This window comes from Cupressus sempervirens, chromosome 2 (assembly GCF_028749045.1).
Source record: "Cupressus sempervirens isolate cs-2001-9-10 chromosome 2, ASM2874904v1, whole genome shotgun sequence".
Lineage (NCBI taxonomy): Eukaryota > Viridiplantae > Streptophyta > Pinopsida > Cupressales > Cupressaceae > Cupressus > Cupressus sempervirens.
In genome coordinates, this window is record NC_143119.1 from 501,913,081 (window position 1) to 502,057,259 (window position 144,179).

A 144,179-nucleotide genomic window follows, 5' to 3' on the forward strand; every position below is an offset into this window, starting at 1 on the left:
ATGCAAGATTGTGTGTTGTCATTAATTTCTTTTAATAAGAACCATTATTATAATTACTCTCATATGAAGAATACAATTAATAATCATTATGAAGCATGGTTATAATGTGTATTCATTTCCATATAGTGTTGAATCATGATTATTTTTAAGCAAGTATGGCATTAATAATTTTTTAGTTCCTTGAGCGCAGTCATCTCCTATTTAAGGCTCGACATTCTTAAACTCATTATGGTTCTAGAATCATGTTAGTCAATTAGTATGGAGTCTTCTATTTCCCTCTTTCATTCTTTATAAGTGAGGACTATGACATTTAGAGACTTAGTAAAATAGGAGAGGTGGAATTAGATGCTAAATCTGATAGATGACGTGTCTAAATTTTCTATCTCTTGGGAAATTGGGGAAAAGGTGTTCAATTATGAGTACACTTGGTGTACAAGCTTCCATATCATCAACTAATTTATAGGATGCATGGCTAGGGAAACTGTAGAGAAAGGGGAAATAGTTAGCTTATATTATAATGTCTTTGATCAAACCTGGCTTGTGGGTCTGGAAAATGTTGTACTTAGCATGGATGAGAAACTACATACCTTGCTTTCAAAGGTTTCTATGGCATATGATCTGGGAGAAATACTGCATCTTAACATCTCTAGGAGGCCATCAATGCATATTAGGGATAATATCTAGTTCTTTAATACTTGCCTAAAATGTCTAGGTTTGTATTAATTTCTTGTTGAGATGGTGAGGAATTAGAGAGGATCCCAATAAGGAGTGGCTCGTGTTAGATTGTGGTGACTGATCAGGAAAGTACTGTACATACTTCATAAATAGTGGGGTTCGGGGCATCGCCCCGAAAATTTTTTTTTTTGGAAGTAGCCGACATCAACATGGTAGCCGACATATTATGGCCGACATATGGCCGACATGTTATAACCCTAAAGAGGTTTAATACTTGTATAAAAAGGGCTTAGGGTTGGGTATTTTTGATATGTGGTGATACGAAATTGGTTCTTGCGGTGGTATTGAGCTGTAAGGGATTACGGATTGTAATCAGGTTGTAATCACTGGATTGTAATAAGATCGAACTTGCCGTTTGGTGGACGTAGATCAGGGATTGGGTGAACCACGTTAAATCTTGGTGCCTTGTGTTCATTTCTGTGTGTTCTATTATTTTCTGTTATTGGTTATATTTGCATGTAGTTTTTATTTCTGTCCGTGGTTTATCCTAACAAGTGGTATCAGAGCCTAGTTGTTTCTCAGTTATCCTCTGCAGGAAAGTCTCACGGTTAAGTGGGAGTCTCACGGTTGAGTGGGAGCAATGGCAGATGATGGTAAGCTGAGGGTTGATAGGTTTAATGGGCAAAACTTCCAGTTATGGAAGATGCAAATGGAAGACTATTTATATCAGAAGGATTTGTGGAAGCCGTTGGAAGGAAAAGCCAAGAATCAGGGAACTATGTCAGAGGCTGAATGGGATCTTTTGGACAGAAAGGCACTTGGAAGCATTCGGTTATGCTTGGCACCATCGATGGCATTTAATATTACAAAAGCAAAGACGACAGAAGATTTGATGAAAACCCTAGCGACACTGTATGAAAAGCCCTCCGCTTCAAATAAGGTATTTCTCATGAAGCATTTATTTAATATGAAAATGGCAGAAGGTGGATCTGTTGCAGATCATTTAAATGAGTTTAATACTATTACTAGTCAATTATCTTCTGTGGGTATCAATTTTGATGAAGAAATTAGGGCTCTCTTGATTTTGTGTTCTTTGCCTGAAAGCTGAAATGGCTTGGTAATGGCGGTGAGTAATTCTGTTCCTGGATCTAGTACCCTAAAATATGATGATGTGATCGGTGTTATTTTAAGTGAGGAAACTCGTAGAAAATCCTCAGGTGGATCTACATCAGGAAGTGCTTTAAATGCACAAAGCAGGAGCAGAACGACTGAAAGAGGAAGTAACTCTGGAAATCGTGGGAAATCAAGAGGAAAGTCAAAGGGGAGGAGGTCTCAATCGAGAGGACCAAATGATTGCTGGTACTGTGGGAAACTAGGGCACAAAAAGAAAGATTGCTGGACTCGAAAGAAAAATGAAGGAGATAAATTAGATGGAGACAAAGAGGCAAATGTGGTAAGTAACAAATCCGAAGAGGATGCTTTGCTTCTGTCTTTAGAAAGTGTTGATGATTCATGGGTTTTAGATTCTGGTGCTTCTTTTCATGCTACACCTCATAGAGGTTATTTCATTGATTATGTCCAAGGGGATTTTGGGCTTGTTTATTTGGGGGATAATGAACCCTGTCAGATTGTTGGAAAGGGAAAAATTAAGATTAAGTTGCAGAATGGGAATCATTGGCTACTACATGAGGTAAGACATGTTCCAAAACTAAGTAGAAATTTAATTTCAGTAGGGCAACTCGGTGATGAGGGTTGTGTAGTTACTTTTAATGATAAAAATTGGAAGGTTTCAAAAGGTTCCCTTGTAGTAGCAAAAGGTGTGAAAGTAGGCACCTTATATCTTTGTATAGGTCATATTGTTCCTTCTACTTTGATTTTTTTAGAGAAAAATGAATATTCAGGAACAATTACTGCAGATGAGCAGGGAGAACAAATAGCTGCTGTGGATTCTGATACAGCGCTGTGGCACAATAGACTTGGGCACATGAGTGAGAAAGGTATGAAAGTACTTCATTCAAGGAAAGTTTTACCAGGTCTAAAATGTGTGAATATGGATTTCTGTGAAAGTTGTGTGTATGGAAAACAAAAGAGAGTGAGTTTTGTAAAGACAGGGAAGGAAAACAAAAAGGAGAAATTAGAACTTGTGCATACAGATGTATGGGGACCGGCTCAGGTATCTTCCCTTGGTGGCTCTCATTATTATGTTACATTTATTGATGACGCAACTAGAAAAGTATGGGTTTATTTCCTTAAACAGAAATCTGATGTATTTCAAACTTTTAAGAAATGGAAATGCTTGGTTGAAAATGAGACTGGTAAGAAATTAAAATGTCTCAGATCTGATAATGGTGGTGAGTATTGCAGTCATGAATTTGAAGATTATTGCTCCACTAATGGCATTCGTAGACAAAAAACTATTCCAAGGACTCCACAGGAAAATGGAGTGGCTGAACGCATGAACAGGACTATAATGGAGCGCGCAAGGAGCATGAGGTTGCATGCCGGGTTGCCCTTACACATGTGGGCGGAGGCTGTCAATACTGCAGTATATTTGATTAATAGAGGTCCCTCTACTCCTTTGGGCTGTGGTATTCCAAAGGAAGCATGGACTGGCAAGAAGGTGAGTTATTCTTTTCTCAAGACCTTCGGTTGTGAAGCTTTTGCTCATATAGACTCTGAAAATAGAACCAAGCTAGAAGCTAAATCAAAGAAATGTGTATTTGTTGGATATGGCATTAATGAATTTGGTTATAGGCTTTGGGATTTTGAAAATCATAAAATTATAAGAAGCCGGGATGTCATATTCAATGAAAAAGTGTTGTACAAAGATCTGTTGCAGCAACATGAGAAGAAAGAAGATGATTATGTAGTGCTGGATGATACTCCAAAAGCTGATGTTCCAGCCATTCCTCATGATGTGCAACAACCGCAACAAAAAATACCACATACACTAGTGCATGTTAGACGGTCAACAAGGCCAATTAGACCTCCACAAAGGTTTTCTCCCTCTTTGTATTCTATTTTACTTACTGATGCCGGTGAACCTAAAAGTTATGATGAAGCTATGCAGGTGGATACTAAGATTCAGTGGGAGTCTGCAATGAAAGATGAAATGGACTCTTTGCTGAAAAATAAGACATGGGATTTGTGCAAGTTGCCTGCAGGTAAAAAGGTTTTACAGAATAAATGGGTTTATAGGTTGAAAGAAGAGGAAGGAGGTAAGAAAAGATTTAAGGCCAGGTTAGTTGTAAAAGGATTTGCACAGAAAAAAGGAATTGATTTTGATGAAATATTTTCTCCTGTTGTTAAAATGACTTCTATTCGTACTGTTTTAAGTCTTGTGGCTACTGAAGATTTGCATTTAGAGCAGATGGATGTTACAACAACCTTTCTTCATGGTGATTTGGATGAAGAAATATATATGGCTCAGCCACAGGGTTTTGAGGTCAAAGGTAAGGAGAACTTAGTGTGCAAATTGAAGAAAAGTTTATATGGCCTGAAGCAAGCACCTCGGCAATGGTATCTGAAATTTGACAGTTTTATGCATGAGCATGGATATAATAGGTGTCATTCAGATTACTGTGTTTATTTTAAGAGGTTGGATGATGATAGCTACATTATTTTATGTTTATATGTTGATGATATGCTTATAGCTGGGTCTAACATGGATCATATTAAGGGGCTGAAACGCCAATTAGCACATGCATTTGCTATGAAGGATTTGGGGGCAGCAAAACAAATCCTTGGTATGAAGATTTGAAGAGATAGGAAGAACAGAACATTGACGCTATCTCAAGCTGATTATGTTGAGAAGGTGTTGCAACGTTTCTCTATGGAGAATGCTAAAGCTGTCAGCACACCTTTACCTGGTCATTTGAAATTGACTAAGGAGATGTGTCCCAAGACACAGGAAGAGGAGGATAAGATGTCCAAGGTACCCTATGCTTCAGCTGTAGGAAGTTTGATGTATGCTATGGTATGCACTAGACCAGATATTGCACATGCAGTGGGAGTCGTTAGCAGGTAGATGAGTCATCCAGGTTTTGAGCATTGGAATGCTGTCAAGTGGATTCTCAGATATTTGAGAGGAACATCCAATAAGTGTTTACACTTTGGGGGCTCTACTACTGATTTACAGGGCTATGTTGACTCAGATTTGGCTGGGGATATTGATACCAGGCGGAGTACTACAGGTTATGTCTTTACTGTTGGTGGGGCAGCCGTGAGCTGGGTTTCTAGGCTACAGAAGATTAATGCTCTCTCCACTACAGAGGCAGAGTATGTTGCTGCTACAGAGGCCGCCAAAGAGATGATATGGCTTCAGTTCTTCTTGGAAGAATTGGGACATCCTCAGAAGGATAATTTTTTGTTCACAGATAGTCAGAGTGCCATTCATCTTGCTAAGAATTCAGCTCTGCATTCTAAGACCAAACACATACAGTTGTGGTACCATTTCATTCGGTCAGTTTTGGAGGATGGATAGTTAAAGCTGGAGAAGACACATACCAATGAAAATCTAGCAGATATGTTGACAAAGGTTGTCACAAGGGAGAAGCTGAACTCCTCTTCAGCTTCAGTTGGTCTTTTAGACTAAATGTGAATAAAAGAACAGCAGAGTCCAGGGTGGTTTGATCCAGTGGGAGCCCCATGCGGTAGTTGTATTGCTACAGGATCAGTCTCCAAGTGGGAGATTGTTGTTTAGTGTGGAGCCTGATCAGTCCCCAAGTGGGAGATTGTTAGATTGTGGTGACTGATCAGGAAAGTACTGTACATACTTCATAAATAGTGGAAATTTTTTTTTTGGAAGTAGCCGACATCAACATGGTAGCCGACATATTATGGCCGACATATGGCCGACATGTTATAACCCTAAAGCGGTTTAATACTTGTATAAAAAGGGCTTAGGGTTGGGTATTTTTGATATGTGGTGATACGAAATTGGTTCTTGCGGCGGTATTGAGCTGTAAGGGATTACGGATTGTAATCAGGTTGTAATCACTGGATTGTAATAAGATCGGACTTGCCGTTTGGTGGACGTAGCCCAGGGATTGGGTGAACCACGTTAAATCTTGGTGCCTTGTGTTCATTTCTGTGTGTTCTATTATTTTATGTTATTGGTTATATTTGCATGTAGTTTTTATTTCTGTCCGTGGTTTATCCTAACAGCTCGTTAATTTTCTACAAGAATTTAAAGCCTATGTTGAGTCAAACATCAATTTCAAGGATCTGGATAGGCTAGATTTTATTCTTCCTAATTTCATCAAGTCCAGTAGAGAAATTTTATCATATGTTTTCTTATCAGGCTCGCAAATAGATGATGTGGAAAAAGATATAGAAATCTTGATGGTTTTTTGGAAGAAGGAGATGAAAGCTTGACATTAAGTTCTGATAATTGATGTTTTAGGTTTTTGCTTGCTTTTTCTTTATCTATTTCTCTAGTGGGTTTAGGTATAGTTTGTATTCAACCTGATAGTCGTATCGATGCATGGTACTTGTTTCAGCCCTAGATATGGCTTTTTGTTGTTTCTTTTTTGGTTTTATCTGGTTGTTACCTCTAGCTATAGTGTTGCATCCATAATGTATATATTATCATTTATAAATCATGGAGATCATGGTGTCATTGTTATGTTGGTTCTTGGCATTCCCCTTTATATTAACTTAGTGAATTAAGCTTTTATATTTGGTGATATCTAATTTTTACTTTCTAAGGATGATAGGAAAGTAAGGTAGTTGTATGAATTTGGAAAATTGGTACCAGGTTTTTAGTTTAGAGAGAATTTATGATTTAATTATCTTTAACTCTTTAACATCTTTGCAACTAATTTTGGGGAAATAGTCATATGTAATCATGACCTGGTAACTTAAGCACTTTAATCATGAACTTGGAAAAAGATATTGTAGATTACTCATATCAATTATAACATTAACACCACTAAAAATAAATGATAATCTAATAATCAAATCAATTTAGCCCCAAATAAAATTAGTAGGAGAGTAGAAATGTAATTGATATTTAGAATAAGTATAGCAAAAATAATGTTATTTTGGTTTAGATCTAGAGGTAGCTAGTAATAAAATTTTTTTTAGAATTCATTAATGTTCATATTTATACTAAATTTATTAGTAAATGTTTTATCTTCATTAATACTATTGTTAACCCAAATACAAAGTTTGTAAGAATGTGTGTAGAGAAAGTGGTTACTACACAAGACCATTGTGTATTGTTGTAGGAGAGAAGTTTAGATCATATAAAACAATATCACCTAGTAAAAAGGATGACACTTCACCCACTAAGATTATTATAAGAAATAGAGGTGTAATTAAAGAATTAATATTGGGGTATGCCCCTTTTATTAATGTATTTTGTATAGGACTATGGTCCTAGGCTAGACTAGAGGTTTTTTTCTCCGTTCTTTCCTACTAGTGCCTATTTGAATGGATTAATTCTAGAAATTTATTAAAATTCAATATATATAATCAAAGGCTTTGGTCATTTACTAATTAAAAAATACATATATTTGTTTGTAACTTATATTACTCATTGATGGATTTTTTGTCCTATCAATACATAATTATTAACTAACCTCCTTGAATATCCTCTCAATTGAAATTGAACTAGAAATGAAGTTAAAATCACCCCAATCTACACTCAAACTCCTCAAAATATAGTAATGAACTCTTCAAAAAATAAATTAAAAACCTCCATGCACTAAAAAGAAAACTCCAAGTCTCTGAATTTCAAAAAGATTTATTATCAATTAAGTATGTTATATGTATTTTATGAGTTGTTGCTCTCTCTCTCTCTCTCTCTCTCTCTCACACACACACACACACACACACACACACACACACACACACACACACACACACACACACACATGAGCCCATATGATCCCATCATGAGAATGAATGAACAAACAAACATCACTTAATTAGAAATAGTTTTTGGATATAGGCATTGATGCTCACATAGCCAATGAAGCAGTGAAATGTTTTGGGAGGTCAATACCCATTAGAAAACTACTCTAGCTCAAAAAAGTTCAAAAGTTAAAAATATTTAAGAAAATTAAAATATTGTTATAAAATCCTAGATTATTATTAATTATTTTAAATATAAAATTAAAATTATTTCAATTTTATTAAAGTAAAAAATGATAAATAAGATAAAGTAACATTTTTAAATTAATAATTGATAAAAATATAATATAATTAAATTAAAATTAAAGTAAAAAATAAGATTTTTTTTGATTAAGTAAAAATAGGTTTTAAAGGACTTGAAACCTTTACATCAACATAAGTCTAGAGATAATCATGAGAAAAGAACATTAGAGAAAAGTATCTAAAAACAACATGAGACAGACCTCCAACAAAAACATTCAAGAGGTCACACAAGACAGAGCTGGAAAGAACAAAAAAAGCACAACAAAGGAACAACAACTAACCAGCTAAGAAGTCTTTATCGAGTTAGCAGCCTGATCCACTAGAGTTTGCATGTTTTTAGCAACAGCCTTCACCTCATCCTTCTTACTGAATTTTTCATTCTTCTTAAAGTGAGCATGGGTGCGTTTACTTGGTCCCTGAGTATCAGCCCCTAGAGGGGAATCCTGACCCTTATTAGACTCATTCCTCTTCAAGAGATTACTCACATTGTCTGCCATTTGTTTGAATAGTTTATCCATAAAGATTTTTAATAAATAATAGTTAAATTGAATTAAAAATGTAAGTATTTTAATAATAAGAGAATTACATAAGACTTTTAGTGCCTAAGAAGCCCATATATATTAGAGGGCATAGATTAGTTTACATTTGTATTATTAATTGATAAAAAATAAAATTTAATTAATTTAAAATTAAAGTAAAAAATAGACAAGTCTGCAAAAGATTAATTAACATTTCTATTATTAGTTGATGAAAAATAAAATTTAATTAATTTAAAAATAAAATGAAAAAATATAAAATGGGTGCCTATCATACAAATAAATAAATAAATTGGCAAAAATAAATAAAATCATTGGCCCTTTTGAAGCTATGTAAATATGAAAGGGAAAGAAAAATCACTCTTCTCATTGATGTTGAGGAGAGATTGGAAAAATTCACAACTTCATTGCTCATTGACAACTAACAAAAGCTTCTATGATTCTTCAATTGTTTGAAAGGATTGGCGGCAAAGAGGGGTTGAAGAATTTAGTAGAACATGGTTTTTCAATTCATTTGGTGTTCTGGCTTCTTAGCTTCATTTATAACTTGGTTAGTATTTTTTTTCTTAGTTTGATATCATTTAATAAGCTTTAAAGAAATATGTAATTTCTTATAGGATTAACTAGTAGTGTAGTTTAAAATTGTGATATTACAATCAAATTGTTGACCTGTTTTCACATATCCTAAAAATATGTTCATTTCGTCTGATTGAGAATTAACACAAAATTTGTTCAATGTCATTTTTTAGTAGCATTTTTCCCAATGTGGGTATAGAAATTTTACTAAAAGAGAAAATTTAATGGCTGACTTTTTCCACATCCTATAACAATATGAACGAAATAGATTCTAGGAAACAAAGCACATACTAACTAAACACAAGGAACAACATTTTTGAATTGTACATGTTTAGGACCTTTTGAAACATTTAATAGAGCTTCCTAGAATTTTATTATTATGAACATGGATGGTTACTGATCCCACTGTATAAGATGGATGTCAAAGATATAAAAGTATAATGAATACAAAGACTTGAAGGGAAAGAGTTTAAATTGACAAATTTGTCTAGGATCTCCATTGGTAGAATAAAGACTGAATTAAGTTGTGTATAGGTTAAAGGTATGACTGAATACTCTCATTTTCCTTATAATTTAGCCAACACCTCAAAACCCTTATAACCCACCACAATCTTTTCTCCCATCACACTTTGCACATTTTATCTATAGTAACTATCCCATACAACAACAATCTCTCTTCTCATTTCTTAATTCTTTCCAATCCCTTCTGAACAATCTTGTTAATCCTCAAAACCTAGAGACATATGTTGAAACAAAACACCAATGATCAATGTACCTAATCAGTACAACTAGACTCATTCCAAGTCACATAAATTTTATTTACTGTCAAAGTGATAATTCTAGCGTATACCCACTAAGATAGCCATAATATTGGCCACAAATTCTATCCCCACACATCCATCTTATCATGACCCTTGTTCAATTCATGGATATTCCCTCCTAGACCATCGACTTCTTTCATATGCTATTGTATTTAATTTTTTTGTCAAAAACTAAACATCTCTATTTAGTGGACTAATGTACCAGACAATCCTTTGGTCCAAACTATGTGGAAGTTGATGTATGACTCCCTACTGTCTTGGAGGATTAAAGTACATAGATTTACCTTTATATCAATGAGATGTTTGATTTTGATTGCATGTAAAATGTGGGGTTTTCACATTTTAATAGTCCTTGTATTACCCTCAATAAAGGTTGAGATAGTCGAATAAGAACTGAAATATCTTTCATGTCCCTTATTAAAGTTTGATCGAACAATCAACATATTTTCATGCATTCAAGCCTCCACCAAATACAAATAAGGAATGTATTGAATTAGTTTATATATTTGATTTGTATCAACACCCAAAAGTGATTATTCATAGAAGAATCATTTTCAAAATAATTATAGAATTTTCCTTGTATTGATTTGAAAATGTTTACATCAACCCCTAAAATAATTTTGGCCTCTTTTTACATCATATTTAAATAGATCCAAGACCATTTCAATTGACAACCTTCTTATAACTTCCATTAACTATCCTTTTGATCAGTTTATAAATCATTAAATATCCTTGTCAACTTTACTTGTTAATGAATAGCCTTAATCTAATTACATTAGACATTTCATTACATTAAATTGGTCACTTGGGACCTTTGGAACTCACCTAAACCTATGATGCTTCTTAATATACCCTTTACATAGCCATGAGGCCTTGTTTTTCCAAGATGGCCATTTTAAACTTATTGATTAGAAATTTAGAATCACACACCCTTGCGACTTTCATAGTCTTATTACAGTAGCTTTGTCTACGAAGACCTTATTTACGTGAAAAACTTATTGACTAGCATTTACTATCTTATTAATATTAAAGTTTGGTTGTAGATTGAATACATTCTGTAGATGGTACATAATATCATGGTTAGGTGAAAGCACCCCATTAACCACAAGTTCCAAATATCCATGTATCTCTCTCAATTGAGCCTCTATATCCTTTAGAGCCAAAATTTTTCCACTAAGCTTTGTTTTAAGTATGCTGATAGTAATTTCCTTGAAATCCCTTAACAAAATCTCTACACTTGTTTTCTCAACTTTATGGAAACAATTTCTTATTGACCATATACAAATACCTTTTGGCTTTTCTTAGTTAAATTCTATTTGATTTCTTCGACATTATAGTAGGCCTTAGTGGGGATCCCTAAAATTATTTTTTGTTTGTGCACATAATTTTCTAGGTTACCAAAATTAATGCAAAAAACATTATATCAAAATTACTTGAAAGCAAGCACTATAACTTATAGGATCCCATGGATCCTTGGAAATTATAGAGGATTGGTAATTTGAGTAGTCATAAACTGTTAAGAGTATATTTCAAAGAACTTTACTGTGTGTTTATAATTAAGGTATTTCAAGTGACACAAAAACATCATTAAAGAGATAGATTGAAAATCCCTATAAAGAAATAAAAATGAGATAGAAGAAAAGCACATTGTGTAGTGCCTACCCCTAGGTCACATTTTTGTTATCATTGTCGAACTCTTTTAGGGCTAGTTTTATGTTGATGATTAGTAGCATTGTTTTGAGACTATCAGATATTGTGTTATGGATTCAACTGATATATGATGAGATTACTTAGACTCTACATTTCATGTATGCATGATGATTATTTTTAGTGTTTTCAGTTATTAATGATGAGTAGTAAGTTGACTTATTATCATATGTGTCTTCTTATGGATACTTACCCCATGCTTGCATGTGTATGGTGTGTGTGTTTACTCTTATGTATGGCGTGTCTGATGTGGTTAAGGAAGGGAGTCATAGTCACCTACTAGTTGGGATCTACATGATGCACCACTTCCTGCCATTGCTTATTTAGCTTAGTGTATATATTGTGCTTGTGCATGCATGGTTTTTATGCAGGTTGCAGGTACTAGGTATCAACTTCCCTGAATTGCCAAGATGAGCGTACCCTATCACATTATCTCAATGATAAGAGAGGGGAGATAATTCTCAAGTCCAAATCCCAACTCTTTAAGCCATTTGTCCTAATTTAAAATTAGGACAAGTATCTGAGTTGAGTACCCTCCGAATGCATCAGATGATGTAATTCGTGATATTAACCCTTGGCTTGATTTTGTATGTATTTTGGCTATGATGGGTTTTCGTATTTCTACCTTGTGAGTCTTTGATGTATTTTCTATTAATTAAGCCTAATTAAAAGATTTAATTAATGGTTTAACTTAATGGAAAATTAATATGATATTTTAATATTTATTGTATTTAATTAATTGAGAAATTAATTAAATAAAATAATTAAATTTGAAGATAAAAGTTGTAAGTTTAAATTTGGAATGTGACAATATTTATTTTAATAATAATATATTTGGAGTTCATTTTTAAATAAATGACTAAATAATATTATTAGTAAAGCTAATAAATATTTTAGCAATTAAGTTCTAAAAATGAAATTTAAAAGTGGAAAATATATTTAAAATTATTAAAAGATTCTAGATTTCATGTGATTAAAATATAAATATATTAAGGTTAAATAAGTGAAGTTATTAAAGTTAGTGCATGAGATTTAATAAATAAATAAATCAAATTGAAAAGAGTAAAGTTAATATTATATTAATGATTGTGCATTATTTTAATGTTTTCTCACATAGGAGTTTGCAAATTCTTGGGAGTTGTCATGTAGACAACACAAGAGTTTGCACTCTAAGTATGCACTAGTCGTCTACACTTAGGAGTTAGCATTTTATTTGAGCACATGGTGTCTACAACCTTATGACTCATCTAGAAGGTTGGAGAAGACTCATGCTTGGTTGTCATGCTTATCTTCTAGTTGTTTCTAGGGACATTCTAGATGCATCTTAGAGGCCTTTAAATAGAGGCTCTCCTAGTGTGTTTGGACAAGCTTCGATGCTTACATGCATTTGAGAAGCTCATATGCTTCTATATGCTCATATGTTTCTACATGCTCATATGCTTCTATAAGCACTTTTAGTCTCTTGGAGGTTTCGGTTGGCTTGGATCTTGGAGGAATTGTGAATGTTGGAGAAGGAAGGGATTTTCTATGGACTTTTGAGGCATGGAAAATTAGCATCAGTGTCCAGGTGCACTCATGATATTCACATATTCCCTTTGCACTCTTTCTCTTCTTGTCTTCATCGTGTCTGTTATATGTGTCTAAATACTCTCTGTGATTGAATCTGCATTTTGAAATTGGAATCTAGATATGTATGTTATTGGTTGCAAAGAAAAAATAGAAAACCCTAGATCCAATTGAGGAGGAAATTAGATCTGAAACGGGTTTGGGTTTGATTTAGAATCAAATTGATAAATAGATTTGAAAAGGGTTTCTAAACCTATAGTCAATCTATTAGAGGAATTAATGGGTAACATTTAAAGAAAATTTTTAATCCATCATAATGAAAAGCCCTTTCTATTCTAAAATATAGATATGCTTTTATATTACAAATCTACACATATTCATGTACACACACACACACACACACACACACACACACACACACACATACATATATATATATACATATATATATACACACACACATATATATATATATATATGTATATATATATATACATACCTATATATATATATATGTATATATATATATATGTATATATATATATATGTATATATATATATGTATATATATATATATATATATATATATGTATATATATATATATTTAAACACTATATAGCTGATTGATAATTTGCGTATATATATATATACATATGCACACACACATATATATACATATATGAATATACACACATATATATACATATATTTATATATATGTATATAATTGTAGAGGAAACTCTTTGTATAAAATCCAAAATTGCAAATTTTAAAACGTTTATAAAAAATAAAATAAAAATCATTTAAATTGAGGAGGGGCGAGATTACCCACCCCATACCCCCCTTTTCTTTATGTGCCAGCGGGTACTGTGGTCGCAGGGTACCTGCGACGGACCCTTTCTACTGTCGAGATGTCAGCGGCATTTTTAAATAAAGCCTGCGCTATATTTCAGGCACGACCTTTATAATATATTGGCCAGCGATTGAATATCACTTGTAAATTTGTTTAATACAATAATGATATATGTTGTTTGCAGGGTGGGTACAGCATTTCAAAAATCCACGCTTGCATTCGTCATACGTATTGCAAGTTTATAATGACTAAATTTTATATTTTATAAAGTTATATATATATATATGAATATATATATATATATATATATATATAGATTATTTTATAAATGTTATTTCATGATTGATAATTGTTAAATATGAAATAACGACTTAACAATAATTTGTTAATTATTGTTAGTCGAAAAGAAACATTGGGTTCATTTAAATTATTAACTTGAATATGGTTGACTTTACTATTAATTTTATTTAATGTATATTAAATATATTATTTAATATATATTAAATATATTATTTAATATATATTAAATAATTTAGAGATGGTAATTTAATATTACGAGATGATTTTAAATTAAGAAACTTAAATTTTAATGATATTGGACAATGGGTCATTGTTACATTTTGACCTTGTTATAACATAGCTACGTTTTGAATTATTGTTATGATTAATACGTTATGATATAACTTAATGGCATTTAGAGTTAGTAAAATGTTAGCTAATGAAGCTTATGTAAAGGACTCTCTAGGTCGAATATTTATAGATGGGTTTATTATTTATTAATGTTTGTTGGGTCTAACAAACTATTACTAAATAATGGCATAAATGGTTTAAATAGTTATTAATTAATTAGATTAAAAGTTAATGATTGAAGTTCTGTAAAAGATATTAATCAATTTGAATTGGTTAATAAATTGGAGGAGTATTAATTAATTGGATTATAAATCAACGTACATAGGGGAATTTATTTGAGGATAATAATTGGTATTGGGGTTTTATTGTAGCAAGTCATTAAAGAACTATTAATATTAGAGGATTGGATTATGGTTATGTAATTATTAATTAAATTAATTAATTAGAGTTAATTAAATTAAATTAATAATTAAGTTATGTAATAAAGTTTTAATGGATATGCTAATATCGATTCTTATAGTGGAGTTGTTAAGTATCTTCATCGAAGTTGATAAGTCTTATTCTAATAACTTGAATAATGACTTTAGATATTTTAATGGTTATTAGAGATGATTTAATTGTTATAATGATTAAATTAAAAAGCTCAAAATTTAGTAGTATTTAAATAAGTTTTACTTGAGAACTATTAGAATGTTAAAAGGTCATGGATGGTGTACCTATGTTAATTGTTTGATTAAATTGATCATTTTAATAAAGTTATAATTTTCTTATTCGAAGACTAGTAATTGGCTCTCTTATAATTTAACGAATAATGATCCTTTGAGTATGTTGAAAAGTTGAAGTAATATTAAGAAGAGTCATTCAATTTGTAACATTGATCTTAGCAAAATAAAGTGAATGGTTTTATTAAGTGTCAAATGATTTAATATTTATCCTTTAGCTATTCTTAGAATATTATTTTAATGATGGAAAGAATAATGCTATCGGGGAACAAACGGTTTGACTTGTAAGTCAAATGATTAAACTTAGACACTTGAAAGTATACTTGAAACGAAAACTAAAACCTTTGCACTTTATTCAACTATGTGATTTTAGTAAACCAGAACATGTGTTTGCATTGTGTTTTTTATATGCTATTTGTTTTGGGTTTTGGGTTGACTGGTGTTGACCAGTTATAGGACGTCTACTAGAGGCTTGGGGGTTATGATTGTGATGTCGTGATGATGTCTTATTTTTGATCTTTATAAACTCAACCATGGATATGTGATGGAATGCTCTATGAGATGTTTGTAATTACTGATTGTTATAGTTGAGATTCTTATGAATGAGACACTTGAGCTAATCATTTTTGAGTCATCGATCAGTTGTCCTTGGGTTACTTTCTAGTCACCATGATGGGACTGAAATGTTGATTTATTTCTTGATGATGTCATGTTGTGACATTTTTTGACTCAACCATTTTGGAGTCTTTGATCAGTATGATTTTGAGATATTCTTGGTTTCTTGTTGAGAACCAATGGATATTGTGATTCATATTGGAGATTATATTTATGAAGTTTATTTTGTATGGGAGAACCATCTTATTATTAGGTTGCTTGTTAAGGAACCAAGTTTGATCTTTATGAGTGTTGTGGTATGGGACACAAATGTGGATTTATGTGCTTAGGAGAGGTTGTCTAGGTACATGACTATGGGAGTGGCTTGCATAGGGGTCCGGGGCCCAAAGTGGTTAGTACCAAGGTAACCTAATGCAAGTTATGTAATAAGTGATAATCTAGTAATTAAAATTTATGGGGGGAAAATACACTAAAAAGATAAGTTAGAGTTATTGAACCACCCATGCCTTGAGTGCTTGTATAGACTAAGGATGGGATGAGTGCCTTGTCTTCTTGAGAGGGCTCTTGGTTTCCACATGTGTCACATTGAGGGTCTAAGGTTTAGAGTAACCAGTCTAGGGTAACTCAACGCTTGAGGGTTCGTGGTCTAATGAGGGACCAGTCCAGGGTAACTCAAGCAACCATGTGATGACACTCCCTAGTATGTAGCTTGAGTCTCCTCTATAGATTTTGTGTACCTCTGGTGGTGTACTTATTGTTGTGCCTCTGGGATTAGATGTCATATTTGTGATTGAAACCTTTGAGTTAGTATACTTTTAGGATTCCTGGACTTAAAGAGTATTGTGCTATGTGATTTTGACAACCTGTTTGGGACTTGAGATTATCTCCTTAGCATGGTGGGAGTGGACCACTTAGGTTCCACGTGGTCGGGTGGTAGTGTTTTTTCACTCTTATCATTTGAGATCCGTTTGAGGCACCGTGGCTAGAGCATTCTTGGTTGGTATTTATCTTCATTCTATTCTTGGATCATTATGATAGATGATATACCTTATGATGGATGTATTTATTGGTATGTTTCTTATATTGATGATTTGCATATGTTAGATGATGTTACTTTATGCTTTACTTTGCATGTTAGTAGGATGTTTTAGGAGTGACATTCCTACTTTGTTAATATCGATGATCTCTTCGGTACTTTGGAATGTTATGCACAAAGGGATGGCTAGGATCCACGATGGTCTAATGATGCTAATTATGGTTGGGAGGAACCGTGCACTTAGTTATTTATGTTTTTGATATATGGTTATCTTTTATGATGGATGTTTATATCTTTTGTGATGATGTATCATGTATGGTTTTATTTATGTTATTGCATCATGGATTAGAGTTAGTATGATGATGTACTTTCTTTACATGGATGTTTATTCTTTTAAGCCTCTCATACCTTGTGACATGTACAGTGGATAATTGGGCTAAACTAAAATGTAAATTTCAAAAAGGACACTTCTATATTGTTTAAGAACTTTGGATGTATCATTGCTAAGGATGTAATGATAGATGAATAGTTAGTTTAGATGTAATTCAACATTAAGGGATCTTTAAAGAATGTAACTGTTATGTATGTTATGTTTACTTTTATTTGAATTGTTGCTATTGCTTCTGTTACTATGTATAAGTTGTGAATGGTTTATATTTCATGTTTAAAAAAAAAATTGTTTGGCAAACTTAGTGATATTTTAGATTATTTCTTTGGATCCCTTGGCGGGCATTACACATTGATAAAAGATTGTGATGAAGAGGAATTCTTGTATAATGTTGTATCAATCTAGGTAAAAAAAAATATATATGTGGGAGAGGAAGAGAAGAATGTAGAACTAAAGAATGAAATTAATTACTTCAATTTTCTAGTAGAGCATAAATAAATAAAACACAAAAAATCTCTTTATTTTATTCTATGTTTGATTTGGTAGTTTGAAATGGCCTTTCTAAGTTTAGACGTCAAAATTTCATTATAAATTGTAATTTAATAGAGTTTTCATTTGACCAAGAAACTCCATGCATTCAATTTACAAGGGAATCCATGTTCATTAGTCTAAGACTCAAGTCTAACGTTAACTGTATTGAATGTGTTGAACATTTGAGCAAATACAAGCTTATAGCGCACAAAATACCTAGGGAAGATTGCAACATGAACACAAACAATAGTTGTAGTTTTTTAGCCTTAATTAGAAATGGTTCCTCAAATTCTTTGCCCATGCTTATAAATGTTATAGGGAAACAATTTTATTTTGAGGTCATTGTTGGAATGACAAGAATTTTTTTAACTCAGTTGAATTGTAGAGAATTATAGCATTTTTTGGAAGGACATGGTTGTCTCACCTATGATTATTGTTAATATATTTATATTTTCATTTATGGATAGAAGAAAGAGACCATCTCTTCTTTGATTATATGTCATGGTACCTAGGTCTATCAACTTCCTCATGAATTATCTACCCATCTAATCAATTCTCACAAAAAAAATTCATAGATTAGTTTGGCTTTATATACTCTAATAGAAGAATGTACTCTCATTGACTTATAAAACTCTAAGTGATTAACATCATGCATAAAGATTTTTCCCCAAAATAAAAGCATTTTTATGGATAGGTGTATCATATGACTTATCACTTCTTATTACCTCAAATCTTGGATTTCTACTTCCAAATATTTGAATAGGTGGAATATCTATTGGAATAGAAATCAATTGGTGCATACTTCTATCTTAACATACACCTATATTAAGAAAATAACATGTGAGCACACAAAATATATTTATAGGCCCATGCATTTTGAGATATAATAGGCAAGCTATGGAAAGAATCCAACTACAAGTTGTATTCCTAATAATATATAGTCACTTATAACCATGAGTAAATCTCTCTAATGTAGTAGTTTTTTTGAAGATGATGAGTCTACAAGCTTTCCATGTTCCTTGTTAAATATCTTGTTGTTTCTGGTATTATGCATATAAATGACACTTTGAATAATAGACAACACAAATAACTAGCATCATATCAATTTTTTTCATTTCAATAGCCTTTAGTAGCTCATTAACATTCATGTTCAGAAGTAGATTGAATGCATCCTATAGATTGTACAAAATGTTATGGTCAAATGGAAGTCTTTGATCAACCACAAGATCCAAATGTTTGTGCACCTCTCTTAGTCAAGTATCTAAATCTTTTAGGGTTGTCAATTTTCCTCTAAGCTTTGTTATAAGTGTGCTAATAGTAGAATCCCTGATATCACTTAACAAATGCCCTACACCTATTTACTCAACTCCATAAGCCACAATTTATTATTGCACATGTACAAATACCTTTTGGATTTTCTAAGTTGCATTCTCTTTAACTTTTTCAACAACATAGTAGGCCTTATTGGGGATCCCTAAATTTAATTTTTATTTGTGCACATTTTCTAGGTTACCCCAATTTGGATGCAAAAAACATCATATCAAAATAACTTGAAATAAAGTACTAAAATTTATAGGATCCTATGGATCTTTGAAAATTATAGAGGATTCATAATTTGAGTACTCATACACTATTGAAAGTATATGTTGAAGGACTTGATTGTATGTTTATAATTAAGGTATTGCAAGTGATTCATATGTCAACTTGTAAGCTAGAATAGACCAAATTGAATAAAGGATTAGTAATTATAGTATGACTGAAACTTATGCCTTCATTAAATTTTCACTAAAATTAAATAACTACAATGCACGTAAACTATAAATATAACCCACAACAAGCTTATTTATTTCATATTTACAAGAAAAATATCACAATACAAGAAAGATACAAATTTTTGTAACACTTAATTTATTTCAAGAATATATATGAACTTGGAAAGTATGAGTAAGGGTGTTGATAACCACCAGAGATAATCATGGTCACCAAACTCTATCTCAGCTTAGCTATGGATGCAAATAATTGTATTAAAACTCTATAATAAGAAAAAATTAGCCAATTAATTGAGGTGTAGGCTCGATGCTGAAGTGGCCCTTTATAATTCAAAACTATTGACTTTTTTATAGTTCTATTAGTTGACAATGTAGGTTATCAATAAGAAGTATAGCCTAGTCAATGAACTAATGCCTTCACAAATGATGATGATGATGACAAATAACATCCAACCTTCAAGTTCATGGAAATCTTTATTTCCCCTTTTTCTACTAAGAAAAATAACCATGTAGAAATATTCTTAGCCAATAAAGACCCATGGATCATTTTTGGCAATTGTAACCCCCCTTTCTTCGGTACCATGAGCCAATTTTTAGCTATGTTATTGAGAGTCTAACACATTGATCTCTATCATAAAAAATCAAGCACTCATAACCTATAAAGTTGAGACTGCTCAAAAGGTGAGCATCTCAAACTCTTAAAGTTACAAATATTGAAATTATAAGCATTCTTAACCTCTTTTTGAAATTGCAGATAATTATCCATTAAAGAAAGTGGGGAGGGGAAAACTAAATTAATGCATCTGACATGAAATTGAACTCTATAGTCTTTGCTTGCATCCTCTAGCAATGATGATGAAAATGCATTTGAATGACTTTAATGCTAGTAGAATATACACTCAATAAAGTCTTCTATTTCCAACATGAAAAGTATGTAGGCATAGATAATGTTAATGTGTTAGGATCAACCATGAACATAAATAAAAATTACATGCAAATATAAACAATATCAAAAAATAATAAATTACACATAATAGAACACAAGACATAAAGATTTGACATGGTTCACCTAATCCCTTGGCTATGTCTACCAACATCAAGTCTAGTCTTATTATTATCCAATGATTATAATCTATAATCCCATATGACTCAATACCATACCACTGCAAGAAGCTATCCTATCATCATACATTATGAAATCCCCAACCCTAAGCCATTTTATTAAAGCATTTTTTCACTTACAAAATTAGGGATAGAATAAATTATCCACTAGAAAAAATAATAGTTGATGCCTTTTACAATATCCCAAGACCCTGCAAGGGGCATTGCCCCTTGACCTTGTCTTGGATGTACTACCAAAAAACCCCCATAATAATAATCTAGGGGAAAATTGTGCTAGATAATGTGAGATAAACTAACCTCTAAGTCTAATTAGGCTCAACATCACAACAATCTCCCACTTGGAGACTGATCATAGCACTATTACAACTTGTAGCTCCCACTAGAATAGAAAACCACCTTGGACTCTACTATTCTTTTATTCTATTTAGTCTAGAAGATCAACCAAAGTTGAAGAGGGATTCAGCTTCTCCCTTTTACTACCTTGGTAAACATATATACTAAATTATCATCTATATGTATCTTCTCTTTCTTTAACTGTCCATCATCCAAATCTATCCGAATGAAATAGTACCACAACTATATGTGCTTTGTTTTTTTAATGTAGGGAAGAATTATTTGTAAGATGAATGACACTTTGGCTACCTATAAACAAATAATTATCCCTATGTAGGTGTCCCAATTCTTCCATGAAGAACTAAAGCCATATCATCTCCTTAGTTGCCTTTTTAGCAACAACATACTCTACCTCTGTAGTGGATAAAACATTAACCTTTTGTAATTGAGAAATTCAACTCACTATTGTCCCACAAATAGTAAATACATAACCTATAGTACTCTGCTTAGTATCAATATCCCCTACCAAATCTTAGTCAACATATCCTTGTAAATCAATAGTAGAGCCCCCAAACTATAAACACTTACTGGATGTTCCTCTCAAATATCTTAGAATCCATTTAATTAAAGTCCAATGTGCAATCCTTGGATGACTCATATACCTACTAACACGTGTCATTACATGTGCAATATTTGGCCTAGTACATACCATAGCATGCATTAAATTTCTATTAGATGAAGCATAAGGTAACTTGTACATCTTAGTCTCCTCTTCTAGTGTCTTTGGACACATCTCCTTAGTCAATTTTAAATGACCAGGTAAAGGTGTGCTAAGAACTTTAGCATTCTCCATAGAGAAATGTTTAACCACCTTCTCAATATAATTAGCCTAGAATAATGTCAAGTTTTTTTGTTCTTCCTATCTCTACAAATTTTCATACCAAGTATTCATTTTGTTTCCCCAAAATTCTTCATAGCAAATAAGTGTGCTAACAGTTCTTTTAATCCCTTAATGTGATCCATGTTAGATCCAACTACAAGCATATCATCAACATATAAACATAAGATAGTGTAGTTGTCATCATCTAACCTCTTTAAATAAACACAATGGTTAGAATGACATTGAGTATAACTATGCTCATTCATGAAACTATCAAATTGAAGATATGATTTTTGAGGTTCTTACTTTAAGCGATATAAACTTTTCTTCAAACTGCACACTTAGTTCTCCTTATGTTTGACCTCAAATCCCTATGGTTGTACCATATATATTTCTTCATCTAGATGACCATGAAGAAAGGTTATATATACATCAAGCTATTCCAAATGTAAATCTTCAATAGCCACAATACTTAAAACAATATGAATAGAATTCATTTTGACAATAGGAGAAAACATCTCATCGAAATCAATGCCCTTTTTCTAATAAAATCCTTTTACAACTAACCTAGTTTTAAATATTTTCTTTCCTCCATCCTCTTCTTTTAGATTGTAAACCCACTTATTTTGTAAATCCATTTTACCTGTAGGAAACTTACATAAATCTCAAATCTAATGTTTTAGCAAGGGGTCCATTTCTTCTATCATTGTAGTCTCCCACTAAATCTTTGTGTCCACCTATACAACTTCATCATAGCATTCAAGTTCACTAGCATCTATTAATAAATAGAATACAAAGAGGGAAAAATATTTCTAGAGGTTTACTTAGCCTTGTTGACCATCTAACATTCACTGGGGTGTGTGGTATTTGTTTTTGTAGACCATAAGGGACTATTGGAATATAATATTTTGGAAAATTGTCCAATACTAAATAATCATTTTCTTTCTTCTCATGCTACTACAATAGATCTTTGTACAAAACTTTCTCATTGAATATGATATCCCTTCTTCTTACATTTTTAAGATTTTCAAAATCTCAAAGCGTATAACCAAATTCATCAATTTCATATCTGACAAATACACATTTCTTTGACTTAGCTTCCATCTTGGTTCCATTTTAAGAATCTATATGTGCAAATGCTTCACAACCAAAGGAATAACTCACCTTCTTACTAGTTCATGCTTCCTTTGGAATACCACAACCCAAAGGAGTAGAGGGACCTTTATTGTTCAAATATACAACAATATTGACAACCTCAACCATATGTTTAAGGACAGACCAACATGCAACCCTATACTCCTTGCACATTCCATTATTATACTGCTCATATGTTCAACCAATCTATTTTCCTATGGAGTCTCTGGAATAGTTTTCTATCTATGAATACCATTAGAGGAACAATAATATTTAAATTATTTATTGCAATACTCACCACCATTATCTTATCTAAGACATTTTATCTTTTTACCAGTCTCATCCTCAACCAAGCATTTCCATTTCTTAAAAGTTTGATATATATAATATTTTTTCCTAAGAAAATAAAAATATACTTTTTTGGTTGCATCATCAATGAATGTAACATAATAATGAGATCCACCAAGGGAAGATGCCTAAGCTGGTCCCCATACATCTATATGCACAAGATCTAATTTATCATCTTTAATTTCATTCCCACTCTTCATGAACCTAACTCTTTTTTTTTTTTTTTTTTCATACACAAATTTCACAAAAATCCATGTTGACACATTTCAAACCTAGTAAGACTTTGTTTGAATGAAGTAATTTCATACCTTTCTCACTCATGTACCCAATTTTGTAGTGCCATATTGTGTATCAGAATCTACTGTAATAGTTTGTCTTCTTGCTCAACTACAACAATTGTTCCTAGTTCTCTGAAATAATTAAAGTGGAAGGAAGAGTATGACCTATACAAAGATATAAGGTGCCTACTTTCACACATTTTTTGACTACAAAAAAACCTTTTGAAACCTTCCAATTTTTATTATTAAAAGTAATTGTGCAACCCTCATCACCTAGTTGCCCCATTGAAATTAAATTCTCATTCAACCTTGGAACATGGCTTACCTCTTTTAGTAGCTAATGATTCCCATTCTGCAACTTAATCTTAGTTTCCCCTTTCTAGTAATCTAATAAGGTTCGTTATCCCCCAAATAAACAAGCCCAAAATCCCCTTGGACATAATCAATAAAATAAGCACTATGGCAAGTAGTATGAAATGAAGCCCTAGAATCTAAAAGTCATGAATCATCAACACTTTCTAAGAAAAGAAGCAAAGAATCCTCTTTATATTTTCTACTTACCACATTTTCCACCTTATTTCCATGTTGTTTGTCTCCTTCATTTTTCTTTCGAGTCCAATAATTGTTATTCTTATGCCCCAGTTTTCTATAGTACCAACAATCTCTTAGTCCTCTTGATTGAGAACTCTTTCCCTTTGATTTTCCTCTTGATTTCCCACAAATTCTAGATTTTTTTCCTCTTTCAATCATTCTACCTCTACTTTATGCATTCAAAACACTTCCTGTGTAGATCCACCTGATCTTTTATTATGAGTTTACTCACTCAGAATAACACCAATCACATCATTAAATTTTAGGATATTAGATCACAAAAAAATACTCACAATCATTATCAATCTATTCTAGCTTTCAGGCAAAGAATACAAAATCAAGAGAGCCCTAATTTCTTCATCAGATTTGACATTTACAGAAGGTAGATGCCTCATAACTATATTAAACTCATTTAAATCATCTGTAAAGGATCCACCTTTTTCCATCTTCATATTAAATAAATGCTTCATGAGAAATACCTTGTTTGAATTGGAGGGCTTTTCATATAGTTTTGCTAGCATTTGCTTCAACTCTTCTATCATCTTATATTTTGTAATATTAAATGTCACTGATTGTGCTAGGCATAAACAAATACTTCCAAGTACCTTAGAATTTGCCACTCCTTATATGTCATAGCGGTTAGTTTCTTGGTTTTTCCTTGTAATAGACACCATAAATCCTTATGACAAAGACAGTCCTCCATTTGCATCTTTCATATTTGAAAGTTTCACTCATTAAAATTCTCAACCTTTAGCTTATCCTCATTTTCCATTGCTCCCACTCAACCGTGAGACCTTGCAGAGGATAGCTGAAAAAAAATGACACCTCACTTTGATACCACTTGCTTTGAAATTAAAAGTGACCAAAAACAAGGGGTTCAACCCTTATCACTTGTTAAGATCAACCACAGACATAAATAATAATTACATGCAAATATAATTAATATCTGAAAATAATAAATCACACAGAAGAGAACAAAAGGCGCAAAGATTTAACATGGTTCACCCAATCCCTAGGCTATGTCCACCAATAGAAAGTTCAATATTATTATTATCCTATGATTACAATCTGTAATCCCTTACATCTCAATACCACCACAAGAAGCTACAATCTCATCATACATTATGAAATCCCTAATCACACCAAACAAAGTGAGAGAAATTAACCTCTTAGTCTGATTAGGCTCCACATCAAAACATAGTATTTTATGTACAATAAAATGTCACCTCATGCAGCTATTTAGTTGAAAAAATGCTCCATATGCCTTGGCACACATAATGGACACAGAGACAAAGATCATGAAAGGCAGTTACAAGATTTCTTTCCTCAAATGCAATGAATTGAAAATTATTGCAATAAATGTGCATAAAAATATGGAAGGTATAGGGATAGTTTAACTAAATGGTGTTGTGAGTCCTTCTCATGGAATTCCATAGCAACTTGAAATTTTTAAGGAAAATATGATCGGTATGTTCAAAGGTAAACTTGACAACATTGTACCAAGATTCTCCCAGCCTGAGCTAATGCAAACAACTTGAAAAAAATGTATGGATGATGTGAAGAATAATTCATAGATTAAAAAGATAACTTAGAATGCTCTTATTTCTCATAAAAATCTTACACAATTTTTTTTTGAGGTATTTAACCAACTGATTCAAATAGTAAACAAACTAAATGTTGCAATTTTCTCTAATTTTACATCCTTTAAATTAGTTATTAGAAAAATATTTTCATTCCTAGCTCACTGAACAATAGACTATATGAAATTCCCTTACTATATAACTTCAATAATATTAAGTTGTAGACTCTCTTGAATTAAAAATCAACTAGAGTTGATTGGATTACCTTGATATTCCTTATTTCTATGACTTTCTTCCATGTAGTTCTTACTTATTTCTTGTATATGTATTTCATCAAATAGATTATGACTCACTAGTTACAACATAGTCAATGCCATCTATTGGAAGCCAATTTTCATACTCCACAAATCATTGTCAACAAACTCACAATCAATGTCTCTTTAATTCCAAATTGCAAAACCCCAACCAATCTTAAGCCTACATTGAAAACTCTTTCACATAAAATAATTGACATTCTCAAATCACAATTACTTTCCAAATGAGTAGTCCCAAATCTGAATATGGGATCGATTCGAATCAAAGATCAAAGAAATAAACGGGTGAAAATGATTCTTCAACCTATTTCAATAACATCAAAACTATCATTCAATTTTGAACTAATATGAAATTGACCATATCCTTATTCACATATTTTTTTAAAAGTCAACCACCAACCGTAATGCATTAAACATGACCAAGCATCCAATTAATCACATGATATAGATATATGGATAAGAAAAATGAATCTTGTATTTTGGGTTGTGCTTAGTAATTTAGGAACCATTTACCAATTTAGTTCAAATGTATGGAAGTTGATTCACGAGTAATGATAAACACAATTGATCAACAAAACAAAAACTTTGCTATGGAAAATTAGCTATATCAAAGCCCAAAACCATTAACCAAAATTGCATTATCCAAACTATCGATTCATGAATTAGTTTCATGCAAAAGAAATAGCTACTTCTTAGATTTAATTGGCATAATGAATTTCTTTAATTTCATTCAAAATTCCACCCCAATTGAGCTGATACCAAACTCAAGTTCTAAATCTAGACCCAATGTATATTCTGCTCCTCTATTCCCATCAAAATAAATAAAGAGCCAACACATAGGATACTTGGATCAAATTTTACTTAAATTGGTTTCTCAAAAATTGGAATAATTGATTATATTGAAGCTTTTTATTTCACAATAAATGGCAAGGACAAAATGAGAATATGCAGCCAATTTTTGCACTATAAACATGTGAAAATGAGTTTTTCTTTATAAATCAAGAACAACCCACTATCATGAGACATATGTTGGAAATATGGAAGTAGTAACTGAGGGGGGGGGGGGGGGGGGGGAGTGAGTGGCGGGGGGGTGGTGGTGAATCAGTTACCACTAAAATAAATCCCAGATCCCTTAGATGTTAACAATAAAATTTAGATTGAGAAAACTGATTACTGTTGTTACTCGATAAACACACATAAAATGTTGTCACTCGATAAATATAGAGTGTGAATTACTATTGGTAGATCTTAAAACATTAATAGTAATTAAATTTCAAGCATAAGAGAAATAACATGAACACATGAGACACTAAGATTTAATGTGGAAACCCAATTTGGGAAAAACCACCAATGTAACTAGTTACTATTTTTCACTCTTCTGAAGTGATCCCTATTAGGAGCCAACCCTATTAAAGGTTACAAAAAAAATTGTTAGCTATGACCCTATTAGAGGATTTAATCACCCTAGTAGGAGTGGCCTTGCAAGAGTTCTTAAAAAAATTTAATGGAATTTCCACCTTGTTAGAGGATTTACAACCGGCTGTTAAACCAACTCTGTCAAGAGATTTAAATCACTGCTACAATGGTTAGAGAGTAACAATAAAATGACCTGATTGTGATGCAATTGAATTGCTGAATCCATATCTCTTTTTTGCTTAAACTTGATCCTTCCTGATTGAATATTACTTTTTTGCTCCATAAGGATACCTACTTATCCTTTAAGTTCACTCCCTCTCTTTTCTTTTCAATTCAATCAACACACTTGCATACACACTAGAAATCTCAACTTGACCTTTTATTTATACATTTCAAATTGTCAAGTCGGCCCAAATAATAACCAATATTCATCATCATAGTCAACTATAATCAATAAATAAAGTAATTAAGCTTCATAAGACAAAATAAGAAAAATCCTTCATAAGCCAACCCTGCTCGATAATAACTAACTTTGGAATGATTTCCTATGTTAACCAATAGAAGCTTAGTTAACACTGTGAACTTGTAGAAATTCTTTGGCAAATGAGTGAACTTGGTGAATACTAACTCTGTCCAACTTTCCCTTTGTTAACCAAGTTAGCTCTATTAACACTCTTTTTTGCCTCAATTCCTTCAATGCCCAAGTGAGCTCGGTAGAGACTATCATCTATTGAGAGTAAACCTGTGAATGCTCAGTAGACAAGGAAAACTATCTTCACTGACCAAGTGAGCTCAGTAAACATTTTCTATCAATTGATATGACATTTGTGTAATATCAAAGACAATACACAATTAATCAATTATATCCAACAATCTCCCTCTTTGACATTGATGGCAACACAACATGTCATAGCACAATGAAATTTTGAAAATAAGACTCCCTTTGATAGAAAGTTTCTCCCTCTTTGATTTTACACAAGAACTTCTTCTTTATGATGTATTCTCCCTTTGCATAACTTGTTTTCAAACTTCTCCCTTTACAAAATTTTAGAAAGATAAAGATATGATAGTAAAATTCTCCCTCTTTGACAACACATGCCAAAGACAACACATGACGAATTTGTATCAATGTACCTTGTGCACTAATTCATATGCAATATTCTCTTGATTATGTTGCATCAACTGATTGATCTTTAGCTTGGTTCTGGTTGATGCATCACTAAACTTTATTTAGTGAGCTTCAGATAGGGGAATGTCCCCTAACTTACCTCTTAGATACAAGAATGTATCCTTAGGTAATGGCTTGGTGAATATGTCTGCAATTTATTCTTTTGTATGGACATATTTCAATGTAATTTCTTTGTCTTGCACCAATTCTTTGACAAAGTGATATTTTATAGCAATGTGCTTTGTTTTGGAATGCATCACTGGGTTTTTTGATATGTTAATTACATTGGTGTTATCACAATACATGACTACGGGGTCTTTGATTTCAACCTTCATTCCTTCCAACAATTGTTTGAACCAAACAATGTTAGAACAATTCACTACTACTACTACATACTCTACTTTTGTTGTGGATTGGGATGTGCATATTTGTTTCTTGCTTGTCCAAGATACCAACTTTTTACCAAGAAAGAAAGCTCCACCACTTGTGCTTTTTTTGTCATTAAGATTTCCTACCCAATCAGCATCAATAAATACCTTTAGGTATAGGTTTCCTCCAATTTTGTACCATAAATCATAGTCTTCAGTACCTTTCAGATATCTCAAGATTCCTTTGATTACCATCATGTGATTTTCTCTGGGTTTAGCTAAGAATCTTGCCACTATTCCAACTGCTAAGGCAATATTAGGCCTTGTGTGAACTACATACAGTAATTTTCCAACCATTATTATGTATAAGGTTTAATCTACTTCTTTGGAGTCATCATCTTTGGTAAAATTGAGTCCAGTACATATGGGGATACCAACTGGTTTTGAATCTTCCATACCAAACTTCTGGAGTATTTCTTTTATATACTTGGATTGAGTGATATAGATACCACTTTTTTTCTATTGTATCTGCAATCCAACAAAGAATTTTATTTTACCAAACATGGACATCTCAAACTCTTTGTTCATTTTTTCTAAAAATGCTTTGCATAGGTCATCATTTCTTGTAAATAGAGTATCATCCACAAATATCTTTGTCAACACAAATTTGTTATCTGGTCCTTCCTTGATTTACAAACTATTGTTATCATTTGTCCTCTAAAAACCAATCTGTATCAAGTAGTTATGTAGTCTTTCATACCAGGCTCTAGGAGCTTGTTTGAGACCATACAGAGCTTTGTGTAATTTATAGACCATATCCGTTTTATCAGGATCAAAAAAACCTTCTGCCTGTTCAATGTGGACTTCTTCATCAAGAATTCCATTAAATAATGTAGATTTAACATTCATTTGATATACTTTGAATCCTTTGTGAATTTCATATGCAAGTATGGTCCTAACACCTTCTAATCTTGCAACATGGGAAAAAGCCTCACCGTAATCAATTCTTTCTTCTTGAGAATAGCATTTACACACTAAATCTAGCTTTGTTTCTTGATACTTGTCCATCTTCATTCAACTTATTTCTGAATACCCATTTTGTTCCAATCACATTTTTATCTTTAGGCCTAGGAACAAGAGTCCAAGTTTTGTTCTTTTCTATCTTTTCTATTTCTTTTTTCATTTCCTTAATCCAACTTTCATTTTCTATAGCATCCTTAACACTTCTAGGTTTAAAATCAAAAAGTAAACATGTACCTTTCAATTTGCTTCTTGTCATAGTACCTTCTAATTTATCTCCAATAATCTAATCAGGTGCATGATGCCTTCTGACATATTTGGCCAATGTAGGTTATTTACATTTTGAATGAATTTTGTTATTTTCATTTTGAATTTCAACTTTAGGCTTAGATAGTTCAAACTCAATAGGCATAGGCTTGGTAGCTTTAGAATGTGACTTGGGTCCTTATGACTCAGTTTGTACTTCTTGCAACTTGGTAGCTATGAAAGACTTAGGAGGTGAAGTCTCCTTATTGTTAGATATGCCTGGCAATGTATCACGTTCAAAGTAAACAAATCTTTCGTAGTCTTCTGGTTCCCTTTTTCTTTCTTCTTCAGTCTTTTCTACAAACTCATCAATTCTCACATGTGCACTTTCTATGATTTTACGAGTAGACAAATTCAAACATTTGTATGCCTTACTTTTGTAGGAATATCCTAAGTATATACCTTCATCACCTTTCAAATCAAACTTGCCTTTTCTAGACTCTTTCAAGATATAACATTTACTACCAAATACTTTCAGGTAACTTACATTGGGTTTGTAGCCATACCATAATTCATAGAGAGTTTTATGTGAGTCCTTATTCAACTGTACTTGGTTCAAAGTATGAACTATAGTGTTGATGGCTTCCTTCTAGTATTTGATAGCAACATTCTTTTCAATCATTAGAGTCCTTGCACAATCCATAATGTATCTATTTCTTCTTTTAGCTATTCCATTCTGCTTAGGAGTGCCAGGGGTTGATATTTGCCTTTTAATTCCTCTTTCAATGCAAATATTATTGAATTCATTGGAGATGAATTTAGTACCTTTGTCTGATCTTAAGCATTTCAATCTTTTTCCTATTTCTTTTTCTACTCTTGCTAGATACCATTTGAATTTCTCAAATGCTTCTAACTTTTCTCTAAGATACATAATAGTCATCAACAAAAAGAATAAATAATTTTTCTCCACTATAACTATCTACTCCAATAGTTCCACATAAGTTAGTATGCACAATTTCCAAGCCATCCTCAGATTGATATTTTTTGCTCTTAAAACTAGTCTTTCCCATTTTGCCAATCTGACAATTTTTGCATAAACCAACATCTAGTTTCTTCAAACTAGGGATACCTCCAACTTTTTTGAATTTTCTTATCTTGACCATATTATCAAAGTTTACATGACATAATCTTCTATGCCATAACCAAATTTCTTTCATTTGAACAATAAAACATGAGCAATCACCAAGATCAATATAAAATAGGTTACCTCTTGTTTGTTTTCCTGATCCAATTAGATTCCCTTTGTCATCCAGTAGTCTTACCTTGCCATGCTTTAATTCTTCCTTGAATCCAATATTGATTAGTTGTGCTACACTTAGTAGGTTATGTTTCAGTCCTTCAACCCAATAGGCATTGTTACATACAAGTTCATTGGTTAATGATATGTGACCTTTCCCTTTTATGCAATAAGGTTCATTATTTCCAAACCTTACACTACCTCCATCATAGTGTTCAAAGTGTTCAAATTTTGTGTTGTCTCCAGTCATGTGATGTGAACATCCATTATCTATGATTCATGTGTCATTTTTACTAACATGAGAGATAAGTACCATCTTATCTTCTTCTTCATTAGATTCATCTTTTATAGCAATGTACACTATTTCATCTTCACTGTTATCAAAATCTTTAGCCATAAAACAAGTCTTCTTACCTTTGTCTTTGAAGGATTTTTGACTTTTGAATTCCTTCTTTCTTTTCTACTTGTGGATCTTCTTCTCATCCTTTTTTTCTCTATTTGGGCACCTAGTAGCAATATGACCAATTTCTTCACATGAAAAGTAGATTAAAGGAACTTTACCTTTGTACTTTCCTTTACCTCTAGAATATTTCTTTGCAAGTAAAGCTTCAACAACTTCAAGGTCACTATCAAAAATTTCCTCTATTTCCTCTTCACTTTTTGACTGAATGTCCTTTGTTTTCTTGCCTTTTTTTTTGAGTGAAAGTTTAGCTTCAAATGCAAAGTAAACATTTTTGGAAGCTAGAACATAATTGTTAAAGTTTTCTAGCTCAAAAGTTGTCAATCTTCCTACTAAGGCATCCAAACTTAACTTGTGATTTGAATCACACCTCTTTTCTTGAATAGAAAATACTCTAATTGCATAGATAGGAAGCAATATTCTAAGAACTTTACTTACAATAGTTTCTTCCTTGATTTATCCTCCAGAAGCTCTGATTGCACTGACACTAGCTTTGATTCTTTCCACATATTTGGCAACATTTTCATCTTCTCTCATTCTCATCTGGTCAAACTATTCTCTAAGGCTTTATGCTTTGGCTCTCCTTACATTGTCATCACCACCATAGATATCCTTTAGCTTGTTCCACTTATCAAAATTAGTTTTACATTTTTTGATCTCATCAAATTCATCACAGCTAAGAGCAGATGCAATATCAAACATCATGATGTTATGGTTCTTTTTCTTAGCAAGATCTCCAACAGATAATGTACCAGTAGGAGTTTTATATTCTTCATCAAGGTATTTGTAGCTTGACTCACTAATGGTGGCTAGATGAAGTCTCATGAGTGCCTTCCATGCGGAAAAGTTGTCTCTGTTTAGTTTTGGAAACTCTCTCTTGTAAGACATCTTGATCTTTAGCTTAGGTCCTCGAAACCTTTCCTACAAGCACCAAAATATCTGATACAAATTGTTGGATATATGGAAGGAGTAACTGAGAGGGTGGGGTGAATTAGTTACCACTAAAATAAATCTCAGATCCCTTAGATGTCAACAATAAAATTTAAATTGAGAAAACTGATTACTGTTGTTATGTGATAAACACACAGAAAATGTTGTCACTCAGTAAATACAAAGTGTGAATTACTTTTGGCAGATCTTAAAACATTAATAGTATTTAACTTATAAGCATAAGAGAAATAACATGAACACATGAGACACCAGGATCTAATGTGGTAACTAGTTATTGTTTTTCACTCTTCTGAAGTGAGCCCTATTAGGAGCCAACCCTATTAAAGGTTACAAAACACACTATTAGGTGTGACCATGTTAGAGGATTTAATCACCCTACTAGGAGTGGCCTTTCAAGAAGTCTTAAAATAATACAATGGAATTTCCACCTTGTTAGAGGATTTACAACTGGTTGTTAAACCAACTATGTCAAGAGATTTTAGATCACTGCTACAATGGTTAGAGAGTAACAATGAAATGACCTAATTGTGATGCAACTAAATTGCTGAAACCAGATCTCTTTTTTGCTTAAACTTGATCCTTCCTGATTGAATATTACTTTTCTACTCTGCAAGGATACTTGCTTATCCTTCAAGTTCACTCCCTCTCTTTTCTTTTCAATTCAATCAACACACTTGCACACACACTAGAAATCTCAACTTGACCTTTTATTTATACCTTCCAAATTGTCAAGTCAGCCCAAATAATAACCAATGTTCATCATCATAGTTAGCTAGAATCAATACATAAAGTAATTAAGCTTCATAAGCCAAAATAAGAAAAGTCCTTGGTAAGCTAACCCTTCTCAGTAGAAACTAACTTTGCAATGATTTCCTATGTTAACCAATAGAAACTTGGTTAACACTGCAGACATGCAGAAATCCTTTGGCAATTGAGTGAACTCGGTGAATACTAACTCTGTCCAACTTTCCCTTCATTAACTAAGTGACCTTTGAGTGAGCTTAGTTAACACTCTTTTATGCCTCAATTCCTTTGATGCCCAAGTGAGCTTGGTAGACATTATCATATGTTGAGAGTAAACTTGTGAATGCTCAGTAGAGAAGGAAAACTATCTTCATTGACCAAGTGAGCTTGGTAAGCATTTTCTATCAATTGATATGACATTTGTGTAACATCAAAGACAACACACAATTAATCAATTGTATCCAACAATATATTAACCAATGACTAAATCTAATTCTTGCATATCAAATTATGCAACTCTAATTTAACAAATTAATTTAGCAAATTGATTTTTATTAAAAATATTACAAAAATTATTCATAAAGATTGATTAATCAAATTAAATGCATAAACTAACATTTATGTTGGCATAAAATCATGGATAAGAAATAAAAATAAAACTCTATTTATTATTTCAATCTCTCTTCTACATATTGAGCTTTCCCATTGAGAGATCAATTTCTCATCTCTGTTGTTACCATAATCTTACTCTAAGATGCTCAAAAAAATATTTTTAAAACAAACCTATATTCTATTGCCCTAATCTGGTGGTTAAAAGAACTACCAAAACTACTTAACCAATTAGCATTATTACTCTAATTTCCTTTGTTTACTACATTGAAAAAATGTATTTTCTAAATTTTAATAATTTCCAATATATTATCTTATAAGTAGATTATCAACCATATAATGCCCAACTTTGTAAAAAAAACATTGTAACTTGACAAAGCTTGTTTACTAGTGTTTTGATATCACTCTACTACTCTGCACCAATGGACATCCCTCAAAGCATAATTGTAATGCCCCACCTAGAGATCCTTGGAACAAGGATAAATAAAAGCCAAAACATTTTTTTTAAAGCATGGAATTTAAAAGCATCAACTTGCAACTAATCATAAGATCACCACAGAAGACTTAACCAACCAATCCAAGTAATAAACAAATCTCCAAGTCACACTAAAATCCTAAAATGACAAAGCTACTAAGGCCACCAACACATTCGAATTCAAAAGACCCCAAATTCAAAAAGTCAAACAAAAAAGTTTAGGAAATCATAAAGGGTAGCCAAGTCCCCTCTCAAAAAGTTTTAGTCAAGTGAGAAAGTTCCTACTAATCACCCGAGAAGTTTTTCTCACAAACCCGTGTGACATTTTTCAATATAGTCATGCAATATTTCTCACTATAGCCAAGCAATACTTTCACACAACCATGTGATACTTGTCCAGTATCTTATGATATTTATCACCACTACCATGTGATACTTTCAAGGGTCACATAATAGAGTTGTCATTAGCCGTACGATACCCTTCCAGTATCATATGATAGAACTTAACACTATCGTGCAATACTTTCTAGTATCATACAACAAAACTCCTTAAGGCCTCCAATACTTTATCAATATCACCCAATGCTAAAGCATTATCACCAAGGAAAGTAGAGAAACATTCCAACAAACATTCTAAGGGAAAGGATAGAGTTAGAACCTTCACATTGGGAAGTACTAGATCTAAAAACTTGAGGCATGGACACTCAAAAGCATGAGACACCAGATAGAAATAAAAATATCCATCTAATCCATAACAGTATATGAAAAACATGCAAAAAGCAACATCGCAATATACATAAACAACTAAACTTGCGCATGGTTCCTCCCAACCATAATAGTATCATGAGACCTCAAAGGCCCTAGCCATCCCTCATGTGTAACTTCCCAAACTACCAACTAGAAAGTCAGAGTTGTCTTATGAGGGCATCACTACTATAATGTAATACCATCATAAGAACAAGAAGATTTAACATGCTAATCCAAAAAAGCATATATACTCCAACTTATAGTGAATCACATCATCTAACCATATTCTAAAACATCATAATAAAGGAATGCATAAACAAAACTAACATCATCTAAACATGATATCCAAGCATCCCAATTAAAGCATAAATCACAAGGAAACATACTCTGAAAACTTGAATATACCAAGTGAAACATCAAGCATTGATCACAACTAGAAATAGACCATCTTTGTACACCTATCCCCAACAGTAGTATAGGTAGCTACACCTCCCAACCATGTGGAGCTCATGGGCCCACTTCTGCCATGCTGATGGAGATAGTGATCCAACCACAAACACACATCAAGAAAATGTCCATGCCTAACACTCACATTAGATAGTAAAGAGGATTGCAACCAAGATCATAAGAAAATGCAAGTACAATAAGTCTTGGTCAGACACTCTATCTGTCAACTATGTAGGGACTCGATGGAGGATAAGTCAATTGGCATCAAGTATCCTAAGCTAGTATTTTGTGGAATCAAAACCTCCCTAGTAAGAACATCACACTATGTCCTTAGGTTAGTTGTGGGTGCTCACAATTAAGTGTCCCCAGGTCAACTCTGAGTGCTCACATTTTTATTATCTTATATTTATTACCTAGTAATTTATTTAATTATCACTTGCTTGGAACTCCTTCATGCCAACCTGGGAATCAATCACCAAGGTTGCAAGAGAAGCCCCTCCATGGTACTACCCTCAATGAGTGGTTGTAGGAAATGCATATTCCCAACCCAACCCTAATGGATATAACTCCATTGATAACAATTGGGAGATTAGGCCTTTCAAGCACCCAATAAATGCATATGTACATGCTCATGTGTGGGCACACCAATGTCACAAAGATCATAAAAATAAGGGTTGGATGAGAACATAAGAAAAATAACACTCAACCAAATACAAGAATGGGAGTACAAATGTGAAACACATCCCAATGCAATCTAAAAGCATAATAGTGGTCAAATTGACATCCTATGGATAATCCAAATCCATGACCAACACCATGCTAAGAAAACCTAAGAAAACTAGGCAACATGCAAATCGATGTGAAAACCTCAAAAAAATCCAACAATAATGAAAACCAATCAAAAGAAAACCCATTCAACCAAATAATGAATGAGCCATAGAAATCCAATAAAAATTGGGTTCAAACATCTATGTAAAAATAGCCAGCATAATGGTGCAAAACCCCAAATCGCCATCCCAACAATTAGGAAAATGCTCATACCTAACCAATCAGGCAGAGCTAGTGATAAAAAATGAAGGGGAACAATAATTATCAACCTCCTAACAATCAACTAGTGAAAAAGTGCCCACTAGTCACTTGAGAAAGTTTTCTCACAAGCCCATGTAACACTTTTAACTATAGCATGCAATATTTCTCACTATAGTTAGGTGATACTCTCATATAGCCATGTGATACTCATCTAGTATCATACAACATTTCTCACCACTACTGTGTGATACTTTCAGGAATTGTGTGATAGAGTTGGCTATAGTCATGTGATACTCTTCAAGTATCATATGATATAACTTAACACTATCATGTGATACTTTCCATTATCATATGGCAAAACTCCTTAAGGCATGCAATACTTTATCAATATTGCACAATGCTAGAGCATTGTTGCCCAAGAATGCAAAGAAACATTATGAGAATAATTCTAAGGGAAAGGATAGAGTTAGAACCATCAAACTGAAGAGTACCAGATCCACAAAATCAAGGCATGGATACTTGAAAGTATGAGAAACCAGACAAAAACACAACTATCCATCTAATCCATAGTAGCATAAAAAATATATGGGAAAAGAAACATTGCAATGTACATAAATAATTAAACTCATGTGTGGTTCCTCCCAATAGTAATAGCATCATGAGACCTCAAAGGTCGTAGCAATCCTGCCCATGTAACATCCCAAACTGCCAACTAGATAGTCAGAGCTATCTTATGAGGACATCACTACTACAATTTAATAACATCATAAGAACAAGAAGATCTAACATGCTAATCTGACAAAGCATATATAGTCCAACTCTTAGTGAGTCACATCATCTAAATAAAGGAATGCATCAATGAAACTAACATCAACTAAACATGATATCCGAGCATTCCAATTAAAGAATAAATCAAAAGAAAACATACTCCTATAACTTGAATATAACAAGTGAAACATTAAGCATTGGTCGCAACTAGAAATAGAATATCTTTATACATTAGTCCCTAGTAGTGATATAGGTAGCTACGCCTCCCAACCATGTAGAGCCTGTAGGCCCACTCCCATCATGCTAATGGTGATAGTGATCTAACCACAAACATACATAAAGAAAACATCCATGGCTAACATTCATGCTAGATAGTAAAGAGGATTGCAACCAAGATCATGATACAATGAAAGTACAATAGGTCTTGGTCAAACAATCTATGGGTCAACTATGTAGGAACTTGATGGAGGGTAAGTTTCTTAGCATCAATTAGTCCAAGATAGTATTGTGTGGAATCAAAACCTCCCTAGGAAGTGCATAACATTATGTCCTCAGCCAGATTTGGGTGCTCACAACTAAGTGTCCTTAGGTTAACTCTGAGTGCTCAATTTTTCATTAACTTATATAGACTACCCAGGTAATTTATTTAATTATCACTTGTTTATAACTCCTTGATGCCAACATGGGAATTAGTCACCAACATTGCAAGAGAAGCCCCTCCATGGTGCTACCCTACATACCCGTGATCATTACAAGATGAGTTCTTGTAGGGAATGCATATTCCCAATGCAACCCTAATGGACATAACTCCACTGATAACAACTAGGAGATTGGGCCTCACAAGCACTTGAAAAATGCATGTGCATTTGCTCATGTGTAGGCACACCAACATCATGAAGATCATAAAAATAGGGGTTGGATAAGAACACAAGCAAAATAACACTCAACCAAATACAAGATTGGGAGTATGGATGTAGAACACATCCCAATGCAACATAAAATGCAAGAGTGGTTAGATTGACATCCTACAGATAATCCAAATCCATGACCAAAACTATGCCAAGACAACCTAAGAAAATTGGCTAGCATGCAAATCAAGGCAAATACCTTTAAAAAGTAGTGTTGATGAAAATCAATGAAAATAAAACCCATTCAACCCAATGATGAATGAGCCATAGAAATTCAATAAAAATAAAGTTCAAACATTGTATGCAGACAACATAATGGTGTGAAACACCCATTCCAAAAATCAAGAAAATTCTCATACCCGACCAACTAGGCAAAGCTATCAATCAAAAATAGAGAAGGAACACTAGTTCTCAACCTCCTAACAATCAGCTAGCAAAAATGGAAGTAGAAATAGAGCTGAAATAGGAAAATGGGAGAGCCCTACCTAATAGCCCAAAGGGAAAAAATGAGATTTTTAACAATTAAATAAATAACTTACAAAAGCTGCCAAAAATCATAGTAATCCAAGGTCTCCCCAAGTTCAATCCAATGAGACCAATCTCATGAAAATCCCATGCTCGTAGCTCCTATAGTGAATAGAAACAAAATCCTACATTATAGGATTTGTAAATTTCTCTCAAATTTCTTATTTTAGAAAGTGAGAAGTGAGGAATAAAATTCCTCTTTGGATACTTCTTCACTTTTTGAGTGAATAATGGATTAGGATAAATAAGAAGGTCACCTAGTTAAACCCTAAATCAACCCAAACAAAAATTGGTTATTCCAAGTAATTGGAATTCATCGATAGAAAAGTTGTTGGGAATCAAACTAAATTAAATAAAGCCCAAAATTCCCTTAAACCAAAATCACATAATTTTTTACTAACTTTTGTGACAATGTGAACCTCTAAATGCATAGACGTGCTCATGGGTCTAGTGACATAATGCAAATGAGTGCAAATTTATTAAATCACTGAACGGTTTAATTTTAATAATTAAATAGGATACATCAACCATATAGGGATGAAATTGGTTAAATATGAATAGCTGAATTACTAACTCCATGTGACACTGCTAGGGACATAAATCCTACACACTAAAACACATGATCAAGTGAAATTTCATATAATAACATAGCCCAAGAAATAAATAAATTAAATCACCTAATTTAACCATTTATTTAATTGTAGTGAAATAATCTATTTACATCACTCACTTTTGCATAAAACATCACAAAGAAAGAATGAGGTAAATAACCATAGCATCAAATCCAACTTATAAACATAGTCAAAGGATATGTCCAAATACCGGATAACCAAATGTCATCATAAAACATATTTTCATCTCAAAAAGGCATCATCATGTGGATATGATCAAATAAACAACATAGTAATCTAGCATCTATGATACTAGAAATCAAAGAATAACACAAGACCATTAGGTCATCTCAAATATAAAAATAACATGAGTAACAAGTATCTCTTGGATCAAAATATTTAATAAAGTATAGACTAAAAACACAAGAGGAACTACATCCTCTACCACTAGGCATAGGCTTACTCTTGGAAGCCTACAAAAACATAAGGGTACAAATATCTCAATCATGTAGCATCTTCCCAGGTAGCAGAAGTCACATCGCTCAAGTCTCATTAGACCCTTACCTTCTTTATGTCAAAACCTCTCAAAGTTAGCCTTTGATGCTGAAAGATATGAATGGGCTCTAAATAAATTTACACATCCTCCACCTACAAAGGATCCCAATCAAGAACTTGGGTCACATTGGGAATATACTACCTCAAAATAGAAACATGGAAGACATCATGAGTGTGCAATAGGCTAGGTGGCAATACTAGTCGATAAGAAACAAGACTACTCCTCTCAAGGATCTCAAATGGTTTGAAAAGAAGTGGTGCCAACTTAGAGCCATTCCCATAATAGATGGGGCTTTTCCTTAGATACACTCTCAAAAACACCCTATCATCAACTAAAAAGTGACAATCCACCCTATGGGCATCTACATACTTCTTTTGCCTATCTTGAGAAATAACCAAATGCTCTCTAATACTAAAAACTTGCTACTCTATATCATGAAGCATCTCTAGACCTAGAAGCATTTGGTCCTCCAAATGATCTCAACTCAAATGGGTACGACACGGTCTACCATATAAGGCCTAAAAAGGTGACAGCCATGTAATGCCCCACCCGAAGATCCTTGGAACAAGGATTCAATATAAGCCAAGATATTTTTTTTTACAAGTATGAATGCACATGACAACATCATACATGGATCACAAAGATGGCAATGGAAGACTTCACCACAATCCCGCCAACCACTGGATCTCTGAACTCCACTACCAAAATGACACACACAAACAAAAGCCAACAACAACCATGCACAAGATGAGTGCTCAAAGAAATGACCATTCAATAGAAATATAAAAGCAACACCATAGAGTTGAAGAACATCGAAGAGGGTATCCAAATCAACTCTCAAAAAGTTTGGATCAAGTTGAAAAGTGCCCTCTACTGGCCCGTGCAAGTTTTTAAAAAACCCATGCGATACTTTAATACAACACTAAAAAGTATTGCGTGACATTTCTTAAAAAGGAGGGTGACTCTTTTAGAGTTTGAGTGATATTTTTCTCAAGTGCGTGCAATACTTTTAGGGTATTGTACAACATTTCTCCAAAGGAGGTGTGATACTTTCCAGTATCGCACGACATTTCTCCAAGAGGCATGCGATACTTTTTAGAATTGTATGACACAATTTCTATGGGCATGCAATACATTTTTATGTCGCACCATGCTGATAAAATGTCACCCATAGAAACAAAAAAACACTTAAGGAAAACACAAAAGGGAAAAATCAGAGAAAAATTGAGTTTAGAACCTCCACACTAGGGAGTATCGGATCCACAAAGATTGAGAAGCGAACACTCGAGAGCATAATCAACAATATACCAAGGAACAAGGAAGATGAATGTCCATCCATCTAAACCCAAGCAGTAAATAACATATAGAAAGAAACATCGCAGTAAACATAAGAAACATCATAATGTATAGAGATAATATCACAATAACAAAACAACCAAATTAAGTATGCAGTTCCTCCCAACCGTCAATAGCATCATAAGACCATCATGGGCCCTAGCCATCCCCTGTGCATAACACACTCACACACATCAAGTAGCATACCATCAGTAACCTCATGCATATGTAGACAACAATAATTTCCATGCAATGGAACATTTAGATATCCATTAAATTAATACAATTTTTCACAAGCTTATGAAGCAATCAAATTGGGGACTTAAGCCATTAACCCAAGGATATAATGTAAACCTACTGCTTTGTAATGATTCACAATAACACTCATTTTTCAATGAAAGGAACCATTTCATTAGTATAATGACATAAAAAAGAATAAAAAATAAGATTCATCTATCTACTTACAACAAGGAGAAAATAGGGAAACCATGCACCTTTCTCCACAAGGAGAAATGAAGAGACACTCAAAGCCAACACATGGACACCAATCAGTGGTTCCATCCAATAGGGTCACACACACACAACCAACCAAGAAGGCACACTGATTTTGCTAACAAAACCAGGAAGACTCACTTCCTTCTCCTTACACAAATCTAGTCACATCTACTAGACAAGCAAGTCCATCGCAAGTAGATACCAAAGCAACAAAGATCACGAGTTCTCACCAAGACACTAGAACTCACACAACACAACACCAACCACAAGGGCAACATAAACACAGAGATCCCAATGTTTGAACATGGGCTCTGATACTAGATGTAATGCCTCACCTAGAGATCCTTGGAACAAGGATTCAATATAAGCCAAGATATATATTTTTACAAGTATGAATACACATGACAACATCATATAGGGATCACAAAGATCGTAATGGAAGACTTCACCACAATCTCGACAACCAATGAATCTCTGAACACCACTAACAAATTGACACACACAAACAAAAGCCAACACCAACCATGCACAAGATGAGGGCTCAAAAAAAAGACCACTCAAAAAAAATCTAAAAGCAACACCATAGAGTTGAAGAACACCAAAGAGGGTATCCAAATCAACTCTCAAAAAGTTTGGATGAAGTCAAAAATTGCCCACTGCAAGCTCGCGCAATTTTTTACAAAACCTGTACGATACTTTAATACAACACTAAAAAGTATCGCACGATATTTCTTACAAAGGAGGGTGACTCTTTCAGAGTTTGAGCAATACTTTTCTCAAGGGTTTGTGATACTTTTAGGGTATCATACAACATTTCTCCAAAGGAGGTGCGATACTTTCCAGTATCACATGACGTTTCTCCAAGAGGTGTGCGATACTTTCCAAAATCATAAGACATTATTTCTGTGGGCATGCTATACATTTTTATGTTGCACCATGCTGATAAAATGTTGCCCATAGATACACAAAAACACTTAAGGAAAACACAAAAGGGGAAAATTGGAGAAAAATTGAGTTCAGAACCTCCACACTGGGGAGTACCGGATCCACAAAGATTGACAAGTGAACACTTGAGAGCATAATCAACAATATACCAAGGAACAAGCAAGAGGAACATCTATCCATCTAAACCCAAGCAGTAAAGGACATACAAAAAGCAACATTGTAGTGAACATAAGCAACATCGCAATGTACTGAGATAATATCACAATAACAAAACAATCAAATTAAGTATGTGGTTCTTCCTAATCATCAATAGCATCATAAGACCATCATGGGCCCTAGACATCACTCGCGTGTAACATCCCAAGCCACTAATCAAATCATCAGTATTGTCGTAATAGGGACATCACTACTAAACATGCTAATAACCAAAAGCATAAGAAAATCTAACATGCTAGTAGTACAACAAAAGATAAACTTGCAAGTAGATAACATCACCTATCACATGCTAATTAGCATAATAAGGAAATCTAACATGCTAACCAATAAGCAATAGATAATCCAATACAACAATTCACATCATCTAGTCATATGCTAAACATCATAATATTGGGAATGCATCAAATAAACTAACATCAACTAAACATGATATCCAAGCATTCTAATGAAAGCATAAATCATAAGAAAGCATACTCCAAAACTCGAAGCATCAAGTGATAACATCTAGCAACGGTCGCACTAGAATAAGAGACCATCTCTGTACACTAGTCCCTAGTAGTGGTGAAGGTAGCTATGTCTCCTAACCATGTGGCACCCATAGCTCCACACCCACCATGTTGATGGAGATAAATATACAACCACAAAACACACAAAACAACATCCTTGGCTAACACTCATGCCAAACAGTATGATGGTTGTAACCAAGAACCTAAGACAATGCAAGGAGTACAGGTCCTAGTCACACTCAATAGGCTACTAAGTAGGGGTTAACATCATGGAGAGTCACTTGGAAAGAAAGGGCCCAAGCTCAGATCATGTGTCCTCAAACTTAAATGGGTGCTCACACATTGTGTCCTCGAACTTAATCGGGTGCTCACACATTTTATTATCTTAAATTTTATTAACACTCACACATTTTAATTAAGTTATCACTTACTTAAAACTTCCTATCCTTCATCAAACTCCAGTGCCATAAATGTCGAGATACAAGATAGAAGCCCCCTCCATATGCTACCCTACCCTACCCATGCTCATCTTATGACAAGTGCCCGTGGGCATGCATACTCCCATCCCAACCCCAGTGATCATAACTTCTAGAAGTACCACAAAAGATCAGGCCTTGCAAGTCACCCAACATATGTATGTGCATGTACTCATGTGTGGCACACCACCATCAAGAAGATAAAAACACAAGGACAAGATGAAAAAATAATGCAAAAGATAATACCCAACTGAAAGCAACACAGGAAGGATAGATTCTACACAAATCCCAGAGCCAATAAAACCATACATCATGAAATCACTCAACTGGTCTTAATCCAAGAGTGTGGATTCTAGATGAATCCCAATGATGCAACAAGACCAAACATCATGAAATAACTCAACCAACCTCAATCCTAGAGCATAGATTCTACACGAATCTTAGTGTCCACAAGACAATAACAAAGGTAAAAAAGAAACCATAAAATTAGGTATAAAATCACTCAACCAACCATAGTGTCAGGAGTACGAATGCAACACACACCCCAATGCAACATAAAAGTGCAATAGTGGTTTGACTAATATCCAAATGGATCATCAAGGTCCATGACCCACATTGTGCCAAGAAAACTCAAGAAGGCAAGGCAGTACGTAAAAAAAGGTAAAAACTCCAAAATTTGGAAAACTTCAAAATTAAAACCCATTTGACCTTTGGGCACAAAAACTCCAAAAATACAAAAATAATTGAGTTCAAACATTGTATGCAAAAATGGCCAACATAATGGTAGAAAATCCCAAACCCTTATCCCAAAAAATAGGAAAATGTTCATACCCGCCCAATTGGGTAGAACTAGTATACAGAAACAGAGGGGAACACTAGTTCTCAACCTCCAAACAAATGGCTACCAAAAATAGAAATAGAAATAGAGTAGAAACAATAAAATAGGAAAGCTCTACCTCACAACCAAAAGGGAAAAATAGGAATCTAAACCATAAAATAAATACCTTGCAAAAGTAGTTGAAAATCGTGGCAATCAAAGGTTTCCCCAAGCTAGATTCAACGAGCCCAACCTCACGAGGATCCCATCCCCATAGCTCCCACAATGAACAAAATAATAAATCCCCATGAAGAGTATTTTGGGTTTTACTCTCCAACTTTCTAATTCAGAAGTGAGGAATTAAATTCCTTTTTGGTTATTTATTCACTTTTCGAGTGAATAATCGATTAGGGAAAATAACCAGCGCCCAACCTAGTTAAACCCCGAATTGACCCAAATGAAAATAGGCTATTCCTAGAAATAGAAATTCATCTATGGAAAAGTTTCCATAAATTAAAATAAATCAATTAAAAAGCTTGAAAACCCAAAAACACATTTATTCCTTAACAACTTTCATGACAATGCAAAACTCTAAATGCACAGACACACTTACTGGTCTAATCACATAATGAAAATGAGTTTTGATTTAATAATAAGTGAATGGATAAAATTAAACATTTAAAATAAGGAAACATCAACCATATAAGGACGACATTGGTAAAATATGAATGGTTGAATCACTAACTCCATGTGCCACTGCTAGGGATATAATTCTTGCACACTAAACAACATGATCAAGTGCAATTACATATAATAACATAGCTGAAGAAATAAATGCATTAAATCACCTAATTTAACCATTTATTTAATTATATTAAAATAATCTATTTACATAACTCACATTCGCATAAAGCATAACAATGCGGGAATGAAGTAAATAACCATAGCATTAAATCCATCACCTAACATAATCAAAGGTATGTCCAAATACTAGATAACCAGATCTCATCATAAAAACACACTGTCATCTCAAAATAGCATCATCATGCAATATGATCAACTGAACAACATAGTAGTCTAAAATCTATGATACTAAAATTAGAGTATAACATCTGACCCTCAGGTCCTCTCAATTATAAAACATCACATAAGTAACAGATATCTCTTAGATCAAAATATAACAAGGTAAATGTACACAACACATAACCAAATAATCCAACATGAACAATCCATTTCTAATTACTTAAGCATTTAATAATGATTGTTTAAACAACACTTAAAGGCACTTAAAAGATATAAGTGAACACAATCATAAACATGACTATCGACTGCTACAGGAACCTAGTCCAGTGTAGCATGGTAAGAGTAAATAGTGCAATCTCTACACACATCTCAGGGTAATTACGGAACAGCCTCATGATACCACATCAATCCTGGTAAGCACTGGCACAAACTTCAGTGAACCATAAATCATATCATAATCTCATAGATCAGCCATAAGCATTAATAAAGTAACTGATATAGAAACATAAATCCAAATGCCTCAATGGTGTAGACCACTCATGGTCACAATCATGATCCATCACAACAAAAGATCAATAAGGTTGCATCCATCAGGATGACTTACAGAAGTCAAATGGGAGAGGCACTACATGCCAAGATAACTATGATATCCACTACTATATGAAAACTCAACAAGGTATAAATAGTTCTCCCACTTCACCTAGATGTCCATCACATACATGTGAAGCATATATTCTAGAACTTGGTTCACTCTCTCTATTTGACAATTGGTCTTTGGGTGGTAAGCCAAACTAAAATTGAGCTACACACCCAAAGCATGTTGGAGAGATATCCATAGTGTTGAAGTAAACACTACATCTCTATCTGATATAATTTGATGAGGGATTCCATGCAATCTAACAATGTCTCCCAAGAAAACATGTGCCATAGAAGAAGCTATGTAGGATGTTCTCATGAGTGAAAAATGTGCTACCTTGGACAACTTGTCCATTGTCACCATAGTACAATCATGTCATCATGATGACATAGGCTACCTTGTGATAAAACCAATAGATATGGTATCCCATTTCCATGCTAGAATGGTATGCGATAGTAAAAGACCTACTAGATTTTGATGCTCTACCTTCACTCTCTAGCACTCAAGACATTGAGAAACAAAATCAACAACATTACACCATATCTCTACCCAAAAGTAAAATTGTCTAAGATTGGCAAGCATCTCATTGATGCTAGGATGTATAGAATATGGTACACGATGCACTTCTAATAAAACCAAGCTAGGAAGATCACTAGACATTGGTACATAAACACACCCCAAGTGTGTAGAAATCCATCAGACTCTAGCGAATAATCTAAAAACCTCCCCTTAGGGATACATCAAAACTCAATCTCAGCCCTCACCTCCTAATACCATGTGTCAACTGACAAAGCCTCCAAGATACAGCCTTGCAAATCCAATCCTAATGATAAAACTGATATCTCATGTCACCTCCTACTCAAGGCATCCATGATGATATTTTCTTTGCCTTTAATGTAGTGAATATAAAAGTCATACTCACATAGGAAATCCATCCAATGATGCTATCATGCACTCAATTTTGGTTGAATAAAGATATACTACAAGCTACGATGATTTCTAAATAGCTCAAACTCATGTCCTAAAAGGAATTGCCTCCAATGTACAAGAGCATGCACCATGGTTGCAAGTTCCAAATCATGAGTGGGGTAGTTAAGCTCATGGTCTTTGATTATTCTAGACTCATACACAATGACTCGATCATCCTACATCAATACTACACCCGCACCTTCCAACAAAGCATCCATGGAAACCATAAAGTCACCTACAGGATTAGGCACTACAAGGACTGGTGCACTGGTCAAATGTTCCTTAAGAGCATTAAAGGTTTCCTCACACTAGTTTGACCAAAAATACTTCTTCCCTTTCCGCTAAAGAGAAGTGATGGGATGAGTCACATGTGAAAAATCCTTCATTAATCAATGGTAGTAACCTACCAATCCCATAAAACTATGAACCTAAGAAATATTAGTGGGTATCAGCCAATCCATGATAGCACAAACTTTCTCTTAATCCACCATACTAACATCACCAATGATGATATCCCCCAAATACTTCACCTCTGACTAGAAGAATCCACATTTATCCAAGTTTCCATACAACTAATGATCTCGCAAGCACTGTAACACTTGGCATAAATGGACCTCATGTTCCTCTATAGTCTTTGACTAGATCAATATGTCATAAAGAATACAAAGAGATAATGATTGAGGTACATGTGAAATACTCCATTCATTAGACTAATGAACATTGATGGCACATTGGTCAACCCAAAGGGTACAATCATGAACTCATAATGCCCATAACATGTATGGAAGTTGTTTGATGAATGTCAGCCTCATGAATAGGAAGCTTATGGTATCTTGACTTAAGATTAATCTTTGAGAACATTCAAGTTCCCTTCATTTGATCAAACAAGTCATCTATCCTTGGTAAAGGATATTGGTTCTTCACTATCACCTTATTCAACTATCAGTAGTCAATGCATAAATACAATGATCCATCTTTCTTCTTCACAAAGATGACTGGTGCACTCCATGGGGATACACAAGGATGAATATGGCCCTTCACCAAAAATTCCTCCAACTATAATCTAATCTCTCTCAACTCTTGAGTAGTCATGCAGTAAGAAGCTCATGAAATCAGCTCCACTCTTGGTTTGAGATCGATAAAAAAATCAATGTCACACTATGTTGGCATACCTGGTATCTCATTAGGAAATATGTATGCATACTAAAAAAGAAGTGGGTGATCATCAAGTGTCACCATATGGCTCTCGATCTCCTAAAGATTAGTGAAAGAGACTACAAACATTTGACATCCCTTCAACACACTCTGCTTTAGCTAGTTAACTAAGATCATTTGAAGTGAGACTAATCTTTGGACCCCTAAAAACTCCACTTGCCCACCTATGTCATCAACACAAAGCATTGACTTACATCGAAAATCTATATTCACTTGATGGGCAACTAACCAATCCATTCCCAATACAATATCATATAATCCTATAGGTACAATGCAAAGATTCACTATGTTAGTGAAGGTACCCAAATCCAAAATACATCCATTGACTAAGGAGTCCATGACCACTTTGGATCTTATGGCTAACTCAACTTGCCACCTATCAAGCTGACATGCTACCACTAGCCCACATTGCTAAAAAAGAGATGGTCAAATAAAAGAATCTGAAGCACCTGAGTCAAATAATACTAAAGAGGATATACCATATAACATACTTGTAACCTCAACTATGGTACCCTAGTGCTCAACTTGATGATTAAAAATTTCCATTGCAAAAACTTGATGATTTCTACTTGTATATCCCACAGTAGGCTTCAATCTAGATGCACCTCTACTAGGTCCTAAAGAAGTGTTTGAAGTACATTCCACTACTCTATGGCCAAGTTGACCACATGAGAAACATGCTCCTTTCATACTAAAGCCCTGCCCATGTACACCTTGAGAAGTATTAGAATAGGGTGCACTTCCCTTGCTAGAGTTCTGCTGACTACTCTTAGATGAATGATTCTACTAAGACTTCTAGCCATGGCTCTGGTCATCCCCTTTCTTCCCTAAGGTACCATAATTCTATCCACCTTTATACCACCGCTGATGATTCTATCACTTTTGGTGACCATGATAGCACTGTGAGGGTGCTGACTAGGTTTGATCCTTTCCTAAGGACTGAGGAAACTATGCATCCTTCCCTAAAGTTCATGAACTATGGCTCTAAGAACCTAATTTTCCACTAAACCCCTTAGACACATTTATATCTACAATCTTTTCATTTTCCACAACAAGGATAAGTGTCCTAGGTTGATGCATTTGAACCTCTCCAATGATGGAGTCATTAAGACCCCTCAAACAAAATATTGAGTAAGGATTATCTCATCAAGGTTATAGCATGAGTATTTCCTAAGTTCAAATAATATAATCTTGTATTGGTCAACCTAAATGTTCCCTTGTTTAATCTAATGGAACTCATGAGCCTCCCTGAACTAAGGGGATAGGAACCTCTCTATAAATCTCTCCTCAAAGATCTCTTAGTGAGATCTTCTTGATATGGAGCTTCCATACCTCAATGTTCCACCAAATAGATGTGTGATCTCTTAGTTGTATGACTACACAATGGACTTTCAAGTTGATTGCATACATGTACATGGAAAATTAATGATCCATATCTAGTAACCAAGTCTCAGCCCTAAGGCCACCTCCCTTACTATCATAGTATGGCAGTTTAGACTACTAAAAGGATTTCATCATGTCTATACATGTAGAATCCTCACCATCATGGTCTCAACTTGTCTAATTGTGTCCTCTACCACTAGGTGGTGTGTGAGAATGTTTATGCTCACATTCCTCTTCCTCTCTATGATCTAACATATGAGAATATCCATGGCAAGATCCCTCCTCTTGGACATGGTCATGTTAGTTTTCCTCTACATGAGAACCATGCTATACTATCTTGTAGCAAAGGCATCCTACCCCAAGGCCATCATGATCATTGTTAACCTATTCTTCCCTACCATCTAATCATTCCTCATTGTGGTGTTCTTCTTCATTGTTATTTCATTAGTTACTACTCCAACCACCAAGTTTACATGTAAGAGGCATTAGAAGCAATAAGATCAGGGTCAAAATTTATACATAACAATCATAAGAGTCACAAGAATAACCAAAAATATGATAAAAATGTACACAACGAAAACAATATCATAATGCGAGCATAAAACAAAGATCCCAATGTTGCAAAATGGGCTCTAATACTAGATGTAATGCCCTAATTGGAGATCCTTGGAACAAGGGTAAATAAAAGTCAAAACATTTTTTTAAAGCATGGAATTAAACAACATCAACCTGCAATTGATCATAAGATCACAATGGAAGACTTAACTGACCAATCCAGGAAACCAATGAATCTCCAAGCAACACTAGAACCCAAAAACAACAAAGCTACTAAGGCCACCAACACATTCAAATCTGAAAGACCCCAAATTCAAAAATTCAAATACTAGAGTTCTAGAACTCCATAAAGGGTAGCCAAGTCCCCTCTCAAAATTTTTTGGTCAAGTGAAAAAGTGCTTGCTAGTCACTCAAGCAAGTTTTCTCACAAACATGTGTGACCATTTTTTCTATAATCATGCGATATTTCTCACTATAGCCAAGCAATACTTTCATGTAGCCATATGATACTTGTCCAATATTGTATGATATTTATCACCACTACCATGTGATACTTTTAGGGGCCACACAATAGAGTTGGCTATAGTTGTACAATACTCTTCTAGTATCATATGATAGAACTTAACATTGTTCTACAATATTTTCCTATATCATACAACAAGACTCCTTAAGGCATGTAATACTTTATCAATATCACCCAATGCTAAAGCACTACCACCCAGGAAAGTAAAGAAACATTCTAACAAACATTCTGAGTGAAAAGATAGAGTTAGAACCTCTACATTGGGGAGTACTAGATCCACAAACTCAAGGCATGGACACTCAAAAGCATGAGACACCAGACAAAAATAAAACTATCCATCTAATCCATAGTAGCATATGAAAAACATGTAGAAAGAAACATCACAATATACATAAACAACTAAACTCATGCATAATTACTCCCAACCATAATAGTATCATGAGACCTCAGAGGCCCTAGCCATCCCCCGTGCATAACATCCCAAAATATTAACTAGATAGTTAGAGTTTTCTTATGAGGGCATCACGACTACAACATAATAACATCATAAGAACAAGAAGATTTAACATCTTAATCCAACAAAGCATGGATACTTCAACTAATAGTGAATCACATCATCTAATCTTATGCTAAAACATCATAATAATGGAATGCATAAATGAAACTAAAATCATCTAAACATGATATCCAAGCATTCCAATTAAAGCATAAATCACAAGAAAACACACTCCTGAATATACTAAGTGAAACATCAAGCATTGATTGCAACTAGAAATAGACCATCTTTGTACCCTAGTCCCCAATAGTAGTATAGGTAGCTATGCCTCCCAACCACATGGAGCAAGTAGGCCCACTCCTTCCATGCTGATGGAGATAGTGATCCAACCACAAACAACATCAAGAAAATGTCCATGCCTAACACTCATGTTAGATAGTAAAGAGGATTGCAACTAAGATCATAAGATAATGGAAGTACAAAAAGTCATGGTCTAACACTCTATGGATCAACTATGTAGGAACTTGATGGAGGGTAAGTCAATTGGCATCAATTATCCCAAGATAGTATTGTGTGGAATCAAAACCTCCCCAAGAAGCACATCACACTATGTCCTCGAGTCAGTTGTGGGTGCTCACAATTAAGTGTCCTCGAGTCAACTCTAAGTGCTCACATTTTAATTATCTTATATTTATTATCCAATATTTTATTTAATTATCACTTCTTTAGAACTCCTTCACACCAACCTAGGAATCAATCACCAAGGTTGCAAGAGAAGCCCCTCCATGGTGCTACCCTACATACCCATGCTCATTACACAATGAGTGCCCATAGTAAATGCATATTCCCAACCCAACCCCAATGCATATAATTTCATTGATAACAACTAGAATATTAGGCCTCACAAGAACTCAACAAATACAAATGCACGTGCTTGTGTGTGGGTGCACCAATGTCATGAAGATCATAAAAACAAGGGTTAGATGAGAACATAAGAAAAATAACACTCAACCAAATACAAGCTTGGGAGTACAAATGTGGAACAAATCTCAATGCAATATAAAAGTGTAACTATTGTTAGATTGACATCCTACTGATAATCAAAATCCATGACCAACACCATGCTAAGAAAACCTAAGAAGACTGGGCGGCACACAAATCGATGTGAAAACCTAAAAAAAGCCAATGTTGATGAAAATCAATGAAAAAAAAACACATTCAACCCAATGACGAATGATCCATAGAAATCTAATAAAAATTGGGTTCGAACATCATATGTAAAAATAGCTAGCATAATGGTGCGAAACCCCAATCCCTTATCCCAAAAATTAGGAAAATGCTCATACTTGACCAACTAGGTAGAGCTAGAAATCAAAAATGAAGGGGAACACTAGTTATGAACCTCCTAACAATTAGCTACCGAAAGAGGAAGCTGAAATAGAGCTGAAACAAGAAAATGGGAGAGCCCCACCTAAAATCCAAAAGGGAAAAACTAAGATTTTGAACAATAAAATAAATATCTTGTAGAAGCTGATAAAAATCATGGCAATCTAAGATCTCCCTGAGCTAGATCCAATGAGACTAATTTTGTGATGTTCTCATGCCCGTAGCTCCTATAGAGAATAGAAACGTAATCCTATAGAAGAGGATTTGGAAATTGCTCTCAAATTTCTTATTTAAGAAAGTGAGAAGTGAGGAATAAAATTCCTCTTTGGATACTTATTCACTTTTCAAGTGAATAATGGATTAGGGTAAATAACTAGGTCACCAAAGTAAACCCTAAATAAACCCAAATGAAAATAGGCTATTCCAAGTAATTAGAATTCATCTACAACAAAGCTACTGGGAATTAAATTAAATATAATAAAGCCCAAAATTCCCTTAAACCAAAATCAAAGAATTCAATACTAAATTTCATGATAATTTGAACCTCTAAATGCACAGACATGCTCATGGGTCTAGTCACATAATGCAAATGATTCTAGATTCATTAAATCATTAGATAGTTTAATTTAAGTAATTAAATTGGATATGTCAACCATACAAAGATGACATTGGTTAAATATTCACAACTAAATCACTAACTCCATATGCCACTGCCAGGGACATATAAACCATGCACACTAAAACACATGATCAAGTGCAATTTCATATAATAACATAGCCAAAGCAATAAATGCATTAAATCACCTAATTTAACCATTTATTTAATTGCACTAAAATAATCCATTTACATCACTCACTTTCAAATAAAGCATCACAAAGAAAGAATGAAGTCAATAACCATAGCATCAAATCCAACATATAAATGTAATTAGAGGATATATCCAAATATCAGATAACTAGATATCATCATAAAATATACTATCATCTCAAAAAGGCATCATCATGCAAATATGATCAACTAAACACCATAGTAATCTAACATCGATGATACTAGAAATCAAAGTATAACATCGAACCATCAAGTTATCGCAAATGTAAAAATAACACGAGTAACAAGTATCTCTCAGATCAAAATATAACAAGGTACAGACTGCAAACATGAGAGGCACTATAGTAATGAAGGTGGATTTTTGTTGGATATAACAACTCAAATTGCTTTGGTAAAGGTATATACAATATGTGGAAGCATAGAAAAAGAATTCAAATTATTTGACTAAATACCCATGAAAAAATATGGTATTTTAAATAGAGCATCTTAACTATTCTACAGTTGAATGGTAGGCATGCATGAAAAGTGTGCTCCTAGGAAATTTAGTGATTTCAATATTGTATGTACTAAATTTCTTACAAAGTAAAAATATATCAGGATGAAACCAAATTCAACAATATTCCATCCTACATGTGTTAAAATAAGAGCTTTCAAACACATTGGACATCCATTATATGTGGCTTGCAAATGCACATGTAGAATTTAAACACACCGGGGGTGGCATACTAACTATTTTAAAAAGTCCCTCAAAGAATAGTGGTCTTAACAAATGGAAATGTTTGTAACAATGCACTCAAATTTTTTGACAAACCCTCAAAGCGGTGTGACTACTAATATAGCACTACAAAAATGGCAAGACTTGTTTGATGAAATGCTTCAAAGCAATTGTGGACTCAAACAACATTATATTTAACATCAATGAAAAATGTTGAATTATGGTCAATACACAACAACTATTTAACAAAATATTCACAAAAGTAGAGAGAGCATCTCATGCAATATGATGACTATCAATGGTGTCACAACTTTTTCAATTAAATGGCTTCCTAGAATAATTTTCTTGGTGTATATAAATGAAAATAAATTGAAAGTGTTTGAGAGAATTTAAAGCAAATGAAATAGGTAGACACAAAGGTGCATTGATATCCATTTGAGCATAAAGTTAGAGGTATTTATTAGCCAAGTTGGAAATGTATTCCTAGATATGCATGTAGAGGGTGGAGATATTGAAAATCTATAGTTCAAAAAGTTCCATATTTCTTTTAAGGCAAATACATATGAGATTGTGAAAATTGATAGGTAAGACTCGAGAATGTCAACTATCATTTTTCATTTTGAAATATTTTTCTCACAATCAATAGCCAAAATTAGTGACACAATGTAATACAAATATCAAGGGCATAGTTATGCTCCAATTTTGAAAGACACACTTCCCAAGACAACAAATATAATATTGGAAAACCTTAGCAAACACAATTATCTAGAAGTTAATAAAACCCAAAAATGGACTGTTGTGGCATCTAAAATTTGAGATAGTGACTTGGAACATATAGCTCACCCAATGTTAGTTTAGTGTTCAGATCTTGTGTTGGAATGCATCAGTTCATAAAATCTAGATACACAAGAGGTAGTGTCATCTAGTGACAAAGTGGTAGCAAGGTTGATCTAGTGTGTATTGCAATCATTTTTAGATTGTCGATCAAAGACCAGATCATGAATGTCGTAAATGAGTATGCAACAAAATAATTTGTTGATAATACAGATCAATATCTCATCAACATAGCTAAAATTTGGCTCATGGTACCCAAAAAGGGGAGTCACAATTGCCAAAAATGATCTAGAGGTCTTTGTTGACAAAGGATATTTCTACATGGTTATTTTTCATAAAAGGAAAATAGGAATTAAAGATTTCAATGAACTTGAAGGTTGGATGTTCTTTTTCATCATCATCATTTGTGAAGGTTTCAATTCATTGACCAGAAAAAAATAATATTTGACAACCTTCATGGTAAAACGATGGGAAGGTTGTGACTTCGGCACAAAGCCTACGCCTCAATTAGTTGGCTCATTTTTTCTTATTATAGAGCCACAATACAATTACTTGCTTCCATGGGAAACATTGATCTTTTAATAAATAAATAAAATAGGTTTGCAATACTAACTCATAAGTTGAGACAAATTTTGGAGACTCTGATTATTTTTGGTGGTTATCAACACCCTTTCTCAAACTTTCTAGGTTCATTATATATTTTGGAAATAAATTAAGTGTTACACAAATTTATATCATTCTTGCATTGTGATCTTTTTCTTGTAAATATGAAGTAGATAAGCTTGGTGTGCAATGTTTGGATTACATTTACAATTTCCATGTATTGTAGTCATTTAATTTCAATGAAGATTTTTTTTAAAGACATATATTTGGAAAAACTCAAAAAAAATACAACTCACAAAACATAAAAACTTCAAAATTTCAGAAATTTCTTGTAGATTCTCTACTTTGCAATCTAGTGAAATATGTAATAGCCAAGGTCAAAGTATTTCTATTATTTTAGGAATATTACCTCCTTCTTGAGGTTTTAATATACACTATAGGGATTTGAACCAACCCTTGAATTGTCTTCCAATGGGTGTGACCTACTAAGAGAGATTATCGGTATTGGATCATTTTTATTGTTATTGGGATCACTCACCCAATTGGCATTTGCTGTTGCAAAATATGATGGAATTGTACTATTGGTTTTCTAACTTCTATTATTTTTCACCATTCAAATAATATGAATAGTTTTAAGGGAGTCTATTAATGGCCTAATTAATTCAAGCATAATAAATCTCTACAAATATACACATAGTTGAGTAATAAAATATCATAATCTTACTAGAATTTGAAGAGCTTACATTTTTTCTATTGTGTGTGAATTTATTTATATAAATTTTTATCTACAACATTATTGCTTTTACTTTCATTTCATGTTGTTTCTCTCTTAGTTTGTTAAATAATTACAACTTGTATTTGATAATTATAAGTACCTTCAATCTTGAAAGTTGTTTCCCACTAAGTGAAAGAAAATGACACATATACTAACATTCTAGTCATGTAATATCTATAGATTAAAAGAGAGAGATGGGTTTATGAAAACAACAATTGCATTGGAGGAATTGATTCCATGATGAAAAATTTCATGGCTTGTAGCTCAAGTGAGCATGTCCTTATTCTCACCTTAGTGCTCTCTAGATATTTATCTATGAATCCTTGTCTACCTCTTCTTCTACCTCAAGTGTTCATATTTTGGTAAAACCTTGATAACTTGGTAAAAATTGGAAATGAATGAATAAGTAAGTTTCTAAGCATAGACATTGCCCCATAAGGTACTTATGAATTTGAAACCATAGGACCATGCCACTATCAAAATGTGTCTTATGTAAGACAAGTGGATTCACTTAATATATAATGGAGTTGATTATGTAAAGGATATGATGACATATTTACTCAAGGAAATGGATATAGACATCCATCCATGCACTATGTTTCCCTACAATCTTACCATTTATGATTTTTGTGAGGGTGGTAGAATTACTTGTATTCCTTTTGTGGAGGTTCTAAAGGTGAAACTTTAGCTTCAGATCATTGGGGATAACTAAGCAAGAATCAATAATTATTGTTTTGGTTATTGCTTTGGTTTTGTCTATTGGCCATCAAAGCTCCATTTATTTTTTCATTTATTAAATCAGTAAAAACAACCTTCTAAATGTAGCCAAATTGAAATGGCCAGTGTTGGTCATGTTTTTACTTTGTGCTTTCTTGAACATGTCTTGCTATGAATTCTTGTTTCTTATTTTCAAATTAGGGTTTAGTCTTATCAAAATTGGTTAACCCTAAGACAAAACCTAATTAAAACAATATTTGTACCCTAAGCAAGCCCTTTAGGTCATATGTTTTACTTTTTAAATTGAGCAAGAAAATCATTTTTGAAATAATGTATTTTTTTGGGAACCTTTGAAAGACCTTTTACTTTGTTTCATAAATCTTCCAAAATAATTTTCATTGTTAGATCTTTCTAAGTTCTATGGTAGTTGCCTTGACACTATAGAAATTTGCAATGATTTTATTTCATGCAACATGGCAACCAAGCAAGTACTACACACAGGACCCAATAATATATGCTTGGATTTAACCTAAATCATTCGTGCTATCAGATCTTTCTAGGATCAATAGTGGTCACTATGTCACCATAAAAAAGTGCAAGGTTTTTACTAATAGCGACATGGAAACCTCCCACAAAAGTGAAACATGGTGGGACCAAAACTAAAGATGGGCACTAGGATTTTGGTCTATCATTACTGAGCTTCATCAACACAATGGAATGTCAGAAGTGTTAGGTGCAATAAATAAAATATTATAATAAGAATGTGCTATCTTCATGACATCATATTTCTTCTAAGTATATGGTGGTCTCTATGTTACCATAAAAAATTATGAGATCTTTGTCGGTAGCAACATGGTGACTTATGAAATAAGAAAGCGATGGGACCTAATTTTAAAAGATAGTGACATAGAACCACTTGTCATAAAGAGCCCTACCAACATGTTTAGATGATATCATGTCATATGCCACATGGATTCACACTCAGAAAATGATACATGTGGATTGGAGCCATCAGATCTTGGTCACCATATCACTATGGAAACTTGCTCAATTTTTATTGCATGCGACATGACAACCAAGTAAATTTAGAAAGACCCCCCAAAATTGCAATAAAATAATCATGAAATGTGCATCATCTAATCAAAGTGCCATCAACAATGGTTACTATGTTGCATGCAAGAGTTCCTTGATGTTTACACACAACAACATAACGAAAGTGGAACCAATGTCCAAAAGCACCAATGGGTCCAATGAAACTTGCCAGTAGTAGAAAGTAAAGGCTAATGTGGTGACATTTGATTGGGTTGACTGCTAACCTGGTTGTTTGAAACTGAGACATATTCCTGGATCATCGATTTTTTTGAAATCTATGGCTCTTTTTCAAAATTGGAAGGTGATGCCACCTTTTTCTTGCTTATAGTCCATTTATGAAAATTAAGGCTCCCTATGTGAAGCAAAACTAGGAATATATTGCAGCATTTTACTAAGTTATTCTTTACGCAAACAAATTTTAGAATTTTAGAGAGTTGAGAGCCATTGAAAAATTGTTCCTTGTGTGACTAAAGTGTGAAAGAATTTCCAATATCCACAATGTGTTGTAGAATTGCAGTAAAACAGTGACAAACAACCAAGTAAGTATCCAAATCCATTAGACGGTAAAAAATTCTAGTATTCTACATCATTACTAAACATGCCTCCAAAGAAATTTTTTATAGGAAAGATAGATTATGCAAGTAGAAATATCCATGATGACTTTCTTGAACAACTTCCTGAATCAATGATTGAGTTAGCCCAGGTTAAAAAGTAAATTCCTATGAACCCTAGGCAAAAAATTATAGATGGCTTGTATGACAAAAGGAATTGGGCCAGGGATGCTACGACTTCCAAAACAGGGCTTTATATTTTGAAGAAGTGGTTTTTAGAAAGAAGATTGTTTGCTCTCCATGGGAATCTCTAGAATTTTGATTTGGGAAAACTAGTGGTCCCTAGTGTTTTCATGGATGTTGATCTACTCACAACCATTGCTAAGAATTATGACCCAATAGTTAAGATAGTAAGAAGATTAGATGGGGAGTTCTTGATAAGCATAAGTGCTAAAGAAATTTGAGAGGTTTTTGGTTTGGAGAAAATCTCAAATTACCATGAGACCATTGACCTGCTAGGACTAGAAATATAATACTTATCTAAGAGGGATAAGGTTAGGTAAGGTGCACTAAGGGCATACTTGGGCTCGATTGGAAATTTTCTAGTGGTTACAATATCTACTAAAGAGCCTTTTAAAAAGGATTTTTTTACTTCTAGGGCCATACAAATATATATGACTTTGTGTAGGGTTTTTTGCAAGGATGAACATAATTTTATGCCAATAAAATTTATGTATATGATGACTCAGATTTCTTCTTTTGGTGTGGATATTATTTTTGATTTTGCATCCTATATAGTAGAAGAAATCCACATAGGATTAGTTGGAATAGCAAAAAGCAAGGTGGAAAAGACTTTTGGCCATTATTCACTATTAATGCACATGTTCTTGTTTAATGGAGTAACATATTTTGAAAAGAATATGGTTCTAAATTAAGAATATGAAGGAGAGGCTCTGCCAATCTAGTTGTGGAGTGCAGACATGACCTGGGATGCAGAGGAGGCCAAGTTTGTTAGATTTGATAGATATTTTGCATCAATGTTGAGAAGCCTCTTATTAAGTGACAATCCCAAAATCCCAAAGGCATTGTTGGATTTTATCAGGCCCATGGACAATCCTTCTAGATTGAAAGTATCTCATAACTGGGTAGATACCATACTATACCCTATTTCATCTATTTTTAGGGTTTATGGTTTCCAAAGGAGTCCTCATGTATTGCCCTACCAAGTACCTCTAAAGGTAGGGATAGTTGAGATGTTATGGCATATAGGTTGGTTGAAGAGACTCAGTTGGTTGGTAGATCTAGAGGCTCACTTTTCCCAACTTGTACTATGGCTCATCATTTTGTTATCACTAAGGGTGGTTGGGTATATTTGTATAATTTTTTGGATTAGTACAACATGGCTATATCTCACCCCCATTGTTGTGATAGTAAGGAATTTTTTGATGTGTTTGAAGAGATAAAGTTGGTTCAAAAGATCATGAACCCTACTTCCCCAAAGATATAATAAGGAATGAGTTCTCTCTGCAAGAGAAGGAGATCAAAACGAAAAGTTGATGCAGGAGCATCCAGAGGTATAAGGGCAATCCTGTGTCACCCAAAAAAATGTACTTAGACTTAGTTTCTGTTTCATGTGTTTTCATTTTTGGACACCCATTTGGGTCAAATAAAGGCTCCAACTCTCACAGTTCAACTATCAGTGTGCTAGAAAATCCTGAAAAAATAGGAGCATGCAATTTGGCCACCATTTTGATGACCTAGAAGGTGTGAATTGGCCAAATGAATGTAATTTTGATTTAGAGCATTCTAGAAAAAGAATCAGATCAAAAAGCCCCATGGTTTGAAAGTTATTGCAGTTTTTTGAGTTTTGGAGACCTCCTAAGAATGCTTCAAAGTTAGGTTAGGGGAATTAAATGACCTCAAAAAGGGCCAAAAAATGGGGGATGAGCAAAGCTTGTCCATAGGGCTATAGAGCGCTTCGATAGCTTTCCAAAAATGTAAACAATTTGTCAATCGGAGCTACAGTTCAAAAGTTATGCCTCCCAAAAGTTTGGTTACTATTTTTGGATTCTTCTAGATTTGCACAGACTTCTAACGCAGCTTTTGGAACCTTCTATTTGGTTGGTGGATGCCTACTAGCACTTTCTAGAATGTACTCCAAGTCCTTAACCCTCTGGGGTCTATTTAAGGAGATTTCTGGCATTGTAAAAAGTAGTTCGGAGTGGAGTTTGAGAGGAGGTACTGAAAGGAGAAATTATCTCCAGACTTATGCTATTGTAAGCCCTTAGGGCATGTTTTGAAGTTTATTTTCTCAGTACTATTTGTACTAGCTTATTTTCTCAGTTAATACAATTTCCCTTTTCTATTGTGTCCATTTTGTTCTTGGGTTGTGTCCCCATCAAAAGTAGAGAGTTTACTCTAGAGTTTTAGAATTCATTAATTATTTTGATAATACCTATAAGCCTCTAAAGGATGCAAAAATAGAGACAAATAGGTTGAATAAACTAATGATCACTTTTCCTAAAATTACGGAGGTCATGAATGAAAATAAACTATTCTTTATTAATTCTTTCCCTGAAAAGGAAAGAGAAGTTATGAGGAGGTTATCATTTACTCCTACAGTAGGATTAGGGTAGTTAATTTTTCAAAGGAGACCTTGTTAAAATGTGATTCAAAATAAAAATGCCATTGTAGATAAGGGAAAATAGATAATGAAATCAACTAGTGTTGTTCTTAAGGAAAGACGAGATGAGCCCACACCTAAGAGGCAAAGAGTCAAAAAAGAACAAGCACCTCAAGTTGAAGAATATTTGCCCACCCAGTACCCATTGCAAATAGGAGATGAGCAGCTTACTATGGAGTAGGTGGAACAACTAGGGTCCTAAGGGGGAGTTTTCATCACTGGAATAGAATTAGAGAAAGGAAATCCTTAGGAACCTCCAATGCCAAGCCTTGAGTTAACAATGGTAGATTACAAATGAAAGGAGTTGGACCCTATGATGGAATAGGCTAGCCTAAATTTATCTCTGATGATAATTTTGTCAAATCTAGAGCCTTTTACCAATTTTCTTGGAGAACAAACATTGGAATGTTTGAAGAAAGATGCAATAAGTTGAAAATATAGCATCTAGAAATTGAAGAAAGATGCAATAAGTTGAAAATATAGCATCTAGAAATGGAAGAAACAAACATAAACAATCAAATAAAAGAAGAGATGATGCAAGAATTCAAGAGCTTGACCCTTGAAGAAGGGATACAAATGATAAAAGCATCTAGGGTTTTGTTGCTACCCAATTGAAATATTGCAGATGCCATGGTCTTCAATTCTGTTACAAATAAATTGAGTGTAGAGGAAAAGGGGAGGAAAAAAATGAAAGTTGCTAAATTTAATGAAGACCATGTTGAACTAGTCATTTGGTCAATAAGGAAAGGATCTAGGACTGGCTCTTCCCTGCCTGATGATATTGACTTTATAGGTAGCCTAATTGTAAAGAGAGTTGAAGAAACTACCACTAAAGAGGCAATAGAGCTAGGTGTCAAATTAACCAACCTCACCTTAGGCATAGCCCAAAGAGACAAGAGAGAAAGACTAGAGCTACAAGAAAATTATGAGAAAGTCTTGGCTACATATAATAAAGAAGTTCAAAAGAGAATTGAACTAGAGAATAAAGGGATGGGACGATCCACCAAGCCCAGAATCACATATCCTTACCCACTAGTGGAGCCTTTTAAATCCACTCCTCTCATTTGAAATCCTAGACACACCACAAAGACCATAGTATTATACTGCAAAAGATTTTAAAGAGGAAAAGAGTAAATTATAAACATTGCATGTAGAATTAGAAGTTCAATATGAGGATAGGTCAAGGGGACTATCATGTATTTAGTAAATAAAATTGATTGGCCATCTTTCTATAAGAAGCTAACAAAGGTATTAAATACATGGGAAGAGTTGAAAGCAGGTGATGATGCTCTTAAGAAAATTGCCAACAAATGGATTAGAAGAAATAAGGATGTTACTCTTCTGTGTTTTTTTGTTATTTTTTCATCTCATGAGCATATAGAGAAAACTTATGATTTAAGCAATGATATGTTATATTTTGATGTTAAAAGAGTTGCATTGCAAAGGAGAATCATAAGCTATCTTGACAAGTATAAGAGTGTCAATTTTGAATTGTTTGCACATGCTATAGACAAAAATGATAAGCTAAAAAATAAAGATGAATGGGCCTAGGAATTGAATGATTTATTGTACTTATGAATGAATAAGGTAATAAATGAAAAAGGAAATGCATGGTGGGCAGCCACAACTAAAGAAGTTGTGAAGGTCCAATTATTCTTTGATTCTTTAAGACAAGATTTTGTTGAGATTGACAAAATTAGAGAGTATGTGATGAAAAAATAGTATGATATTCTACATTTTGATTGGCCATATGACACACTTTTTGACAAGTGGATGGTAGATTTAGTTAATGCAAAGTAGTTAGAATATAATGAAACTGATGATAAAGATATGGAACAAAATGAAGTATAGATAATTGACACATTAGTAAAAGTAGAAGAGGACAAGGAAAAGAAACCAATTGTAGTTACCGGAGTGGAGCCCCAAAATAATGACTTGGCAACAAAGAAACCAATGGTGATTGTCAATCTATTAGTTCAAGAGGGCACAAATGGAATATATCAAGTCCAACTTAGTGTACAAGTACTAGAACAAGGTCCCCCACATGTAGAATCAATGATCACACACCTTGAGGGTGAACAAAAATAGCAAGGCCAATCATGAAATCCTTTTGGCAATAAAGGGCATAGTAGAAAGTGGTCCCACCAAAGAATATTCATGATGAAAGACATTCTATTGCACAAGATTTATGTCTTTTATGATAAATTAACAATGTAAATATCTTTTATGTCTTAAGAACAACTATCAATTCTCTATGCCTGAAGCTTGTTACATCTCATACTATATAAGTGAGATTCCAAGGCTAGAGAAAGGGTTTGATTCATTACATAATTTTAGTTTTATTAAGTGTTGTCCAGTCTAGTCTTGATGCAAAATTTATGATGTATTTTCTCTACAATTATCTAAGGATACATTGATGTTATAGGATCTCAATGCCTTATCTTGAGTCATTTTGAGTTCTATTATAGTTGTCATACAATTTTCAAAGAAATTTAATATAAAGATAAGTTGTCCCCATATCTTTTCTTCCTAAATATTGTCTCCAATTTTATTACTTGGTTATCTTGAAATTGCATAAGAAAAGCTTGTCCAATTGAATCCAATTATTTTAAGTTGTATATCATTTTCACTATTACTTTTAATTCAATGAATTAGGTAAATGCTTCAGTGAATATCATAGGATCTCCATGGTAATAGTGAGGATGTGTGCAAGAATCGGCTTTAGTGAGAATTTTTGATAATATTGATTATAATGCAGTCAATTAGGTCCATAAATTAGATAGACTCTGAATCCTAATGGATGAGGCACTGATCAATTAGTTCAGTCTGCATATGAAGAAACCATGAATAAGTATCAAGATTCATTTCAAGATCAATTTTCCTTTAATATTTGAAGAATATCAAAGTTGGTCAACACTTGTTTACATTTAATTTATGAGCCTTAGTTGGCTATTATTGCCTAGAGTTACTTGTAAATTTAAGAAGATTTATGACCAATATGCTATAAGGGTTGTGTATTTTTATAGAATGTCATGGAATGAGTGAAATATGTATGTAGTATCATGTTTTAAATCTTTCATCCCTCAGGTGCACCTGCCTTGGTTTTGCAAAGTCTAAAGAGTAGAGAATCTTTCTGATTTTGCTGAAGTTGGGTTTAGATCTGAAGCACAAATAACTATTTATAGGAATTAGCTAATCCTTAGGTTGTTGTGATCTTTTTTTATCTTGGTATTAAGTATTTTTTTGCTTAATAATGTAAAAAAACCAATAGCTATTATGCACTACCATTTTCTTTGACATAGCAAACTAGATTTTGTCCATTTTGAAATTTTGGACATGTCACCTACAACATTTTTCTCTCCTTGAGGAATTAGTGTCAAGTACAAATGGTTTTGAGGTTAGATATAGTAAATTTTTTGAATTTTTATATAAATAAGAATTTGGTGGATAATGGTCATCTTTACTTTTATCGTGGTAATCTATCCAAAGTTCATAAACAAGGCTTGCCCAAAACTCACTAAACTAGGAAACTACCTAGGCAAGCAGATCCAAACAAATCCAAGAGAATTGAACCTAGTTCCTAGAAAGTCTACGCAAACTCATCAAGTTTTCCAAACTTTCAAGACTTGCCAAATCCCAAATCTAATAGCATAAAAAATCCTTCAACAATCCTAAATGTTGTTCATTTCATTTGCAAGCACAAACAATCCACATATAATCAATCCACATTTTAGCCAAGAACAATATATCACCATATTATCTCACAACTTTCTTTGCATACAAGAGTAATGTAAAGATATCCTATACATACTACACTTCAAAAATATAATACTTAATAAATATAAAGATATTTGATACAAGGCTAGTGTAAAGATTACTTTTATAAGGACTTATTCCATAGTGATATCTCCTTATATGTCATATGATACATAAATCAATAATATATTCTTGGAATTAGGGATTCCACTATCAATAAAAATGATAAGATATACAACTCTCCCAAGAATAGTGAGAATTCTAGAGAATGGTGACAATAGTTGCCAAGAGAGTGGTAAAGAAAGCAAAAAAATTAAGGCAACCTTTCCTATAAAACTTGTAATAAGAAAGTTCTTTCTTTGTTGTTTGTCCATTAATGAAGGGACAACAATTGTACCAAGGACATTTGAAGCACCTACAAGAGTACTTGTAGCAACATCAGAAGTAATGCTAACACTCCAAAATTCATTGTTGTGGAATACTAGATAAATGCATTTATACCAACTATTCTAGAAATGACTACTTTCCAATAATGTTTACTAAAGAGGTCAAACCAACCAACATCCTACTCTATAGAATTTATGCTACTTGATCTTAAGTCAACCATGACTTCTTCAACCTTTTCTTTTCCCCAAATGGTCTTGTTCATTGATTTATCCTTGAGCTATTTTTCCTTAATTGAAGAGCCATTGAGGGATTTCATGGGTAAATATCATTAGATTATGTTTAATAAAACCAATTGAACCCCTTAGCTCTAGGCCATGGTTCTTGAGTTTGTTACGAGGCTAGTGCAATCAACTCAATGCCAACACATTTCTATTACTAAATAATTACATTGTTCCTAGGATTCATAAGGTATACAAGACTTAGTTCTAACATGAAGTTCTTTCACCAAAATTTTCTTTCATCAGATTTTGCAATATAGGGAGGAAAAATGCTATGCACAACATATTGTACATCAATTTGTATATCATGTTAGTGGAAGTATATGCCAGGCTTAAAAAATGAAATAAAATAAATTGTGACAAATGAAATTGGGTTGTCCTTTGGACATGACATGTGATTGTTGCAAGCTGCTCTTTGTGTTGTACAACATGTATGTACACTCTCTTCATTTTCCTAATTCAAATTCATGGTTGGTTAACATTGTGAGCTTACCTACTAGCATCCCTCTCCTTGTTGGTAATTGAGGACAAATGAAACATGTGGAATATGAATAATATAAATATTAGAATTTAAAATCCATAAAAAGATACACTTGTTGAAAAAAGATACATTCAATGAAATTGGAAACCATAATCATTGATAGAAATTACTTCAACCTCTTATCTAGGTCATATTTGATCATGTATAAGTATCCCTATTCAAGAACCTACTATCAAATGGAGGAGCACACTCAGATTGGATTGTTTTTTACATCAAGTGTTATTTCCACTTTTCTACACATCATATGGATCTTTGCTTCCTTGCAAGCTAATTTCATTGCTAACTTACTCTTAATCATATAGAAGTTAGAACCAAGCCCGTCTTGACATTTTTCTAACCAATAAAGTAGTCTTTGAAAGTTTCTAAGTTGAGAAGGGTACAAATAAATTAATAATATTATTAATTTATTTAGTATTTTGTGTGTGTCCTTAATTTTTTAGTAGAATACTTTACCTTTAGCAATTAAAAATGAATCTTTATCATAACTACTACATTAATACTTCATTATATTTTTGGCTATTCATTACCTATGTAATCTAATATGTACTTTCTTTTTCTTTTTACATAAATGTATTAATAAACTCAAAGAAGGTGATAAAGTTAAGGTTTTGAATCCATATGATGGTGATATTTTTGGTATTGGGTGGATTCATTCTTTGTCTATTTTCCATGTAGCTAACTTGAATGGAACTAGAGATGCTAGTGCAAACATTATAAAGCTCACAAGTAATGTTCTACTTCCTTATAAAGACAAAATAGATGGAGTTCTTCATCCCAAAGAGAAAGAGGAAGCCTTCACATGGTGACTACTAAAGTATTTGTAGAAAAATGACATAGTTGATCAATGTGTTTTTAATGTTCTATTTATTTGACATTTTGGTTGATTTCTTTATTGCATTATTTTAAATGTGTTGTTTAAAGATATTAACTATTAAGGTGTATTGGAAGAGTTGGAAACTCTTATACAATTTTGACCTTTTAAATTATATTTATGTACTCTTAGACAATTTTAACATATTGTTACTTTATATATTTACATTAAATATTTTATTGTAGATTATGCGTCTTTATCATAATGATGAATCAATTTTTAGTTTTAGTGTCGTAACTTGTTCATGTATAATATTCTCATATGCTTTTTTTTATTTAGTTCAAGTCTAATATCATGTTTTTTTAATTTTAAAATTTATGCTATTGAATAAATTATTCATTTCATAACTATATTTACTACTAATTAATGGAAATAACCAATAAATAGCCAATTTAACTACTAAATAAAGGATTGGTCAATGAAAATCAACTACCAAATAAATCATCAAATCAACTACCAAATAAATGATCAAATATCTATCGAATATGCTATCAAATAAACTTGTTGGAAATATATGTGATAGGATAAGTTACTAAGAGGGGAGGGGTGAATCAAGAACCAATACAACCTAATCCTTTATGAGCAATTAATTCTACATGAGTATTCTGATCTAATTGCATGCATAAGAAATTGAAAACATAAAAGCATTCATAACACTTTGAAATATAATTTGGGGACCTAGAAACCTTCCAAATAGAAAGTAAAACTAGGGTGGGGATGATACCCACAAGCTTTAGTACTATAGTATAAAGTTGGCTTATTAAGGCTTACAATGATCACTTATGATGATATGCCTTGTTAGGAGCAATAAGGACTACTAGGTCCACCTTGCAAAAGGATTTAGAAACATACAATGAAGTATGCACTTGGTAAAGAGATCTACAAAAGACTATTAGGTCTATCTTGTGAAAGGATTTAACTAGTCCACCTATTAGGATGAAATAGTAGCTGATCTTTGATCTACAACTTGGTTTATTGAATGAGATTCCTTTGAGTGTAACAATCACCTTGTTGTGATAGATAAATTTTGTTGCTCCCAATATTGTTGTAGCCTTTATAATTCACTCTTCTGCTCTTCTCTTCTTCTTACATTACTTCATTTTTTCTCATTGGATGTGATACAAATGTATTACATATATACCAATCCAAATTATAAATTTCAAAGTCAGCCACAATAAAAGTTTACACAAAATACACAAAGTCGTCCCAACTTTAGGAACTCAGGTTTTGAAGACTAGCTCGGTGAGGTTTTGATACTCAACATCCACTATCAATGCTTAGCATTGTCATGCACTTGGTAGATGTAGAAGCTCAATCCATACTAATCACTTCCAAGTAGTCTTGAACTCAGTCTACACTAGTGACTCAATGAATACTGTGAAGCTTAGCATATAAACTAAGTTACTTTATTCTAATTTCATAGCTCAATTAATGCTATCACTATGAGCTCGGTATAAACTGAGCCACTTGGTTAACACTGAGTTTCTTAGTTAACACTAGACTTGCATCACTACAACTATGAACTTGGTAAGAACTGCAAAATTTGATTTGCACTGAGGAACTCGGTAAACCTTGCAAAGCTTAGTTTACACTATTGAACACTAACTTGGTAGTAACTTCTTGGCACAAAATGAATACTATCTCTTGGACTTGGTAGCAATTGTAGAACTTGGTAGAGTCTAAAATACTTGGCTTACACTATTAACTATATAATATGCTTAGTAGATACTTACAATTTGAATAAGTGTATGTCACTAATAACAAACATGACTGTAATGTCAAAAATCTCCCCCTTTGGCATTAGTGACAAAAACACTTTATCGGTCAAAACTAAATTCAAAATAAATGTCCTTTTATTCATCACCTTGTGTCTCCAACTCGGTAGAGTATTCTTTTTTTGAGATTTTTCAAAATTGCGTTTGTAAGAGAAGTATCTGTAAGTATTTGTACATGCATTATATGATAATGCTCCCCCATACATAATATATAGTATACTTTACATCTTTTCACATCTGATATATACAATTTCTCCCCCTTTATGTATACTCCTTATATTATACCTTCTCCTCTATATACACCTTCCTTTATACAATATAATTCTCCTTTACAATCTTCTCCCCCTTTTTGACATTAATGCCAAATATGTATGTCATCTATACTATATATTAATGCCAAAATGTGACAAGAAATCTGCATGTACCTTTAGGATTAGTGTCATTGTCTTGTTTCCAATTCTCTTGCAACATCTTTCATGTGTGCAATGCAATCTACACTTTAGCTGATAGTTCTATCATGTGGTTTGCAATAGAGAAGCTATTGTCATGGATGAGTGTTTTGGCATGTGTAATATGTTTCTACAATGTATCCATGTGTGGGACAATCATGCTTTGAATGTCTATCAATGTAGCTCTTATTCTAGCTTCTTCTTTGAGCAATTATGCCTACATATTAGTCAAGAATTTGATCTTTGTGAAGTGGGAAGAGCTAGAATTCGGGACAAGTTGAAACTATTGTGCACTTGTCTTCAGATCTTGATCAATCTTTAATAATTTATCTCTTATTTCCTTGGTGAAAATTGAAATGTTATAGAGTATATTGAATGGTGAAGATACATTGTTGCAAGAGGTCTCCAATGAGCCTAAAATAGTAGATAATTATACTTGATAAATAGCAATATGTTGAGCAATAAATTCCAAAACTTTATTCTCAAATTTCTTCTTAGCTCTCTACAATAATTTCTCTTGTCCATTCAAATCATCATTAAATTTCTAGACTACCTTTGCTAATTGATTCAAAATTGGTTGAGATGTGTCAACCTATGTGTTTAGTGCCTCATCTAGAATATTCTTTACATCTTCAATTCTTTGGAATTCTTTATTTCTTTCATCTCTAAGCCTCTACTTCTTAGCTTTCTTTTGAAAAAGTTCTTCAAAAATATGCATCCAATTAGGATTGAGATTTGAGATGTCCCATTTTGGAATAAAAATCTCTTCATGAAGATCAATATCCTCTTCTTTCTCTTTGCCTTTACTCAAAATTTTTGTACTCGGTTGAGCCTTGGTCTCAACTATCCTTGCACTTATTATTTGTATGTTAGGAATGGAAACAATAGTTGAAATGGAAGGACTTGCTAAAAAAGTAGATGTTGCACTTATTCCCAGAATAACAATAGTACAAATACCTAGAGTAACTAGAACTAATGTAGAGGGAAGTGATGGATTCTTAGTAGATGAAGTGCTTGCCACTTCTATCAATGAAACATTGAGTTGAATAGGTGCAAAAATTGATTGAGTGCATGTACTTATAGTGTTTAGTACAATCAATCCTGCTAAAGCTCTCTTGGGGCTTAATTTTTTCAATGTTTGGCTCAGAGAATGAGGAAGTGAGGCTATGATCGCTGCAACAATTTTCTCTGGGTTGATCTCCTTAGTGTTCTACACTTCTTCCTTGGTAGCTTCCTATCCCTATTCCACTTCATCATCATCTACATTGTCATAGTGAGTAACTTCTTCATCATCAATTTCCTCATCTTTTTCATGCTTATCATCATTCTTGTCACTAATATTGACAACAAATTCAATCTACTTGTGAAGAACATAAATGTTATTCCATGTGTTGGTAGCGTTCTTTACCACATGTTCAATGTCATTCAACAATATAAGACAAGTGTTGAATCTCAAGATATGTTTTTCTTCATTCTTCTTCAGAGATTCCTTTACCTCCTTGTCATTCAAACTCAACATGAGTTCCTTAGGGTTTGCTCATATATGTATTTTGTAGTTTTCATGGCATTCTCCCATATTGGCTTGATCTTCTCCATTAGATCACTTAGAAGCTGTTGAGCAAGCTGGTCTAAGGAATACTTCCACTTACCCATTTTAGACATTAATACATCTTCTATTTGCTTTTTCTACTCTGTAGTCCTAGTCTCATACTTTACTAATTTGAAATTTAGTATGCCTGATCCTAACTCTATATCTTTTAGCCTTTCTTGAAAGGTGGGTGGAGGCTTTTTAAATATTACATCTCCTCCTTCTTTGTCTAGTTTCTTCCTATAAACATTGTAGTAGATGTCTTGGTAGGCTTCGTTATGATAACCTTACCTTTCTTCTTCACAAGCTCTTCATCCTTTGACTTTTCTTCATCTTCTACTTCATCACCTTCAATGTCATCTCCTTTTTCTTTAGTCAATAGAAGAATGGAGTTGGTTTTTAGTTTTGCGATCCTCTTCTTCAGTTTGTTGACTTCTTGAGGGAGTTTAATTTCCAATTCAATTCTAGCATTTGCTTCATCATACATGCCAAAATATGAAGCATTTCAGTCAACAAGCTAGTTAACCAATGCTTCAATAATTGTCCTTGGTTTCATTAATGTTAACCTCATATCCAAGAGGCTTAACCCAAACAATTCTTGGTCTAACTGCTTGAATATATACTTTGTCACTATCAAGCATAAAACAAATATCATCTTTGAAATCATCAACTAGTTTTTTGAGAATCCTAAGCCTGATATTCATCTTGTCCTTGAATGCATCAAAGTAATTTTCCATAATACTCACATGGTTTTCTCACATTTTAGTTATATATTAATTAATCTGATAAAGAACAAGTACATCCTTCCTCCATACTATTGTACCTTTAGATGGGGAAAACTTTTGCACATAGATAAATAGACAAGTTAAAAGTAAACCAAACTTACAAGGATTGTTCTTGGAAGTTCTTATACTCTTCATATTCTTGTTGAACTGGTTCAACATTAACTCTGTAAGGTCAAGTGATATGTTATTTTTTACCATTTTATGTGTGAGATCCATTGCTTCACATGACACATTGTTTAATCTACTCAAATTGTATATCTTGTGCATGATGACATGTATCCCAAACTTCAATTTCATGTCTTTGACATAGCTTATCTTCATTCCCCTTCCATCCCACTCGGCAAGGGTTTTCTTCTCTAGTTTGACCTAACTTAGGGTTTTGGTCATGTTTTCTTTTGCCAACATAGGAAGACTAGTGATCCTATGGATCATATTCTTGGTTATCAAAATAGGTTGTTCCAATCATAGCTAACCATTGTGCACACAATTGAGAATGAATCTTATCCATTTAATTTGAAAATATGTTAGCAAGAAATACTAATCTCATAAAAATCATTAACATCATAAAAAGCATTAACTAGCATAAAAATCATAACATATATGAGAGATAAAGTGAAACCTCAAATGAGAATATGAGCCATAGAATGGCTCTCCCAATGAGGATGGTCACTTGATTTAGGGATGAGTCTAAGTAAAGGATTGGTATGTATACTCAAACTTTCTCTATGCTTCAATGGTGAGGATGAGTAAATGGAAAATTGGTAGCTTTGTGAGCTCTCAATTTGGCATTATAAGGGTATGGTTGATGGCTTTTGGTTCTCAAACTAGCATTATAACTTTGGCTTAAAGGTTGTGATGAAATGGCTTGGGAGGGGATTCAATTTATATGCAAGAGGCTTGAGGGATGGAGGGCTAAGATGGAAGGAAAGGAAAAAGCTTATGGAGAGATTAGATTGCATGAGAGGAGAGAATATGGATTGTGCTTCCTTACAGCCAATCAGGGAGTGACACATGTCACAGGGTGAGTGGGTGGAGGAAAGGGCAAGGATGAGTCAAAAAAGGAGGCTCAAGGGATAATATATTCATAAGGACCCTCATAAATGGCTTGTAAGAACAATGAATGGGCTTGTAAGAGTCTTTATGGCTTTTGTAAGAACATTCATGGCTTAGTGGTTGGGATATTTTGGAGGGAGTTGAGATTGTTGACTTTGCTTGGCTTAGGAAAGTCTTAAGCTTGCTTAGGGAATGTGACAACATTAGGGGGTGGATTAGGCTTGGGTTTAGGATTAGATTAGGGATGTTAGAGATGTGAAAGTGGAAGGCATTAATAAGGTTGGGTGAGTTAGTGGCTAAGCTTGGTTAGTATGGGTGGATGGGGTGGATTAGGCTAAATGGAGGGTTAGGGATAAGTTAGGGGCTTTTAGATTTGAGGGATTTATTTATCAAATAGATTTATTTAATAAAATGGGATTTTGAAATTAGATAGGAGAATAGGACTTGATTAATAAATGATTGGTTATTTTATTTATCAATTAGGACTATAGATGATTAATTAAATTAATTAGCTAGGGGATGGCAAAGGATTAAATAAATAAGAATTTAATTAATGATGCCTTTGGAGATGGCTAAATTAGATTACCAAAGCAGTGTAATCAAATTTAGGTGTCTACATTTCTGCCCCTCTTTGACATAGTGTCGAGACAACATTATTTCAAAGAAGTTTGAATGGAGACGACACGAGAAAGTTGTTTTAGGAACAAGGTTGCCCTAGTCTCAAATTTGAAGAGGAGAGACTAGACTTAGAGAGGCCCCCTAAAGAAGGTGGCAGGGAGAGAAAATGAGGCTCGATGGCTTCTTGAAAAATACAAGAATCCAAGAGAAGCAAGGAGACTTAGAGTGGCAAAGAGAAGAGGCTTAATTAGCTCAAACTCTCACTATGGGAGAATAATAAAGGGCTATCGGATGCACAAGAGGAAGCAAGCTTAAGACTTTAGGGAAGGTGGAGGATGAATGAGCGGAACGCTATATAAAAAAGAATCCAAGATAGGGAGAAGGGATGAGGGGATTGAAAAACTGATGCAACAGGATTTCAAAGAGTCGGATTGGTGAAAGATGGGTTTTGGAGATCCCTAGGACTAGGATTGTGGATCTTGAAAGATGAGACTTGGTGGGTTGATTGGATTGGTGGATCCCTAAGACTAGGATTGTGGATCCCTAAAGCTAAGAGTGATGATTGATTCTGAGAGATATGGTTGCATAAGCTGGGGTAGGAGAGACAAATGCTGAATATGGATGGGGGATAATGGAGATGAAGGGAATACATTGAAGCTTATTGAGTGGGGGGATACTTCAAAGAGAAGTACCACCATGTAGTTGAGCACTAGATTTGCTATAGGACTGTTGGTTAATTGCCAAGGTTACCAAGAACATTAAGGCCTTTTCACCAACTGTCCAGAGGACTAATGAACTAACTCAAAACAAATACGCAAGGATTGCCCCAACATCACACATGATTCCCAAAGGAAGTAGCGTGGAACTGACACTAGGTAACCCACAAGTAGAAAAGAAAAATAAACAAAAGACCTGATCAAGACCTTACACTCAAATTGCCTCATTCGAGGTATACCATGATATGGAAGATCATGGCAACCTTGAGGAGGGAACAAGGAGATTGCTTGGAAAAGATACTTCAAGACCCAAAAGGGAAGATTCCAAATCAAAAGAAAGAAAAAAATCCAAAAGAGAACCATTTGCCAATGAGATGGGTGGGACGAGGTACTAACGGACCAAGATTAGACATGAGGAAAGCTATATCCTACAAGGATCTATCAGAGAGCACCTAAGCTGATGAATCTGGATGAGTGATGCATCTGGCAAGCTGAACTAAGAAGGATAACACTTTGGTGACAAGAGATCTAGCTAAAGGATGCATTGGAATAGCTAACCAAGGGTTGTGCGATGTGTGCAAGATGCGGATCAAGGAGGAACTGACATGAAAGCTGGATAGATACAATGGTACTAAGCTAAAGAGGATGTACAAGCTGATGGACCAAGATATGTTACAAATGTACAAGGTTTTTCATGTTTTGGTTTTTTGTGAGATGGAAATGTTTGTGAAAGGTGGGATGTCTGCAATAGTTGAGAGGCAGATAGGTAGATGGTTTGTGAAAAGCTTAAGGAAAATGGGGTTCTTTGTGTGCATGTGATAGGATACAAACTAGGATACAAGCTTATTTACAAGCTAGAATATGGTACAAGCTTTGGACAAGATTTGGATATACAAGCTATGATACAAGATTTACAAGCTGGGGTACAAGATTTACAAGCTGAGGTACAAGATTTACAAGATGTACAAGATTTACAAGCTGTACAAGAAGGTATTTACAAGCTTCATCAAATTTTGGATATTTGGTTGGAACACCAAGGGAATAAGCAGGTGTTTTATGGTATGGTGGGTGAATGGATGAGGGATAGGATAGTGATAGATAATGGATTAGTCTTAGTATATAAGGTGCCTGAATTACCAGGTTTTTACCAAGGTACCTATCCAAGGTGCTTGAATTGCCAAGTTTTCACCATTGGATGCTTATTTCTCTTTACTATTTTTTTTGTATTTTTCAAAAGCTGGGTATACCAAGGATCTTCAAGCATAGAACTTCTTGAGATGAATGATGTTATTAGGATCATTCAAGAGTTCTCCTTCTGGTGTAGATAGCTGATAGGCTCCAAAGCCAAAGGAGGCAGTGACAACATAAGGACCAAGCCAGGTAGGTTCAAACTTGCCTTTCTTTTCTCGATCTGCTTGGACTTTCATGTTTTCTTTGAGTACCATGTCACCCGGCTGAAAGTTTCATGGAAGCACCTTCTTGTTGAAATTCCTTTTGAGATGAGTTTGATAGACTGTGAGATGATCATAGGCTTGTTGTCGCTTCTCGTCTAAGAGATCTAGCTGGGTGAGCCGAGCTACTCTATATTCTTCATCTGATATTTTCCCTTGCAAAGATATGCGCAAGGAGGGAAGTTCAACCTCTATAGGTAGTACCACTTTGGCACCATAGACTAGGGAGTATGGAGTTGTGCTAGTGGATGTATGGAAGGAAGTTTGATAGGCCCATAGGGCTCGATTTATTTGTAGGTGCCAATCACGGCCAAAATTATTGACAACTTTCTTTAAGATTTTGAGGAGAGTTTTGTTAGTTGCCTTTGCCTAGCTATTACCTTGTGGGAAATATGGGCTAGAAAAGTGGTGATGGATGCAGAGGGAAGTGCATAATTCTTCCATGTTGAGATTTTCAAAGTTACCTCTGTGGTCGGTGAAGATGGTAGATGGGATGCCAAAGTGGCAAACAATGTGGTACAAGATGAACTTGGAGACCTAAACTCCTGTAGCTGAGACTAGGGGACTACTTCTACCCACTTAGTGATATAGTCTGTAGTTGTTATTATCCATTTATGTCCATCAGATGAGAGAGGTGTGATAGTTCCAACTAGATCAAGGCCATAACAAGCGAAAGGCCAAGGTGGTGCAATAGGCTATAGATCTTGTGCTGGAGCGTGCACAAGATTTGTGTACTGCTGACATGGGAGACACTTTATGAAAAAGTCACAAAATTCTTCTTCAATGGTAGGCCAATAGTAGCCTGCTCTAAGGATTTGTCATGCTAGGACAATACCACTCGTGTGGGCACCGCAAAGTCCAGAATGTACTTCTTTTAATGCCATCGCGGCCTCATTTTCATCTAAACATTGAGAGAGTGTATCATGATAACCTTGACGATATAGGGTATTGGCTATGATAATATAGTGGGATGATTTTTGGATGAGGTTCTGGTGTTGGGTACGTGTGAGGTGAGGGGATATGATACCATCATTAAGGTAAGCGTAAATCTCATGGTACCAAGGGGATTGGGGACCAACCAAGATACAAACACAATTTGAATCATCATTCGCATAGGCAGGTGTGAGGAGTTGCTCGACTAAAAACTCATACTGTGTAGCTACTTGGGGAATTTCCAAGAGTGAGCCGATAGTAGCCATAGCATCTACTACTTTGTTCTACATTCGAGGCACTTGTGTAAATTGAAGCTTTGTAAAATGCTAGGTTAGCTGATCAACTAGCTCTTTGTAGGGTAATAGATTTTCATCTTTGGTTTGATATTCATTTAGGGCTTGCTTGATGATGAGCTGAGAATTGCTAAAGATTTGTAACTCAGTGATGTTCCATTCTATAGCTATCTTTAATCCAGCTATGAGAGCCTCATATTCAGCTATATTGTTGGTGCTAGAGAATTGTAGCTTGAAGGCTTTTGGAATGTAATCTCCTTGAGGTGTGACCAACAATATTCCTACCCCTGATCCATGAGATGTGTGTGAGCCATCAAAATAAAGTTTCCATGGGGGCTATTCTTCAATTAGATAGACATGTTCATCTAAAAATTCTATGATCAAAGGATATGTATCTACTAGAGGCACATTAGCTAGGTGATCTGCTATAGCTTGCCCTTTGATTGCCTTTTTGTCCACATATTGGATGTCAAATTCTCTAAGGAGCATAACCCATTTGGCCAAACGGCCTGTAAGTGTTGTTCTGGAGAGCATATACTAGAGGGGGTCAATGTTGGAGACTAGTTCGATGGTATGACTTAGCATGTAATCACAAAGCTTTTGAGTTGAGAAAACAACTTCCAAATAAGATTTTTCCATAGGAGTATAATTGAGTTCATAACCAACTAGGGTTCTAATGATGTAGTAGATGGCTCTTTCTTTGTTGTAGTCATAAAGTTGTGCTAGAAGTGCCCCTAGAGCAGTAGGTGTTGCTGATATGTACAAAATCAGGGGACGACCAGGAACTAGTGGAACCAAGATAGGGGGATTGATGAGATACTGCTTGAGATGGTCGAAGCTGTGTTGACATAAAGGATCCCACTTGAAGTTCTCATCCTTCTTCAATAAATGTGCAAATGGTGTACACTTATCTATAAGCTGGGAGATGAAGCGCCAGACGGATTGAAGCTTTTCTTGAAGAGAGCAAAGCTATCGTAGTGTCTAAGGAGGAGGCATGTCTAAGATAGCCTTGACCTTCTTGGGGTCGATCTCTATACCTCGTTTAGAAACTAAAAGCCTAGAAGCTTGTGAGATGTGACCCCAAAGACACACTTCTAGGGATTTAGCATGAGATGATATTTGGCTAATCTATCAAAGACTTTCTCCAGGTTAGCAAGATGATCCATGAAGGTATGAGACTTGACCAAGATATCATCCACATAATCCTCCAAAATGCTATGGATGAGATCATGAAAAATGGTTGTCATAGCTCTTTGATATGCAGCCCCAACATTCTTTAGGCCAAAAGGCATCATGTTGTAACAAAAGGTTCCCCAAGGGGTAGTGAATGTTGTCTTATACTGATCCTCTTCTGCAATATTGATTTGATTATACCCAAAAAATCCATCCATGAGGGACAAAATTTCATGTTCAGCTATAAGATCTACAATCATATCTATGTTGGGTAAGGGAAAATCATCTTTTGGACAAGCTTTGTTAAGATCTCTGAAATCAGTGCAGATTCTAATGTCACCTGAAGGCTTAGTGATGGGGACCTTATTGGAGATCCACTCTGAGTAGTCAATAGGCTAGATAACCTTAGAAGCTAACATTCTTTCTAATTCAGCTTTGAGCAGTAATACCACCTTGGGGTGCATTTTTCTAAGCTTTTGTCCAACAGGCTTGATCTTTGGATCAACTACAAGATGATGAACTACAAGCTTTGGATCAAGCCTTGGCATGTCCTAATATGACCATGCAAATTGGCCAATGTTATCTCTTAAGACCTCAAAGAGGAGGTTAGCTTGGTCTTGTGATAGGGATGCAACAACATGAACAAGTCTTGGGATCTCTGAAGAACTGATGTTGACTTCTCTAGTATCCTCAATTAGAATAGAAGACACCTCTGGTCAATTGTCTTGAGGAGGCAATTCTAAATCCTCATGTTCTGCTTGTGACTCTGGATTTTCTTGTTGAGGGGTTCTCTTCACTACCTTAGCTAGTCTCGAATTCACATTAGTTCCAGTTTTGGGTGTATCGAAACTAGGTCGGGGATTTTCTCCAAAATACCCCTTGGGATCTAGCTTATAGATATAGGTAGAATCTGGCTTTATTTTCTTGTGAGGTGTTTCAGCTCCCATGAATCTTAGAAGCACTTCCTCTGATGTGAACTCATCAATGTGTATGACACTTGGTTGGTCCCAATCTATGAGTTGTGGATGGGTGAGTGGTAGGTTAATAAAATGGATGGATAGTTCTTGGAGAACAGAGTCTCCTAGGGAGATTTGGTTAGGGATATCATCATAGGCTCTCTTTTCAACTTCCTCAAGAATGTCTTCAATTTTGAAAAGGTCGCTGTGAACATTCAAAAAAGTGTGACCATCCGTATTGGTGCCCCCAGTTGTGGGTATGCCAAGCCAAGACCTAACTTCGTTTCCCACTAGTGTGTTTTGATGGGGCATTGCATGCTTCTTTCTTCTGGTCCTAGACCACCACCTTGATAGTTCCATTTGTTAGTGATGACCTTATGTTCTTAGGGATACTTTTGGCTAAAGTGATCAAGGCATGCTTGATTTTTTGGAGGTGCATCCTTATGTAACCAATTGTTGATATCTGGAGTGAGCTCCTCATGAAGAGGGATTTTTGAGGATACAAAGGTTGTTGGGCCAAACTATTTGTATCGAGGAGGTAGAATCTCCTTATCTTTATGATATGTCAGTCGTCCATGGGCATGTGGATCAAGTGGGAGTGCCCCAATAGCAAATGCATCTGACAGACTATACTCTCCATAGCCTTTGTTATTGATCTTCATGGTAGACAGGGTGGAGGTGAGGATGGTTTCTGGGTCATTACAAGTGTGGGATGAGCTAGCGATGGTTTTGCCGATATCAATTCCAGGGCAATGGTTTTCATATGAAGCTTCAACTGTATTGCAGTAAGTAAAGGGTTTTGGATCGGCATGGGTGGTTACCTCAGTGCCCTGATGCAAAAATTTGACACACTAATGGTAAGTGGATAGAATGGCTTTCATGGCATGAATCCATGGGCGACTGAGGAGGATGTTAAATGGTAGGTTTAGATCAATAATATGGTAGAGTACTTCTTGGATGACTGGCCCAAACTTGATTGGAAGCAAAATAGTTCCTTCTGTGGTTCTTTCCAAGTTGTCATAAGCTTTGATGGTGATAACCTCACTGATGATATCTGCCTCAGTATACCCAGCTTGTTTTATGAATTTTAGGGTGTAAATATTCAAGGCTGATCCATTATCTATCATTACTCTTTTTACGGAAAAATTGGATACCATGATGGCTATGCAAAGTAGAAGGGTGTGATCTGGCTCGACCATGGGTATGTCAGTGGGTTTGAAAGATAGGGCACATGAGGAGGAAAGGTGTCCAACAAGATTACGAAAATTAGTAGCGTTGATATCTGAAGTGACACGGGATTCTATGAGAGCATTGTCAAGGATGCTTTTGTACACAGGACTGGTGCAGAGAAGGTCTAAAATGGAGATTTGGGCTAGCATGTTCCCAAGGTGTTCCAAGATATTGTACTGGCTTTTTGATGGAGCTGATGGTGTTGGTGAAATGGGTGGGCCTACGATGTTAAATTGCACTCTTTGAGTGGTGACTACACACTCATTGTTTGGGCTTTGGATATTGCTAACATTGATAGAAGGCTCTTTCTTGGATATACAACCTATGAGGCTACCATAGTCTATATAGGATGAAGTGTTTTCATTGTTCTTCCCATGCTGTTGGTTTGGTTGGCGATTGTTGGTGTTGTTGTTGTTGGCTTGGATAGGTGCTTTTCTAGGATTTTGGTTGTTGTGAGGAGGAAAAACATTTTGATAGATCTATAAGCTTGAATTGGGAGAGGTTTGGGCACCAACGGTGATTTCTTTTCGATCAATGAGGTCCTGCACATAATCTTTCAGTTTCATGCATCTGAGGGTAGTGTGACCTTTTACCCTATGAAATTTGCAGTACTTATTATCTTTGTACCATGTAGCTTTGGATTGTCTTGGGTCAATTTGCTGGGTAGGAGGATATTTGATGAGGTTTTCTTTGACTAATTTCTCAAAAATGACATCCAAAGGCTCACCAAGGGGTGCATAATTTCTAGGTGCAGGTTGGAATCTGGGCTTTTTGCCTACAGCTACATTGATGGCATTAGCTTGATTGCTAGACCCTTGAAATTTGGGTCCTTGATTGTGGCCTTGATAGCTTTGGTGATTTTGTTGTTGGTAGTTGATAGCTTGTTGATTGTTTGACTGATACGGTGGGTTGGACTAGTTTTGGGAAGACCAACAATATTCACATGTCTGGTGTCAGTGACGCCATCTGTTGCAACATGCTTGTTTTTGTTACAATATCTAGACTTTTCATTGGAATGTGAATGATTTTGGTTGGCTTCTTTGTAAATCTTGACCACACCATCTTTAATGAGTCCTTGCTCAAGGATCATTCCTTTCTCTTTGATATCTTTGTAGGTCTGCAAATAGTTCATGGTCATGTGGTGAGCCAAGCTAAGATGGGCATTATCAATAAACATTTTCACCAAATGGCACTCTGGCAAGGTGTAAGATATGCGGGTGGTAAGGGTTTGCCATCTTTGTAGATATTCGAGAAGGCTTTCTCCACCTTTTTTCTTAGTGTGGACAAGATCAACTACTGATAGCTCTGTTTCAACAAGATGGGCATATTGGGCTACAAATGCCTCAGATAATTCAGCAAAATTTTTAATTGTGCCATAGGGGATTCTATAAAACCATTCAAGAGCTGGTCCAACCAAGCTTTTGGGAAAGAGATGCAAGAGGAAGACGTCATCGTATGCCACTTCTTGGTAGTGCATGTAAAATTCTTTGATATGTGTGATAGGGTCTCCTTTTCCTCTGAATTTGTCAAACTTGGGTATCTCAAAATGCTTGGGGAATGGAGTCATAGTAATGGCTCTGTCAAATGGGTAAGGACACACATTCTCAAATTTGAAGGTTTTTGGATCATTTCCTTCTTGGATGTTCTTCAAAGCTGTCTTCATGGCTTCCCATTCTGAATTAATGGGTGATGGCTAGGGTGCCCCCAATGTAGGAGTGCCCTAAGGTAGGTATGTGCTAGATGGGGCAATGGAATATGGATGGCTTTGAGGTATGGGCTGGTAGGGATTGTACATGGCTTGGGCAACTGAATGGTGGATGATGGGTTGCTGAGGTGGAGGTGGCATATATTGCTGCATGTGTTGTGAGGCTTGCTACTAATATTGGATTTGAGGTTGGGATTGAGGGATGTAGGCTGGCTGTGGGATAAATGGATTTCTTTGTGGATGTAAGGTATAAGATGGTTGTGAAGCTTGGGCAAAGGATCGGGGAGCTTGTGGAACTTGACTTTGGATTTGAGGAGTTTGACCAATATATGTGGGTTGTGCCCCTATTTGGGAAGGTATCTGCATGGCAAAAGAGGCCAAGTAATTGGTGGTTGGTGATGGTGGATTTCCTCCTAGAAGTGGCATGGAAAAATAGTTGGTAATAGGAGGTAATGGGTTAGTTGGTGGTGGAGGTGGTGGGAAATGAAAGCTTGGAAATGGAACTGATGGGGTTTGATAGCTTGGTGGCTGGATTTGAAAGCTTGGTAGAGTGGTGGAAGGAGCTTGGGTCACTTGAGAGCTTGGCAGAACATTGGTAGTAGCTTGTGGGGTTTGATAGCTTTGTGGAGTGAGGGTAGTAGTTTGTGGATTTGTGGCTGATGGCACTGAGCTCCAAGGACCTAGTGGAAATGATGGAATTATGTTTTGAGCTGAGGTAAACAAGCTAGGGTGATGAAGGGTTGATTACTTGGCACCATGGGTGGCATCCCTGTTGCATATTGCTGAGGTTGGCTAAAGATGCTAGCACTGATTTGGGAGATGGGTGGATTTGGAAGGCTAGGTTGGGAAGCAGCAAAAGCAATAGTGAAGGGACTTAATGGTGAGGTGTTTTGGGTGAAGGTGGTTTGGGATGGAGTGGTATGGACCAATGGTGGAGTGGTGGTGGATGGATTGGCTTATGGAAGGGAGATTTCAACTTGAGTGGAGGCTGGTATGTTTGGGTTTGTTGGATCATATGGGGTGGGTTGAGGCTCTTCTTTTGGCACATATTGAGGATAATTTGAAGCATAAGAGCCTATGGGTGGTAGGAGTTGTCCAAACAATGGGTGAGATGGCTCTAATAGGGGAGGAGGTCTTCCAAAGTCGAAGGCTCCAATGTTGTCCCTTCAAAAGTTAGCCATGATTGTTTCTTAGTTTTTGTCTATAATGGCGTTCACCAATACTACATTTCTTGGTTGGTTCATGAAAGCTTCAATGTCAGTAGGTGATGGTATGGTGTTCTCTAGGCTGAAGGATGGTTGATTGCTCAAGGGGAGTGAAGCTGTTTGATCCAAATGATAGAGCTCCATTGTTTCCTTCTTCTTGGCTAAGCGAGTGACAGGTGGCATGAAAATGCAAAATGTTTCCTAGGGATGAGATGCAACAATGCTGATGGATGCAAAAGGGGAAGTCTTTTCTATGCAAATGATTTCCTAAGTTGAGGCAAAGCTATATGACAAAACCTAAGGAGGATTGGGTTGGGGATTCTAACTTCAAAGATATGTTGCCAAAGCATGAAAGGTCTACTTTCCTATGTGCAAGCTTGGCGGTGATTGCGTCAACTTAAGGATAGATTGATGATACTTTAGGAAGAACACGAGATTGACCACTTGTGGATCCCAACCTTTAGCTCAAGGTGATGAGGGATAACAAGTGACAAAGCTAGATTACCCTAGACAAAGCTCTGTCAAAGGGATAACCTTGGTGAGATTGGTGGATTTGGAAGATGTTAGGAATGGCAAACTTTTGGCAAAGTGACAACAATTTTGAAGGCTTGGATGTGAAGTTTTTGGATTTCTGGCTAGATGATTTGGTTCTAAATGAGATGGATGAGCTAAAATGCTTAAGGGGAGGACTAAAGATGGTTGGCTTTCCTACAAAGATGACTCTAAAGTGAATCTTATGCAAGAAGATGTGGAGAAACAAGGGGGTCTAATTATAGAAATCATGCCTAGTTGGTAAGGCATAAGCAGGATTAACTCCTGGATGTTGATTAAGTTGGATGGTGCGATCTAACCAGGCATCTTGAAGGGCTTTGTCGACAGCTTTGTCCTCTACTTTTTGGAGTTTGGCAATTCAAGGGCTTGGTGTTATTTCTTTTCTCTTGGCTGAAAGTTCTTGGTATGCCTGAGATGGCTTGAGTTTGACTTTGTGAAACTTCTGTTTGGGTTTGGGTTGTTCTGACATAAATTTTTGAATCTGCTTGGCTTTGAGAGATCTCGATTGTTTTTCTTCAACTTGTTCAACTTTTGGAATAGGCAGTGACTATGGTAAGTATGCCCTAAGCTAGGATTGACCAAGTTTGGCAAACATTCATTCAACAAGTAAAAAATCAAGCAATAGATAGGAACAATCGGATAGAATTTTTTGATTCTCAGAATGTGATACTTGCGCCAAGGAGTGTGTATGTTTTACAAATGTTTCAATTAGTCACTTCAAACATATTAACATCCTAGATGGTTGTCTGCGAGGCTAACAATTGGTTTAGCTAGGGAGTCCTCGATATACCCAAGGTACGTGAGGCCCAAATCCGTAGATGAAGCCAAAAAGATGTCACACAGCCGAGAGGAGTGGTAACCCACTTCTCCTCTTTCACTTCTCAAGGGTATAAAGTTCCTTGAGGCTTAGCCCAAGTGACAAAATCTTGATTCCAAGAGAGGTGTCTTTATATTCACCTCCCGATCTTTATACTCCGTCAGAATGCTGGAGTTTAGGTCATCCAAGGGGTGATGAAATCCCCAAGCAGGCCTCCTAAAAAGAGAAACAAGGTTTTGGATCCTAATCTTATACACCCAAGATGGCCTCGAAAGACGAAAAGGGGAGAGAAGACTTGGATGACCTTGGGCTAAAAAAAACACGTTTGTTCTTTTACCAACTGACTCTTATGTGTTATGATCTAGACCTTGCAAGCACTCATGTTTAAGATGAAAATGTTCAATTCCAACTTGAAATGCTCCAAAAAAAGTAAAATCGATCGAAGAATGCGAACAAGAAGAAGAGTTAGGGTCAACAAGAAAGTAAACCTGCGTGCTTGGAGGCCCTCCACGTCAAGTATTGATTAATTTTCTTTAAGGCATTCAAGAATTGGTATGATTTTGTTTTAAGCCCAAAAAGAAAGATGTGTAAAACTCGATTTCAAGGGCGCGCCCAAAGGCCCTCCATGTCAAGATTTGTTCAAATTTTAATGCTCAAATGAAGTGTTAGTGAGGCTAATGTGCATTCAAGGAATTTTCTAAGTTAGAAAAACTAATAAAAATACAAGTGAGTGAAGTTTGATCTTTGTGGAGCACTTAACACCCTCTTAGGTGGACCCATCCCCATAGATGGCGTTGAGATTGCAACCAATGGTTAAATTGATGGGTGATTAAAGAGGGTGAGTCCAACTACAAACTCACCTAAAGCATCTTTATTTGGTTTTTATAATTTAGGAAGTTCCTAGAATGTAGATTCTTTTTATGCCCCAAAAATTGAAGTGTGAGATATTGCAATGGTTAGTTGATCTTTTGCATTCAAGATTGAGTTTGTTTGTTTTAGTCATGCATTCCAAGAAAAAATGATTTTAATCCATGGCATTCAAAATTATGTTTGAGAAACATTCATTCAAAGAAAAATGTGTTTAACCATGCAAGTTTATTCCAATAAAAACCTAAAAACATGATTAAGTTCATTGCTCCAACTTGCAATGAGACAAAAAAAGCAATTTGATTAGTCACCCAAAATCTTCCAAAAGGAAAGCTTAACTACACGAAATTTTTTTTTAACTTTTTTTTTTCTTTTTCCTAGGCACAAAAATTCTTAAAAAAACCTCTACTTTATGAAACCACCAAAAGTTAAAATTTGATTTATACTTTTTTTTTTTAACTACAAAGTGCAGAAACAAAGATGTTAAAATAGAAATGCAACAAAGACAATCGGAGACGACAAAAGACTAGAGGCGACGGTAGAGACAAAAGAGTAGCTGGCGAAGGTGCTGATCTATGGACATGACAATTAAGGATGTGAAGACAATAGTCTAGTGGCAGCGCCGACATCAGAAGACCAGTCAGAGATGCCAAACTGCAGAGACATCAGTTTGGTTGCGGAGACGACAGAGTAGCTGGCGAAGATGATAGTTTGTAGGTGTAGACACCAATCTGCGGAGATGACACTGCACGAAAAGAACTGAAATGCACAGATTTATTTAAAATTTTTAAATTTTTTTGGTTGTTTTCAAATTTTAGAGGGTATGTCTTCTTCCCAAGTGCACTCTTCAACCTGCAAAAACAAGTGAAACACCCTACAACTCACTCAAACAACAAGAAACATTAGATTCTTAGAAAAAACAACATATAGATAGAAATAGATGATTCAATGACCCATAGTGGGGTCCCACCGGGCATGCCAAAATGTATATGAGAAATATGTTAGCAAGAAATACTAATCTATTAAGAGAACAAAGCATTAACTAGCATAAAAATCATAACATATATGAGAGACAAAGTGAAACCCTCAAATGAGAATATGAGCCATAGAATGGCTCTCCCAATGAGGATGGTCACTTGATTTAGGGATGAGTCTAAGTAAAAGATTGGTATGTATGCTCAAACTTTCTCTATGCTTCAATGGTGGGGATGAGTAAATGAAAAATTGGTAGCTTTATGAGCTCTCAATTTGGCATTATAAGGGTATGGTTGATGGCTTTTGGTTCTCAAACTAGCATTATAACTTTGGCTTAAAGGTTGTGATGAAATGGCTTGGGAGGGGATTCAATTTATAGGCAAGAGGCTTGAGGGATGGAGGGCTAAGATGGAAGGAAAGGAAAAAGCTTATGAAGGGCTTAGATTGCATGAGAGGAGAGCACATGGAGTGACACATGTCACAGGGTGAGTGGATGGAGGAAAGGGCAAGGATGAGTCAACAAAGGAGGCTCAAGGGATAATATCTTCATAAGGACCCTCATAAATGGCTTTTAAGAGCAATGAATGGGCTTGTAAGAGTCTTTATAGCCTTCGTAAGAGCATTCATGGCTTAGTGGTTGGGATATTTTGGAGGGAGTTGAGATTGTTGACTTTGCTTGGCTTAGGAAAGTCTTAGGCTTGCTTAGGGAATGTGACAACATTAAGGGGTGGATTAGGCTTGGGTTTAGGATTAGATTAGGGATGTTAGAGATGTGCAAGTGGATGGCATTAATGAGGTTGCGTGAGTTAGTGGGTAAGCTTGGTTAGTATGGGTGGATGGGGTGGATTAGGCTAAATGGAGGGTTAGGGATAAGTTAGGGGCTTTTAGATTTGAGGGATTTATTTATCAAATAGATTTATTTAATAAATGGGGATTTTGGAATTAGATAGGAGAATAGGATTTAATTGATAAATGATTGGTTATTTGATTTATCAATTAGGACTATAGATGATTAATTAAATTAATTAGCTAGGGGATGGAAAAGGATTAAATAAATAGGAATTTAATTAATGATGCCTTTGGAGATGGCTAAATTAGATTACCAAAGCGGTGTAATCAAATTTAGGTATCTACATGGGGAATGTGAGTTAAACCTTTTGCTTCAATATGTTGATGTTATGGTTTCAACACACCATTCACACATAACTCCTTCAAAGATTCATCCATTTCCAATGTTCCAATGTCTTGAATTGTACACTTAAAATATGAACAAATATCATTGATCAACATTACCTTTGGTGGAATTTGAGATTGAGCTCTGCTCAAATCTAGAGTTTTTGCAATGGAAGGACTCAACTTAAAATACGGTGCCTTCTATTCCACACCTCAAACTAACATATCTGATCCTTTCTTCAATTTTCTACCAGTGGATGCCATTTATGCTCAATAGGGTTTGAGTGAACACAAAATCCTTCAATATGTTGGAAATGATTGAAAAAGATCATGAGGGAGATTGTTGGAAATGACTGAAGAGATTATACATAAAAAGTAATGGAATTGGTAAAGAATGTTCTTAATCATTGTTTTGTCATTGATGTCAAACTTGCTACTTGCATGAATGACAATTGCTTTAGTAATCCAAATACTATCAATTGGTTGATTGACAAGGAGGAGGCAATCAATAAAGATGTAACTAGAGTACCTAGAGAAAGGTTGAAGTTATGATGTTGTAATGAAATACAAGGATCAGCTAAGCCATTGATGAAAAAGTGTATTGATGACATACTCTAAAACACAGAGAATGGGCACGCTGAAACATATCAAAGATGTAAGGTTTTAGCTAAGTCATTTGTAAAGTCCAACTAAGTTCATTAGAGAGAGAGAGAGCCGACCAAGCAAGTCAGTTCCAAATAGATTCTTAGTTGAAGCCGAGCAAGTTCACTTTTAGAGTGTACCGACTAAATATCAAGTGTCAAACAGAAAATAAGTGCCAAGTAAACATAAAATGCCGAGCATGAAACAAGTGCCTAGTAAAGATATAGATGTTGAGCAGGATACAAGTGTCGAGTAACATAGAACAAGCCGAGTATCAGTAAACCAATAATGCTGAGTTGCTACATTATTTTGAAATCAAAGATTTGCTAGATCTGAGCTGACAAGGTTGTTACCTAGGAGCTTGTAAACTAGATAGAAGATAAGATTGATAAGTTGGTGGCACAGAAAACCATGTAAAAAGGTTTTTAGCATATACAACTGGATGCTAGATAAGGTTTCTAGATGAAGAAGAAATATGGGATAGATACATTGTATCCTACCTAATCCATTGAAACCCTAAAATTGGAGAGGGAGAATTGAGCAAGAAAGGTAATTCAAATTTCTATTTAAGAAGTCATAAGGTCACAAAGCAGTAGTGTGGTGGTGAGAAAGTATGAAATCATGAGCTGCTAAAGAAAAGTGCTAAGGAGTAAGAGAACAAAGAATACTTTGTCTCACTAGATGACCACATATATGATTGCATTGGTATGATGAGTAAAGAAGACTCAAGGAAACAAAGCTTGAGAGGAAGACAAGCTAACAGAACTAAAGTGATTAAAAGCCAAGCAAAGGATTGAACTAAAGTGTGATCTGTAATCTGCAAGATAAGTAGTAAGTTGAATCAAATCAAAGTCATTATTGTTACTTTTTAGCAATTGTAATAGTTAAGATAAAACCTATGGACTTAGATTGGTTTAATAGCCATGTTGTAAATCCTTTAATAGGGTGACATTCCAAGTGAATGTTCCAAAGTCCTTTAACCAGGCCCATTCCTAACAGTTTGGTGAAATCCTCTAACAAGGTCACATTTAACAATGTGTTGTAGCTTTTAATAGGACAGGCTTTTCACAGGGCAAACCATCAGAAGTGGTTAAAATCAATTGCGCAATTATTTTGTGGGTATCATCCCCACCCCAATTTTACCTTCTTATTCCTGGAGGGTTTCTGGGTTATCAAATTCTTAGTGTTATGGTGTGATGCATGTTTACTTTTCTTAGTTGTTTCAATATTTAAATTGCATGCATGATAAGTTCAGTTATGCACCATTAAGGATTTGTAGAGAAAATAGAAAATTTTTTATTATGGCATTTGGACCTTGAATAACTAATTCACCGACCCCCCCCCCTCTCAGTTATTCTAAAGAATTATAACACAATATTAATTTGCTCAAATTGCTTGAATGCTCTAAAATCACTCTACACAAATAGCTCTCAAAAATTTGTGGTGAGAAATGACTTCAATTTCACCCTTTTAAAAAAAAATCTCCTTTTGATTGCCATAAATGCCTTGTTATGATTTTTTTCTCAAACAATAGACTATCATCCACTTCACTTGCATTAAAAGCTTAGTAGAGTCTTTCATGACTTGGTAACCACACAACAAATATAGTAGCTCCCAACCTTGCTTGGTAGGGTCTTACAACCTGACCTCGCTCGATAAGGTCTGCAACATTACTTTTCTTGGTAATGACTGGCATCATTGAATACTCATTAATCCCTTTGCATCTTGTATTATAGTATGGATCTTTCATTCTACTAACTCTAGAACTAATGTAAGATATCTTCTTCAAAATCCTAGTTCCAGTTCTCCTTTGAGAGATCAAGTGAAAATGCTAGAGTCACCCAATTCTTGAGTCACATGATCATCATTTCTTGGACTTTCATTCTCATAAGATTTTGGAACCCATTGTTGTGTCATATGCTTTTTGATGTTATCAATTTTTTCCTTCTTTTCATCTTCAATTTTTCTAGTATTTATATAGTTCTTGGCAAGATGACCAATTTTTGTACCAATGAAACATCTTCTAGTAGTATCCCTTGTCCTCATGTGATGCTTTTCACAATTCATTATAATGTGTCCAAATTCTCCATAGTAATGACATCTGCACCAAGTGTTATAATCTCAACCAAATATAGCTTTTACAACCTATTTTGCTGGGTTCAATATCTTAGTTTTGCATTCAAAAGATTTGTGCCCATGCTTCTTACATTTGTGACATTTTCCTTCAAATATAGGTTTTTCTTTGCATTCATTAGCTTGCCCTATGACCATGTTGATTGCAATTATATAATTTTCTATTGAATTTAGCTTTCCCATTGCTCCAACATTTGTTTGATGTATGACCTATCTTTCCACAATGATTGCAAGTAGGTCTTTGATTATATTGAGCTCCTTGCTTGGATGATTCACCTTCTTCTATATATTCAATTCCTACTTTTCCTTTTTATCTATAATGACTCTGATCATTCAATTGATTCATTTTTGCTTGAGATTTCATCATCTTTTCATTGCTTTTCCTTTTAGTGTTTAGATCATTCTACAATCTTTCATTCTCTGATCTTAGATTCATGATTTATTCATTTGCATTGGTGAGTTGATCAATGAAGTCTGCTTGCTGAAGGGATAGGTGTTAAATTTCATTGTTCTTTCCTTAGTTTTCTAACTGACTAAATTTCTTTCTCTCTTCTTAGTTTTCTTACTTCTTCTTGAAGTGAGCTATTCTTTTCCAGTAGTTCCTTGATTGCATAATTAGCTTCATCTAAATTTCTTTCTAAATGGATGTCTTCAATTCTTTCTTCAATGTAGAGTTGGTCATTCATTTGGACTACAAGATCTTTTCTTCTTTTCATGGATTAAGAGAGTTTCTCCTTTGCTTTCTTGAGTTGTCCAATAGCCAATTTCAAATCTAGGTTGTCATTGTCAATAGCCTTGTCAAGTTTGAATACCTCCATAGCCTTTGATCTTTCCTCAAGCTATTAAATTTTTCTCTAAGAACCACAAAGCTTTGATACCAATTATTGGAAATATATGTGATAGGCTAAGTTACTAAGAGGGGAGGGGTGAATTAGTAACCAATTAAACTTAATCCTTTATTAGAAATTAATCCTTTATGAGTATTCTACTCTAATTGCATACATGAGAAACTGAAAACATAAAAGCATTCATAACACTTTGACACACAATTTGGTGACCTAGAAACCTTCCAAATAGAAAGAAAAATTGGGGTGCGGATGATACCTGGAAGCTTTAGTACTGCAATATAAAGTTGGCATGTTAAGGCTTACAATGATCACTTCTGATGATCTACCCTGTTGGGATCAATAAGGATTGCTAGGTCCACCTTGCAAAAGGATTTATAAATATACAATGAAGTATGCACTCACTAAAGAGATTTACAAAAGACTATTAGGTCTACCTTGTAAAAGGATTTAACTGATCCACCTATTAGGATGAAACAGTAGCTGATCTCTGATTTGCAACTTGGTTTTTTGAATAAGATTCCTTTGAGTGTAATGATCACCTTGCTGTGATAGATAAATCGTTGCTTCTCCTAATACTATTGTAGCCTTTGTAATTTTCTCTTTTGCTCTTCTCTACTAGTTACATTACTTCATTTTTCCTCACTAGATGTGATACAAATGTATTACATATACACCAATCCAAATTATAAATTACAAAGTCAGCCACAATACAAGTTTACACAATATAAATAAAGTCATCCCAACTATAGGAACTCGGGTTCTGAAGACTAGCTCGGTGAGGTTCTAATACTCAACATCCATTGTCAATGCTCAAAATCATCGTGCATTTGGAAGATGTAGAAGTTCAATCCATACTAATCACTTCTAAGTAGTCTTGAACTCGATCTATGCTGGTGACTTGACAAATACTATGAAACTTGGCATATAAAATGATTCACTTGATTCTAACTATATAGCTCGATAAATGCTATCACTATGAGCTTAGTATAAATTGACTCACTTGGTTAACACTGAGTTTCTCGGTTAATACTAGACTCACATCACTGCAACTATGAACTTGGTAAGCACTGCACAACCTGGTTTGAAATGATGAACTCGATAAACCTTGCAAAGCTCAGTTTACACCATTGATCACTGACTTCATGGTAACTGCTAGGTACAAACTAAATAGTATCTCTTGGACTTGGTAGCAATTGTAGAACTCAGTAGAGTTTGAAATGCTTCACTAACACTATTAGCTATAAAAAAAAATTAGTAGATACTTACAATTTGAATAAATGTATGTCACTAATAACAAACATGACTGTGATGTCAACAAAACTATCAAATAACCTATGAAATAAACTACCAAATAAACTACCAAATTAATGATTAAAATATTTTAGTCATAAATTTGGTAGTGATATAAATGACCAGCAATAAACTACTAATGATCAAGTGATCAAAATTAGTCATATATCTATAGATTTTAGTAGTTTATTTAGTTATTTATTATTGTTTTCGTACTAATGGAAGGTGGTAAGAAACTTGAATGGTTTGAGGACATCAATTCAAGATAAGATCAGTGATGTTAAGATGGATAGTGTAGAAGAAGCATATGAGTACACTTTGAAGGTTGAAGAAAGATTGGCAAAGAAATATGATTAGAGACAGAGAGGAAGAGGTGGTATATTTTAGAAAAGTAGAGGCAAAATGTATGGAGAAGGTAGAAAATCTGATAGTGCAATGCAAGATAAAGGAAAATCAGAATGGAAGGAAGAACTTGCTAGTAGAAGAGGCAACTACACTAAAGGTAGCTATACTAGTCACACTAGGAATAATAATGGTGGAAAAAGGGAAGAAATATCTTGGTTTAAAGGTACTTTTTATAAATGTGGAGAAGAAAGACATAGTGCTTTTGAATGTACTAACTCTGGAAAAAAGATTGGAGGTAACAACAAAAACACTTTGGCTTGTGAGGAAGTTGCTAAAATGTATAATGAATCTTACAATGGTGAGAACCTAATGTTAAAGAGGATCTTGTGGAATGAAGATATTTATGGAGAACCTATTTTGAGAAGAAGGTTTTTCAATTTCAAATGTAGGATAGCTAGAAAATGTTGCAAGGTAAACTTTGATAGTGGCATTTTTAATAATTTGGCATCCAAGGAATTGGTAAACAAATTGTAGTTGTAGAGATTAAGACATCCTAAGACTTATCATGTTGCTTGAATCCAAAAGGATCATAAATTAATTGTAAGTGAGAAATGTCTTGTAAATTCAAAATTGGGAATTATCATGATGAAGTCTTGTATGATATTATGCCTACGGATGTTGTCATATTCTTTTGGGTAGACCTTGGCAATATGATAGAAAAGCTTCACATGATGGTAGATTAAATCAGTATACTATTTGGGTTAATGGAATGAAACACATATTGTTTCCCTTGGTAGAGAAACATGAGGAGAATCATTGTACCATAGTTAGAGTATGTTTGGTTGAAGGTAATCAATTTGCTAGAGATATGAAGGAACATAATGTTTTTGTTGTGATTTCTAGAAAGAATGAGAAAAAAGATGAGTTAGACCATGCACCTGAGATTGAATCTTTATTAGTGAAGTTTCAAGACATTATTTATGATAATGTACCTAATAGTTTACCACTTGTGAGAAACATAATTCATTGTATGAATTTGATATTTAGAGCTAGTTTTCCTAATAAAGCACTGCATATATTAACACCTAATGAAAAGGATAAAATAAATAGACAAGTGAAAGAGTTTCTTGAGAAGGCTCTGATTAGGGAAAGTTTTAGTCCTTGTGTAGTACCTATTTTTTTAGCACCTAAAAAGAATGGGGAATGAAGAATGTGCATTTATTCTAGAGCTATAAACAAGATAATAATGAAATGTAAATTTTATTTTCCTAGAATGGATTACATAATGGATAGTTTGAGTGGAGCGAACTATTTTACCAAGACTGATTTGAAAAGTGGCTATCATCAAATCAAAATTAGAGAGGAGGGTGAATGGAAAACTGCTTTTAAGACTAGTGAAGGTTGTATTGTTGGATACAATTGATTAATTATGTGTTGTCTTTGATGTTACACAGATGTCATATTGATTGATAGACAATTCTTACTAATCTCACTTAGTTAGTGAAGATAGTTTTCCTTATCTACCGAGCATTCATAGGTTTACTCTAAACATATGATAGTATCTACCAAGCTCACTTAGGCATCAAAGGAATTTAAGAAAAAAAGAGTGTTAATCGAGCTCACTTAATTAACAAAGACAAAGTTGGACAAAGTTAGTATTCACCAAGTTCACTTGATTGCCAAAGGATTTCTACAAGTTTGTAGTTTTAACTAAGCTTCAATTGGTTAACACAAGAAATCATTCCAAAGTTAGTTTCTACTGAGTAGGGTTGGCTTGCAAAGGATTTTTCCTATTTTGGCATATGAAGCTTAATTACTTTATGTATTAATTCTAGCTGACTATGATGATGAATATTGGTTATTATGATTTGAAATTGGGCTGACTTAACAATCTAAAAGGTATACATAAAAGGTCAAGTTGAGATTTCTAGTGTGTGTGCAAGTGTGTTGATTAAATTGAAAAGAAAAGAGAGGGAGAAAACTTGAAGGATAAGAAGGTATCCTTGTGGAGAAAAAAATTAATATTTGATTAGGAAGGATCAAGTTTAAGTAGAAAAGAGATCTAGATTCAGCAATTCAATTGCATCACAATTAGGTCATTTAATTGTTACTCTCTAACCATTGTAGTAGTGATCTAAAATCTCTTAATAGAGTTGGTTTAACATCCAGTTATAAATCCTCTAACAAGGTGGAAATTCCATTGAATTTTTTTAAGACCTATTGTAGGGCCACTCCTAGTAGGGTGATTAAATCCTCTAACAGGGTCACACCTAACAGTGTGTTTTGTAACCTTTAACAATGTTGGCTCCTAATAGGCCTTACTTTAGAAGAGTGAAAAATAGTAACTAGTTACATTGGTAGTTTTTCTCGAATTGAGTTTCCACATTAAATCATGGTGTCTCATGTGTTCATGTTATTTCTCTTATACCTACAAGTTATTTACTGATAATTTTTTAAGATTTTTTAAAAGTAATTCACTTACCGAGTTATAACAATTTTTGTTTGTTTATCGAGAATCAACAACAATCAGTTTTCACAATCTAAATTTTATTGTTGACATCTAAGGGATCTAGGATTAATTTTAGTAGTAACTGATTCACCCCCCCTCTCTCTTAGTTACTCCTTCTATATTTTTAACAATTGGTATCAAAGCATTTGGTGCTTACAAGAAAGGTTTCAAGGACCTAAGTTGAAGATCAAGATGTCTTACATGAGAGAGATTCCAAAGCTAAATAGAGACAACTTTTCAGCATGGTAGGGACTCATGAGACTTCACCTAGCTGCCATTAGTGATTCAAGTTGCAAATACCTTGATGAAGAATCCAAAACTCCTATTGGTACATTATCTATTGGAGATCTTGATGAGAAAAAGAACCACAACATCATGATGATTGATATTGCATCTGCTCTCAGCTATGATGAATGTGATGAGATCAAAGACTGTAAAACTACTTTTGATATGTGGAACAAGATAAAGGATATCTATGGTGGTGATGACAATGTAAGGAGAGCCAAGGTAGAAAGTCTTAGAGGACATTTTGATCAGATGAGAATGAGAGAAGATGAAAATGTTGCCAAATATGTGGAAAGAATTAAAGCTAGTGTTAGTGCAATCAGAGTTTCTGGAGGAGAAATTAAGGAAGAAATTTTTGTAAGTAAAGTTCTTTGAACTTTTCTTCTAATATATGCAATCAAAGTATCTTCTATTCAAGAAAAGAGATGTGATTCAAATAGCAAGCTAGGCTTAGATGTCGTAGTAGGAAGATTGACAACTTTTGAGCTAGACAACTTTCACAATTATGTTCCAACTTCCAAAAATGTGGAGTTTGCATTTGAAGCTAAACTTTCACTCAAAGAAAAAGGCAATAAAACAAAGGACAATCAGTTAGAAAGTGAAGAGGAAATAGAGGAAAGTTTTGATAGTGATCTTGAAGTTGTTGAAGCTTTACTTGCAAAGAAATATTTTAGAGGTAGAGGAAAGTACAAAGGTAAAGTTCCTTTAATATGTTTTTCATGTGAAGAAATTGGTCATATTGCTGCTAGGTGTCCAAATAGAGAAAGAAAGGATGAGAAGAGCCACAAGTACAAAGGCAAGAAGGAATCCAAAAGCCACAAATCCTTTAAAGAAAAAGGCAAGAAGACTTGTTTTATGGCTAAAGATTATGATAACAATGAAGATGAAATAGTGTATATTGCTGTAAAAGATGAATCTAATGAAGAAGCAGATAAGATGGCACTTATCTCTCATGCTAGTAAAAATGATAGATAGATCATAGATAGTGGATGTTCACATCATATGACTGGAGACAAAAAAAATTTGAACACTTTGAACACTATGATGAAGGTAGTGTAAGATTTTGAAACAATGAACCTTGTTGCACAAAAGGGAAAGGTCGCATCTCATTAACCAATGAACTTGTATGTGGCAATGCCTGTTGGGTTAAAGGAATGAAACATCACCTACTAAGTGTGGCACACCTAACCAACATTGGATTCAAGGTAGAATCCATGGATGGAAAGGCAAGACTGCTGGATGACAAAGGGAATCTGATTGGATTAGGCAAACAAACAAGATGTAACTTATTTTATCTTAATCTTGGTGATTGCTCATGTTTTATTTCTCAAATGGAAGAAAGTTGGTTATGGCATAGAAGACTATGTCATGTAAACTTTGATAATATGGTCAAGATAAGAAAATTCAAAAAAGTAAGAGGTGTCCCTAGTTTGAAGAAACTAGATGTTGGTTTATGAAAAAATTGTTAAATTGGCAAAATGGGAAAGACTAGTTCTAAGAGCGAAAACTATCAATCTAAAGATGTCTTGGAAATTGTGCATACTAACTTATGTGGACCTATTGGAGTAGAAAGTTATAGTGGAGAAAAATTATTTATTCTTTTTGTTGATGACTACTCTAGAATGATGACTATTATGTATCTTAGAGAAAAGTCAAAAGCATTTGAGAAGTTTGAATGGTATTTGGTAAGAGTAGAAAAATAAATAGGAAAAATATTAAAATTCTTAAGATTAGATAGATGTGGTGAATTCATCTCCAATGAATGTAATAATTTTTACATTGAAAGAGGAATCAAAAGGCAAGTATTAGCCCCTGGCACTCCTGAGAAGAATGAAATAGCCAAAAAAAGAAATAGATCCATCATGGATTGTGCAAGGACTCTAATGATTGAAAAGGATGTTGCTATCAAATACTAGAATGAAGCCATTAGCATTGTAGTCCATACTTTGAACCGAGTACAGTTGAAGAAGGACTTAGATAAAAATCCCTATGAATTATGGTATGGCTACAAAAGCAATGTAAGTTACCTAAATGTATTTGGTAGTAAATGTTATATCTTGAAAGAGTCTAGAAAAGGAAAATTTGAAATGAAAGGTGATGAAGGTATATTCTTAGGATATTCTTGTCGAAGTAAGACATATAAATGTTTGAATTTGTCTACTCACAAAATCATAGATAGTGCAAATGTGAGAATTGATGAGTTTGGAAAAAAGACTGAAGAAGAAAGAAAAAAGGAACCAGATGATTACAAAAGATTTGTTTACTTTGAACTTATATATTACTAGGCATATCTAACAATAAAGAGACTTCACCTCCTGAGTCTTCCACTATTATCGAGTTGCAAGAAATACAAACTAAGTCACAGGGACTCGAGTCACATTCTGAAGCTACTAAGTCAGTGCCTACCGAGTCTGAATGACTCAAGCTTGAGGTTGAAATTAAAAATAAAGATAGTGCAATTCATTCAAAAGGAAAAGTACCTATATTGGCCAAGTATGTCAGAAGGCATCATGCACCTAATCAGATTATTGGAGATAAATTAGAAGGTACTATGACAAGAAGCAAATTAAAAGGTACATGTTTACTTGCTGATTTTGAACCTAGAACTATTAAGGATGCTCTAGAAAATTAAAGTTGGATTGAGACAACGAACTAAGAAATAGAATAGATAGAAAAGAAGAAAACTTGGACTCTTGTTCCTAGGCCTAAAGATAAAAATGTGATTGGAACAAAATAGTTTTCAGAAATAAGCTGAATAAAGATGGAAAAGTATCAAAAAACAAAGCTAGATTAGTATGTAAAGGCTATTCTCAAGAAGAAGGAATTGATTATGGTGAGACATTTGCCCCTGTTGCAAGATTAGAAGGTGTTAGGACCCTACTTGTATATGCAGCTCACAGAGGATTCAAAGTATATCAAATGGATGTTAAATTTGCATTCCTAAATGGAATTCTTGATCAAGAATTCTACATTGAACAACCAGAAGGTTTTGTTGATCCTAACAAAAGGGACATGGTCTATAAATTACACAAAGCATTGTATGGTCTCAAACAAGCTCCTAGAGTCTAGTATGAAAGACTACACAACTACTTGATATAGATTTTTTTTCAAAGAATAAATGATAACAGTAGTCTGTACATCAAGAAAGGATCAAATAATAGAATTGTGTTGGCAGAGATATTTATGGATGATACTCTATTTACAAGAAATGATGACCTATGCAAATAATTTTTAGAACAAATGAACAAAGAGTTTGAGATTTCTATGTTTGGTGAAATAAAATTCTTTATTGGATTGCAGATACAACAGAACAAAAATGGTATCTATATCACTCAATCCAAGTATATAAAAGAGATACTCGAAAAGTTTGGAATGGAAGATTAAAAACTAGTTGGTACCCCCATGTGTAATGGACTCAAGCTTACCAAAGATGATGACTCCAAAGAAGTAGATTAGACCTTATATAGATCAATGATTGGAAAATTACAATATGTAGTTCACACAAGGCCTGATATTGTCTTGGCAATTGGGATAGTGGCAAGATTCTCAGCTAAACCTAGAGAAAATCACATGATGGCAATCAAAAGAATCTTGAGATATCTAAAAGGTACTGAAGACTATGGTTTATGGTACAAAATTGAAGGAAACCTAGACCTAAAGGTATTTACTAATGCTGATTGGGTAGGAAATCTTGATGATAGAAAAAGCACTAGTAGTGGAGCTTTCTTTCTTGGTAAAAGGTTGGTATCTTGGACAAGCAAGAAGAAAAACTGCACATCCCAAAATCTAAGAGCCAGTATTCATGTATTGTGATAACACTAGAGCAATTAACTTATCAAAGAACCCAGTGATGCATTCAAAAACAAAGCACATTTCTATCAAATATCACTTTGTAAGATAATTAGTACAGGACAAAGAAATTAGATTGGAATATGTGCATACAAAAGAACAAATTGTAGATATATTCATAAAGCCACTACCCAAGGATGCATTATTATATCTAAGAGGTAAGCTAGGGGTCATTCCCCTATCTGAAGCTCACTAAATAAAGTATAGTGATGCATCAACAAGAATCAAGTTAAGGATCAATCAATTGATGTAGCATAATCAAGAGAATATTGCATATGAGATAGTACACAAGGTACATTGATACAAATTTGGCATGTGTTGTCTTTGGCGTGTGTTGTCAAAGAGGGAGAAGTTTACTATCATATCTTTATCTTTCTAAAATTTTGTAGAGGGAGAAACTTTCTATCAAAGGGAGTTTTATTCTCAAATTTCATTATGCTATGACATGTTGTGTTGCCATCAATGCCAAAGAGGGAGATTTTTTGATACAATTGATTAATTGTGTGTTGTCTTTGATGTTACACAAATGTCATATCAATTGATAGACAGTGCTTATCGAGCTCACTTGGTCAATGAAGATATTTTTCCTTATCTACCAAACGTTCACAGGTTTACTTTGAACAAATGATAGTATCTACTGAGCTCACTCGGGCATTGAAGGAATTTAGGTAGAAAAGAGTGTTAACCAAGCTCACTCAGTTAATGAAGGGAAAGTTGGACAAAGTTAGTATTCATTGATTTCACTCGGTTGTCAAAGGATTTCTGTAAGTTTGCAATGTTAATCGAACTTCTATTGGTTAACACAGGAAAGCATTCCAAAGTTAGTTTCTACTGAGTAGGGTCGACTTACAAATGATTTTTCTTATTTTGGCATATTAAGTTTAATTACTTTATGTATCGATTCTAGCCAACTATGATGATGAATATTGGTTATTGTAATTTGAAATTGGGTCGAGTTAACAATTTAGAAGGTATAAATAAAAGGTCAAGTTGAGATTTCTAGAGTGTGTGCAAGTGTGTTGATTGAATTGAAAAGAAAAGAGAGGGAGAGAACTTGAAGGATAAGTAGGTATCCTTGTGGAGTAGAAAAGCAATATTTGATTAGGAAGGATCAAGTTTAAGTAGAAAAGAGATATGGATTCAACAATTCAGTTGCATCACAATCAGGTCATTTCATTGTTACTCTCTAACCATTGTAGCAGTGATCTAAAATCTCCTAACAAAGTTGATTTAACAACTAGTTGTAAATCCTCTAATAAGGTGGAAACTCTATTGAATTATTTTAAGACCTCTTGCAAGGCCACTCCTAGTGGGGTGATTAAGTCCTCTAACAGGGTCACACCTAATAGTGTGTTTTGTAACCTTTAACAAGGTTGGCTCCTAACAGGGCTCACTGCAGAAAAGTGAAAAATAATAACTAGTTAAATTGGTGGTTTTTACCAAATTGGGTTTCTACGTTAAATCCTGGTGTCTCATGTGTTCATGTTATTTCTCTTATGCCTACAAGTTAATTAGTGATAATGTTTTAAGATCTACTAAAAGTAATTCACTTACTGAGTTACAACAATTTTTGTTTGTTTACCGAGAATCAGTAGCAATCAATTTTCACAGTCCAAATTTTATTGTTAACATCTAAGGTATCTAGGATTAATTTTAGGAGTAACTGAGTCACCCCCCACCCCCCCACGTTAGTTACTCCTTCTATATTTCCAACATGTATGAGTAGTTAGTTGTGCCTTTTGATCTCATTAATGCACCTAGTACTTTTATGAGGTTGATGAGTGAGGTTTCAAAATTATTCTTGGGTAAACTTGTGATTATGTACCTAGATGACATTTTGATATTCGGTAAAACTAATGAAGAGAATCTTGAGCATGTCAGACAAGTATTGCAGAGAGTGAAAGAGGAGAAATTTTTGATTAACCTAAAGAAATGTCCATTTATGAAGGAATAAATTGTGTATCTTGTGTTTTTTTTTGGCTGATGGCTTGAAGATGGATCTTGAGAAGGTGAAATTTATCCTTGATTGGCCAACAACTAATAATGTTGGAGAGGTAAGATCATTTCATGCATTGGCAAGTTTTTATAGGAAGTTCATCATAAATTTTAATTCTATTTGCAATGTTATGAATAAGACTATGAGAGGAGATAAAAAGGATTCCAAGTGGATGCATGGAGCACAAAAGAGTTTTGAAATATTGAAATAGAAGATTACAGAATTGCTTACACTTGCTTTGCTCAATTTTAGTAAAGTTTTTCAAGTTGAATGTGATGCTAGTGGAAGTTTCATTGGAGTTGTTTTGAGTCAAGAAGGAAGACTTGTAGCTTACTTTTGTGAGAAATTGAATGATGCTAAGAGAAAATATTTAGTTTATGATCAAGAATTCTATGTTATTGTTCAAGGTTTGAAGAAATGGAGACATTATATAAAGCCTAAGGATTTTGTGTTGTATACTAAACATAAAGTTTGGTAGTATCTGGGGAGTCGAAATAGGTTGAATTAGAGACATATGGAGTGGGTTGAGTTTTTCTAGAACTTTTCCTTTTCTTTGAAACATAAGAGTTAATAGTCAAACAAGGTTTCTAATTCTTTGAGAAGAAGAAGGAATTTGCTGACATTTATGATAGTTGATGTACATATCATAAAAGAGAATCATAGTGGTGGACTCGATGGACATTTTGGAATTGATAAGATAGTGAAGTTGATTTTAGATAAGTACTTTTGGCTATAGATTTATAAGGATGTGAAAAAGATGGTAAGAAGTTGTATAATTCATCAAACAACATAAGGAACTAGTCATAATTTGGGATTATATTCATCATTTCCTATACTTGATAAGCCTTGGAAAGATATCAATATGAATTTTGTTCTTGGTTTTCCTAGAACTCAAAAATGTAATGATCATATTTTGGTGGCAGTTGATTGATTTTCAAAGATGGCCCATTTCATACCTTATAAGAAGACAACTAATGTTGTACATGTAGCTAAGTTATTCTTTAAAGAAGTGGTAAGATCACATGAATTTCCTAGAGCTATTGTTTCAGATAGAGATACTAAGTTTATGGGTTATTTTTAAAGGACACTTTGGAAGAATTTGAATACATAGTTGAAGTTTAGTTCTACATTTCATGTGCAAATAGATGGACCAACTAAGATTGTGAACAAAAAATTAGGTAACTTTTCGAGATGTTTAGTTAGAGATAAACCTACTAGTTGGGACTTGATTTTGGCACAAGTAGAGTTCCCATACAATAATTTTGTGAGCATGATCACTAAGAAGGCACCTTTGGATATTGTTATTAGAATGATTCCTAAGGGAACTATTGAATTGAGAGATCTAAACCTTGAGAAAAAGAGAAGTGTTGAAGCTAAAGAATTTGCAAATTTCATAAAGGCTTTACATAAGGAAGTTAAAATGAACCTGGAAGAGAGTAATCTAGAATACAAATAGAGAGAAATAAAAGGAGGAGACATAAATCATTTGAAGTTGGAAATGAGGTAATGATTCACTTGAAGAAAGACATATTTCCATTTGGTACCTATAGTAAGTTGAAGATGAAGAAGTTTGGTCCCTATAATATTCTAAAGAAGTTTGATAGAAAAAATGCTTTTGAAGTTGAATTACCAAAAGACATGGATATTTTTCCTATATTCAACATTGTAGATATCTTTGGGTAATTTGAATTAGATGATAAGCTAAAATGTATCTTGGATTATCCTAAGAAGAAAATATATAGCATTGAGAAGAACTTGAGTAGCCAAATAAGTAAAAGCACATGAGGAAGAGATTACACAGAATACCTAGTTCTGTGGAAAGCTAAACTAGTTGAAGATAGCTCATGGATTATGCAAGACGAGTTGGATCTTTATGATTTAGGTTAGAATATCAGTCATGCTTGATGTGGATATCAACTCTTTCTTAACCCAAAGTGTTTGATGCAGAAGCATCTTGGGTCTTTGGGCAATTGACCTATCAGCTAAATACCTCAATAACAAAGGATTGGAAATCCTTTCACATTGATTCCATGATTAGATAGAATCATGTATTTTCCTAAGAATAACATACTGACTTCATTTTATTTTTTTAACCCGTCTACATAAGCTTGAGAGGGTGGCTACAAATTATATGCTTCAATTCCTCTTTAAGTCATTACAACTAAAATAGAAAAGGATTTTTGAAGGAAACTAAGCTAGGAATTGAAACAACATCTTATCTCAAAGCTTAGAGTAATGTTCCAAACATTAAATCTATCTATGCACCTATCTTGTAGGAACAGTTTAATGATTTTGATATCAATGGTTTCAAGAATAGTAGAAGTCTACATTGCAAAGAAACAAATAAGGAAATGAAATCTATTCTAACAAAGTAGTTCACTCACCAAGTGGCCCCCCTTAGATAAGTGAATAGAAAAGACAATCAAAATTGAAGATGGAAACTTAAACTTTGTATTATATTCATTCATAGTAAGATATTACATCTGATTAAAAACAAGATTACACACTACTATTATGAACAATCAATCTATTCTATCTTTCTCCTACCAAAAACTTATTTCAAAGCTACATCGGACACTATTTAAAGGAAAACTACAACAACTTCCTACTTCTATGATCATTCCATTAATGAGGATCAATTACATATTCATAAAGTTTACAATAGAGATATCGTTAACTATGATGTAGCTCCTCCAAGAATATAGCAGGTTGAGGGAGCTATATTTGTACACTGCCATAATAGAAATCACACAATAATCTACTTATTGCATTGATTCATCAATCTGGTAGGCTTTGATTTAGCATTGAAATGTTGACTTTGAATATGCATGGCAAGAACTTACAAAATATTGAATGCAACAACTTTCACATACATATATTTATTTATTTCATCATCAATGTTAGAAAAGGTATAGTGTTCAAACTATCACTCTTTGTAAATCCTATGGCTACAAGAAGGAATCTACCCAAACATAACATGGATGAGGAAACATTTATCAGCATGTAATAATCCTTCATTATACCATAGAAGTCCATAGATTCAAGAAAGCACAGCATATCTAAACTATCTATACTTCAATCTTCATGTCTTAACATATAGATAATATATTCATAAAAATATAAGTTCCTTTGCTTAAATCATAGAGTCATAAAATGTTTCTACAAGATAATTGTCTAAAAACAAGACAAAAGGTTCTCAAAATAATGGCCTTTTAGAGGCTCATTATTGCCCCCAACTGATCAATTGCTAGTCCCCAGCAATCATGAAGTTCCTGGTCTAGGCCCGCACTCTCCAGTCACTAGGTGTCCTTTCTCCTAGCTCATTCTTCACATAATCAAAGTAACCTTAATTTTTCTTGAGCCTCTTCTAGTGTTGAACTTCAGTAGTCATGTCATGATCTTTTGCATTGTCATTTGTTGCTAGTAATGACTGTAGGAGAACTAGGGGTTGATACCTTAATGATAACCAATGTTTGCACTAATTTCTCCCCAAATCAATATACCAAGGAATCATAATAGTAGCAAGAATCAAGTTTTGTGGAGAGTGGGGTTCTCTTATTTTTATATTATGTGGCATTCTAACCCATAATTGCCTTGAGGAAACAATTGTTGTCTCAACATTCTAAGATAAGTGTTGTTCCCAGTCTATAAATGTCATACCCAAAATTTACAAGACAAAAACACAACTTTTTTTTTTTTTTTTTGAAACTAAACCTAAGGTATCACATGTTGACATGTGCATAATTCAATAAAGCTATCAAATAGTTAGGTGGCATTGCCAGATGATTTTCCCATTTGATACTTCAATACCACTACTTATATGCCTTCATGGGAGACCACAAATCATTTATTGAAGTTCAGGTGATGGCACATGGTCTAGATTATGATTGTTTCCAGCGAATAATCTTTCTCAAGGCCTTGTTGTGCACATTTTTTATAAGTGATATCACTTTTAATTTCATAACCTATCTTGAAAACAATTTTGTATTCCTAGATGTGGGATATCAATTCCTTATATAGGCTCACAACTTAATCAAGGCTATGTATTGATGGTAGGTAGTCCTATTCATTCTAGTATGTATATGTATTTTCAATATTAGGGTTATATATTAAATTTTAGTATTTGACATAGGTGGATGGATTAGTTATATTAGGATGATAATATAAATAAGAATCTTATGTTTCTACATAGCTATCACCTCTTCATAATGTACTTTATTTCACACTTCCATCTTATCTTTTAGATAAATAACTTTACTAAAATATTAAGTATCCTATACTTATCAACATTATCTTTAGCTAATATGCTTACTAAGGCATTCAAAGATGTGATATACACAATCAATTCCCTTACTAGATTCCATCCTTCAAAGACAAACTAATCAATCGAATAATTCTTCTAATTATTACCAATGTCCATTAATGACCTTTTTCTATTAAATATTCATTATTGAATCGTTTCCATCTAACTTCACTTAAGCCTCCAACACTTTACTACCTATTTTCTAACTGTATTCTCTAAATGAACTATCACCAAAGCTTACAAGTAACCTTGAATACTTGCTAATTATTACACTAGGTATTATCCATACTTATCTTTTTCTAATTATTAGACCTCTCGTACTTAATAACATGATCACTAACAATTATATTTACAAATACCTAGTACACAATACATCTACCGACTACTTCATCGCTTTCATGCTAGTAGATTCCATCTTGTTAACCTTACATTTCCTAAATTACACCTTCATCCCATCCATATCCTCTCAATGGCTCATTAGCTAAATCGTTATATATATATACTTAAATTTATTTATTTTATTTATTTAATTAATTAATTATTATTTTTGTTGGTCATTATTATTATTATAATGATTATTTAAAATTTAAGTTACATGTACTTGATAAGGTAGCTTCATAAGCTATACTAATTTGACATAAGTATTCTATGTACAAAATAATACATAATATGAATGCATATAGGTATGCAACATATAACTACATAAGAATATATTTATGAACTCATTCAATAATAAATTGTTATTATTTATTTATTTTCAATTCTTTTAACATCAATTAATATTTATATCTAGTAACCATAGTAGTGTACTAAACTAATCTTACTTATGACTCATAACTTTACCACTTTCCTCCTACTAATCTAACTCATACATATCTATTTACTAACTATATTATTACTAACTACTGATCTATTCCATACTCCTTTACCTACTAACTACCTTAATGCTAACTTGAAATCTCCCCTTTCTCACTTGGCATCCTTTCTTATCAACACTTAAGTACCTAAGTCACCTGCCCAACGTATTCCAAGACTCCTTGGTTTTTTTAAAACTTTTCCTCCCTTCCCTATGCCATGCACTTGGGAGCTAGGCGAATTCCAAGGAAAATACATCTTATCCTTGTGAGGGGAGAGAGGGTTAGGTGAGGGGGTTGTCTAGGGGGTCGGTCTTGATGGGGAGTATAAAGATGAATTTAATTTAATTTTTTTATTATTTTGTTAGAGTTCTCTGTTCCTTTTTTTTGGGTGGGCCTATGTTATCCCATTATTTTGTTTTACTTTATTTTCTATTTATTTATTTTTCTTCATATAGGATCATTAATTTTATGCGACCCATTATTCCTATCTAATCATGAGTCCCTTGCAAACATGCTTGTTCTAATGTAGGATAAGTTTATTGTTTTCTTTAATAACAAGATTTTAAATAATATTATCCTACATATTTTAATGGTCTATATTATAGGATGGTCTACTTTCTTTTCTCCATACCATTTCCAAAGAGGAAATGTATATCTTCAACAAGGTTTTATTTTGTATCATATGGTTTACTCTTCCAATTTCTTTTAGAGAACCACAATTATGGGTATAAATGTTTTGACTTACTTCCCTATTACTTATATTTAGGAGTTGATATTACTCTTGCATCCATTTAACCCATGAATTTATGGTACTCAATTTTTTTTTTTAACTCTTTGTTTACATTACAAAAATTTCAAATATAAGTGAGCCGAGGGATGAGAAGACTCACATAAATGAAATTTCTTACACTAAAACATATCAATTCATTTCACCACGCATACATAAGAACCATTGAAAATTTTGATATTATCCATTTCATCAAAATTCATAATAGAAAATCTTTAAATGAACTTTTTAAATTTTAGTAAATAGTCATCACAATATTCTCCTCACATTTAGAATTTTGTAGAGTTTAGTTATTAATTTAATACAAAATCAAGGCAAGAGCAAGGAACTAAATTGCATAGTTCTATGTAGCTTTCACAATATTAGATATTCTTTTACAAGAAATGTTCTTTTCTTTCCTATTTAATTAACTATGATAAGAATACAATCTTTCTCTTAAAAGGACAAATATATGAAAAATCTTTGTGTTCTCTCTACACATCTACTACAATATACAATGGGAAGTGAATCTCCTTCCACATTTCAGCAACACGACAATGGAAACTCAACATCATAAATACATTATGAGATGACAAGGAAAAGATCTATCTCTTCACAATCACTTTGTTCACCAACATAGCCAAGGGTGAAACCCCAATCTCTCCAAGGAATCCATCTTCACAAACCTACAAACACACACAACCTAGGAACCATGGAGGCTCACCTCCCATCCTAGGCTTCTATGAAGCCACCAACCGAGTAGAGGAAACAAGATTCAAACCAAGTTTCATTTCAATCTTACAATTGTATGAACATCACATTACAAACTTGCACAATCCCATCCCAAGGTTATTTCACAAAGGTTCACCAATGGAGCCTTGAAGATAGGGTGAAGGTGTGCTTTCAAAAAGGAGACTTTCCATATCATACCATACCTACAATATATATAAAAAATCATGCCCTTTTGGGGATTTTCACAAATTAAAAAATTCCATGCCCTTTTGGGGCTTCCAAAAACATCCTCCAAACATACTTCCAATAGTTATAGCTTCCTTGAAGCCCATACTCCATTAACTTCCTTTCTACACCATTTTTCCCTTATTACCCCCAAAGAAAGATATGAATGAATATGGCATATAATGGAGCCCATACTACAAGGTTCTTAACTATATTTCAATTCCAACTAAGCCCTTCACCCTGGACTTCTCTTCCCTTCCCAAAGGGTGAGTGAAGCCCTCACACCCATAACAACACTTGACATTCAATTCGAAAACAAGCAGATTCAAGAAAGGGAAAAAAACAAGAAATTTCATGAAACACAATGCACATTCATAACACCACAACACAATACAAAGATTCACAATGGCACAACACAATACCAAAATCTACCATCCAAAGATTCACAATACAATGCAAGACCCCATAAAAAATGCTCCATGCTTGCAGATTTACTATGCAATACTAAAAGAAAGAAAATGCACATGGTTTGAAGCACCAACCTTCGTCCAAGCTAAGGCAATGATAATTTTTGTAGAGTTCCCTTAGTCCTTCTCCAAATCCTAATTGTCTCTACACTTATAGAGTGGGTGAACAACCCACTAATTTGACCAAGACTCCCTAATAAGGCCTTCCCACTAACTATTTTAGAAAAGACATCAAGCCACTCCCTCTTACAACTTGTCTCCCTCTAAGTTTTCTATATTTGACTTAGTGAAAACATGGGAGAAAACACATGTGACAAGTCCATTTTCGAATTGAAGGAAGAATGCATGGGTAAAGGGGCCCCTAGGCTGTCTAGTCACTATCATGGTCAAAATTAGGCCCCTAACATGTTATACTATCACATGGGTAGCTCACTTTTACATAAAAGACAATCTGGGACCACCTAATGACCCCTCAAAACCCTAGCCAAGTCCAAATTTGAATTTCCTTTGATTTTGACCCATCCTACCCCTTTTCAAGTGGGTTTACTTACTCATTAGCAAGGTAATAAGTTTTAGGGTAAAATGCCACCATGACCCAAAACCCTAGATGACATGTCATTGCACACAAAATCCACAAGTGTCAAGTGACACATAAAAGTACATTCCACATCACCATGACATGTCCCTAATAGATCTTTATGATTAAACATTTCCTCATACAAGAAAACTTACATTTATGAAATAAAATACATCACAATGAGGATTTTGAACCTTCCAAATATTTTCCTTGGCTAAACTATGTTCAAATAGGTTTGGAACTTGTTTCCCCCAAAAATTTCCATGGTTCCACTTCCTATACACTAAACTCGAGCATCAGTAGTCCAAGAAGGTCATATAAAATACATATCATAAATGGATAAGAATTCAAATTTTACGTAATCCATAGTAACCTAATTCAATGGAACTCCTTTACTTAATCATCTCAATATAAATATTCAAAATGTTAAAATATCAAAATCTACATATCAACATTAATATCTAATCAAAATTCATTTTGTATCATAGTGATGGAATGTTGGATCTATACTATTAAATTAGTCAAAAATGGAAATCAGTTCTAGATACATATTTTAGGTGAAAATCATCAAATGAAAACATCTCAACTAATATCCTTTGATTTAGTTAAATATCATTTGGTTCCTGCCAATATCCTGTTGTCATTATGGGATAATTATAAAGTGTAACAATTATGTCAGGTAGACAGGATGTTTTCATAGCCATGTCACATAGTTTTAGGATCCAATCATAGAATAAATTGATTATATTTTATTGGTTCGTAAAATCTTTCCTTATAAATACCAAGACATCCACCTAATTGACTCATCACATTACATCATATCAAGCTCTTTTGTGTAGACTTTTATCCAAAATTTGATAATTGTTTTATCTTATGACTATTAATATTATTCCCAAGAGTGGGTGTCAATTCATCTTTCCATACTAGCCATCTAACTTAATTATCCTAATAGAACATCAAGTACCAAGAACCCACCGACATAGTTTCTAAGTTATGGTACCTCAAGTCTTTATTCCATAGGGTCTTAACTCATCAACCTAATGTAATTTGAACATGATACTTAGAGAAATGATGACTACAATATACATTAGTCTCAATAAGATTTTAGGTTCATTATAAATCAAGGAATTGATTCCAAGACCTTCATACCATCGTTCTATCATAAGGTGTAAGGTAACAATCTATCATTCACAAGTGACAACACATAACATCTTATCTCCTTTATTGCTCTTGGGCCTAACCATATTCATGTTATTAAGATAGCTAAGGTACTAGGGAAGGGGCATTATAGTAAAGGCTCGTTCTTTGACTAAACTCACCTTACCAGGTCCTATAGGATTGTCCAAAATAGAAACCCAATCCAGATATGTCTGTCTAGAATGTTGAACTTCCAGTCTCATGAATAATGGTGTTGTCATTTTATTCTCCCTATAAGGTGCAGCTTGATGTTCTATGCTTATTTCATTTTGTATCCATGACATTATTTCTCTTAATTACACATTGTCTACATACAAGACTAGGTTCCACTTAGTATGATTAAGCACTACCAAATTATGAAGATATAATTCACACAATAAATTTTTCAAAGCCATGGGAATAGTTCAAAATGCATCATAAAACTCATGTGGGGTAGAGATAGAGGGATTAAGACCTTCCACAATTCTAGTCAATTTATAATTTGAAAATTTTACTTTAAGAAATAAAGCATATACTGGCGATGGCAACCTACATTCTATTAATTCAGGAATCAATCTTATGATCTACTCAATTCTTCTCTTCAAGACTTTATTTTAATTTGAACTCTATTTCAATTAGTAACTCTACTCATTAACAACATTCTTTAATTTTTTTTCTCCAATTTCCATTGAGCTCTCTACCATAACAACTATTAAAAAAAATCAATTCGTACACACAAATGTGTAGACAGATTGGGTGGGGCAATGGCTATTGATTAAAGAGGTCTATCTATTCAGGTGTCAAATGAGGAGTTTTATTGATACTCTATAGTGTGGAGCACTCTCCTTTTCTTATGACAACTATTGTCTCCACATTTTCTTTCATACTAGATTCAGTGGTTGTTGTAGCTAATGTGTCTAACCGTTCTTGATCCAATTTTTCTAGTACTTCCTTAAAGATTTTAGGTCTAAATTTTGGATAGATCTTCGAAGCAAGATCTATATAATTTTCACTCATATCTTTCATATTATGGTTTTCCTTAAAATCCTTAGATATTTCAAGCTCACCAAACTCCTTATCATTGTGAATAAGCACATAATCAACACTACAATCAGCTTTGGTTTGTAGATTCTAGGTTTTGCTCTCATTTTCACTAGCTTCAATTTAATACAATTTTTCCTCTAGAGAGGACTTTTTTTCACATTTAGAAAACTTAGGGATAATAATGGGAATAGAGGCTTCAGGAACCATACTCTCAAAGAGTTTCACACTCTGCCTCGTGGGTGGTGTTGACAAGCATGGAGGATTCTTTCATTTTCTCTTTCTTATAGTTATTTCCACTACAAGTGATTTAGGAGGTTTTTCTAGATTTTCCTCCTCTTGAGAGTGCAGAGTTTCATTAAGGTTACTCTCCTCATTTGGTTTTTGTTCTAACCTTTCTGATTCAAGTTCCAAAATATTACCTTTGTCTTTCTTAGTGGAAGACCTATTCTTTGCAGATGATGGGGCCTCAAGGGCACTAGCAACTTCTACATTTTTTCTTTTCTTTTTGTTAGCAATGGAGGGTTCAAATTTGTAAATCCTCTTCTTAGTCAATATAGGACTAGAGGGAGAGGCTTCAAGAGCATTTTCAGCTTTGGGAACAACTTTATAGAAACTAGTGGATGTTCTTTTCCTATATTCAACACCATGGCCTCTAGGGCTGACCAACTAAGGCTCTACCTCTTTTAACTACAAGAACTCCTACCATGACCCAATTGCTTGCTTATTCAATTCCCTTTCTACAATTAATTTTATAAAATAAAGGTGAGAGACTGACTGATCTTTTCCTGACTACACTAGAGAAGCTTGCTTGTTAACAAAGTTAAATAGGAAATTTGGAAGGTTTACCTATCTGTAATCATGATGTAGGTGATCCAACATCTTGAAATGGAGGGCATGAAAGTATGTGTAATATCCTTCACATGTGAAGTACTAGATTGTAAACATGGCTAGTTGAATAAATTGTAAGGAAACTCAAGTGCAGAAACAACTTCCTTCACTAATCTCTTAAGAGAAGTATGGTGCAAATCCTATTAAATCTTTTACACCTACAGATTCAATATCATGTAAACAACAATATTTCAGCCAAGCAAGCATAAAGAAAATAGACAGAGAAAGAAACACATAACACAAAGATTTTTCAGTGGGGAAAAACCTTTCAGTAAAACAACCCCACCCCTCCAGAACCTACACAATGTATTATCTTCAACACAAGGTTACAATACACTTGCAATGCAAGTTCAACAGCGACAACAGAAGACTCCAGTAGCAACTCACAGTACCAACAATACACTATTTCACATCCACCTCTTCGCAACCCTAAAAATGCTTATAACATGCGCTTCACTTTTAGGGCTACTCCCAAAGGTAACCGTATTAGGGTTTTACCATTCTCTGAGAAAATAGGAACCCTAAAAAAAAATTTGAACCCCACTATTGGGGTAGAGTGTATAGTACTCAAATTTATTAGTTGCCACATGTCTTCACCTGTCATTCAATCTTCCTAACATAGCTCTTACGTGTCATAGGAATCTGTCATAACCATTTAAGCAATGATCTCCTTATACACAATTCAAGATGCCAACACATCAACATTATTTGCAACAAATACATTTTACAAAAAAAATAATAAGAATAGTAATTATCCAAGGTTGAGACACCTTATTCCTAACATTCTCCCACTTGTCGAACACCTTGTAAGAGCAACAAGAACATAATAGGAACTAACTGCTATAGGCCAAAAGGCCCATAGACTCCGAACACCATCTAAACTTCTCAGTGCCCATTGGTTTTGTTAATGCATTTGCAACATTGTTCACAGTATCTACCTTCTCCAAATTTACCTTTCCATCTTCCACCATATCTCTCACAAAGTGAAACTGCACATCAATGTGCTTCATTATGGCATGGAAAGTTGGATTCTTCGCAAGGAAAATAGTGCTCTGACTGTCACACCAAATAGTAATATGTTCTACATCAACACCAACATCAGAACACAATCTCTTAAGCCAAATGGCTTCCTTTCAAGCATGAGTAGCAGCCATGTACTCAGCTTCTGTAGTGGACAAAGCAACCACAGGTTGTTGCTTGCTCATCCAACTGATGGCACCACCAAACATAGTGAACACATAAGCACTGGTGGATCTCCTACAGTCAATATCACCTACCCAATCTGAATCCACAAACCCATGAATACAAACTGAATGTAGAGATCCAGAAGAATTGCCATGATAACATATGGAGTAATCTGATGTACCCCTCAAATATCTAAGTACTCGCTTAACTACATCCCAATGTACTCATCCAAGATTAGCCATAAACTAAGTCAAGACTTCCACTGCTTGGGCAATGTCTGGTCTAGTACAAACCATAGCATACATAAGATTGCCAACTATAGTAGCATAAGGTACTATCCTCATGTCCTCCGTCTCACTAGGAGATTTCGGACAATCATCTATAGATAACTTTGTTCGCCATAGGAATAGGAACACATAGTGGTCTACAATTTGCCATGCTGAACCTGTCCAACACAGACTTCACATACTTACTCTGACTCAACCAAAGTTTTTTGTTAGACCTGTCTCTACCAATTTCCATACGCAAGATGTACCTAGCTGGCCCAAGATCTTTCATCTCAAACTATGCTGACAACTGAGATTTAAAATTAGAAATCATACCCTTACCCTTCCCAAATAGCAACATATCATCAACATATAATGACACAATAAGAAGGCTATCATTTTAAATTCTGAAATAAACACAATGATCTGATTTCAATCTTACAAATCCAATTGACAACACAAAAGCATAAAACTTAAGGTACCACATCCTAGGAGATTGCTTCAAACCATATAGAGATTTCTTTAATCTACAAACTAAGGATTCTTTACCATTAAAAATGTAGTGCTCGGGCTATGACATATAAATCTCTTCCTCCAAATCACCATAAAGGAAAGTTGTCTTTGCATCTATCTATTCTATCTCTAAATCATTTGATGCAGCAAGAGATAACAAAAATCTAATGGATGTCAACTTTGCAACAGGAGAGAATATTTCACCATAATCTATTCCCTCTAACTGTGAATACCCCTATGCAACAGATCTAGCTTTGTACCTTTCAACACTACCATATGCACAAAATTTCTTCTTGAACACACATTTATAGCCAACAGATTTTCTCCCTTTAGACAAAGGTACAAGGTCCCAAGTTTTTTTTTTCTCTAATGAAGCCATCTCATCATCCATAGCCTCAATCAAAGAACCTGCATCTTCCATGCCCAAAGCCTCTTTCACAGATCTAGGCTCATTAGTGTTAGTAATCAAAGCAAAAGCACAACTGGAATCTAACATAGAATAACCAAACCTTTCTGTTTGCTTTCTTTCTCTCATGGATCTCCTCAAGGGCTGAGGTTGAGGTTGTTCTTCCTCTTCTTCTAAACTATCAGAGCTCCTAGAGCTCTCCTCATCATTAGACCCAACATGGTTTCTCTGTTCAATCTTCTCAGGGGTAGGAGGCAACTGAACAACATCTTTTTCCTTTTCTTTTTCATCTGGTTGTAGAAAAATAGGAGAAGATGTTAACTCTCTAAAAATAACATTTCTACTATACAACACCTTACTAGTCATAGGATCCCAAAGCTTGTATCCTTTCACACCAGCACTGTACCCAATGAAAATACATTTAACAGTTGTGTTTTCCAACTTAGATCTTTTCTCCTTTAGAACATGTGCATAAGCTTCACAACCAAAAACATGAAGATGTCTAATTGAAGGCTTCTTACCAAACCACACCTCCATGGGTGTCTTACCAACAAGGACTAATGTAGGAGATTTGTTAACCAGATAGCAAGCAGTGGCCACAGCTTCGGCCCAAAACCTTTGTTCTAAACTAGCTCCACTAAGCACACTCCTAGCCTTCTCCATTAGTGTCCTATTCATTCTCTCTGCAACTCCATTTTGTTGTGGGGTATAAGGAGTTGTCTTATGCCTCTCAATACCTTGTTCTTTACAGAACTATTCAAACTCTGCTGAGCAAAACTCACCACCATGTTAGTTCTCACACACTTAATCTTCTTACTAGTCTGATTCTCTACAAGGGCTTTAAATTCCTTGAATCGACTAAACACTTGTGTCTTACTTTTAAGGAAATAAATCCATGTCCTTCTACTGTAATCATCTATGAAAGATACAAAAAATATAGACTTGGAGATTGAAGGAACTTTTAGAAGACCAAATACATCAGAATGAATAAGATCCAAAACATTAGAAGATTTGTGAGAACTAGAGTAAAATTGAACACGATTTTGTTTACCATAGACATAGTGTTCATTGGAGTCAAACTCAAGATTGCAATCATTTGACCCCTCAACGAGATTTTTATTTTTCAGGGTTCTGAGACCCTTTTCACCAATGTGACCGAATCTCAAATGCCACATCATTGTCTTTTATGCAGGAAGCTTACATTCCAAAGTGTTTGCATTGCCATCAAAACCAATAACCATAGTATTCTTCACTGCTCATTTAGATGGTGAGGATGAAGAACTATTACATAGAGGAATACATGCATCAAAAGTTGATCAAGCTTTGATACCACTTGTAATGAAACTCAGGTGCGGAAACAGCTTCCTACACTAATCTCTTAAGAGAAGTATGGTGCAAATCCTATTAAAATCTTTTACACTTACAGATTCAATATCATGTAAACAACAATATTTCAGCCAAGTAAGCATAAAGAAAATAGATAAAGAAAGAAACACATAACACAAAGATTTAGCGGTGGGGAAAAACCTTTCGGTAAAACAACCCCACCCCTCCAGAACCTGCACAATGTATTATCTTCAACACAAGGTTACAATACACTTGCAATGCAAGTTCAACAATGACAATAGAAGACTCCAGTGGAAACTCACAGTACCAACAATACACTATTTCGCATCCACCTCTTCACAACCCTAAAAACACTTATAACATGCGCTTCAATTTTAGGGCTACTCCCAAAGGTAACCGTATTAGGGTTTTACCATTCTCCAAGAAAATAGGAACCCTAAAAAAATTTGAACCCCACTATTGAGGTAGAGTGTATAGTACTCAAATTTATCAGTTGCCACATGTCTTCACCTATCATTGAATCTTCCTAACATAGCTCTTATGTGTCATAGGAATCTGTCATAACCATTTTAGCAATGATCTCCTTATACACAATTCAAGATGCTGACACATCAACATTATTTGCAACAAATACATTTTACAAAACAAATAATAAGAATAGGAATTATCCAAGGTTGAGACACCTTATTCCTAACATAAACTCCATTGACAAGGATAATTTAGAAGTACCCTTTTTCTTATCAATGTCCAGTGGAGGATCCTGTTGTATACTAAATTGTGACTTAGTTATCCTTAGGTCAAACTGTTTCTCCCAATTTTTCCTTCCTAGGGCAACCCAATGACCTCAGCTACCACCTCTTCTGAGAACTCAATTCTTAGGCCTTTAACTACTACAACACCATCCTTTAAGATACTCATGAATTGAAGAGTGACATCTTCATCAAATCCTTTTAAACTAAGACAATAATCCAACCATCCCCTTGTTCTAAACATTTCACAATTGACTACATCACCCAAAAGAACTTGTTGATCAACTAGCTCATTCCTTTATAGAACTCCACCCACGGTTAATTCTAGCTAAATTGTGGGAAAAATCATGATGTTTTAGAGCTTGGTGAATCAAATTTTACATTATTATGGCTCCGGCCCAAGTTATTCCAAAAAAAATGATGTATACTTGGAGAGTTTAATGCACAATATCTAATAATATCCTCATTGCATCAAATTTCATAATTTTCACTCATGTACAGGTCTGTCACCCATGTATAGGTCTGTCACCCGAACACATTGCAAATCATCATTAAAAGTTAAGTAACTACTTTTAATGTCCTTAATTTCATAATGATGCAATCAAAGAAGGACAAGTCATCAACATGTGACATTAAGCATGCAATTATTTCTAGTCATCTCAATGAACTTTTGAAGTTACATGCATTTTGAAATTGATTTGAAAGAAAATATTAAATATTTCCCTCCCCCAACTAAATAAAGGTATGGGTCCCACCAGGCCAAGATATGCAAGAGTCAATAATTATAAATAATACCAAATCCTAACAAAGCATGAATAAAATAAAATTAAATGCATACAAAGTTATGTGGTAGGTACCTAGCAATTGCTACAAGAAAGATGGTTTAGAAAATATCATCAAAATTGATAGAGTGATGGGATGGAATGGTAAGATGGAAGAGAGAGAAGGTAAAGTGGAATGGATGTGAAGAAAGTACTTTCAAGAAGAAAATGTTTATTATGAATGCTTCGAATGGAGTCAAGAAGTATCAGGAGTCAAGGTAGGAGACCCAGACTCTTTGGCTACAAGAACAAAAATATCCTCATTGTGCTAGAATTGCTGTAGAAACTCTTCATAGATAATTGGTTTGTCATAAATCTTGAGATGATGCCCATTGACAAGTAACTTGAAGAAAATAATATCAATGGTAGATAGCTAAAATACACCATTTGGAAATACAACAACAATCTCATACAGTCCTAACCAACATGTTTGGAACTTCCCTGGTTTATGTTGGTACTTTGAGTCATAAAGAAGTGCTCAATCACCTACATCAAACATTTTTTGTTTGATAAACCTATCATACCACTATTTTCTCTAGTGTTGAATGAGCTCAATATTATTCAATGTAGATTTCCTCCATTCATCAAGATTGTTTAAACTCAAGATTTGGTCTTGTTGGGCAATAGTGAGTTCTATCCTGAGCTCCAAGGAAGTCGTCAATGTTTTATATTCAAATTTTATAAGCATTACTTCTGACTTACCATTAACAAGCTTGAAAGGAGTAAAACTAGTTATGGAATTCTAGGTGGTTCTATAAGCCTAGAGAGCTTTAGGAAGGCATGTGGCCCAATCCTTCCTATGGAGTGCTACAATCATGGTAAGAATGGATTCCAACTCCCTATTAGTAACTTCTACTTGACCATAGCCTAGGGATGATAAGGTGATGATTTACCATGTTTGATAGTATACTCCTTCATAAGAGTAGTTATCAAATTTGATGTAAACTTAGTTCCCTAATCAAATGTCAATATCATAGGAATGCCAAATTATGTAAAGATGGATTTATACAAAAACTTTTCCATGTTGATATCCCTTGGGTGTTTCATGGGTTTAGCCTCTGCCCATTTGGTTAAATAGTTAGTACACACCAAAATATAGGATTTTTCTTGTGAAGTAGGTTCAATGGGTCCTACAAAGTCAATCCCCCATTTTTGAAAGGGTGTGACAACTACTTGAGGCTGCAGGGCCATTTCATCTAATTTATTGGATCTTCCCATTTGTTGACATTTGTCACATTTCTTTCTATATCTAGTTGCTCTTGGCCAATAATACCTAGTTGCCAGGATTTTGAAGGTCATTCTTTTGGCTGCAAAGTGACCTTTATAGGGCTCATCATGACATGCCTTTAAGACATCATATGTTTCATCCTATCTTAGACACCTACACATGACTTGATCAGGTCTAGTATAGAACATAAATCCAATAATCCATCAATAATTAAAGCTCTTCTCTTCTAGTAAATTTTTTACTTGGGTGGAGAAGTGAACTAAAATTTTAGATGTGGTGAGGTAGTTAGCAATATCTGCATACCATGGGTTTTGTGCGGATAATAGAAAAAGGTGCTCCTCTGGAAAAACTATCATCAATGATTGTAGGATCATCAAAGACATGTATCTGAGAGAGAAATTCAGCTACCACATTGGCCTTACTAGGTTTTTCAACCATGGTGATGTTAAATTCTTGCATGATCAACAACCAGCAAGCCAATCTTCCTAAGATTATAGGTTTGTTCACCAAATATTTTATAGAAGAATGGTCAGTGTGAACAAATATTTCATATCCAGTAATGTAGTGCCTGAACTTATTAAGGGCATAAATGACAACAAGTAATTCCTTTTCAGTGACTGTGTAATTAAATTTTGTACCTTGCAAATTGTTATTGATGAAATAAATGGCATGTTCAACTGAGTCTACTTTCTGTCCTAGCATAGCCCCAATAGCATAGTCTGAGGCATCTATATGAATGTGAAAAAGAAGGCCCCAATTAGGTCCTCTCAAAATAGGTGTTTGTTAGAATTCTTTTAGAATAACTGAGAGGAGGCGAGGGGTGAATCAGTTATTCAAGGTCCAATAATGTCCAATACAATTTTTCTTTCTAGCCTTTTTACTTTCTTGTCAAATCCTTAAAGGCATATAATTGAAATTATCATGCATGCAATTAAACATTAAACAATCATGAAAAGTAAACATGCATCACCACATAACACAAAGGATTTTGATGACCCATAAATCCTCTAGGAATAAGAAGGTAAAACTAGGGTGGGGATGATACCCACAAAGTAACTGCACAATTCATTTCAACCACTTCTGATGGTTTGCCCTATTAAAGGCTACAACACACTGTTAAATGTGACCCTGTTAAAGGATTTCTACACCTTGTTAGGAGTGTGCCTTGGTAGAGGACTTAAGAATAGTCAACTTAGAATGCCAACTTGCTAAAGGATTTACATAGAGCTGTTAGGCCCACCCCAGTCCATGGGATTTACAGTTACCTTCTCAAAATAATCTTTTATCCCTCTCTAAGGATCTCCTATCCTTCTCCTAAGGATCTCTTATCCTTCTCCTAGAGATCTTCTATCCTTTTCTTGAGGCTTATCCACCTAGCTGTTAAGCTAACCTAGCAATGTAGGATTTCAATGTCTAATACAATGGTAAGAAAGTATTAGAGAGGTTTTGACCTGATAAAGATTGCAACTCTAACCCTGCAGATTTTAGATCACTCTTCTATTCTTTTCTTTGCTTGGCTTTTCTTCCTTACAGTGCTGACAACTTATCCACCCTTCAAGATCTGTCTCCTTGAGTTCTTCCACTCCTTATGCCAATGCACTCTATGGTCACTTGATCAACTCAGAGTCTTGATGCTCTGTGCTTGCTCCTCACTATGTCCTCTTCTTGACACTTCACACTAGCCTTCTCTTGGCTTCTTCACACAACCACACTTATGACCAACTCCCTCTCCTCTTTCGATCTTTGACTTGTAACTCCTTATAAAGGAGTTATGTTCTTCATTTCCTACTCAAACCTTCCTGCTCATTAATTTGATTTGATTTGGGAGAATGATATTGCTTTTTCCATAAAATTCATGATAAGTCCATCAACATTCGCCTTGAATTGGTTTACATGGTTTACATAAAATTTTGTGACATCTACTCATCATCCTTATCATCCAACACAAAATTCAATGTAACAAACTTATCGTTACTAATTTGGCGAATCTTTTGACTTAACAAATAATGCAGCAACTTGGCATCATTGGCTTACTAATGCTCGACTTTAACTGGGTTACTCGACTTCTACTACTATTTACTGATGCTCGACACTATCTAGTTATGGATTGCCCGGCATCCTCTATTGTTTCTACTTTACTCGGCACCTAAATCTTCCCTGTATTTCTCGGCTTCTACTATTTTCTTGAATCACTTGGCACCTGAAGGATTGCTCAACATCCACTACCTTTTTTTTGATGCTCAGCACTTGAAGGATTGCTCGACATACACTACCTTTTTTCTGATGCTTGGCACACACAAATGAACTTAGTTAAACCTTACATCTTTGATGTGTCTTAGTGTGTCCATTCCCTGTGTCTTAGAGTATGCCATCAATACATTGTTTCATCAATGGCTTAGCTGATCCTGATACTTCATTACAACATCATAACTTCAAGTTTTCTCTAGGTGCTCTAGTTACATCTTATTGATTGCCTCCTCCTTGTCAATCAACCAATATTGCCTCATCCTTGTCAATCAACCAATTGACAGTATTTGGATCACTTAAGAAATTTTCATTCCTAGAAGTAGCAAGTTTGACATCAATGACAAAACAATGATTGAAAGGATTCTTTACCAGTTCCATCATTCTTCATTCATGATCTTTTCAATCATTTTCAATTGTGTTGTGGTAAGAACTTCCTTAAGATATAGGAAGGATGTTGCACAATCATAGTCCCAAGAAAATTTAGAATCCTTTTTGAGTATGTTGTAGAGAGGTGCTACAAGTTGACTGAAGTTTTTAATGAATCTTCTATAATATCCAACATGTCCCAAATAATTGTGTACATCCTTCTACTTCTTTGGTGTAGGCAAGGTACTAATGACTTCAATCATTGCTAGATCTACTTGGATGCCCTTAGATGAAATGAAATGGCCTAGCACTACCCCTTCCTTCATCATCATAAAACATTTCTCACTATTTAGGAAAAGGTTATAGTCCTAACATCTTTTGAGTACCATTTCTAAATTTTCTTTTGCTTCTTCAAAAGAAGCACCATAAACAATAAAATCATCTATGTAGATCTCCATACAGTTAGCAAAAATATTTGGAAAGATATTGATGATAGCTTATTGAAATATGGTTGGGGCATTGCACAAGCCAAAAGGAAAAATTGAGCAGGTAAACATTCCCCATGACCAGGTGAAAGTTGTTTTTTTATTGATCTTCTAGGGCTATTTGTATCTAATTGTAACCATTAAAAATATCCAAAAATGAAAAATACTTTTTGCCAGCTAGGTTATCAAGGACTTGGTCTATAACGGGCAAGGGAAAATGGTCTTTGTTAGTGGCTAAATTGAGCTCCCTTTAATCTACACAAACTCACCAATTTCCTCCCTTCTTGGGTACTATAACCAAGGGTGAGACCCATTGGCTATCAAAGATGGAGTATATAAAACCAACAATAATAGTTTTTGTAATTCATTCTTAACTATATATTTAAAGATAGGGTTAACTCTCCTCTGAGGTTGTCGAACAAGTTTGAAGTCAGGGCTGATGTAAATTTTGTGAGTGTAGAGCATAGGGTGTAATCCTTTCATGTCCATGTAATCCCAAGAAAATGTGGTTTGATTCTCTTATATTAATTGCAACACAACTTTATGTTGAGAGGGTGCTAAGGTATTGTTTACATTCATTTCTTTTCCTAGACCAAGTTCCATCTCAATAACCTTATCTACAACGAATAATTGAGTAACAGGAGAATAATCCATCTCATGAGGTAATAATTAATGGAGAAACTATGAAGCTTCTAAACGATGTGATTTTTGGAAATATTATGATAGGCTAAGTTATTGAGATGGGAGGGGTGAATTAGTAACTTATAAAACTTAATCCTTTATTAGAAATTAATCCTTTATGAGTATTCTGATCTAATTGCATGCATTAGAAACTAAAAATATTAAAGAATTTATTACACTTTGACACACAATTTGGTGACCTAGAAACCTTCCAAATAGAAAGTAAAACTGGGGTGGGGATGATATCCACAAGGTTTAGTACTGCAGTATAAAGTTGGCCTGTTAAGACTTATAATGATCTACCCTATTAGGAGCAGTAAGGACTACTAGGTCCACCTTGCAAAAGGATTTACAAACATACAATGAAGTATGCACTCGGTAAAGAGATTTACATAAGATTGTTAAGTCTACCTTTTGAAAGGATTTGATTGATCCACCTGTTACGATGAAACAATAGTTGATCTCTAATCTACAACTTGGTTTGTTGAATGAGATTCCTTTGAGTCTAGTAATCACCTTGTTGTGATAGATAAATCTCTATTCCTCCTTATGCTGATGTAGCCTTTATAATTCACTTTTCTTCTCTTTTCTACTTATTACATTACTTTAAGCCATATATTGGATGTGATACAATATGTTACATATATACCAATCTAATATACAAATTACAAAGTCGACCACAATACAGGTTTACATAAAAACCACAAATTTGGCCCAACTGCAGGAACTTGGGTCCTAAAGATTGGCTTAGTGAGGTTCTAATACTCAACATCCACTATCAATGCTTGGCATCATCATGCACTCAGTAGATGTAGAAGCTTGGTCTGTACTGATCACTTCTAAGTAGTCTTGAACTTGGTCAACACTGGTGACTCGGTGAATACTATGAAATTCAACATATAAACTGATTCACTCAATTCGGACTACATAGCTTGATCAATGCTATCACTAGGAGCTTGGTATAAATTGAGTCACTTGGTTAATACTGAGTGGCTTGGTTAACACTAGACTTACATCACATGAATTGCAAAATTGGTAAGCACTGCACAACTCGGTTTGCATTGATAAACTTGGCATATATTGAGATGCTCGATTTATACTACTAATCAACACCTTGGTAGTAACTACTCGGCACAAACTAAATATTGTCCCTTGGACCTGGTAGCATGTGTAGAACTTGGTAGATACTAAAATGCTTGGTTCACATTGTTAATTGTACAATGTGCTTGGTAGATACTTACAATCTGAATAAGTGTATGTCAACAAACATGACTGTAGTGTCAAAAATCTCCCCCTTTAGCATTAGTAAAAAAAACACTTATCAGTCAAAACTGAATTCAAAACATTAAGAACATCTTTTATCCATCACCTTATGTCTCCAACTCGGTAGAGTATACTATTTTTGAGATTTTTAAAAATTGGTTTTGTAAGAGATGTACCTCTGAGTATCTGTACATGAATAATATTATAATGCTGCCCCATACATAATATATAGTATACTATACATCTTTTAACATATGATATATACATTTTCTCCTCTTTTCTGTATATCTTCTCTCCTTTATACAATATACATTTTCTCCACAATATACATCTTCTCCCACTTTTTGACATTAATGCTAAAGATGTATGCTATATATAATATATAGTAATATGCCAAAATGTGACAAGAAATTTGAATGTACCTTCAAAATTAACACCAATGTCTTGTCCTAATTCTCTTGCAACACCTTGCATGTGTGCAATACAATTTGCACTTCTGTTGATAGTTCTATCATGTGTTCTACAATGGAGAGGTTGTTGACATGGATGAGCATTTTAGCATGTGCAATGTGTTTATGCAATGCATCCATGTTTGGGAGAATCATGCCCTATATATCTATCAATATAGCTCTTATTCTTGCCTCTTCTCTTAGTAATTATGCCTACATATCAGTTACGAATTTGATCTTGTTGTAATGGGTAGAGCTGTAGCTCAGGTTAAGTTGTAACTATTGTGCACTTGCCTTCAGATCTTCACAAATCTTTGATAGTTTATCTTTTATTTCCTTAATGAAAACTAAAATATCATGGAGTTTACTGAATAATAAAGATGCATTGTTGTAGGAGGTCTCTAATGAGCCTAGAATAATAGATAATTCTACTTGATGGATAGCAATTTGTTGAGCAATAAATTCCAAAACTTTATTCTCAAACTTCTTCTCATCTCTCTACAACAATTTCTCTTGTCCATTCAAGTCATCATTGAATTTTTGTACTACCTTTGCTAACTGGTTCACAATTGGTTGAGAAGTGTCAACCTCTATATTTAATGCCTCTGCAAGGATATTCTTTGCATCTTCTATTATTTGGAATTCATTTTTCCTTTCTTCTCTAAGCCTCTACTACTTAGCTTTTGTCTGAAGAATTTCTCCAAAAACATGCATTTGATCAAGATTGAGATTTGAGATGTCCCAGTTAGGAATTACGATCTCCTCATCAAGATCTATGTCTTCCTCCTTCTCTTTTGCTTTACCAAAAAAAATTGTAATTAGCATACATGCCCAGCTGTAAGGCCTTATGGGTTATGGCCAGATATACAAAATACAATTCTCAGACCCACGATCATATAGAAATTTGCATTCTCATGCACATATCCTTCTCTTTCTATAACCTCTAAGTTATCTCTCCCTAATAACCAACCTAAAACTCAATCCTAGACCTCCTTAAATACTTGTGAGGCTACAAGTTAGCCTATCACAAAACTAAATCTTACATTAAATGCATACACAACCATAAGTCAACTAACAACAAGTATTAACTACCTATACCAAAATTAAATACGAGCAAGGTCAACCCAAACTAGGACAGACACAAACCACTCGACAAATGAAGACTTCACAAAAGAAACACTGGCACTCGACAACCATACGAACTTGGCAATTGAAGAGTCACTCAACAACAACTATGCACTTGGCATCCTCCAATGCTAGGAAACCATAGAGAACTTGATAACCAAAGGATCACATGGAAACCAAAGCAATCACTCGACAACCAAAGGAATCACTTGGCATCCTCCAATGCTCGGCAACCATGAAGAACTCAACAACCAAAGGATCACTCAAAAACTAAAGGAATCACTCAACAACCAAAGGAATCACTTGGAAACAACTAAGAACTCAACATCAACTAAATGCTTGGCAACCATGAAATCTCGAGAATGCAAGACATTGCAAGTCGGTAGAAAAGAAAAATGGGAACATGCACAATATTAGTGCAACTCAAGATGCTCCTGCATCAGACAACCAAGGTTGGAAGAAATGATTCTCCTAAATCATTGAGATGTTACAACCTAAGCTGAATCCAACTCAGATTGAGAAGTCCATGAAGCATCTTCAATAGGTCTATTCTTCCACTTCACCAAATATTCATAGTAATATTTTCCTCTTGTGCTCTTACCAACTCTCTGATCCAATATCTATTCAACTTCTTCAATCTGCTTCTTAAGATAATCTTCTAATACAATAACTTCATCATCTAACTCATGATACTTATATAAATCAACAACATTGAATATAGGAGATATATCCATGTCATTAGGTAACTCAACTTCATAAGCATTTCCAATATCAAACTTCTTCAAGATCTAACAAGGTCCAAACTTCTTCATCTTCAACTTACTATATGGTCCAACAAGAAATATTCCTTTCTTCAAATGAACCATCACCTCATCGCCAACTTCAAAATCATGATGTCTTCTAGACTTATTAGCATTCTCCTTATACTTTTGATTACTTTGTTCTAACCTCAATTTTACTTCAAGGATGGTAAAATGGTTTATAATATACATTCAGCTTGAGGATACATTTGAGATTATGTTCCATAATCATTCAAAATAATGGATGAAATTATTTCATCTTCTTCTTGAGCAGCTATAAATGATTATCTACCTAGCATCATCAATTGATGGATGGAATTGACTTCTAGATCATCATCACCCAAGTCTGGCCATGTCATTTAGTAACAATGGTTGAGTAGGGGAGTATAAAGTCAGGTTCTTTGTATGAATACTATTGAATATTGTCATCTTCTCAGATCAAAACCTTCCAAATAGAAAGTAAATCTGGTGTGGGGATGATACCCACAAGCTTTAATACTGCAGTATAAAAGGCTTTATTAGGAGCAATAAGAATTGCTAGGTCCACCTTGCAAAAGGATCTACAAACATACAATGAAGTATGCACTCGGTAAAGAGATTTACATAAGACTATTAAGTCTACCTTGTAAAAGGAATTGACTAATCCACTTGTTAGGATGAAACAATAGTTGATCTCTAATCTGCAACTTGGTTTGTTGAATGAGATTCCTTTGAGTACAGTAATCAACTTATTGTGATAGATAAATCTTTGTTGCTCCTTATACTAATATAGCCTTTATAATTCACTCTTCTGCTCTTCACTACTTATTACATTAATTCATGCCATATATTGGATGTGATACAATATGTTACATATATACCAATCTAATATACAAATTACAAAGTCGACCACAATACAAGTATACATAAAAACCACAAATTCAACCCAACTACAAGAACTTAGGTCCTAAAGACTGGCTTATTGAGGTTCTAATACTCGACATCCACTATCAATGCTTGGCATCATCATGCACTTGGTAGATGTAGAAGCTTGGTCTATATTGATCACTTGTAAGTAGTCTTGAACTCAGTCAACACTGGTGACTCGGTGAATACTGTGAAACTCAGCATATAAACTAAATCACTCAATTCAAATTGCATAGCTCGGCCAATGCTATCACTAGGAGCTCAATATAAACTGAGTCACTTGGTTAATACTGAGTGGTTTGGTTAACACTAGACTTACATCACAACTGGAAACTTGGTAAGCACTGCACAACTCGGTTTGCACTGATAAATTTGGCATATACTGAGATGCTTGGTTTATACTACTAATCAACCCTTTGTAGTAACTGCTCAGCACAAACTAAATATTGTCCCTTGGACCTGGTAGCAAGTGTAGAACTTGGCAGATACTAAAATTCTTGGTTCACATTGTTAACTATATAATGTGCTTGGTAGATACTTACAATCTGAATAAGTGTATGTCACTAATAACAAACATGACTATAGTGTCAAAAATCTCCCCCTTTAGCATTAGTGAAAAAAACACTTATCAATCAAAACTGAATTCAAAAGGTCAAGAAAATATTTTATCCATCACCTTATGTCTCCAACTCAGTAGAGTATACTATTTTTGAGATTTTTCAAAATTGGTTTTGTAAGTGTTGTACCTCTGAGTATCTGTACATGAATAATATTATAATAATCCCTCATACATAATATATAGTATACTATACATCTTTTCACATTTGATATATACATTTTCTCCTCTTTTCTGTACATCTTCTCCCCTTTATACAATATACATTTTCTCCACAATATACATCTTCTCTCACTTTTTGACATTAATGCTAAAGATGTATGCTATATATACGATATAATAATATGCCAAAATGTGAAAAGAAATTTGAATGTGCCTTCAAAATTAACACCAATGTCTTGCCCCAATTCTCTTGCAACACCTTGCATGTGTGCAATGCAATTTGCATTTCTGTTGACAGTTCTATCATGTGTTCTACAATGGAGAAGTTGTTGACATGGATGAGCATTTTAGCATGTGCAATGTGTTTCTAAAATGCATCCATGTTTGGGAGAATCATGCCCTATATATATATATATATATATATATATATATATATATATATATATATATATATATATATATATATATATATATATATATATATATATATATATATATATCAATATAGCTCTTATTCTTGCCTCTTCTCTCAATAATTTTGCCTGCATATCAGTTACGAATCTGATCTTGTTGTAATGGGTAGAGCTATAGCTCAGGTCAAGTTGCAATTATTGTGCACTTGTCTTCAGATCTTCATCAATCTTTGACATATTATTTTTTAGTTCCTTAGTGAAAACTGAAATATCATAGAGTTTACCAAATAGTAAAGATACATTTTTGCAGGAGGTCTCTAGTGAGCCTAGAATAGTAGATTATTCTACTTGATGGATAGCAATTTGTTGAGTAATAAGTTCCAAAACTTTATTCTCAAACTTCTTCTCAGCTCTCTGCAACTATTTCTCTTGTCCATTCAAATCATCATTGAATTTTTGGACTACCTCTGCTAACTAGTTCAAAAATGGTTGAGAAGTGTCAACCTTTGTATTTAATGCCTTTACAAGGATATTCGTTGCATCTTCTATTATCAAGAATTCCTTTTTCCTTTCTTCTCTAAGCCTCTACTACTTAGCTTTCTTCTGAAGAATTTCTCCAAAACTATGCATTTGATTAGGATTGAGATTTGAGATGTCCCAGTTAGTAATTACAATCTCCTCGTCAAGATCTATGTTTTCCTACTTCTCTTTTCCTTTTCCAAAAAAAATTGTAATCAACATACATGCCCAACTCTAAGGCCTTCTAGGTTACGACCATATATACAAAATATAATTCTCAAATCCATGATCATATAGAAATTCACATTCCCAAGCACATAGCCTTCTCTTTCTATAACCTCTAAGTTCTCTCTCCCCAATAACCCACCTAAAACTCAATCCTAGACCTTCTTAAATACTTGTGTGGCCATAGGTTAGCGAATCAAAAAACTAAACCTTACATTAAATGCATACATAGCCATAAGTCAGCTAACAACATGTATTAACTACCTATACCAAAATAAAATTTGGGCAAGGTCAGCCAAATTGGGACCAGACACAAACCACTTGACAAACGAAGAATGCACAAAAAAAAAAAAAACACTCGGCAACCACATGAACTCAGCATCCAAAGAGTCACTCAACAACAACTATGAACTCAACATCCTCCAATGCAAGGCAACCATAGAGAACTCGACAACCAAAGGATCACTTAGAAACCAAAGGAATCACTTAGCAACCAAAGGAATCACTCGATATCCTCTAGCACTTGGCAACCACAGAGAATTTGACAACCAAGGGATCACTTGACAACTAAAGGAATCACTCAGCAACCAAAGGAGTCACTTGGAAACAAGTAAGAACTCAGCATCAACTAAATTCTCGACAACCATGAAAGCTTGAGAATGCAAGACATTGTAACTCAGTAGAAAGGAAAATTGGGAACATGCACGATATCAGTGCAACCCAAGATGCTCCTGCATCAGAAAACCAGGGTTGGAATAAACGATTCTCTGAAATCGTTGAGACGTTATAACTTGAGCTGAACCAACTCAGGTTGAGAAGTCCATCAAGCATCTTCAATAGTTATGTTCTTCCACTTCACCAAATATTCAATAGTAATATTTTCCTCTTGTGCTCTTACTAACTCTTTGATCCAATATCTATTCAACTTCTTCAATCTACTTCTTAGGATAATCTTTTGATACAACAACTTCATCATCTAACTCATGATACTTATATAAATCAGCAACATTAAATATAGGAGATATATCCATGTCATCAGTAACTCAACTTCATAATCATTTACACTATCAAACTTCTTCAAGATCTTACAAGGTCCAAACTTCTTCATCTTCAACTTACTGTATGTTCTAACAGGAAATCTTCCTTTCTTCAAATAAACCATCACCTCATCACCAACTTCAAAATCATGATGTCTTCTAGACTTATTAGCATTCTCATTATAGTTATGATCACTTTGTTCCAACCTCAATTTTACTTCAAGGATGGTAAAATGGTTTATAAGATACATTTAGCTTGAGGATACATTTGAGATTATGTTCCATAATCATTCAGAATAATGGATGAAATTATTTCATCTTCTTCTTGAGCAACTATAAATGATTCTCTACTTAGCATCATCAATTGATGGATGGAATTGACTTCTGGATCATCATCACCCAAGTCTAGCCATATTACTTTGTCATTTAGTAACAATGGTTGAGTAGGGGAGTATAAAATCAAGTTCTTGGTATGATTACTATTGGATATTTTCATCTTCTTAGATCGATAAGCTATATAGGCATCTGTAGTGGCCAACCATGGTCTTTCTAAAATTAAAGGATATCCTCCCATATTAGCCTTTGGGGAGAGAACAACAAAATCAACAAGATACTCCTAGAAATTTAAGGTGACTATAACATCTTCTATCATCCCATTTTGTTTAATAGTAGAGCTATCAACAAGCAACAAGTTGAAGTATGGTGGGTGTCTCTCTAAGGCCAATGATATGTAGTCGACCTCCTTTGTCATGACATTAACATATGTTCCTAGGTCAACCAAAGTATTTTGGACTTAGATCCCATGAATAGTAACTATAACTATATGACTCCCAGGGTTAGAGTATTTAGATACAATTAATTTCTCTAGCATTAAGTCAAACAACTATCCTAGGACATGAATGCTTTTTGGATCTTTCTTCTTCCTTCCTAGATACTTAATGCTTCCTTAATAGCTTTAGTATAGGCAATAACTTCCTTAATAGCATCCAACAATGGTATTTTTACTATCATTTACTTCAATTGATTAAGAAAATTAATGGCTGCATAGTTCTCTATGGGTTGGCTTTGTTCTATCAACCTATGGGGAAATGGAGGTTCTTTGGCTACAAGAGAGGTTTACTAATTTGACTCATCTGTATACTCAGTAAGAGGATATTTAACTTTAGTTATTATAGGCTTTTGGGGTGCAGGAAAGTGGTGTCTGACCTTAAGTGAATATCATTCAAGGAGATGGCATAAATTTGTTGTTGAGCATGTTGTTTAGTATTGTTTAGATTAGGATTAGGTTGAATTGGTAGTTGGGTCTTCTTTGGAGGAGTATTAGTGGCTATAGGAGGAGGCATTAGAGCTTGCTATGTAGGTGGTGGCAAAATGGTTAATGACTAGATTGGATATTCCAATTCTGAGTTTGTTGCCAACCCTACTGAGGTTGTTGCCAACCTTGCTGAGGTTGTTGCCAATTATTATTTCCACTAAAACTAGTATTTTGAAATTTTTGTCATTGATTATTATTATTATAACTTTGAAGAGGATCTTGTGGCATATCTTGTCTTTCATCCCATGGCCTTCTTTGAGTGACATAAAGTACCTCTTCATTTGTATCAATGGCTTTGAACTCAGTTAACATTGGTTGTGTCTCCACACTTGCAACTAACTTACATCTGCAATGCCTTTTCTTTTCTCTACAATGTGGACATTATTCAGTCAACATGACCTCAACTTCATCTTTCTTTCTCCTAGCTTGCATGGTGTCTAGCTGAGTGGCTACACCATTAATGATGTCTTTCTTGAAATCTAATAGGAAATTAGATAATTCCATCTCAGATACTCTTGAACTACCATTGGACTTATGTGGTAGATCTCTAAATCCCCTACCTTTCTTTGCAATAGCTCTAGAATAATTTAGGCATATACTCTGTATATTAATCCAAGTCTTTTGAGTGATATCTCCTCTTTCCATAAGGTCTAGAGCTTCAATGTTTCCATCATTTACACCTCTCAAAAAAAGATGTTTATTTGATTCCTCATTTAATTGATGTTGTGTATTATGCTGTAGGTTGAACATGAATCGGGAAACATAATCTTCCAACGTTTCATCATCCTTTTAAGACATTTTAAAAATATCATCCCCTTTCAAAGCTTGACCCTTGTAGTATTCCTTATACCTTGTGAGAAACAAATTGCTCTTTGCAGGCCAATCTGCTACAACATTGGTACCCAACCCCATGAACCATCTCAAGAGCAACTTCTTTGAGGGTAGAAGGAAACAACTTTAGTTTGTGGGCATCAGTTGTATAGTCATAACTTCTACATAGTATGTCAAACTAAAAGAGAAAGGTTTCAGGGTCTTCAGTGGTCTGGCCATAAAACTTGGGAAGTGTAGGAGTAGGTATGTTCTTCAAGTTTTGGTTACCTTGTTGAGGAGGGATAGGAAAAGGAAATGTTGGTTGAGGCTAAGATTGAGCCATTCTTGGAGGGTGTACTGGTAGTGGTGCTTGATAGATGACAAGGGAAAATGGATTATCTTAGTATCTAGGTTCAACAAAGAGATCATTCAAATGCTAGAATTCATCAAAGGATGAGGGTATTTGTTCTTGAGCAACAACAAATGGATTTTCAAAAGGTTCTTCTTTGTTCTAATTGTGAGGTTCTTTAGGTTCAGGATTGAAAATGTCTTCTTGAATATTACAGGGAAGAAATCTCCCAAGGAGGTCTCTTCTTCTATGCATGAAACATAATGTGGAATCTAAACTAACATAATGACTTCAAGGTTGAATTAGATTGACACCTTCCTCAATAATGATGCCAAAAATGGATGGTTAACTAAATACCTTAGTAACAAAGGATTGGACATCCTTGCACATTGACTCCATGATTAGACATAATCATGTGTTTTCCTAAGACTAACATACTGGCTTCATTTTATTTTGTCAACCCGAGAGCGTAAGCTTGAGAGGAAGGTTGCAAAGTATATGCCCTGATTCTGAAGGAATGTTGAAGGAAACTAAGCTAGGAATTGAAACAACATCTTATCTAAAAGCTTAAAGTAATGCTGCAAACAATAAATCTATCTATGCACCTATGCTGTAGGAACAATTCAATGATTCTGTTATCAATGGTTGTAGGAACAACATAAGTCTACTTTTCAAAGAAACAAACAAGGAAATGAAATCTACTCTAACAAAGCAGTTCACTCACCAAGTGGGCCCCCTTGGGCGAGTGAACAGAAAAGACAATCAAGATAGAAAATGAAAACTTGAACTTTGTATTCTATTCATTTATAGAAAGAGATTACATTTTATTAAAAACAAGATTACACACTACTGTTATGAAAAATCAATAAATTCTATCCTTCTCCCAGCAAAAACTTCTTTCAAAGCTACAATGGGCATTATTTAAAGGAAAGCTACAACAACTTCCTACTTCTACAATCACTCCATCAATGAGGATCAATTACAAATTCATAAAGTTTTCAACAGAAATATCATTAACTACAATTTAATTCCTCCAAAAATATAGCAGGTTGAGTGAGCTATATTTCTGTACAGCCATAACAGAAATCATACAATAATCTGCTTGTTGCAGTGATTCATCAATTTTGTCGGCTTTGACTTAGTGTTGAAATTTTGACTTTGAATATGCATGACAAGTACCTACACAACATTGAATGCAACAACTTCCACACACACACACACACACACACACACACACACATTTATTTATTTCATCATCAATGTTAGAAAAGGTATAATGTTCAAACTATCACTCTTTGAAAATCCTATGGCTACAAGAAGGAATCTACCCAAACATAGTATGGATGAGGAAACATTTATCAGCATGTAATATTCCTTCATTATACCATAGAAGTTCATAGATTCAAGCAAACATAGTATATCTGAACTATCTATACTTCAATCTTCATGTCTTTACATATAGATAGTATATTCATAAAAATATAAGTTCCTTTGCTTAAACCAAAGAGTCATAAAATGTTTCTACAAGATAATTGTCTAAAAACAAGATAAAAGGTTCTCAAAATAATGGCCTTTTAAAGGCTCATCAGCAATCTTGCATCAACCAAAAGGAATTCTTATTTTTTGTACCAGTCTGTTGTTTGTGAAGTATCCTTTGTTGCTCTAGTTTTCATGTTATGCACAATTTATATTCATGTAAGGACCTATCCTAGATCCTTTTCCTAAGTGCACAAATTCTTATGTTCTATATTTCTCAAGTTTTGTTTCATTTTGTGCGGTCTTATTTCCTGTTGCTTTCATTTTGTATAGTGTGTTGTTCTGATTGGTGTGGTTCTCATTGATTACATGACATATTGCATAGTTAGGAGCTAACTCCTAATACACGTGTGGAGCTACCTTTAAGTGTGCATCATTTCATATTGTCTCTTGCACACATTTTGGTTTACTCTTCCAAGTATGGACCTATATTGTGATTAAATGCTTGAGTAGCCAACTTGTGGATTAACTAGCTATAAAAGATGTTTGGTTAGATGTAGGAATCAAGAAGGATGAAAATGACTAGAATAGAAGGATCAAAAGATAGAAGATAAAGGATGCGAGTTAAGGCTCCAAGATTGTATGTTTCTCATTTTGTATAAGGTCGCAACCCAAAAGGCATCAAAATTGGGCATGTTTTGGTTTCTTTATATTTGAAGTGAAATAATTACACCTATAAATATGTTGCATCTAGTCTTGTGTTTTCTATGGTTTCATTAATCTATGCATAGCTTTTGTGTGCATCTTTGAATAGGGAGTGTTGGATGGTTTAAGTTGAGTTTATTCCACATGTTGTACTTGAATCTCTGCATCTCCTTGTGTCAAAATCCCCTCCCAATATATAGAGCATCAGTAAAGTTTGTATATAACAACCTATTTCAGACCATAGATTTCTTTTGTACATTGTGGGAGTGGGCCCATAGAAGTTAATTATAGCAAAGTGGAGATTGGAATTAAGAGACTTGATTTGGGTAGATATGCAGTTTCTCTCACTCCATAGGGGAGTGATGTTGACCATTTGAGGGTTCCAGACAATTGCTAGCCTTCTATAAGATTCTAAAGTTGGCCTTCCAAAGATATTTCTAAAGCTTAGCTTTTTTTGAAAATCTTTTAAGTCATCCTGATTCATTTTAGTTTCTTGGAAAATCATTATATTAGGTTTATACTCACTTAGATAACACTTGAGAAAGTGTTGTTTGTTAGGGGCATTGAGGCCCCTAACATTCCATGTTAAGACCTTCTTTTCTCCTTGGGAAGGAACTTCCCCTTCTCGACATCTATTAGTTTGGTTAATTTAGTTTGGCCTTCAACCTCCACGTCTTGAGTTCTCAGCTTGTTGAAGGATTTTCTACCCCTTTTTTAGGGATCCTTACTATGTTTGGAGAGGATAGAGGTTCTTGGGATTGTTCTAGTCCTCTTAGATGATTTTCTTCTTCCATGCTTATTAAATCATTTTTGACATCTTCATGAGAGTATCCTTCTCCTCGTATCTTAAGGAGTTCCTCACTTAGTTTTTCTTTTTCAATAGTGAGACCATCCTTGATAGATTCCACAGTAAATGTGTTGATAAGATCTTCCATGAGTTTCTCACATTAAGCCTCTTTTTCCACCTCACTTAACCCATGGCTGGAGGATCTATTACTATTTTGAGATAAGAAGCCCTTACTCCAGAAGGTGAATGAGTGACCATTGTAAAAAGAGATTCCTCATTATTTTGAATAGGAAGAGGCGAAGGGATGGCCAAAGGCTCTCTTTCCAAACCTTCCTTATGCCCTTGAGACTAATCTAGGATAGGGGCAAATAATTTTTTACCTTAGAAGTCCCTATGTAAGCATGAACAATGGAGGGAGGGGTTGAGGGAGCCACTTCCACAAACCCCCAGTCCTCAACAATTTCCCCTTCTTCTAAAATGGGATATAGAGGAGAGCCCTAATCACCCTCTATAGGAAGCAATGGTGTATTAGAAATAATAAATCCTCCACCCAAGGGATTGAAGGAGATATTAAGGTCCTAGATGGCTACCAAAATCCCTGATGAATCTAGAGTCTTTAAATCCTTAGATTTATTGCATTTCTTGTATGGGGGTGGTTGCCAAATGATAGTGTCCGAAAATCTGTCTTTATAGATTTCACATTATAGGTAATAAAGAAAGTTGTTTGTGATTAACCTTATTTGCTCAAAATTCAGAGTTGAGAACTATGTTTCAATTAGCAATTTAACATTATTTGAGGAGACAAAATCCTTTTCTAGGCCTTTAAAGGATCCCAAAGAATTTCCTATTCAACATAGAATGTCACTTTGTAATAATTCTACTGGAGCATCCATTTCAGTAATTTAACATTGTTGAAAGAGTATGGGTTAAAATTTGGCTTCCATCTTATAAATTTTAAGTGGAAACCTTTTAGAAGGATTGGATCTCCATGCAACAATTTCTTTCTTAATTCTAAAGCAGAACAATCAATGAAAAAATATCATTTTTAAGAGAAGAAATTCTTACCAGGTCGTCATAGGATGTCTCAAGCCAATCCCGAACTAGGGTTCCAAATGGATCCTCGCCACTCCATTTAACAAAACGTCCATTTGAATGATAGTAATCCCATAACCCATTAGTATATGTATCATTAATAATGAGGGTTTGGGGCTCCTTAGCAAGCAAGATCTAAGAAACCCTAGCGACACTTGGTTGAATCCCTACTTTTTACACTGGAATTTGATCATCACTCGATGAATTTTTATCCTTGCTAGGGTTTTTTGGAAAGGGTTGGACTGAGGGAGAAGCCCTATTTCTCATTCCCAGTGGAACAACATTAGCCCAATAAGCCTTGCATGAAGAGCTAATAGGCAAAACCCATATTCAATCATTCCTAGGTCTGGCATTAGGGTTTAGCATCCTTGACCCTTCCAAAAATTATATATTACATTAAATATATTTTATATAAATCATATATAACACTTTTATATATATCTTTATAATTTTTTTTTGATAGATAATGGGCCAAAGCCTAAGATTATTTATTATTATTTGTTGAGATTAATTATTATTATGTGTTAAATTCAAATAGATTCAAACCCAAGTCCTTCAATATGAGGGCACTGGCTAATCTCTAGACAAAATGCACCAAAGACAAAAAAAAGTCAAGCATGATTTTTTTCAAATTCGAGAAAACACAGTGAAATTTTCTCAAAATTTTTGTTGTTTTTGATCACAAAATATATAGATCATGAAGATCAAATGCTGAAAATTTCAAAAAATTCCACTGTGTTTTCATTTTTTTGAAATTTAGTCGATGGTGCAATTTCTAGGGAGGATAGCCGCATCCCAATATGAGAGGCTCACAACAAAGATTTAAAAGAAAGGTCATATGTCATACGAAAGAATAAATTCAAAAAGCCCTAGAGTTGTTAAATTTAACCACATACAATTAAAAGCAACTTTGATAAAGAGATGTGACATTTTTTTACGGGCTCTACCTGGTAAATCCTTCCACGGATTTGCTACTAGCTTATAAATGCCTATTTCAAATTATAATTAACATAAGATACATTTGACACCTTGAACAAGATATCTCTCAACATATTTTTTGATATTAGTAAGAACTCTAAAATGTTCTCTTACTTGGTCTATATAATTTTTTCAAAACTTAGATATATTTATTTTTTAAAAATAAAATATATATTACTGGCCGTTAATTGAATGAACTTTTTTAAGAGCCAAGTGATGATAATTATGTTAAATATATTGATAAAACTTTAAAAAGAGAGAAAAAAAACAGGGATTTTTTTTCTTTTTCTTTTTTAACCCTATTGCCATATGATTGCTCGGAAAACGCTCTATTTGCATGCGCACAGCTTGAAAGTTTTGGTTATTTGAATTTGACTATTTAAAAATAATTATAACAAAACGGCTGCGATGAGCAGTCAATACGACTCAAAACTTTCTCATCAGCCACTCGAACACTGTCGGATATATAAACGGAGATAATGGGGTAAATCTTGATTACGGTTCACATTAATACCAATTTACAGGCATGAAAACGCCATACTTTCAAAACCAATGGAGAACTCTAAAACTGCCAAGACCACCACTAACTTGTGCATACATATACCTGTAACATATGTTTTAGTGTTTCTCCTCTGCGCATTCCCCTTCAAACACACAGTCTTATTGTTGTTTGTGTCAAGCTTCTTCGCCTTTCAAGATGGATCGCGCAAATTCAGATGTTAACGTTCCTCGATTTTCAAGCGGGGGCTTTTTCACGGTAGAGTCTGTAAATGGTGTCACTACTGTCTCCTTACACCATTTCCCCAATTTATCTTCCACTGTGGAAGCTGATGCTATTCACAGACCGGGCGTGAATTCAAACTGTGTTCCCATTCCAAGATTTTCTACCATTTCAGGACAGCGAGAATCGGGCAGCGACAGCAGAGAAGGTTGTTCTTCTGATAATGGGAATGAGCTGAATTCGAACTCTGAAAGAGAAAGAGAAAGAGAGCTTATGATGACAAGTGATGTTTCTCTTCCTCAACAACACACCAACTTCATTTCCCAGGCCTCCACAAAAACAGAGGATCAGGTTCGTTCCTTTTCCCTCCTCCATGCACCAGGTATGAAACCTTTTATTAGACTTTTCATGGAAGCATTGGCAAGGAAACGTTACACATTGATAGTTTCATTTTCGTGGTAAATTTGGCTGGAACCATGATTAGATTGAATGCTTTCTAGGGATGCTTAGACCATTATGGGGCAGGGCAAGTGAGAGAAACTCATGAATTTGTACTCTGTTGGGGTAATTTCTTCCGTTCTTTACCGTAACCACTAGCTTGTGAGGTTAGGGCAAAGACATGCATACTTGTCAGAGATTGTTCGAGAAAGTGGGAGTGCCGTGTGTGGTGTAAACAGGATGGAATGTTTTACATCATATTGATAAGATTTATGACCATAGGTCACACCTATTAGCAATATTCTTAAGACCTTAAGATGAGGGTTTTATCCTGAACGTTTAAGAGTGCTTGTCGGTTTTGTTGCTGAAAGCAGGATTCAGACCAGGGTCATGCTTTTAACTCTGTGCTCCATCACCATTATAGCATACCCCTGTGGGTTTTTCTAAGCTGCCCTACACTCTATCAAGGGACACATGGTGTCTAGTTCCTGCCATTGCAAAACTGAAGCAAAAGCTTTCAGTGAAAGCAATAACTATATTCTAATTTTGATTGTATTACAAATGGCACAAGGTATTATTCTTAGGAATAAAATAGAGGCTAGGAATCATGGATTCAGCGGCCTCTGTTTTAATTTTTAATTTTTAAATGTTACATAATTTTGTTAGTTTGTTGGCCTCGTGCACATTGCCATTTGTTTTTTCCCAAAAATGTAATGCAGGCTATCTTAATAAACCAGTGCAAATTGAGCAAATTCTTTTAATGTTATATGTAGATTTAAAAGCCAGACTTTGATCAAGATATAAATAGTATTGAGATATAACTATATAGTTGTGTAAGATCTACTCAGAGCATTAGCATGGTATGACAAGTATGGAATGATAAAAAATGCATAACAATCATTTCGCTTGTTAAAGATGAGATGCCAAGTATAATTGAAACCATGTTATTGTTTTCATTCTTTATGTTAAAGATCGCAATGTATGTATATTTAAATTCACTGCATGTCTACCGTAGAGACATGTTTCTTCTTAACTCATATTAATTATCGCAAATGATATTTGTTCAATGTATTATTATGATGATAATATTTTATATATAGAATATACATACTTACATACTTACATACATATATATCTATGTATAATGTATCTCCTAATATAATATACATATATAATATATAATACATATATACGTATAATAATAATAATAATATGTATATATATAATTAATAATTATTATCAATAATAATGTTATATGATAATAATCGACAATGATAGATATCAAATGTTTAAGGTTGATAGGCAATTCAAACATTTGATTTCATCAATTGGAATCATCCAATCGTAATACAACTGTGAACACTCTCTCTTAGCTAAAGAGGATGCTTTCTATCCAAACAAACAATATAGTGTACTATTGCTACCTCACAGTAACATCAGGAGTTTGGTATGCCCAAGAATATATAATTACTGCTATTTTTATTATTCTGTCATATTTTCTGCCCAAGAATATATAATTGCTGCTATTTGTATTATTCTCAGTCATATTTTCTGCTCTTCCCCTGATTATAATGTGTTTATATTGGAAATTGGTAGCATGGGAGGAATCCTAATTACCCCATCTGTTTAATATGCTTCTCTTTTCGCTATGCTCGACTTAATTTCTTTATAAATGTTCTGCAGTATTTAATTGTAATGTGGATATTATTAAGTTGTTGAAGAAAAACTGATATGTGTGATTAGGATGGTGATGTATGTGGATTCCAAAAATGTATTTTTGCAATTCAAGTTTAGAACAACCATCATTAGGAAGCCTAGATACTATAGAAATAATTTGCTCAGTAAGCCTCAAACTTGTTTTCACATTCCATTGTTTTAGTAATGGTTTCTTTCTTGAAAAAGTGCATCACAGATTCAGATTGTGTCATTTATATAATCCTACTAATTTGTGTATGTTCCAGAAGCCTTTGACAGCACCATAGCTAAATCGTTTGGAGCAGCTCTTACAGTGCCATTGTTGGCGTAACAGGTGGCTAGTATAAACATCAATATCTTAAGATAACAGGCATTAAATTTTCACTGTGGTGGATTTTTACCGAGCGTAGATTCATGAAGTTCAGTGGGTCATGACCGGTATTTAGCAGCATTTTGTGTAACACTTAAAATCAAAATCATGACTGATCACTCTGGTAATGTGACGTTATTCATACATGATTAATATATGTGAAGTATGTTGATGTTTGCTATATCAGCTGCATACAATTGGGCTGTATTATTATGACTAAGAGCAGATTGATTCTTTGTTTTGAGTCAACCTTTCTTTGGGAATATAAAGTTCTAACCTAGTTCATTTCTGTCAACGGGAATAATCAGATTATTTTATTAATTTCTTCCAATGATCATTGATTAATATAAAACTGCTATTATTTTGATATATATGTATATATATAATCGACGCTGCACTTTTTTTTTTGACGTCATGTTGTCTTAAATTATGCTTTATGTAGTTTTCTGTTTGAGCTTTTATATGCAAGATTATCATCGGTGTAAATATTTTTGTAATCAGCTTGCTTAAAATTGGTGTACAGCAATTTATCCTCTGCAAATTTTGTTTAGATTAACTCTAGGGTTTTGTTTCAAATTCTGTACACAATTACTTGAAGAGCGCTCAACTCTATTGTAGAAGCGTCTGTTGAGAGTCATTTTTATTTTTATTTTCACTGCTGATAACTTGAATTGAGTTTGGCATGCTTTGCTTTTTAGAATGTGAGGGATAGTGAAGTTTTATATCTTTTATTATGAATTTAGGGAAATATGAAAGATTTATGAGTTTAAGCCTGCTATAGGCAGGATTAAACTAAAATAAAACCATTTCTGTGCATTTAATTTTATACTCCTTTTGCGGAATGGATTCGCGCTTGGGGATACTTCAATAAGGTGTATTGTGATTCATTTCTCCCTCTATATGGTGTTGGCATGTATCTGAATATTGGTATGTTTATCAGATTAGGGTGGGTCAAGGACAGCATAAACTTTCCAAAGTATCTGATGTTAACAGTTTTTCTAGAATGAATGAAGTATACCATTCATTTATCTTTATCTTCAAGGATGGCAGGACCAAAGCTCTGTTACCATGTGTAATGTCCTCTATTGAGACTTGACATGATTTTTTCTAAAATTATGAACTACATTGTGCTCAGAAATCAAAATCTACCTTAGTCTCTTGATTTAGAATTTGCAATCAGATTAGTTATCAAAGGATAAATAAACATATTATCAAGTTACAAATTATAATAGTTATATAGAATATGTGGGACTCCATTGAAGCTTTATCAAATGACTCAGCTACACTTTGAAGCTCACAAGAGAATGCAAGACACCTTGAGCCTATCCATCAAGTTTAGGGACAGGGAAGTACTTCTGACATTCAGCCTACCAAGGGCATGGAAGTGTATCTGTCATTCGGTCTCCTAACATGAATGAATAAGGCTACTTGCCATCCTTATATACGCACATGTTCCCTAGATAACAGAATGGAAGATTGGATGAATCCTTTTAAGGAATCATTTTGTCTACTCTATTGTGCATATGCAGACTTATAACAAGCACAACAATGTACATATAAAACAGTAGCAATATAATATTTTTCAACAATGACTCAGCTAGGACGTAATGCATTATATCTCACACCACACTATTTAGAGATATATCTCGTCCACTGTTTAATATATTTATATTTGAAGCTGAAGGCTGATCTGAAGGCTTATGATTGTGCCTCTTTAATGCCTTTTTCCTACGAGTAGGTTGTCACTCTTGTATCTCAAATTAGAAGGGGTCAGATCCTTTCATTAACTCTAATGTCTTTTCCATGGACAAACCTCTTCATTTACAATCGCTTCAATTATTAATCAACTCAGTGAGCCCGAAGGAAAATTGCTATTTATCTGCTCTAATTTGGGTTGTCCCCTCAAACAGGGTTTAACTAGTCTTGACTGCTAGAACTAATATTAACTAATACCCTTGACTGAGATGACCCTTGGCTCAATAATTATCCTTTAATCCAAGTCAGCCCTAGATTCCGATCTGAGCATTCAAGATTGCTATTGTATTTCACAAAGGCTGTGATCAAGGATCTGAAACTTCTATTTCAAGAGACTACAATCTCTAACCTGTTGGCTGCCCCCTGGCTGTGAGATAGGGGACTTCTGCCACATGAAGGATCATTAAACTTTCAGTGTTTTCTGGACTACTTGTGAAAGATTTTCTGCAAAGGGGAAGATCCAATAAATTCCAGGCACTACTGGAAGAAAAAAAGTTAATATATTTGGCTAC

General features: G+C 34.3%; 1 pseudogene; it reads right to left on the reverse strand.

The window, feature by feature from the left end:
• Positions 1–18,785: 18,785 nt before the first annotated feature.
• Positions 18,786–111,740, reverse strand: LOC149573195 (26S proteasome non-ATPase regulatory subunit 7 homolog A pseudogene; annotated as a pseudogene).
• Between the last annotated feature and the right edge of the window lie 32,439 nt (positions 111,741–144,179).